Source organism: Kogia breviceps, chromosome 4 (assembly GCF_026419965.1).
Source record: "Kogia breviceps isolate mKogBre1 chromosome 4, mKogBre1 haplotype 1, whole genome shotgun sequence".
Taxonomy (NCBI): Eukaryota; Metazoa; Chordata; class Mammalia; order Artiodactyla; family Physeteridae; genus Kogia; species Kogia breviceps.
In genome coordinates, this window is record NC_081313.1 from 110,559,609 (window position 1) to 110,703,787 (window position 144,179).

The 144,179-nt window shown below is 41.8% G+C and overlaps 1 protein-coding gene and 1 pseudogene across 1 annotated transcript; one reads left to right on the top strand and one right to left on the bottom strand.

Annotated features, from left to right (window-relative positions):
* The first annotated feature begins 18,125 nt into the window (after positions 1-18,125).
* On the top strand, positions 18,126-69,767 carry HSPA4 (heat shock protein family A (Hsp70) member 4). The gene is made up of 19 exons (XM_059059927.2): positions 18,126-18,702; positions 29,326-29,383; positions 31,242-31,382; positions 33,695-33,817; positions 46,461-46,560; positions 47,249-47,382; positions 50,073-50,317; positions 54,545-54,621; positions 56,119-56,270; positions 56,764-56,870; positions 57,282-57,415; positions 58,637-58,818; positions 59,857-59,946; positions 62,142-62,294; positions 63,191-63,316; positions 64,113-64,220; positions 65,783-65,902; positions 67,223-67,384; positions 67,576-69,767. The coding sequence occupies exons 1-19, from the start codon at positions 18,596-18,598 to the stop codon at positions 67,777-67,779; spliced, it is 2,523 nt and encodes an 840-aa protein (XP_058915910.1). The 5' UTR covers positions 18,126-18,595; the 3' UTR covers positions 67,780-69,767.
* On the bottom strand, positions 45,456-45,960 carry LOC131754769 (transmembrane protein 203-like; annotated as a pseudogene).
* Positions 69,768-144,179: the final 74,412 nt, after the last annotated feature.

The following is a 144,179-nucleotide window of genomic DNA, read 5'->3' on the forward strand; positions in this document are numbered from 1 at the left end:
ACTGTTGTAGCCTCTCCCATTGCAGAGCACAGGCTCCAGACGCACAGGCTCAGCGGCCATAGCTCACAAGCCGTAGCTCACAGGCCCAGCCGCTCCGCAGCATGTGGGATCTTCCCAGACTGGGTCATGAACCCGTGTCCCCTGCATCGGCAGGCGGATTCTCAACCACTGCCCCACCAGGGAAGCCCTCAGCTAATGATTTTAATTGACACTATGTTGCTGTGAAACAAAGTTGAATTTATTTCATAACTCAATGTTAGAAAACAGTAGGAGACATAGACAAAAGGCACGTTTTATTATGTGGTATTTATTTTCCAAGATATATTAATTTTGGGACAATACACTTTTTTAAAGCTTTATTGAGGTTTGGTATACAATAACTTTCATATATTTATAGTGTATGAAGGTGAGATTTGATATTTATAAAATGTTATATATTATAAGCTTTTTATAAGGCTGAAATCACCACAATCAGGACCATGAACATATCTATCACCACCAAAAGTTTCTTAATGCAACACTGTAATTCCTGATTACCACCCCTCTGTCACCATCCTTCAGAAACCACTGATCAGCTTTTTGTCACTGTAGATACTTTGCAATGGGTTAAAATTTATATGAATGGAATAATACAGTGTTCTTTTTAACAATGCTTTTTTCACTCATTCATATTGAGATCCACCCAAGTTATTACAATTATAGATAGTTTAATTCTTAACGCTAACTTGTACTCAACTTTATTGCTATTCGACAACTTCCTTATCCATTAACTTGTTGATGTGCCATAGAGATGCCCAGTTGTTGGTTGTTATAAATAAAGCTATGAACTTTTGACTAAAAAAAAAAAAAAGATGTGGGGGAAAGGTGGACGTAAAAGGATGGATGTGCTGGAGGGAGATTTGCATCTCTCTGAACTGGGTTGCTTTTGGTCAGCATGGTTGTTTCCTGCCCTGACCCTGACCGGTTCATGAGCATCTGTGGTTAGAGAGCTGAGCACAGAACATAGTTTGCCACCTCATGAACAGGGAAATGATATACTCCACAGGAACCTGTGCTTAGAAAAGTCCCACACTTGGCTTAATGCTTTGCTATTGCTGTCTTGAAATTCTTAATAACTTTTGAACAGGGAGTATCACATTTTAATTTTGTACTGGGCCCTATATATTATGTAGCTGACCCTGTTACCGAGTCCAAGCTCACTCTGCTCGCCACACGGCATGCCAATAAATTGGGAGATGAGGTGTTGAGGCAGGGAACAGCGACTGTGTTCGGAGAGCCGGCAGACCAAGAAGACTGCGGACTAGGGTCCCGCAAAAACCGTGTCTGGATGCCACTTTCTTTTATAGAACAGAGCGGGGAGGAGGTGAGGAAGTAAAGTAAAAAGGCCATTAGTTTTATCTGGCTTGGCCAGCATCGGGAAGGGGATGTGTTAATTTCTTCTTTTCTGCAGCCATTCACAGGTGGGCAGGGTCAGACTGTCTGTCTCTCTGTGACCTGAACAAAGGCACTTTAACATTCAGGCAGAGGGGCAGGGTTCCCCGTGGCAGGTCATTATGTATGATTATAATAACAAAACCAACAGTGAGCAAAGGTTAAAGTCAAAGAAACAGATCCAACATGGAGTCCGATGTAGTTCTTCCCTGTTACAGTCCTGCACCAGAAGTTGGTGAATGTGTTTTCATAAGACAGTGAGACTAACCACAATGGAAACTAGCTCCACCAAGATCAGAAGAGGGGAGAGAACGGATCCACCAACTTTTAAGGTTTTTGCCCTTTCATTATGTTTTACAACTAGTTATTGCCAACTATTCAGGAAAAAGTGCTGTAAAATTGGACCCTGGTGCAAAATCAAATGTGGTTCTTCCTTCATATGCCTTTGCGTACCACAAAAAGAGCTCTTCTCCTTCCAGTAGGATAAGACAATTTGACTAACTTGGCTAAGTAAGGGAGAGGTTCAAAGCAGGGAGACCATTTGTTTTGTAAAGGGGAGTGGCCATGCAAGGGACTGGTGGAAAGCCATTTGGGCCTCTGTGGATGTGAGGTTCTGGTTCTCCAGATGAAAAAAGGACGGCCCTTCCATCCACCTCCTGGGCTTGTGGGTGAGAGTGGTGCCTAAAGCTTCCTGGAGTGGGCTAAGAGCTGCCTTCCTCAATTATTTCCACTTTCAAGGGGGCTTGAAAACTAAATACTCAAAAATTGTATCGTATTCTCTCATCTTCAGACACAGCTGCTTGGGTCCTTGGGCCTTGATGACATGCCTTGCTGTGATATAAAGCTGTGTGCTTGTGAGTCCAGGATTTGCTGGTTTAGGAGAAATGGAAGTTGACATGCTGAGAGAAGTAGAGAAGAGAGACAGAAAAAGACCTACCTAGACTTGACTGCCTTTTCCTTTGATTCTTTGGGTTATCACAGCCTTCCTTCAGTAAATCTCTTTTGTGATTAAGATGGTTCAAGTCAAGTTTCTGTGCCTTGCCCCCAGAGGATCCCTGTTTTACAAATTAAGGGACTGAGACTCAGGCCTCTTTGTTAAGTGATTTATCCAAGGCCCACTGCCCTGAGCTTTTTCCATTATACAACTCTCCTTCCCCTCTAGCCAGTTTTGTTTATAGTTAGCCCTCCTTATCTGCAGGTTGGGTATCTATGGATTCAATCAACCACAGAATGAAAATATTTGGGAAAAAAATTCCAGAAAGTTCCGAAAAGCAAAACTTGAATTTGCACTGGCAACTGTTTACATAGTATTTATATGTATTTACATCTATTTATATAGCATTTACATTGTATTAGGTATTACAAGTAATCTAGAAATGATTTAAAGTACACAGGAGGATGTGTGTAGGTTTTATGCAAATACTGCACTGGTTTGTATAAGGAACTTGAGCATCCACGGATTTTTCGGGGGCATTGGGAAGTGTCCTGGAACCAATCCCCTGAGGATAGTGAGGGATGACTGTATTTTTAGATAATATAGGACGAATTCCCTTATATCTTTTAGGATTCAATTGCAAGAAACACAAAACAAAACTTTGGCTAAATAAACAAAGAATTTATTGGTAGTTTATTGGTTGGCTCATAATTTAGAAGGAGGAAGTACAGCCTTAAGAAGGCCTTGAACCAGAAAAGTCCAGATCTTAGTCATAGGAACTTGTGTGCTACCTCTTTAGGCAATTGCCAGCAGATGATCAGGTCCAACCCCCTGTGGTACCTGTGTGCTTCATCTCAACAGTGAAGTTCCCTTGTAGGAGTTTGCTTGGCTTCTTAGTGAGATGTGCCCATCCCTCTGGTGCGGGGGTGGGATCCCACAGTTAGCAAGCCACCAGAATGAAGAAGATCAGAGGTATACTTTAAGGAATTAATGCTGAGCAGAAAAAACAAAAGCTGTACATTATATCCCATAACAGGACCTCTTCATAAGATCTTTCCATGTAAAATTTTTCACAAGTAGACAACAGTGGGAGAGGTAACAGTGTTTTACAAAGGCCTACAGGTGGCCAAACATTTAGAAATGTCATATAGGCACTTCCCTGCTGGTCCAGTGGGTAAGACTCCGTGCTCCCAATGCAGGCGGCCCGAGTTCGACCCCTGGTCAGGGAACTAGATCCTGCATGCATGCCACAGCTAAGAGTTCACATGTCACAATTAAAAGATCCTGTGTGCTACAGCTAAGACCCAGTACAGCAAAAATAAATAAATAAATAAATATTTTTTAAAGATAGAAATGTCATAGAGCAAAAACAAAGGATACTAGCTGAAATGAAAATACCAATCTCAGCTCTCTTTCTCTCTCCCTTTTCTGGTGAGGATGATAAACTTCTGTGCTCTAAATCTGAACATTTTAATTGCAAGGTCAGATATATGATGGTTGATTTATTAAAGTTCATGTGAAATTTGGAATGATGATCTAATACTTCTTCCAGACATATACCCTCATTCATTGAATGTCTCTGATTGCTCACCCCCTCTAGTGTACCTTTTCTGCGATGTGGGTCCTGAGGCAAAAATGACTTTATCCTGGTTTGAGCTCCAGTCTTGAAACCACACCCCTCCTGCCTTTATTAAAACACAAATGATCCGTTTTCATTATGGAAAAACTTAAAACAGAGATTGAGAAAACAATGCATATTACTTTCCACTATCTACAGACAAAGATGTTTGAGGTTTTCTTTTTTAAAAAAATTAAATTTATTTATTTATCTTTGGCTGTGTTGGGTCTTTGTTGCAGTGTGCGGGCCCAAGGGCTTTAGTAATTGCGGCTTGTGAGCTCTAGAGCACAGTCTCAGTAGTTGTGGCACACAGGCTTAGCTGCTCTGCAGCATGTGGGATCTTCCCGAACTGGGGCACAAACCCGTGTCCCCTGCATCGGCAGGTGGACTCTCAACCAATGCGCCACCAGGGAAGCCCCTGGCAGGCAGATTCTTAACCACTGCACCACCAGGGAAGTCCCACAACTGAAACTTAACTAATTCTAACACATTTTAAAATATCATGGACAATGTTTCTGGAGAATTTTATTTATTTATTTATTTATTTATTTATTTATTTATTTATTTATTTATTTAGCTGTGTCAGGTCTTAGCTGCAGCATGTGGGATTTAGCTGATGTGGCACGCAAACTCTTACTTGTGGCACGATTATTTCTAGACACAATTATTTCTTAAGTTTTTGACTTTTAAAGAAAAGTTTTGGGCTTCCCTGGTGGCGCAGTGGTTGAGAGTCCGCCTGCCGATGCAGGGGACACGGGTTCGTGCCCCAGTACGGGAGGATCCCACATGCAGCGGAGCGGCTGGGCCCGTGAGCCATGGCCGCTGAGCCTGCGCGTCCAGAGCCTGTGCCCCACAAGGGGAGAGGCCACAACATTGAGGCCCGCATACGGTGGGGGGGGGAGTTTTACTTCTGGTAAATGTAAAAAATATGGAAATACACAGAATTTACTTTTAGGTCCTTATGTGTATATAGATTAAACATCTGTAAAAATTTAGTATTGTCTATGAATGTATATCTTAAGGTTTAAAAAATATGAAGTGAGTAATATTTTACCATACCAAACACTCCTTTCTGTGATAGAGAAAAACTGATAAAAGCTTTTAAAATTTTTTTCCAGGTTACTAGTGCTACTAGTGAAAAAACCCGAACTGGCCAAAATACTTAAAAATAAATACCTCTAAATCATTTTTCATTAGAATGCTAATCAGAAAAATATTAAATCAAGATTCAGTTTATGTGGTGTCTAAAGCAAAAAAGAAAATAGTAATTACACTTTTTTTATGAGTAAGAGTGGCAAGATAGCCTCTTTCTAAAAAAAAAAGCAGATACATCCTAAGAGCACTTACATTTTTTGTGAGAAGCACTTTGTATAGCACCAGTTCAAGTTCAAGATGGCTCTGGAGTTGTCAACAGATCTTTTACTTGTATTTGCTATGGGTAAATTTGCTATAAAGATTTTCTTTTTTCACCGTCTGGTTTTTAGCAATCTTTTGAGAATTTGGAAAATTTGAATCAACTCCAGACATTGTTAAGAGTTGCTTCAAATTTCCAAGTATTACCAGCATTTTTAAGTCTTCTCCATTTTAGGCATTATACCTTTCCATTCATTACATATTGAACCAGGATTATTTTTGTGACAAAACATTTATGCCCTGACTCTGCATTTTAAAAATACTAACTGTTGGGAGTTCCCTGTGGTCTAGTGGTTAGGATTCAGCGCTTTCACTGCCATGGCCTGGGTTCAATCCCTGGCTAGGGAACTGAGATCCTGCAAGGTACATGTCGTGGTCAAACAAACAAACAAACCAAAAAACTAACTATTCTGTTTCTTTTCCATTTTCTTCAGTGAAGTTTCATGAATCCATTTAAAAATAGATGTCATGAAGGGCTTTTTTTGGGAGGTATAATTGACATATAACATATTACTTTCAGGTGTACAACATAATGATTTATATTTTTATATAGTGCTAAATGATCACCCCAGTAAGTCTGGTTAGCATCCATATGAAGGGCTTTTTATCATTGATAAATCCTTAAAGTGAATTTTTTTTTTTCCTTTTTGGCTGCACTGCGCAGCTTGCGGGATCTCAGTTCCCCGACCAGGGATTGAACCCGGGCAACAGCAGTGAAAGCCTGAAATCCTAACCACTAGGCCTCCGGGGAACTCCCTCAAAGTGAATTTTAATCCCAAGAATTTTTACATGAAGACACTTATTGCATTTAGAAAGTGGGGTTGTTTTAAAATTATATCTCTGATTTTCTTTTTTTTAAAAAAAATTAATTATTTTTGGCTGCGTTGGGTCTTCGTTGCTGAGCGAGGGCTTTCTCTAGTTACAGCGAGTGGGGGCCGCTCTTTGTTGCGGTGCACGGGCTTCTCATTGCTGTGGCTTCTCTTGTTGCGGAGCACGGGCTCTAGGCTCGCAGGTTTCAGTTGTTGTGGCTCGCGGGCTTCAGTAATTGTGGAGCTTGGGGTTAGTTGCTCTGTGGGATCTTCCTGCACCAGGGATCGAACCCACGTTCCATGCATTGGCAGGCAGATTCTTAACCACTGCGCCACCAGGGAAGTCCCTTCATTCTGTTTTCGACAACTTTTTTCAAAGTACTTGCCACTTCTCCCATTCTCCCTCAAAGCCAAATTTGCCTTAATGTGGGCCAGAGGTCACAGAAATCCCTGCTCCCACCATCTAAGAGCTTTCAGGCTTGAAGGTATATGAATCAGTATGGTAAGAAAATAGCCCACTGTAATAAAGTTCCAGGGAAATTTGATTCCAAAGAAGCAAATATAGACTAGAAGTCTTAGAGTCTAAAGAACATCTAAGAGTTTTGAAATTCCTTACTGCTCCATTTCACCAGGCCAACTGCAGATAAAGCACAGAAGCCCCATCTTGTGAAGGATCAGGATTCTAACTTGTATTGATAGTTAGCTAGATTTAATCACAGGTTATTTAATCAGGTTGCTATTGGTGAAATCTTTTGTGGTTTCCTTCTTTTTCCCTGCTATTAAAATCGTAACCCAGTTGTCACCTAGAGGCTTCAGTGCACTTAGAGAATTGGGTAAACCTGGCTTCGATATCCAGGGTCTGGGGTAATTCAAAGACTACTCTACTCTTTTAGTGGTTTAATTCCTCTTAGGTTCCTGCCCCAGGTCACACCTGGATATGAAGTTGCATTCCCCTTTCATGTGCCCACCAGAAATCCCATCACACCAAGTGGCTCATGATTTTACTGAAGATTTATGGGCTGCTGTAAAGGGTGGTCACATTGTAGATGACATGACTACTCTCTCTCTGTGTGGCAAGCAATGATCTCTCTCATTACTCGCAGATCCAGTTCCCTCTGCCCTTCCAAACTCCCACAGTTCCTACATATTGCCTTGTGAAGCTTTCTGGAAAGTGAAGTATAGTAAATGCCCTCCCCTATATATATATAATGTTTATTTCAAAGCCCACCCAGGACTATCTGGATTCCTCAGTGCTCTAGGATTCTGGGACAACATCTTCTTCCACTGCATCAACATTGTGAGACATCTTGTGGGGTGCCTTTCCAGCTCATGATGACAGTCTTCTAAAACTGGGATTAGTGACCCTGTATTCCCAGGTATACCTGACTGAACCAGCTTGACTGATCCAAGCTGGACCAATTAGGGTCGCTTACCTGGGTATTTTATAATAGAACTGAAGGTCTTCAGTTTTCATCTCTGCATAGGGCTGGACTTGAAACATGTACATTTGGAGCTGACAGGCAGCCAGTACATGAAGAGAGAGATATTGGGTCTACAGAGAAAGAAGTATATTAAGATACCTTTAGCTTCAAATAATAGAAATCTGGAATCAAAAGGTTTTATACTTGCCTGAGTGTGTCTGTAAGGTTCTCTGTTGACTGTCCCTGTTTCTCTAGTCTATGCTGATGGGTCTCTGTGCTAATACCCACTGTGTGGCACATGTCCAGGATAGATGTCCTTGGAGGGCCCCTCTGGGCCTCCTACTCCATAGTTCCCCGATAAGGGGATCCCAGCTCCAGCTTGACCATTCCTTCTCAACTGCTGCCTCCTGTTGCAAGGGTCTCTACCAGCCAGCAGCTTCTTGGGTAGGGTCTGGTGAAACAGTTCAAGTTCAGCCACCTCTTCTAATGTGCGGTAGATCCAGGGGGAATACTTATTTCCTTGTCACACCATATTACTTTCCTCTCTTGGTCCCTTCATATAGCTTGCTGTCTTCAGTTTTCTTTTCTTTTGTTCATATTTGCCCCTCCTTTGTTCAAAGGGGGAAACTGGCTAGCATGATGCCTCAGCAAATGGCCAACTAAGGCATGGAATGGAGGTCTCCCCTCCCTATGTACCTCTTTCCAGTCTTTATAAGAGCCTCCCTTCTCATTTGTTTTCCCTGGAGAGATAGCACCTTCTGCCCCTCTCCTACTGGGAAGAGAAAATCCCTTCTCAACATGAAGTAATTCTGTACTCCCCGCAAAGCAAATCACCAAGTGCCCTTCACTCCTCCTCACTTCTACAGAGACCTGGAAGGGTGGGGTGGTTGGAGTAGGGAGGAGGCTGGTAATGTCTAGCTTGTTTCTGCCTAGTCTCTTGGGGAGTTGCCTGGCTCCAATTACTGGCAATTTTCTTAAGGGTGTAGGTTAGTTTTCACTTCTTTGTTTTCACCTGTGGGCCTTAATCACCAATTCTGGGACAACTGGGAAATATCTCACACAATATCCTATTAGAGCAACAACAGCAACGACCACCTCTAATATTTCTTGAGCATTTGCTGTGTCAGGTAATGTACATGTTATAATAACTGTCTTATTTATGTGTCACATCAATCCTATGAGGTAGGTCCTCATAGGATAATCCTCATAGGATTATTTCCCCCATTTTGTAGGTGAGGAAACTGAGGCTTGTAGACTATAAGCCACTTGGAACTGGTATTCAAGCCCAGGCTGTAGGGTTAAGTAGTCTCCTATACTCCCCCTCTTGTATACACAGGGGAAGCATGCTTGCCCATCATTTTGTAAGGGTATATTCCTTGAAGTAGAACTCTTGTCACAGAGTATGCACACTTTTCCCAAAATGCTCTCTAGAACGACAGAACTAGATCATATTTTCCCTGATACCTTTGCCAGTAAGGTGTATTGCAGTTTGTTTTATATAATATTGTTTTTCCAATATGCTATAAAGAATAGAATTTCACTGTTGTTTTAATTAACATTTTAAAAAATCCCAGGTGAAGTTGAACATTTTATGTTTATTTGTCATTTGTACTTATTCTTTCTTTTAAACCATTTTATTATTTTATTTTATTTTTTTGGCTACACCATGTGGCTTGTGGGACCTTACTTCTTATTATTTAGTGAACTTTGTCTTCTAATCTTTGGTCCATTTTTTATGATTGACTTACGACAAGTACGTATATATAAAGAATATTTGATGTCACATACCTTTTTAAAAAAATATTTATTTATTTATTTATTTATTTATTTATTTTTTTGCGGTATGCGGGCCTCTCACTGTTGTGGCCTCTCCCATTGCGGAGCACAGGCTCCGGACGCGCAGGCCCAGTGGCCATGGCTCACGGGCTTAGCTGCTCCGCGGCATGTGGGATCTTCCCGGACCAGGGCACGAACCCGTGTCCCCTGCATTGGCAGGCGGATTCTCAACCACTGCGCCACCAGGGAAGCCCCCCAAAATATTTATTTTGACTGCACTGAATCTTAGTTGCGGCATGTGGGATCTTTAGTGTGGCACACGGGATCTTTTAGTTGTGGCATGCAGGCTCATAGTTGCAGCATGCGGGACTCTTAGTTGCAGCATGCATATGGGATCTAGTTCGCCGACCAGGGTTTGAACCTGGGCCCCCTGCATTGGGAGAGCAGAGTCTTACCCACAGGACCACCAGGGAAGTCCCTGATGTCACATATCTTAAGGATACTTCTTCCCAAGTTGCTGTCAAAGAATAAATTTTTTATTGTGGGAAAGTATACAAAACATAAAATTCATCATTTTAACCATTTTTAAGTGTACAATTGAATGGCATTAAGTATATTCACAATGTCAGGCAATCATTACCACTATCCATTTCCAGAACATTTTTTATCATCCCTAATAGAAACTGTGTACCTGGGAATTCCCTGGCAGTCCAGCGGTTAGGACTTGGTGCTTTCACTGCCGAGGGCACAGGTTCAATCCCTGATCAGGGAATTAAGATCCAGAAAGCTAGGACTTCCCTGGTGGCACAGTGCTTAAGAATCCACCTGCCAATGCAGGGGACACGGGTTCGAACCGTGTGGTCTGGGAAGATCCCACATGCCGTGGAGCAACTAAGCCTGTGCTCTAGAGTCTGTGCTCTAGAGCCCGTGAGCCACCACTGTTGAGCTCACATGCTACAACTACTGAAGCCCACGTGCCTAGAGCCTGTGCTCCACAACAAGAGAAGCCACCGCAATGAGAAGCCTGTGCACCACAAGGAAGAGTAGCCACTGCTCACCACAACTAGAGAAAGCCCCCGTGCAGCAATGAAGACCCAACACAGCCATAAATAAATAAATAAATAAATAAATTCATGCATTCATTAAAAAAAAAGATCAAGCAAGCCTCACCGGCATGGCCAAAAACAAACAAAAACAACAACAAAAACCTACCCCCCTAAAAAAAACCCTCCAAACTGTGTACCCATTAAAAAATAACTCTGATTCACCCTTTCCCACAGCCTATGGTAACCTCCATTCTATGTTCTATGAATTTGCTTATTGTAGGTACCTCATATATGAGGAATCATACATTTGTCCTTTTGTGCCTGGCTTATTTCAATTAGGATAATGCTCTCAAGGTTTATTCATATTGTACCATATATCAGAATTTCATCCCTTTTAATGGCTGAATAATATTCCATTGCATGTGTATATCACACTTTGTTTATCCATTCATCTGTTGGTGCACACTTAGCTTGTTTCCACACTTTGGCTATTGTGAATAATGCTGCTGTAAACATTGGTGTATGTGTATCTATTTGAGTCTTTGTTTACAATTCTTTCAGGTTTATACCTAGGAATGGAATTGCTGGATCATATGGTAATTCTGTGTTTTACTTTTTCAGGACAAAGTATATAATTTTTAAAAAGTTAAAAACATATAAATATATATAGTGAGGCTATGTCAGTGATTTACTTACCTCAGTGAGGAGCAACAGGAGAGTAAAGCTGATTCAATGGAGAACTCAAGATCCTGAAGTGAAAGAAAGAATGCTGAAATTAGATTGCTAAATTAAATACAAAACCTGTTATTGTTCTACAGGGCAATAAAAGCATAATCTTTGGGAGTATCTTTTCTACCAGACATAAATCATTTGCATCTCTCCCAAACACCATTTGTGATATCAATCTTCTACAAGTTAACAGCTAATTTTAGAGTCTGGCAGTAATCTTTTTGAACTTTGTATTCATTGCTTTTCATTTTGTTTATGGTCTTTTCTGCATTCATTTTTCTATCTTTGCTTTTACTGTTTTTGTCTTTTGTTGTTGTCCTTACAAAAGATCATTATGTGTTTGCATAAATATATATAATGTATATATTCACCTTTATTTTTATTTTTTATTTTTTTTGCGGTATGTGGGCCTCTCACTGTTGTGGCCTCTCCCGTTGTGGAGCACAGGGTCCGGACGCACAGGCTCAGCAGCCATGGCTCATGGGCCCAGCCGCTCCATGGCATGTGGGATCTTCCTGGACCGGGGCATGAACCCATGTGCCCTGCATCGGTAGGTGGCCTCTCAACCACTGCGCCACCATGGAAACCCTCACCTTTATTTTCTGGTAATTATATGTTTTTATTTTTGAAACTTAATTTGTAAACCTTTAAGTATTTGGCTTATCAAGAACATATTCTTGCATATGGTTTGAGGTAGGGATCTAAAATTTTTTCCCCAAATGGTTAGCTAATGTCCCAACACCACCTCTCCCTCACTAGTGTGAAATGCCAAGTATCATATACTGAATTCTCATAGTTGGATACGTTTCTGGAATTTTATTTGTTTGTCCTTGTCTTTTCTGGTACCAGTATCATAGCTGTAATTACTACTGCTTCATTACACTGTGTTGCCTCTTACAGAGGGAACAGAATGTCTCTGCTACACAGAATGTCTCTGCTACCAGCAACCACGCCTTTAGTCAAAGAGAGCTATTTCTCACAGAGTCAGGGCAAGTGCCCAGCCTTGCTTCACAAGCACCAGCAACTCTCAAATATTGCAGTGCTTTAGGAAATTCCACTGAAAATTCTAGAGAAAGACACCCACTTAAGGGATCTGAAAGTAAAGACTGAGTGTTATGTGTGTGTGATTGAGAGGTCGGGGGCGGGGGTGTGTGTGTGAGGAGCTCATTCATGAACTTCCTCTCAATCTCGTAGTTTTACTTTCTGTTCGTTTACATGGAGATGCCAGATTGTCACTGTGTCCTCTCTGCTTTAGAAGGGGATTTTACTTTTAGAGAAGAAGCCCTAAGAAAGAACATAAGAGAGAAGCCCTAATGGAGGCATTTTCGTCACTCTACTGACATTCTAAATGACTGGAAGAGATCTTTTAGTGTGATGGGGCCTTCTTGGGGCCCTGGATCTCATCTCATTTAGGGGTAAGATGACATGCCAAAGAAGAATATACTACGCTTTCCTGACTTCTCATAACAAGTGCTAGTACTATTGGAATAAAAAAAGATATCCCAAGCTCTGTTCACTGGCACAAACTACTGAATCAAGTAAGGATATTCAGCTGGGATATTTTCATTGCTCTTTTCAAAAATAACTTTTGCCTTCAGTGGAAATGGCACAAAATATAGCCATATTTAATAGACTAAATAGTATTGTTAAAGGGCCAGTCATCCATTTCTGAAGAATGACTTATTAACCTCATTTCTACTCTTTGCTGAGTACCTTATTCTTTCAAAGCATTTCAAGAATACATAAAGTTTTTATCATGATTTTTGTTTCACAGTATCTCCATAGTGGAAGTTTCTTCCAGCTACCTTTTTCAGGCTTGTCTTTGTCTTGTCTGGAAGAGAAACTGATGCTTCCAGTGAGCTCAAGTCATCCCCTCTGTTGTTTCAGCCTGCTGTAGCTGTTGCTTCTGTCTTTGGCCATGGAGATGGATTCCTGTGCCACTGCCAGGAAAACATGTTAGTCACTCTCCTCTGAGTTAGGGCTTGCACTGCTGGCGTTCAAGTGTCAAACTGTAATCGTCTGTGATATATTTAGATTTTGAACTCACTTTGCGTTTGAACATTAACTACATGTCCACAAGAAAATAAATGGTCCTCCTGTGGTTGTGAAGCCATGCCTGGGCAGAATGCCACATGAAATTGTTCATAGTAACACTGTTCTTAGTAACACTGATTCTTTATCAAATTATAAATATTCATACTCCAGATTCCTCTTTAATCAGGAAACCTGAAAAGTGAATTATTATCAGAGGCCACAGGGCTTTTTAAAATCATTGTCCTTGAGTCTTAGAGCAAGAAGCAAAGAGCATTCTGTCCTGAGACAAAGAAGCTGTATTTAGCTGAAGGGAAACCAGCACAGGATACACTGAGTCCTGATGAATTTGACACTTTAAACAAAAGATGATAAAAGAGTTTTGTAATTTGCAGACATGAGATGGCAGGATAGCTCCTTGGGGGGTCCCTCTGTACTCAGGAACAGGACAAGCCAGAGCAAAACCTGACTGAGCAGGTGAGAGTCTGAGCAGGTGAGAGTCACGTTTCTGGTCTCAGCAGACCAGACCAAGAGGCTGGACTTTGGGGGTGGAGTTGGAACATCAGCTGCTAGAGGTGGAAGAAGGCTGAGTCTGGGGCTGGCTGAGGAGAGGGTGGAGCTTATAGGTAAGGAGGTTATGAATCAGGTCAGGAAAATGATCAGTGATCAAGAGACCTAGATGAAGGGGTTAAAATTTCCTGATGTTATCAGTCTGTGTGGCCTGGAGAAATCTTTGCAAAGTTCACCCAGCATTTTAAGATGATGAAGAGGGAAAGGTTTGGGATACCGATGATACTGCAGGACGACATATAAGTGTAATCAGCCCAAATAAAGGCAAAAGAGTAAGGCTTTGGGAAAGGACCTCAGAATGAGATCATAGTGCTACTATGTAAGCAGACAGTATAATAGTGTGAGGAAGGACACTGGGATTTCAGCGAATTTGGAGTTAGGAGTGAACTGTAATGGTAGTTTCTATATCAGAAGAGGGTTAAGATTAGAAAAAAGCTTGAGGGAAAAAACCAGGAGACTAAATTGTGCCCCACTACTCCTTATATTTATGCTTGTTATATTTGTACTTATAATTAAACAATGTTTAAACAGGTTTTCTTTAGACTTTTCAGAGTCTTTAAAATGACATCATTAACCTATTCATACCTCATAGAACACAGTTTGGGAAAGGCTGGTTTAACCTAATAAAAAAGGCACAACCAAATTCAACCATCATATATACATAACAAAAACAATGAAAGTAAGGAAAGTATTCCAAAAGGTCTACAGCAAATGACTAGTTGAATTAATTTCTCTTATTCTTTTGTTTCCCATATTTACTCTAAAGAGCCTTTACAAGGAACATGAGCTTAAAGAAAGCAGTGGTGTAGTTGTAGGAGGCCACTTTGAAATCGGAGTTTTAAAAGTTATATAACCTTGGACAAGCTCTTAAACCTCATCAGGTCTGTTTTTTCATCTTCAAAATTGGAAAATAACACCCACCTAATGGGTTTGCTGTGAGGATTAAATGGATTATGATATCCAAATCACTCAGCACGATGTATGGTACATACTGTAGGAGTTAGAGATGAAGTAATTACATTATTGAGTTGTTAGAGTTTTAGAGTTTAAGAAAGGAGCGCTGGTTCAGCTAAGGGCATTGGCCCACTCACTGTGATATCAGGGAAGCCAGAAAACACCATTATCTGAGTTTGTAGCTTACTTGTGAAGCAAATGATTCCAGAACCTGCTCCAGAATATAGGACAGGATTCCACTGGCCACCTGGCAGGGAAGATTATGAATTCCCAACTGACTAAGAAACTTTTGTCTCTTGGCAGGCTATGAACACTGTATACTGAAAACAAACAAAAACTTTGCTAATTGCTTAGAACTAAATTTAATCATTGTATCAGAGAAAGGCATTTAACAACTTCCTTCTAAAATACTCAAGATGCTCTGCTAAATGAAAAGAACTTGTGCTACACCCATGGTGCCTTTAACATTAAATATTCTGGCAACTTTACTGCTTCACAATCGATTCTTGGAAACTTGTTCCTTTAGATTCTTTGGCATTCTTAAATAACCTTTTCTGACTTCATTTATTTAAATATCCCAGAATAGCCTCTTGAGCTATAAGTTTAATGATCAAGGACACTATTTTTAGCAGGATGAGTGCTCTCTGTGACTGATGTTATACTTTATTTTGAGAAGGACAAATTGTTCAAAAGATTGATAGAACCAATGGTATTTTAAACTGAAAGCAGTGCCAAGGCAAATAAGCCTGGTAGGTATGAAGTTGGAACACAAAAAGATAGGGATGTTTTTTGCCAGTTTAGCTAAAGGCTGGGGAGGCCTCCCACAAGACGGAAGGCAGAGACAGAGTCCACAACCCAGACATAGTGATCTTTTAGGTAGTTTAGGCACTTCAGCCTAGGTCAGGCTTGTTACCCAAAAACTGGGTTCCCCTCTTGGTGGGTGTTGAGCCAAAAGACACAAACAAGCCAAAGATCGGGAGAAGGAAGGATTTATTACTTGCAGTTAGAAAGGAGAACACCGGGGATCTTTCCCAAAGCAGTGTCTCCCTGAACAGCAAAACTGGGGAAGTTTTAGGCCAAGAGTATGTGCATACCCATGAAAGGCCTTGTGTGGTATATGCATATTCATGAAGGGGCTTGAGCTGAGGAGATTTTAACATTGAACTGGGACAAAGCTTTAGGTGATTAAAGCCACAAGGGTCAGAAAAGATCAACATCATTCCATCCTCCATCTGGGTGGGGGCCTTAGCTCCTGTAGAACTTGAAGATGTGTATCATATTATGTACATCCCTTGAGGAGGAACTAGGACTCTGTTTCATTGCTGAACTACTGTTTCTTGACTGCTTTTCCTTTGTTCCTGCATTCCCTCACTTCCCTTACGATCATTCATTACTGAGACCTGTTCAACGGCAAGCATTGTGGCCAGGCTTAGATCAAAAAATGGCTTTGGCCAAATATGGCTTCTCTTACGCCAAGAAAGCCATGCCTGGTTCTCTTTCTCCATGGACCCCCTACCCTATCTGTTTATAGACTGGCTTGTTTGCCCAGTGCTTAATAACCCAGAGTAGTCAGATGGAGACAGGACTCTGTCATAGGTAAAGCCAGTAACATCTTTGGTGTTACTGACATCCTCCTAGGTGGGAGAAAAACAGGAGATAGAGGAAGGAAGGTCAAGTACAATTTTTCTTATTTTTCTTTACTTTTAAAATTGTGGTAAAATATACATAAGGAAACTTACCATTTTAACCATTTTAAAGTGTACAAATCAGTGGCATTATGTACATTCACATTGTTGTACAATCATCACCACTATCCAACTCTAGAACTTTTTCATCATCCCAGACTGAAACTCTGTACCCATTAAACAGTAACTCTCCAATCCCTCCTACCAACCAGCCCCTAGTGACCACTACTCTTTTGTTTCTATGAATTGCCTATTCTAGGCGCCTTGTGTAAATGGAATTAGTCAATATTTGTTTTTTTGTGTCTAGCTTCTTCGACTTAGCATGATGTTTCCAAGGTTCATTCATGTTGCATCGTGTTAGAATTTTGTTCATTTTTAGGCTGCATAATATCCCATCATAGGTATATACCACATCTTAAAAACACATTCATGCATCAGCGGACATTTGGGTTGTTTCCACCTTTTGGCTATTGTGAATAATGCTGGGAATACTGGTGTACAAGCATCTGTTTGCCCTTGTTCTCTTTTTCAAAGGCTTTTTCTTCCTGCCTCCACACCTCCTATTACAGCCTCAGGCAGCACTCAGTACTTGTTTTTGAAGACAAAAACAGGTTTGATTTAGCCAAAATGTGAGAACCGTGTGGTGATTAGCAAGTTTAAAGGCACCCAACGTGGGCTTTGGGCATTGCTCCTGGAGATTGAGGTGCCTTCTTAGGCAGCAGGTGTGAAATAAAATTCATATTTTATGGCAAGAGTAGAAAAATTTAAACAAAAAATTTTCTCTGCCCTTCCCTCTCCGCTCCCCCATTATGTATGGACCAAACTTGCAACCAGGCACTGGGACCCCATTTACCTGTCTAGCTACTCTTGTACTGGATTCAGGTTTTGTGGGGTTGAAGCTTATACAATGCTTAAGTATTTACAAAGTAAATACTTAGAATAATACATCACATCAAATTACTGGAGACATGGAGATTCAGATTCCCTGTCTTCTGAGATATCGTTAAGCTATTTATCAGAAATGCTCATTAAAAAGAGTTGCTTCCCGACTAACAGCTGGCTTCCCCTCCACAACTGGAAGCCACCATAACTCTCAGCAACTCCTTGCTCTCCCAGGTGCCCATGCAACTGAGGGGTCCTGATGATTTGCTAGCTTCATTTCATCCTGTCACTTACCGGCTGGTCTGAACGTACCTAGGAGCATGTCCTCTACCTCAGTATCTCTTGCATCCAGCTCAAGACATGTGCTTAGAATGGGTTGGGGATTGAAAGGCTTAAGTGCCGTAGGCTCCTCAGTCTGACCTAAGGACAGGAGTGGTTTAGAAAACGGTGCGACGAAGCGGAACGAAAAAAACAAGGCGGTGGGCTCGAGTGTGGAGTCCTCCCCTCCGCCGCAGAGGGCGCTTTGACTTTGACAGAGTCCTACCTAAGACTGTCGAAGGCCGCTTTCCAACGGCGGCCTTCTCTACCCACTAACCTACCCCAAGGAGAGCAGATGAGAGACACCTCCGGACTCTGAAGATTACTTCGCACTCCCATTTCCCAACACAAGCTGTGGCGTAAGAGGTGCCACAACCGGAACTTCCTTTGAGATAAAGAAAAAAACGGAAGTAGGACAAAAGCGCTTCCTCAGTATTTTGCCTCAAACCGGCTCGCCTACTTTCTTCTGGAAGGGGAGGTGCTCCACTGCTCTTTGCCGCCGCACTTAGCGCGGCGGCTGGGTCCGTGTGCATGCTCAATGGCCAACTCCGCCTCCCAGCTGTCTTTCGGCGGCCCGGCCCCTTCCCAAGTTCTTGGGCCTGGGAGTGACGTACAGTGTACGTAACTGGGGGCGGGGCCTCAGGAAGAAATGTCCCTGAGCCGGAGTCTCGCGAGAACATTCCCTCTCAGTTCTCGCGCTGCTTCTTTACTCTCGTCGCGACGAGACCTTTCGAGATCTTCTCCGCCCCCACTACCGGCGCCCAGGCTGCGGCCGCTGAGCCGGAGCCGGCCTGAGTAGTGTCCTCAGCTGCCGCCCTCCTTCTAAGAACCTAGGCGCTTGCGTAGCCCTCCGCACGTCTCCCACTTGCCCCGGTTCCCTGGCCCACGCGGCCCGCTTTACGCGCGCCAGCCCCGCCGGGGTCCGTGTCTTGTCTTGCCGGCCGGACCCGGGCTCGAGCCTGAGCTGTAGCCGGCGCCATGTCGGTGGTGGGCATAGATCTGGGGTTCCAGAGCTGCTACGTCGCTGTAGCCCGCGCCGGCGGCATCGAAACGATCGCTAATGAATACAGCGACCGCTGCACGCCGTGAGTGTGGGCCAGGGTAGCCGCGTGCACTGGGGGTGGGGGGGGTAGCGTTTGCTCCGGTCTGTGACCCTCGCGGCTTGGGGAAGGCGGGCCGGGCAGTCACCTCCGTCCCGAGCCGAGGCTCTGGTGGGTAGTGGACCCCCACTGCGTTTTAGGTCACTAGGGGCCGCGACCTCTCGTGTGGGTCTGCGCCAGGGGCGAGGCTTTTTTTCTGTGGCCCGCCGGCTGAGCGAGGGCTCCGAGTGGGTACTTGGACCATTGGAGGCTGTGGGTAGCTGGAGGGAAGGCAGGCCCGGGATGTGGGATGGACCGAGGTTCTCTTTTAGAGGGCACATAACAGGCCCAGGGCGTACTGACGTCTCTTCAGCCTAGCACAGAGTTGGGAGCTTTGCACACAGCAGGAGCTTAATAAAAGTTTAATTGAACCGGTCTGGCGTCTGCCGGCAGGCGGTAAGACAGTGCAGAGGCCGGAATCCCACGTGAGTGGGGGGTGGGGTGGCGCCCGGAAGAGAGGGAGTCGGAGCACCGGAGATCTACAGATAGGGTTGGCACGGAAAGATATCAGAAAAGGATTTAATAAAATCGATGCCTTTTGGATACCTTTGCATTCACTTTGGTTTTTCACGTCGCTTCAGTATATTGAGCTGAATGTTGGGTCATTCTCTGCTGTCATTCTTTGCGCACCTATCCCTAACAGTGTTCCGCTTTCACGGTAATACATTCCAACCAGGGTGTTGGCTGCAGTTGTTAATGAATGACTCAGGGGCTCACTTTGACTTTTAGAACCTATGGTAAGTTATGGAGCCAGTATAGACACAGCGCTAAGAAATCATGACTCACCCTGGTCTTTCCTTGGATAGGGTAAGAGTCTTTTGTAGATAGAGACACCTTTCAATCCATTGGCTTTCTCCTGGACAGAATCTTTTTAAGAAGTTTCTGTTATTTGCTAGGTTCTCATTGTGTCTCATTAAGGGCCTCTGTTTTAAGGCTCGTTTTTCACCCTGCCTTTTGTTACACTTCTTCAGCAGTTTCTGGCCAACTCGATTGCTCCCTATACCAGACTGATCTTTGCTACCCAGAAGGCTGACAACATTTCCCTTAAACTTATCAAATTTCTATCCCTATTTTATACGTAACCCATGTGCTTCCCCCCAAACCCATCCCAGATCCAAAACCACAGTTTGATGTTCCTTTCTCAATTTTATTTATAGTTTTAAACTAATGCGATATAATTCACATACCATACAGTTAACCCTTTAAAGTGTACAGTTTGTTTTTAGTGTAGACACAAAATTGTGCAACCATCAACACAATTTTAAAACATTTTCATCATCCCACAAGAGAAACCCTGTACTCATTAGTAGTCACAGCCCAATTCCCAACGTTCCTATCTTCATAGTTTTTAACAGTGGGTCTAATTTGTATTTCCAGGGAAGTGTATTGTACAATGAAGTTTTAAAGTATTTAAGCATTAATTTCCTATTATTGTTTTCCTCTCTGGATCCTAGTTTGCTTCATCTGTAGAGATAGTTTTCCTCAAGAAATTAAGAGGGCTAGAGCACTGAGTTAGGCATGTAACTTTTTGGTCTTTTCCCAGCTAGAATTGAACATACTTTAGCTCCAGAGGTAAGAGAATTCCAAATATTGGAATGAAGTGTTCCTGTCCTTTCTGTTAGACTCTTATGCCCCCTTTTCTCCTTTAGACAAATAGTAACTACAACAGTTTCACCATGAATCTCATTATTTGGAACTGAAAGAGTTGTTTCAGAAAAGAATTTAATCTTCCCAGATCACAGTTAAATTTGTCCCAAAGACTGATGGGTGACCAGATACTCCATGTAATTGTGATAAGAATATCTGTTTAAATACTTAAAAGGAATTTTCCTTACATGTTCCTATATTCCCCGGAAACTTAGAGGGATGCCATACATTCAAGTAGTTTTTGAACTATGATCTCAATTAGCTTAGATTTCTGTGTTGGAGTCTTTGGCTAAGTAGAACAGGGGGGGCAGAAAGGTTGATTTTTTTTTTTTTTTTTTTAAAGTAGTGATCATGGAAGAATGGATTTATATCTCAGAGGTACACAGGGAGTGTGACATACCTTTGTTTTAGTGTGAGAGTGGAATGACATGCAGGTTCTGGAGGGTTGGGTATGGTGAAAGTAACTCATTTAAAATTGTGGGTGCAACAGGATTTGAATTCAATTTTTGAGGAGCCAGTTGAGTCTTACCTAGAAGAGACCCTTGCTTTCCCACCAAATATAGGCTTCCTTTTATTTTAGCAGATAATGAGCGCTTCTAATATGTCAGCTGTTGTGCTAAGCACTGACGGTACTCTGATAAACAAGTAAGATCCTGCCATCATGGACATGGCTAGTGGAGAAAACCAGATGCTAAACAAATATGTAATTACTGACTGTGGTAAAGGCCCAGATGGGGAAGTACGGAAAACAATGTCGGTGACCTAATTTAAATTGGATATGGGGTGGTGATGGAAGGTGCTTCTTAAAGAAGTGTCATTTGAGATGAAACCCAGAGGATGTGCAGGGTTTTAACCATGGAGGTTCGTGGTGGGAGCGAGGAAGAGTTGTTCCAGGCAGAAGGAATAGCAAGTGAGGAAGAATTGAGGCACACTTGACAGACTGAGAGGACTATAGCCACTTGAAAAAACGCTGTGAATTGAATCTGCAGAAAAGTTAGGCAAGGCAAGTTAGATATGGCAGGGCTTTGTAAATCATGTTAAAGATTTTTATCTAGTTGCTGTGGGAGGTGATCCAGTTGATATTTTAAAGATGTGATTGGCTTTTTTGTGGAGAATGGATTCACTGAGAAGGGCAAGAGAAGAAGCCGGATGATGCTTAGGAGGATATTGCAGTCATTTGGTCCACGTGGGAGTTTATGTTGCTCTCCACCAGTGTGGAAGCATGGGAGAAAAGTGTGGGCAGCTTAGAGATAAACTTTGGAGTTTTAAATTATGAGTGTCGTGTTGATATTTCATGACCATAGGCTTTGGAATAAGATAGAAAGCCTATTTTTATATTTAGTTGGATTATTACAGTAGAAAGAGTACAACCTTAAAGCTTCTTTGGAATAAAAATGTTAACGGACTGACAAACATTACAGGAGTTAGTTGGGCCGTACTGTACAAAATTTAAAATTTAGAGGGTAGGGCTTCCCTGGTGGCGCAGTGGTTGAGAGTCCGCCTGCCGATGCGGGGCACGTGGGATCGTGCCCCGGTCTGGGAAGATCCCACATGCCGCGGAGCGGCTGGGCCCATGAGCCATGGTCGCTGAGCTTGCGCGTCTGGAGCCTGTGCTCCGCAACGGGAGAGGCCACAACAGTGAGAGGCCCGCGTACCGCAAAAAAAAAAAAATTTATAGGGTAGAGATGAGTTACCTAAGAAGATAATTAATTCTGTGTGTGAATAGTTTATTTTATCATTTTCATGGACTTAGTTCCTCATAAAACAGTATATTAGGAATTTGAAGAGATGAAATTGTCTGTTAATAACTGCCCTTCAGAGCAAAAGCTGAAACTAAGGTGAGTTCTGGCTAACTGGCAGATTAATATCTGATACCTTATTTGTGCAAGAAAAGCGTTCCTCTATGGAGTGAATATCTTTACACATTGTAGATCTAAGTAGAGCATCAGGATGACTGGATCTTTTGGGTTCAGTGAATAGGAAAGTTGATTGGTTAACTAAAGCTTCAGATTGCTAACACTTCTCATGTCTAATTGAGGTTATCAAAGTAGTTTCTTAGACTTTTAAGAACTAAAATACAACTTTGTATATAGAATTGGTAGGTGCAGTCCACAGGAACTTTGTCATCAGGTTCTAAATTGGGTTTCCTAAATTAAAACTTTTTCTGACTTAATAAAATACTTGTTTGCTTTAACAACAACAACAAAAATAAAGTGCTAAGTAAAATTGTTTCCTCTCTAATTATTTGCTGTTTGCTGTCTATCCTTGCATAACTTTTTCTAGACTTCTACAAATATATGGGGGCATGTGTGCCCACATAAACAAATAGGATCATACTATATTTTGTAACTATTTTCTTTCACTTATACTTTAGACATCTTTCAGAGTCAGTAAATATGAATTTACCTCCTTAAGTACATAATAGTCCATATTATGGCTTTAACATGCTTTCCTCAGGTGTTGTTTGTTTCTAAATTTTTGCAATTAGAAATAGTCTTCAGCAAGTCTTTTATATTTATGTTTACATGTTAATACTTTTATTTTTATTGGATAGATTTCAAGGTGTGTAATTGGTGAAAGGATATATATGCTTAAAATTTCAGTACCTATTGCCAGAATACTTTACAAAAATTTAAGGGATTAAATTTGCACCAGGAATGTAAGTGATTTCTCTGTTTCACTGGGGTTTGTGAGGATTATGAATTAAAATTATATAAAATATTTAGCATAATGCCTGTCACACAGTAAATACTGCTCAATTATTTGCTCATATTGCTATTATTACCTTTTTGTATTTTTTATTAATTCTCTTTATTAACGGACCATATATTGGAACAGTAAAATGAAATCTATGGAAGTTTGCCTTTAGGGTTTATCAAATAAATATGTAGCTTTTAATGTGTAAATCTTACTCAGGAGTTTGTGCTTCTTAAGGAACTGCATATCTTGCTAGTATGAGTTGTTTGATCTGTTCGATATCAACTGTTTTGGGTATTTTCTAGTTCTGGGCTAAGGCAATGACCATGGGGTACTCTGATTAACCTAATAAGCATTTCCATGCCAGTTTTGGTTGCTTCTCTTATTTGATAGTCTAAATACTATTGTAGGTTCTCTGAAAAACTCATTTTCTTATTTTGTTTAAGAAATTGAATTAGAGTCACAGCTGTCTGAATATTCTGAGAGTGGTCCTACACACACTTATAAACATGAAACTACCTTTTAAGGATCTGTGCCAGTTGCAGCTGTTCATAACATCCTATCAGAATATGCATAAATGTTTGGTCAGTGGTATCTTTTACTCAGGAAAGAGAACAACGGCTATTCTCTGGTTTATAAAGATGATTATTTCTAGGACTTAAAGATTAGAACAGATAAGTCTTGAACTTGATTTAAATTAACTTTGTGTAATGTCAGCCTGTAATTTGGAATGGAGGAAAGGTGATCAGTCAAGTAGCAAGTGTCTTGAGTACTGCCGTTTTTAGCAGCATTAACTTGGCTTTGTGTAAAGTATAGAGGGAAGTGTAAGATAGAGTCCTGCTGTGGTGATGTAATCATTCTAGTTGGAAATATGAATGACGTAAAGCAACAGTAAATAGAATAAGAATAGAGAGTACAATTATGGGCAGGGTTATTAAATATAGACCTTAACCGTACAAGTTCAGAGGACAAGTCACATCTGTGGGGGATGGAGTGATAAGGAAAGGCAGGAGTGGGACTTGAACAAACAGGATTAGAATACATGAAGAAAGGATTGGGACAGTCTGCGTGAAGGTATAGAAGTAGGAATAAATCTAGAGGGGTTGGTAGGCAGTACAAAAGTATGTATGGGGACTTCCCTGGTGGTCCAGTGGTAGAGAGTCTGCTTTCCAGTGCAGGGGTTGTGGGTTCGATCCCTGGTCATGGAACTAAGATCCCACGTGCAGTGGGGCAACTAAGCCCACGTGCCACAACTGCTGAGCTTGGGCACCTCAACGACAGAGCCTGCGTGCTGCAAACTACAGAGCCCACGTGCTCTGGAGCCTGCGTGCTGCAACTAGAGAGAAGCCTGTGCGCTGCAAGGAGGATGCAGCCAAAAAAAAAAAAGTATGTATGTGTGGGACTTGGAGTTTGATAGTCCTGATTTGGAATCCTGAACTCTATTACTAGTTATGTTTCTGGGCACATTAACTTGCCTTTATTCAGTTCTTCATTTACAAAATTGAGTCAGTAATAGTTCTTGTCTCAGAGTATTTGGGAGAATCGAGTGTAGAATGCTTAGCACACTGCCTGGCATATGAAGGCTCAAAAATGAAAGCTGTGGGACAAGGGAGCTTGACCTGCTTGGATGAAAGAGAGGCTTCCTGCCATAGATAGGGATTGCATGCAGGCTATGTGAAATTTTGGAATTTCCTGGTGAGTGGGAAATAGTATCAATACATATTTCCTTTAAATATCTTGTTCCCTGTCTAAATTCTGACAGAATCATTCAGCCACTGAAGATTTTTTAGAGTGTTTGTTGAGGAGAAACAAACTTAATGGGGGTATTTAGCTTCTCTCTCTGTTTTTTTTTTGCGGTATGTGGGCCTCTCACCGTTGCGGAGCACAGGCTCTGGACGCGCAGGCTCAGCGGCCATGGCTCACGGGTCCAGCTGTTCCGCGGCACGTGGGATCTTCCTGGACCAGAGCACGAACCCATGTCCCCTGCATCGGCAGGCGGAGTCCCAACCACTGCGCCACCAGGGAAGCCCTCTTTTTAAAAGAATTACTTAATTTTTTAGGATTACATAGCAGTATTTACCTAAATAGTAATGGCCATCTCTGGTGGGAGGGTGTTGGTTGTGGAGTTACTGATAATCCCTATTTTCTTTTTTGTACTTTTCTAATTTTCTATGATGAACTTGCACTGGAAAGCACTGAATAGGTTCTAGCGTTGGCCCTAAAATTTGACGTAATCTTTTGGGGCCTTTTTTCACATTCAAATATTAGATTTCTTTATGTAAGATTTTAGTTTAAAAACCCCTTCAATTTGTGCTGTGTAACATCTACCCTCATTCAGTTGTCCTTTTGAAAGGGAAATGGTAGAACTTTTTTTTTGTGTGTGTGTGTTACGCGGGCCTCTCACTGTTGTGGCCTCTCCCGTTGCGGAGCACAGGCTCCGGACGCGCAGGCTCAGCGGCCATGGCTCACGGGCCCAACCGCTCCGCTGCATGTGGGATCCTCCCGGACCGGTGCACGAACCCGTGTCCCCTGCATCGGCAGGCGGACTCTCAACCACTGCGCCACCAGGGAAGCCCGGTAGGACTTTTTATTCCTCATGATTTTAAAGATGGCTGAGTGGGTTTTAGTGGATAGTTTGAGAAGGTGAAGCACAATTTTCATAGTAAACTGGTATATTTTTGGTTTGTTCTTTTTTTTTTTTGTCTGTGCCATGTGTCTTGCGCGATCTCAGTTCCCCAACCAGGGATTAGACCCAGGCTATGGCAGTGAAAGCCCAGAATCCTAACCACTAGGCCACCAGGGAACTCCCTAGTTGGTATATTTTTTTGTATGAAACTCAGACCAAGGTTTCATTGGAGGTTTAGTAATAGCTAATGTTATTTATTGCCAGTCTCTGATAAAAGTCCTTTAAAAGTGGATCAACAAATTTAATAATTATAGCAACCATATTAGGTAGGTGTGGTAATTTCCCCCATTTTAGAGATGAGCAAATTGAATTTCAGAGCAGTTAATTAACAGGTCACACAGCTAGAAAGGTAGAGAAGGGATTCAGACAGACGCATATTGTCTAATTCTAGAGCCTGAGCTCTTTTTACTGTACATGTGTTCAACTCAATCAAATTGACCATAAAGTAGAAAAGCTAAGGATTCCTTTCTTTAATGTACTAGTTGGCTTGTTATAAACTTTTTTTAGAATGTAAGAATTATGTAATAATAATGATTTTCTATAATGTGATAAGAAAAGTGTGAATTCTGCCCATACTTTGCAAAAGTTATGCCTGTTTGAGGTGTAATTGCTATATTATGTGGTAAAGATTGATGTTCCATTAGTGACATTTGATTGCTTTGTAAGAAGTTGGGAACTGTTTGTAGTGTGTGCATATATAGGAGAATAAAAGGATGAATAATTTGAACTGAGACAAACTTCTATTTAGCTTTTCAATATATACGAACCATTTCCTATCTATTACTTCTAAGGCATATGGAGATTTTAAGAGTAAGTAAAAATGTTAACTGACTTCAAAGAGAATATTACCTAGAGCAGCTCTGTACAGTAGAACATTGTGTGATGATGGAAATGTTCTACATTCACATTGCCCTAAGTCCAGTAAGTTTTTTTGTTTTAATGGAAATGCATTTATTTATTTATTTATTTTATTTTACTTTTGGCTGTGTTGGGTCTTAGTTTCTGTGTGAGGGCTTTCTCTAGTTGTGGCAAGCGGGGGCCACTCTTCATCGCGGTGCGCGTGCCTCTCACTATCGCGGCATCTCTTGTTGCGGAGCGCAGGCTCAGTAGTTGTGGCTTACGGGCCTAGTTGCTCTGCGGCATGTGGGATCTTCCCAGACCAGAGCTCGAACCTGTGTCCCCTGCATTAGCAGGCAGATTCTCAACCACTGCGCCACCAGGGAAGCCCAGTCCAGTAAGTTTTAAGCCAAATCTAATAAGTTTTAAGAGGTAGAAACAATTTTTACTTGAGAGGGATTAGGAAGGCATCACAAGTGTGTGATATCTCTGGAGAGTGAGTGAGATTTAGAAGGACCAGGGCATTTCAGGTGGCAAAAGTGGTAGAGCAAAGCAGGAGGATTGGAAGACTATTTGACTTGTGTTGGGGCACTGTGTGCTTGAGATTGCACCTGGAAAATGGGGGTGGGGTTGGGATTGTGAGAGGCCTTAGGTTCTACATTAAGGATTCTGGACCCTATTTGCTGGTAATGTTTTTGTTTGCAAGGTAATTAGAAGCAAGACAGATTCAGAGTTACCAAGGTAGAATAGGAAGTTAACCCTTCAACGGACATACAATAAAGTTGGGAACATTAATTTTTTCATTCTTAGAGCTAGTATTGTTTTGAGGAGATGAAGGCTTGAAAAGAGGGCTGCAGGAAACAATGGAAGATAAATAATGTTGGCTTTTAGTTATGTTGGGATTGAGGTATTGATTGGTGGGATGCATCTTAGAAATTCAGATCTGGTGGCTTTTAGAAAGATGCAGGTTTGCATGCATAGGCTAGAAGGAGTGGACAGGGTGAATGGAGTAGGTAAGATTACGGTGGACAATTTCCTAAAGGGCTGTATGGGCTGTAATAGGGGAGACATATAAGTGGTACTCAGGAATTTTTTTTTTTTTAAAGTGATAGGTGGTATATTTGCAGAAAGGCTGAGCTTGACACCTGTGCTCTAGAGGGGCTACCCCCAGCATGTTCTAGGCCCATAGAGCTTAGGGTTCATAGGAAATCTGATGAAATCCTAGGCTGTGTCATATTGATTCAGGGCATAGCTGCCTGTAACTGCTCTGGGAGATTGGCTCACAGGGATTCTTGCACCATTGGTTGGAAAGGGCCACTGAGGCACAGAGAGGCTGAGCATTCTGCCAGTTTGTACAGGGCTGGCAAGTTTATCAAAGTAAAACAGTTCTACTTAATTAATAGGTCATCTAATGTGGTCAGATTTGGACCAAGGCAGTATGGCTGCAGAGCTCTTATTCTTACTCATTCCACTAAATTTGAAGAATTAGGGGTCCAGGGAGGATAGAGAGAGGGTCAAAGCTAGCTAGAGTGTAAAGTTTGGAGAAACGATCTATAGTCCTGATTCCCATTGCTTTCAGATTGTATGACTCTGGACAAATTTACTTATTAATACCTTTTTGGACTCAGTTTCCTCTCCTATAAAGTGGGAATAAGATAGGGTGCTTATGAGGATTAAATGAGATAGTGCATATAGGCAATTTATGCAGTCATTATTATTAAGTAGGAGGAAGAGACGGCTTTACTACCTGAGGGAGAAATGGACTCTGGGAAGAGCTTTGTCTTTTGGATTTTTTGGGGGTGGCATGGGTGAATTTGATCTTATTTTATCTTGTGAGAAATCATCTACTGGAAAGGGAGGTGACAAATATATACAAGGTTCCAGAGTGAAAAACTGGGGGAAGCATAGAGGCCATGATAGCAAAAACATCAACTCCAATATAACTGACTTTTTAAGCTTAAACACAGTGTTTTAAAGTGTTTATACCTTTAAGCAAGTTTCAATTTTGCTTTCTAAATTAAGCAGCATATAGATCAAACCAGCAGGTAGTGTATGAATTGATTTGGAAGAATGTGTTCAGAAGTGGGAATGAAGTTCCTTGTCAGAAATTGAGTCTTTAAAAAAAAAAAAAGAAATTGAGTCCTTGGAAACTAGTTCTAGAAAAATAACTTTTTATGTATTCAGTATTTACAATAGGACAAGAGTTGTTTTCAGGGTTTATAGACTATTCTCTTTGTGAAGTTATGAGCTATTCTGAACACAAAGAACATTTTATTGATGTATTGATATGAGGGTATACTATTTTATATTGGAATTTTGAATACCAGACTTGAAGAATTAGAAGATAGTGGAGACTTGTTAGTCCACCTCTCTCTCACTTGTACTTCAACATCTAAGTGATGAACTCCCATTATTCTAAGAAGCAGCACATTCCATGGACAGTTTACTCAGTAGAAAGGTCAAAATCATAGACTTACTGTGTGCAGGTTAAAAAAATAGGGCTTTTTGGCTAAGAAATTTTTGCTGCGCTGCGAGGTTTGTGGGATCTTATTTCCCTAAACAGGGATCGAACTGTCCCCCCCCTTGCAGTGGGAGCACGGAGTCTTAACCACTGGACCGCCAGGGAAGTCCTTGCCTGCTTTGGTTTTGGATGTAATAATTACAGTAAGGTTTGATGCTTAAATGCTTGTTTTGTCTTCTAGGGCTTGCATTTCTTTCGGTCCTAAGAATCGTTCAATTGGAGCAGCAGCTAAAAGCCAGGTAGAATTTTGTTTTTCCCTAAAGTGACTTTTTTATGTGGTTTGTCCATCCTTCCCATTCAGCAAGTATTTCAGTGCCCATTATGTGCCCAACACTGCGAGCCCCTGGGTGTAAAACTGAGAGAGATGAACCTGATCCTTCTTATGTACTTCAGTGAGAAGCAAATAGCTTATTAAAATAGCATGAACATATATAATCTGTTTAATGCAAAGTGCTAAGGTGTATTTATCCAGATATTGTTTAAGCAGGGTTTGCTTGTTCCTGGGTATTTTATTTTTTAAATTTTTTCCTGGGTATTTTAAATGCTCGTTAAAGTGTCTTGTTCTGTCTTCATCACTCATATTTAAGGTCAGTGTTGATCAAGGTTCTCAAGGAAGGAAAACATACTTGTAGAAGCACACTTATCATTAGTTTACTTTTAAACCATGAACCTGACACATTTGCTGGTTCCTCTGTAACCAGAGCAGCAGAACCTGAAGAGTTCTATTTTCCTGAGTGTCTGAGGTTGCTATAAAATTAAGGAGTTGCATGTTAGATGTTTTAATAGTTCAATCTGGAGCAATGTATAGAATGAATAACTGTCTCTTTTTCTGGACCAGGCAGCGCCTAAGAGTTATAAACCCAAGAAAATGGTGCTTGGCCAATTTAATTAAATTGGGTTTTTTATAATCTCATTTTCAGAAAGTTCAAGATGTTTTAGGAGACAGTAGATAGCAAGCACAGAGCTGTTTTGAAATGTCTTTCCTTCTAAAATTCCAGTGAATTCTTCCTGTTTTTAAACTTGCTTTCATTATTGAGAATAGTTATTGTACTAAACTGGCTGCCTAGTTCTAGGTTGACATAGTTATTGTGATACTGAGTTTCTACTTGGCAGCTTACTGAAACAGGGCCTGACTTTGGAGCCCTCATATTGTTTTACAAAAGAACTTCTGTTTGTGCCTTTTGACATTCCTGATGCAGAGGAGCTCTGCTGTTTTTCCTTGGGACTTGTTGCACTTACTTCTGCATTGGGAAGAGGAGCCTATAAGTCTTAAGCAGAAGTTCATTCTTAAATTTTTTGAATATCCTTTGCCAGCATTTTTCCCATAAATTATAATACTTTATTCTAGAGAAATTAGAAAATATAGATGTAAAAGTGTAAGGAATTTGGAAGTTAGCATACTACCATTATCCAAAAATCACTGTTAATATCAATGTGTAACCTTTTGTACTCTTTCTAAGCATATAAAGGTTTTTCTCCCCACCCCAAGAAAGTGACATCATATCATATAGATACTTGTCTCCAGACTTCTAAAATAATCTTAACCATTGTATGGATATGCCATAATTTATTTACCCATTCCCCTGTCATTTACCCTCTAGGCTCTTTGCAGTTTTCTGCTGTGATAAATAATGCTGTCAGTTTATTTGCATTATCTTTGTGGGCTTAGTGTCATCTTTTTTTCCTTTATGGTAAGTTTTCTTCACTAGAATAACTGAATTGATACATACTGCCAGATTGACCCCTGGAAAGTTCGAATCACAAACTATGGATAATTTTTAAAAGATAAAAATTATTTAATGTAAATGTTTGTTAGAAGTTTAAGAACAGAGAATATTTTTATAAGGGTAATGACCTGTCTTCATGAGGAAGTAAGGCAATCTGGGCTCTGGTTCTAGCCCTGCATGTGACCTGTACAGGTCCCTCACTCCTCACTTCACAAGCTAGCAGGCATCGTTCAGAAAGGTTTAGTGCTGAAGAAAACTAACTCAGAAGGAAACTGATTCTAATTTAATCCTGAGATTGTTGAATTTTTTTTTTCATAATTTAATTGCTAATAGTCTTTCCACTCTTTGACTCTGATACACTTTTTCTTAGGTAATTTCCAATGCAAAGAACACAGTCCAAGGATTTAAAAGATTCCATGGCCGAGCATTCTCTGATCCATTTGTGGAGGCAGAAAAATCTAAACTTGCATATGATATTGTGCAGTTGCCCACTGGGTTAACAGGTATAAAGGTAAGGTTTTCAAGATAATACCTTAATGATTGAAATACGGTATTTTATGTTATCAGGTCATTGTATATTATACCATTCTACTTTCAAGTTGTAATGAAAATGGTTACAAATGCTTTGGAAAGTCTTTTGCTTGTAAAGACCATTGGCATTTTTTGAATAATCGGGATTTTATTTGGGAGCCATAGGTGGCACTGTTAATAGGGGTTGGACAGATAGGTGGTAATGATGTGAAGTTAACTGCCGTTGCTACTTGTCTTGTTGACTAATGCAGCAGTCTTGCTGGTATGATTTTAGTGAATGACTTCCGGAAGAGCAGGCAAAGAAATCAACACTTTAAAGTCACTGCCAGATATGTGGTCATACTCTTTTTTTTTTTTTTTTTTTTTTTTTTTTTTTGCGGTACGCGGGCCTCTCGCTGTTGTGGCCTCTCCCTTCACGAAGCGCAGGCTCAGCGGCCATGGCTCACGGGCCCAGCCGCTACGCGGCATGTGGGATCTTCCCGGACCGGGGCACGAACCCGTGTCCCCTGCATCGGCAGACGGGCTCTCAACCACTGTGCCACCAGGGAAGCCCTGTGGTCATACTCTTGACAGTAGGATTTGAAAGGTGTTGTTCTTTTGGGGAAAAGGGAGTTTAGTCTTTGCTATCTCTGCAACATCTAGGAGAGTCTCTTTGTGAAGCATGCAGTGAACTGATCATACAAAAAAGATTAGAGGCTGAGGGATGGGTACGGTGAACACATCTGTCTTTCTTGCACTCAGGTGGTAAGAGGAATCCAGAAGGGTATTTGAGCTTTTCAGGCAACTGAGTTTAGAGAGAGGAAATGTGGTGTTTGAGACACCCCGTTTGGAGAAATAAGGATCATGGGAACAGGTTCAAAATCCAAGAGATGATGAGAATTGTGGGGAAAAGGTAGTTAATTGTGCCGTTGTAGCTAAGAATTCAGTTGAAAATGGAAGTGAAGAATTTTGATAACTGAAAAATGATCACTGGTTTACTTATGGTATTTTCAGCAATAATTTTAGAACAGTTTGAATGGACCTACTAATGGATAAATATGGAGTGCAGAGGAGGAAAAAAGGAAAGGGAGCTGAGGAAATGGGGGATACTTACAGTCAAGAAAGAAATACGATGAGTATTGGCAGATTTAGTCAGAAGTGTTACAGGTGCCAAAGGATAAAGAGACTAGGGAGAAGAACTGGGAACAAGTGGATCCAAGTATGAGCTTGGAGGAATTGATGAAGACTTAAATGAGGGAAGAAGAGGTAGCTTTGAAAGAGGCTCACTGGGAGGGTTATTTTCCCATCTTTATCATGCAATAAAGTGAGACACTTAAATTCTAAACCAGAATAAATTATGGTTGGGCTGGGGAGTGAGAAGGTGGTGTTCAAGTTGAGTTGGAGCAGGAACTAAAAGAAGAAAGTGACATTTTTCTGGTCTGGGTTGTACTTGGGGAGTATGGGCATGTGGAATAGGACCTTACCTTACTTAGGCAGTCTTTTCAACATTTAAAGTTTGTAACTGTTGTCAAAGTTGCATATCTTTATCCAGGTGTAGGATATCTTGAAGCTTTGTTTGTCGTTTATTTTTTTTTTAATTTTTATTTTTTTTTGCTGTACGCGGGCCTCTTACTGTTGTGGCCTCTCCCGTTGCGGAGCATAGGCTCCAGACACACAGGCTCAGCGGCCATGGCTCACGGGCCTAGCTGCTCCGTGGCATGTGGGATCTTCCCGGACTGGGGCACGAACCTGTGTCCCCTGCATCGGCAGGCGGACTCTCAACCACTGCGCCACCAGAGAAGCCCTGTTGTTTATTCTTTAATTCAACAAGTATTTATTGTGTCAAGTTTGTCCTCCATGTTGGGGCTATGACAGTGAACAAATCTGACAAAAACCATTGCGTTAGACTGGATCCTAATTTGGGATGATGATCATAAAGTCAACACAGTAAACAAAGTAAAATACACACAGTACGTCAGATGGTAAAATAGTTTCCACCACCAGATCCCTTTATGGAGGGACAGTGTGGGTTATAGTGAACCATACCAATTTGCTTCTGCCCAGGTAATTGTCTTCAAGTTTTGTTGGTACTCACAACGTACCATTTACATAGTGGTCCTCATCTCCAGGTATCATGCTTGACCAGCATGTTAAAAAGCTAAAAGTGACCTTCAAGTTATTTTCACTTCTAAAACTAGCTTTCTTAATTCCTTCCTGAGTTAATGTTCCATTGATGATTTAGAGATTATTCATTGTAGGTTTTTAGGACATGAAGAAATATTAAGTTTAGATCCTTTCGTTTTTTTATTGCAGGTGAAATACATGGAGGAAGAGCGAAATTTTACCACGGAGCAAGTGACTGCCATGCTTTTGTCCAAACTGAAGGAGACAGCAGAAAGTGTTCTTAAGAAGCCTGTCGTGGATTGTGTTGTTTCGGTGAGTTTGATCCCTACACACTATTTGGGTATTGCATGAAGAAGCAGAAAGAAGAAAGCTGTTAATTGAAATTAAAATTGCTTTTTGTCTTAGGTGGTAATGGTTATTTTAAGAATTTATCAAACTAGTTCTCATAATCTTGAATATTTTTTTCTGCCCCCTAGTTTTTGCTCATGATTCTGTTATTCTGTCTGTTTAAAGGCTTATCTCTAAGCCCACTTCTTCCTGGATTCCTTCTAGCACCTAGCGTTAGTGCCTGGCACATGGTAGCCACTTGTTTGTTGAATGAGTTGAATACTCTCAATTAGAAGTGCTGTTCTTTTCTTGATTTCTATCTCTGTATATTGGCTGTTTTTGTATCTAGCGCTAAAGGCAATGCAGCAGTAGACTTCATCTTGTCTTTTCCATTTCCCTATTTAGATAGAAGCCTGGCTGTTTGTAGCTTTGTGCTTGTAGTATGGTGAAGTCCATAGGGACTGTTGAAATTTGGGTGGTTGTATTGGCCTCTCCAATGAATCTCCTCATTCTGCCGTTGTTATCTGGTATTTTAGCTCTTTGGCCTCCTTTGCCTTTTTTTTTTCTTTTAATGTCTTTATTGGAGTATAATTGCTTTACAGTGGTGTGTTAGTTTCTGCTTTATAACAAAGTGAATCAGTTATACATATACACATGTTCCCATATCTCTTCCCTCTTGCATCTCCCTCCCTCCCACCCTCCCTATCCCACCCCTCTAGGTGGTCACAAAGCACCGAGCTGATCTCCCTCTGCTATGTGGCTGCTTCCCACTAGCTAGCTATTCTACATTTGGAAGTGTATATGTGTCCATGCCACTCTCTCTTTGTCACAGCCTACCCTTCCCCCTCCCCACATCCTCAAGTCCATTCTCTAGTAGTTCTGCATCTCCATTCCTGTTTTACCCAGAGGTTCTTCATGACCTTTTTTTTCCATAGATTCCATATATATGTGTTAGCATACGGTATTTGTTTTTGTATTTCTGACTTACTTCACTCTGTATGACAGACTCTACGTCCATCCACCTCACTACAAATAACTCAATTTCATTTCTTTTTATGGCTGAGTAATATTCCATTGTATATATGTACCACATCTTCTTTATCCATTCATCTGTTGATGGACACTTAGGTTGCTTCCATGTCCTGGCTATCATAAATAGAGCTGCAATAAACATTTTGGTACATGACTCTTTTTGAATTATGGTTTTCTCAGGGTATATGCCCAGTAGTGGGATTGCTGGGTCATATGGTAGTTCTATTTGTAGTTTTTTAAGGAACCTCCATACTGTTCTCCATAGTGGCTGTATCAATTTACATTCCCACCAGCAGTGCAAGAGTGTTCCCTTTTCTCCACACCCTGTCCAGCATTTATTGTTTCTAGATTTTTTGTTGATGGCCATTCTGACCAGTGTGAGATGGTATCTCATTGTAGTTTGGATTTGCATTTCTCTGATGATTAATGATGTTGAGCATTCTTTCATGTGTTTGTTGGCAATCTGTATATCTTCTTTGGAGAAATGTCTATTTAGTTCTTCTGCCCATTTTTGGATTGGGTTGTTTGTTTTTCTGATATTGAGCTGAATGAGCTGCTTGTACATTTTGGATATTAATCCTTTGTCAGTTGCTTCATTTGCAAATATTTTTTCCCATTCTGAGGGTTGTCTTTTGGTCTTGTTTATGGTTTCCTTTGCTGTGCAAAAGCTTTTAAGTTTCATTAGGTCCTATTTGTTTATTTTTGTTTTTATTTCCATTTCTCTAGGAGGTGGGTCAAAAAGGATCTTGCTGTGATTTATGTCATAGAGTGTTCTGCCTATGTTTTCCTCTAAGGGTTTGATAGTTTCTGGCCTTACATTTAGGTCTTTAATCCATTTTGAGCTTATTTTTGTGTATGGTGTTAGGGAGTGTTCTAATCTCATACTTTTACATGTACCTGTCCAGTTTTCCCAGCACCACTTATTGAAGAGGCTATCTTTTCTCCACTGTATATTCTTGCCTCCTTTATCAAAGATAAGGTGACCATATGTGTGTGGGTTTCTCTCTGGGCTTTCTATCCTGTTCCATTGATCTATATTTCTGTTTTTGTGCCAGTACCATACTGTCTTGATTACTGTAGCTTTGTAGTATAGTCTGAAGTCAGGGAGCCTGATTCCTCCAGCTCCATTTTTCATTCTCAAGATTGCTTCGGCTATTCGGGGTCTTTTGTGTTTGCATGCAAATTGTGAAAATTTTTGTTCTAGTTATGTGAAAGATGCCAGTGGTAGTTTGATAGGGATTGCATTGAATCTGTAGATTGCTTTGGGTAGTAGAGTCATTTTCACAATGTTGATTCTTTCAATCCAAGAACATGGTATATCTCTCCATCTATTTGTATTATCTTTAATTTCTTTCATCAGTGTCTTATAATTTTCTTCATACAGATCTTTTGTCTCCTTAGGTAGGTTTATTCCTAGATATTTTATTCTTTTTGTTGCAGTGGTAAATGGGAGTGTTTTCTTAATTTCACTCTCAGATTTTTCATCATTTGTGTATAGGACTGCCAGAGATTTCTGTGCGTTAATTTTGTATCCTGCTACTTTACCAAATTCATTGATTAGCTCCAGTAGTTTTCTGGTAGCATTTTTAGGATTCTCTGTGTATAGTATCATGTCATCTGCAAACAATGACAGCTTTACTTCTTCTTTACCAATTTGCATTCCTTTTATTTCTTTTTCTTCTCTGATTGCTGTGGCTAGAACTTCCAAAACTATGTTGAATAAGAGTGGTGAGAGTGGGCAACCTTGTTTTTGTTCCTTATCTTAGTGGAAATGGTTTCAGTTTTTCACCATTGAGGATGATGTTGGCTGTGGGTTGGTCATATATGGCCTTTATTATGTTGAGGAATGTTCCCTCTATGCCTACTTTCTGCAGGGTTTTTATCATAAATGGGTGTTGAATTTTGTCGAAAGCTTTCTCTGCATCTGTTGAGATGATCATATGGTTTTTCTCCTTCAGTTTGTTGATATGGTGTATCACGTTGATTGATTTGCGTATATTGAAGAATCCTTGCATTCCTGGAATAAACCCCACTTGATCGTGGTGTATGATCCTTTTAATGTGCTGTTGGATTCTGTTTGCTAATATTTTGTTGAGGATTTTTGCATCTATGTTCATCAGTGATATTGGCCTATAGTTTTCTTTCTTTGTGACATCTTTGTCTGGTTTTGGTATCAGGGTGATGGTGGCCTCAGAATGAGTTTGGGAGTGTTCCTCCCTCTGCTATCTGTTGGAAGAGTTTGAGAAGGATAGGTGTTAGCTCTTCTCTAAATGTTTGATAGAATTCGCCTGTGAAGCCATCTGGTCCTGGGCTTTTGTTTGTTGGAAGATTTTTAATCACAGTTTCAATTTCAGTGCTTGTGATTGGTCTGTTTGTATTTTGTATTTCTTCCTGATTCAGTCTTGGCAGGTTGTGCATTTCTAAGAATTTGTCAATTTCTTCCAGGTTTTCCATTTTATTGGCATAGAGTTGCTTGTAGTAATCTCTCATGATCTTTTGTATTTCTGCAGTGTCAGTTGTTACATCTCCTTTTTCATTTCTAATTCTATTGATTTGAGTCTTCTCCCTTTTATTCTTGATGAGTCTGGCTAATAGTTTATCAATTTTGTTTATCTTCTCTAAGAACCAGCTTTTAATTTTATTGATCTTTGCTATTGTTTCCTTCATTTCTTTTTCATTTATTTCTGATCTGATCCTTATGATTTCTTTCCTTCTGCTAACTTTTGTGTTTTTTTTGTTCTTCTTTCTCTAATTGCTTTAGGTGCAAGGTTAGGTTGTTTATTCAAGGTGTTTCCTGTTTCTTAAGGTAGGATTGTATTGCTATAAACTTCCCTCTTAGAACCGCTTTTGCTGCATCCCATAGGTTTTGGGTCATCGTGTCTCCATTGTTACTTGTTTCTAGGTATTTTTTGATTTCCTTTTTGAATTCTTCAGTGATCACTTTGTTACTAAGTAGTGTATTGTTTAGCCTCCATGTGTTTGTATTTTTTACAGATCTTTTCCTGTAATTGATATCTAGTCTCATAGCGTTGTGGTCGGAAAAGATCCTTGATACAATTTCAATTTATTTAAATTTACCAAGACTTGATTTGTGACCCAAGATATGATCTATCCTGGAGAATGTTCCATGAGCACTTGAGAGAAATGTGTATTCTGTTGTTTTTGGATGGAATGTCCTATAAATATCCATTAACTCCATCTTGTTTAATGTATCATTTAAAGCTTGTGTTTATTTATTTTCATTTTGGATGATCTGTGCATTGGTGAAAGTGGGTGTTAAAGTCCCCTACTATGAATGTGTTACTGTCGATTTCCCCTTTTATGGCTGTTAGTATTTGCCTTATGTATTGAGGTGCGCCTATGTTGGGTGCATAAATATTTACAATTGTTATATCTTCTTCATGGATCGATCCCTTGATCATTATATAGTGTCCTTCTTTGTCTCTTGTAATAGTTTTTATTTTAAAGTCTATTTTGTCTGATATGAGAATTGCTACTCCAGCTTTCTTCTGATTTCCACTTGCATGGAATATCTTTTTCCATCCCCTCACTTTCAGTCTGTATGTGTCCCTAGGTCTGAAGTTGGTCTCTGTAGACAGTATATATATGGGTCTTGTTTTTGTATCCATTCAGCCAGTCTGTATCTTTTGGTGGGAGCATTTAATCCATTTACATTTAAGATAATTATTGAGATGTATGTTCATATTCTCATTTTCTTAATTGTTTTGGGTTTGTTCTTGTAGGTCTTTTCCTTCTCTTGTGTTTCTTGCCTAGAGAAGTTCCTTTAGCATGTGTTGTAAAGCTGGTTTGGTGGTGCTGAACTCTCTCAGCTTTTGCTTGTCTGTAAAGGTTTTAATTTCTCCATCATATCTGAATGAGATGCTTTCTGGGTAGAGTGATCTTGGTTGTAGGTTTTTCTCCTTCATCACTTTAAATGTGTCCTGCCACTCCCTTCTGGCTTGCAGAGTTTCTGGTGAAAGATCAGCTGTTAACCTTATGGGGAATCCCTTGTGTGTTATTTGTTGTTTTTCCCTTGCTGCTTTTCATATGTTTTCTTTGTATTTAATTTTTGACAGTTTGATTAATATGTGTCTTGGCGTGTTTCTCCTTGGATTTATCCTGTATGGGACTCTGTGCTTCCTGGACTTGATTAACTATTTCCTTTCCCATATTAGGGAAGTTTTCAACTATAATCTCTTCAAATATTTTCTCAGTCCCTTTCTTTTTCTCTTCTTCTCTGGGACCCCTATGATTCGAATGTTGGTGTGTTTAATGTTGTCCCAGAGGTCTCTGAGACTGTCCTCGGTTCTTTTCATTCTTTCTTCTTTATTCTGCTCTGCAGTAGTTATTTCCACTATTTTATCTTCCAGGTCACTTATCCGTTTTTCTGCCTCAGTTATTCTGCTATTGATCCCATCTAGAGTATTTTTATTTATTTATTTATTTATTTATTTATTTATTAACATCTTTATTTGAGTATAACTGTTTTACAATAGTGTGTTAATTTCTCCTTTACAACAAAGTGAATCAGTTATACATATGTTCCCGTATCTCTTCCCTCTTGCGTCACCCTCCCTCCCACCCTCCGTATCGCACCTAAGCACAGAGGTGATCTCCCTGTGCTATGCGGCAGCTTCCCACTAGCTATCGAGAGTATTTTTAATTTCCTTTATTGTGTTGTTCATTGTTGCTTGTTTCCTCTTTAGTTCTTCTAGGTCCTTGTTAAATGTTCCTTGCATTTTCTTTATTCTGTTTCCAAGATTTTGGATCATCTTTATTCTCATTATTCTGAATTCTTTTTCAGGTAGACTGCCTATTTCCTCTTCATTTGTTAGGTCAGGTGGGTTTTTATCTTGTTCCTTCATCTGCTGTGTGTTTTTCTGTCTTCTCATTTTGCTTTTCTTACTGTGTTTGGGGTCTCCTTTTTGCAGGGTGCAGGTTCGTAGTTCCTGTTTTCTTTGGGGTGTGTCCCCAGTGGCTAAAGTTGGTTCAGTGGGTTGTGTAGGCTTTCTGGTGGAGGGGACTATTGCCTGTGTTCTGGTGGATGAGACTGGATTGTGTCTTTCTGGTGGGTAGGTCCACGTCTGGTGGTGTGTTTTGGGGTGTCTGGCCTTATTATGATTTTAGGCAGCCTCTCTGCTAATGGGTGGATTTGTGTTCCTGTCTTGCTAGTTGTTTGGCATAGGGTGTCCAGCACTGTAGCTTGCTGGTCGTTGATTGAAGCTGGGTCTTGGCGTTGAGATGGAGATCTCTGGGAGATTTTCGCTGTTTGATGTTACATGGAGCTGGGATGTCTCTTCTGGACCAGTGTCCTGAAGTTGGCTCTCCCACTTCAGAGGCACGGCACTGACTCCTGGCTGCAGCACCAAGAGCCTTTCATCCACACGGCTCAGAATACAAGGGAGAAAAAGTAGAGAGAGAGAGAGAGAGAGAGAGAAAGAGAGAGAGAAAAAAAGAGAGAAAGAAAGAAAGAAGGTAAAATAATATAGGGGCTTCCCTGGTGGCGCAGTGGTTGAGAGTCTGCCTGCCGATGCAGGGGACACGGGTTCGTGCTCTGGTCCAGGAAGATCCCACGTGCCGCGGAGCGTTTAGGCCCGTGAGCCATGGCCGCTGAGCCTGCGCATCTGGAGCCTGTGCTCTGCAGCGGGAGAGGCCACAACAGTGAGAGGCCCGCGTACCGCAAAAAAAAAAAAAAAAGAAAAAAGAAAAATAAAATAAAGTTACTAAAATAAGAAATAATTATTAAGAAAAATTTTTTTTTCAAAGTAAAAACAAAATGGACAGAACCCTTGGACACATGGTGAAAGCAAATGTATATAGTCGAAATCTCACACAGAACCATACACATACACACTCACAAAAAGAGGAAAAGGGGAAAAAATGATGTATCTTGCTCTCAAAGACCACCTCCTCAATTTGGAATGATTCGTTGTCTATTCAGGTTTTCCACCAATGCAGGGTACTTCAGGTTGATTGTGATGATTTAATCCTCTGCTCCTGAGGCTGCTGGGAGAAATTTCCCTTTCTCTTCCTTGTTTGCACAGCTCCTGGGGTTCAGCTTTGGATTTGGCCCCTCTTCTGCATATAAGTCGCCGGAGGGCGTCTGTTCTTCACTCAGACCTGACAGGGTTAAAGGAGCAGCTGATTCAGGGACTCTGGCTCACTCGGGCCGTGGGGAGGGAGGGGCAGGGAGTGCGGGTCGAGCCTATGCGGCAGAGGCCGGCGTGATGTTGCACCAGCCTGAGGCGCGCCGTGCGTTCTCCTGGGGAAGTTGTCCCTGGATCACGGGACCCTGGCAGTGGCGGACTGCACAGGCTCCTGGGAGGGGAGGTGTGGATAGTGACCTGTGCTTGCACACAGGCTTCTTGGTGGCGGCAGCAGCGGCCTTAGCGTCTCATGCCCGTCTCTGGGGTCCGCGCTGTGGCTTGCGCCCGTCTCTGGAGCTCCTTTAAGCAGCGCTCTTAACCCTCTCCTCATGCACCAGGAAAACAAAGAGGGAAGAAAAATTCTCCTGCCTCTTCGGCAGGTCCAGACTTTTTTGCGGTCTCCCTCCTGGCTATCCGTGGTGCACTAACCCCTTCCAGCTGTTTTCGCACCGCCAGTCCTCTCCCTGCGGTAGATCCTACGGAAGCCCTACTGAAGCCCTACTTAAGCCCGAGCCTCAGCTCCCAGCCCCTGCCCGTCCTGGTGGGTCAGCAGACAAGCCTCTCAGGCTGATGAGTGCTGGTTGGCACCAAATCCTTTGTGCGGGAATCTCTCCGATTTGCCCTCTGCCATCCTGTTGCTGTGCTCTCCTCCGCAGCTCCGAAGCTTCCCCCCTCCGCCACCTGCAGTCTCTGCTCGCGAAGGGGTTTCTAGTGTGTGGAAACCTTTCTTCCTTCACAGCTCCCTCCCACTGGTTCAGGTCCCATCCCTATTCTTTTGTGTCTGTTTATTCTTTTTTCTTTTGCCCTACCCAGATACGTGGGGAGTTTCTTGCCTTTTGGGAGGTCTGAGGTCTTCTGCCAGCATTCAGTGGGTGTTCTGTAGTAGTTGATCAACGTGTAGATGTATTTCTGATGTACCTGTGGGGAGGAAGTGATCTCTGCGTCTTACTCTTCGGCCATCTCCCAGCTCTCTCACTCCTTTGCCTTTTTATTGTTGTTGTTGTTTTTTTTTTTTTTTTTTTTGTTTGTTTTTGCGGTACGCGGGCCTCTCACCGTTGTGGCCTCTCCCGTTGCGGAGCACAGGCTCCGGACGCGCAGGCGCAGAGGCCGTGGCTCACGGGCCCAGCCGCTCCGCGGCACGTGGGATCTTCCCGGACCGGGGCACGAACCCGCGTCCCCTGCATCGGCAGGCGGACTCTCAACCGCTGCGCCGCCAGGGAAGCCCTCCTTTGCCTTTTTAAATTTTTATTTTTAAAAAATTTTATTGAAGTATAGTTGATTTACAATATTGTGTAAATTTCTTCTCTACAGCAAAGTGATTCAGTTACACATATATGTGTTCTTTGCCATTATGGTTTGTCACAGGATATTGGATATCGTTCCCTGTGCAGTACAGTAGGACCTTGTTGTTTATTGGCATCTTTTGCCTTAATTTTGGTGCATTGGTTGGCAAAGCAAGGACTGTTAGGTGGCTTATTTCACCTCACAGTGTTTTGACTGATGGATTCCTTGGTTCTTGGCTATCTAGTAAAGTAGTACTGACATTTGTCAGGAAGAATTGGCTTATGGCTCATTACCCACATTTTGGGGATTCAAAGAATAAGAATGCTACTTCCCTTAAAGAGCTCAGATTCATTACAGGCACTGTATTTCTTATATGGTTTCTGCCTTCCCCCAAATCTCTGTTGGACTTTGAGATTTGTCCCCATTTCCCCCCATCTACTGCCCTAACTTTGATTCTGAATTTTGCTCCATGTAGAAGTTAAATTGATGTAAAATGGCAAGACTGCCTGAGTGGCTTTTCCAGCTTTTGGGATCAAGTTAAAAGGTGATGAATTAAGTTATGTATTGGGGGTCCTTTTTTGGTGATTTGATAGGAGAATTTACAGGACTCAGAATAAAGCCATATTCATGGCTAAGATTTATTATAGTGAAAGGATGCAAAGCAAAATCAGTAAAGGGGAAAAGTACATGGACAATGTCTGAAGGAAACTAGATACAAGCTTCCAAGAGTCACCTTCCATTGGAGTTAGACCAGAAGTGCTTAATTCCTCCAGCAGCAAGTTGTGACAGCACGTGTGAAATGTCATACACCAGCAAAGTTCTGCCTGAGCCTTGGAGTCCAGGATTTGTATTGGAGGTCATTCACATAGGCATGTTATGCCTTGCATGTACCAAAATTCCAGACTTCCAGAAGCAAATTAAGTGTAAAGCATAAAAACTACATTGTACAAACAGTTTAGGCACAGTGAGCCACTCTTATAATTTAGGGAAAATTTTCTGTTGATTTAGGGAACTATTTATTATCCAAATTCCTAGATGCAGAAAAAGGCCAACCTTGCCATCGGGCCTAAGGATAGTGGTCTCTGGCCTCTGTGTGAACTCTTTTTTGCACAGTCTTTTCTGCACAGTCACTGCTCTAGCTTTTGGTACTATGGTATATCTGATTGCTATGTAAATAGGGCTTGGGTAGATTTTGCTTTATTTATAAATTGATTATTGTTAAAATATAAGCTTTATTTTTGGGGGAAGGTAATGGTAGCCCTTGTGTTCAAATCAAATCAAATGTGTAAAAGGGTATATATGGGAAGCTTTAGCACATCTGTTACCTAGTAAGTAGATTTTCCTTCCTAGAGGTTACCAGTTTTACCACTTTGTTACATCTTTCCCGAGGTTTTTATGTACCCAGGCAAATATGTATAGGTCCTTTTTAACTTACATTTTTCTTTTAGTATATTTTGGACAATTTACCTTATATATGTTCCATAGCAGTAAAGAGGTGCTTCGTTCCTTTTAGTGGAGCAGAGTGTCGCAGTTTATGTGTACCATAATCTGTTTAACTAGTCTCTTTTTGTTGGACATCCATGTTGCTTCCAGATTTTTTTGTTTTTAAATTGCAAAGAATACTACAATGAGTAAACTTGAAGAAGTATCATTTTGCTCTCATGTGATAAGTTTGTAGGTTATAGGCTAAATTCCTAACGTGCGATTGCTGGGACAAAGGATATGTGTATTTTAAACTTTAACAGCTGTTGTTTAATTGCCCTTTAGAGAATTTGTGCTGATTTACACTTATATCAGCAATGCATGAGAGGGCTTGTCTGACCACAGCCTCACCAGCACAGCTTATTGGTGTATTAAATAATTCTGACAGATAAATAATGGTAGCAAAGTATGTGTGATTTTAATGCTGATATTTTACTCTTTAGGTAAACTAGAACATTTTAAAATTTATGAACCATGTTGTAGTTCGCTTTTTGTGAAATGTTCCTGTCCTTTCCTCATTTTATTTTGAGTGTATGGTCTTTATTTTGATTTGTAGTTCTTCGAATATTAGATTTAATTAACTCTTTGCTGTTTTATGATGTGAGTTGCAAATATTTTTCCCCATTTGGTCATTAGAATTTTTTAATGAGTCAAATGTATCAACCCCCCTCCTTTCCTTTTCCTTTTCTTCCTCAGCAAAACATTCTCTTATTTTTATCTCAGCAGATGTTCTCATTTCGCACCTGACATTAAACCAAAGACCTTAGTTCGGTGGGCTGAGACCATTTGTAAACTTAATATTTGTAGGTCTCAGTGCCTATGAGCATCAGAGCACCTGCCGTCCTTCTGATCCCTTAGGGATGCCTAAATCTGTCTCAGGTGTGCTAACAGTGCTGGCCACAGGGTGGTGAAAAAGTGGCACTGCCATCTGCTGGGATAGGAACCCAAGCTGTGCCTTGAAAGCAAGTTCTTTTCAGGTCTCCAGATAGGGTCCCAGTTATGCTTATTCAACATACTCTTGTCTGCCTGGGCTGGAATGAAGAAAGGACCATTTTCCCCAGTGGCACAGGGGAGGATTCACAAGCTGGTTTACACTTATTAGAGCTCAAGCATCTAAGGAAGTCTTGTCTTGGGGGCTGGAGCAGTGCACTCCCAGGTCGGTGCTGTTACCCAGGGGAAACCCCAAGTCCAGCTTGGCAGCCTTTGCACAATGGGTACTTTCCCAGGATCCATGAAAATATTCAGAGCTCATCAGAACATTTTACTTATATGCAGTTTACAGCTGTCAGAGGAGTTCAGGACTGTTTGACCTGGGACTCTTATCAGGATCTCATTTTAGGATTAATTATTCAAAGCATGAAATAAGGGGGAATACTTTTTTTTTTTTTTTTTTTTGCCATACCATGTGGCATGTGGAACTTCTTCAACCAGGGATCGAACCTGTGCCCCCTGCAGTGGAAGTGCGGAGTCTTAACCACTGGACCACCAGGGAAGTCCAAGAGGGAATACATTTTAAGGATCGAGGCTGCTCTTTGTTTCCCTGCTGAGGCAACTATTTCAGACATGATCAGTACAGAGAAAAGTGGGTAGTCAGCAGGGCACACAGCTGGCTTTCAGACCCAGACTTCTTCAGTGGGGTGGTTGAAGAGGGACTTTAGCTTGGGCATTCTATCAATAGCTTATCCTCTGCAAGGCTGGTTGACCCAGCAGGTACAGATCAAGAGCAGCTTCAGGAGAATGAAGACCAGAGACTTGATCAGGTCAAAGGAGAGCTCCCGAGTCTGCTCCACCAGCTTCTGGCATAACAACATCTTGAAAATGAACTTGAGGCTAAGAACTCTAAGGACCTAGAAAAGGCTGAGCATGGCCAGCTGTTTCTCTCCATCCTGGAAGAGATGCATGGAGATGATAGTGGGGAAGTAGGTGCTGAGCCTGTTAGCGGCGAAGAAGGGCACAGACACGTTTCACCAGGAGAGGCTGGGAGCCAGGCTGTCCACACGCAGAGTCAGTAGGACAGAGAACACCAACAGGGCCAGCCAGGTGCACGAAGATCTTGAAGGTAGTGAAGCCCAGCCACTGTTGGCGAGAAAAGCATCACACAGGTTGAGCGAGCCAGGGACAGTCGTACGTCCCACCCACCGGGCCGCGCCTCCAGTCCCCATGGGCCTCACTGATGTCTGCCATTGTTGCTGCCAGGCGAGCGAGAGGCAGCGAGCAGCCCTGCCCGCTGCAGCGCTTGGCCCAGGTGTGCCACTGATCTCCTGGCCCCGACTTAGGACCCAGCACTGGCCACCAGCGGACTCCCACCTTGACCTGCCTGTTCTTTTGGGTTTTGTGTTATATTTAGAAAATCCCATCTTTTCTTTGACGGTAAAGATTCCCTTTTATTATGGTACTCATGATTTTTAAGAAACATTTAAATTCTTGATTTGAAATATATTTTGGTATTAGGTGTATAGTAAGGATACAACTTTATTATTTTTTCTGTATGGCTGTCCATTTGTCCCAAGACTACTGAATAGTCCAACTTTCTCCTACTGGTTTGAAATACTTCCTTGATCATATACAGAATAAATTGCTGTAAGTATTTGAGGGCATTTCTGGATTTTACTGTTGTTTGACAGGTATATTTTAAATGAGGGATCTCCATAATACAGTAAACTTTCAATTTTTTTTTTTTATAGGTTCCTTGTTTCTATACTGATGCAGAAAGACGGTCAGTGATGGATGCAACACAGATTGCTGGTCTCAATTGCCTTCGATTAATGAATGAAACTACCGCAGGTAAGAGACTATTGGGATGGAGCAAGTCAAAAATTTTAGTTAATAAACTAAAATTTTTGACTTGCTCCATCTTGAAGGTTGTGAAATCTTAAAATTCTAGGGTTTCTTGTTGCCTGTTTTGCTTGGAGCACTTACCACCTGTGTGTCATAGTATTTTTGGATACTCTGTCACATTCTATGAAGAGTTCACCTGAGAAGTGCTTTTTGTGTCTCATAGCACTTACTTTGGTATTTAATTGCATGCTTGTTTGGAAAGGAACGCATTTATTGTGTGTTTGGAGCATTGCTTTGGTTTAAATATTGGGTTTTTCTCCAACTTGTGGATTGGTGGAGTTACAGGGGTGGAGTATAAAGCAACATCTCAGGGGGTAGAATATATGGGAATGTTGAGATGGCACAAGGATAGAAGAACCATGGGAAGAAATGTTTGGAGAAGTGGAGGAAGTGGTTTTGGGAAAAATTGCCAAAGTTGTTGGAATTGGAAATTGGAAACGTAAGGAAACCTAAGTGAATGTCGGCATTTAACTCTTTGAAGTTAGTGTTCTTCATGAATAAATCATGCAGAGCTTATAAAGATTTTGAGTCTTTCATGGATCTGTATACAGAGTCTGTTTTTTCCTACTTAAATGAATTTTAAGTTTAGTACTTAAATGGTAACATTATGTTGAATTTTTTTCTTATTGTGTAGTTGCTCTTGCATATGGAATCTATAAACAAGATCTTCCTGCCTTAGAAGAGAAACCAAGAAATGTAGTTTTTGTAGACATGGGTCATTCTTCTTATCAAGTTTCTGTATGTGCGTTTAATAGAGGAAAACTTAAAGTAAGTATATTTTTTCCAGAAGACTGTATTACAAGTGTATGGTAATTAGGAATTTATGAGAGAGAACTTAAAATAATTGGTTAAAGAATTTTGTTTCACTAGTGGAAACTTGGTATGAGCTGTTTGAACTAGAAATTAGGTAGGTAGGGGTTGGGTGGAAGTTGTAAGCCCAAAGTAATTTATCAAGAGTTGACATGGTATGAAGCAAAGAGCATAGACCTTGAGGAAGAAACTCTTAGAGTCCTGAGCCTATTTTTCTTATCTATAATGTGGGGAAAATAATGCTTGCCTTGCAAGCTTACTAGGAGGAATCTTTAACATGTAGTCCCTTCATATATCTTACACTGAGGATTGAGGAGATGATAAACGTATTCTCTTAAGGTTTTGAGTGGTCTGGGAGCAGGATGGAGTGACTAGAACTTGGGTGGCCAAAAGAAACCAGACTAGGAGTGTTATTCTAGATGTCTGGAGATGTTAGAGCTCTGGAGAAAGTAGTTTTGTACACAGAGAAGTCTAGCAGTGTTAATGGCAGAGAGGGACCAGAGGGTGATCATGGTCACAGCTGAAAATTTTTTAAAAAAATATGTATACACATTTCCTGTACTAGTCTCTTTATTAAGGTAAAACTTATATAGAGTGAAAGGTATAGATTTTAGGTGTTCAGTGAGGGTTTTTTAAAATTGAAGTATAGTTGATTTACAGTGTTGTATTAGTTTCAGGTATGTAGTACAGTGATTCAGTTATACATATATATTCTTTTTCAGATTCTTTTTCCCTTATAGGTTTTTACAAAATATTGAGTATAGTTCCCTGTGCTATGCAGTAGGTCCTTGTTGGTTATCTATTTTATTTATATTAGTGTTAATCCCATCCTCCTAATTTATTCCCCCCCCTTCCCCTTTGGTAACCATAAGTTTGTTTTCTATGTCTGAGTCACAGTCTGATTTGATGGTATATGCTAGTTCCTCAGTGGGATATAAAATCAGTTCTCTAGCTTGGTGATTTTATCTAGAATTTGCTTAAGAACCAAGAATATTTTGAGTATTTAATTATTTGGGTTCTGTATCAAGATTCTTAGTGCCAGGTCTAAACTGGTTTTCTGCCTCCAATTTAGGGGTTGGTCTAGTGGATTACCTATCCCAAAATAAGTACTTGTTAGGTTTGAAGGGCATTTTGAGTTTCTCTTTGTTACAATCCTGTTTCTTTGAAAACTGGACTTGCCTCTGCTTTATATTCTTATTTGTTTCTATGGTTTATGTTTTTGTTTTGTTTTTTTAATACAAACAAATCTTTGGGATGGTTGGGAAATAAGAGGTTTGCGATTTTTACAGATATGAATGATGGACCAAGTGTTATTCTCACTGTTTTAAGCTTTACTTTTATCCATAATAGGATTATTTCTAAATTCCATTTTGTACTCTCACTTCTTAACTTTAATTTAATTATTTAATTATTTATTTTAAAATTTTATTTATTTATTTTTGGCTGCGTTGGGTCTTTGTTGCTGTGCGCGGGCTTTTCTCTGGTTGCGGTGAGCAGGGCTACTCTTTGTTGCGGTGCACGGGCTTCTCATTGTGGTGGCTTCTCTTGTTATGGAGCTAGGGCTCTAGGTGCGTGGGCTTCAGTAGTTGCGTGGCATGTGGGCTTAGTTGCTCTGCGGCGTGTGGGAGCCACATTGGCATTGTTTCTCCCCTGCATTGGCAGGTGGATTCTTAACCACTGCGCCACCAGGGAAGCCCTCTCACCTTTTTAGACAGAAGATACTGGCCATAATTTAGCTTTGTCTTTGAGTCAAAGTGATGTGTATTCATTTCTGCTTCATTATCAGCTGTGACTTGTCAGTTTTCCAATTATAATTAAAACTTAATTATCAAAATATTTATAAAATCAAATTTTGGAACATTTATGTATAAAGAAAAGACATTCATGATCTTACTACAGTTTGGTGTATTTCTTTCTAGTCTTTTATGAAAACAAAATTGGAATTACACAGAACTGTGTCTTTTTTTTTTTTTTTTCCTCTCCTATGAGTTCACTTATTAAGAAAAACTTCCTGAGTACATTTAACATTCTTTGAAGAGATTGTTTTAAGGGTGTGGTTCATCACTTATTTAGCCAGTCTCCTATTATTGGATCTGATTAGATCTAGTTTGCTTCTAATCTGCCAGAGATTTGGAAAAGGATAACCTAACCTAAGTCTTCTATGTTGAATAGAAACAGATAGCTGTGAGTTTGGGCTTTAGCATATTTTCTGGTAGTAAATTGCATAGAACTAAATAAGCCTTTGGTATTATTCACAGTTTTGTGGTAGCAATAAGACTAGAACTGTACATGACATGTTAGTGTATTGGGCCTTGAATTATAATTGTTGCTTGGAGTCAGATTGGTGTAGTGGAGAAGGCATAGGTTTTGGAAGTGAGGTTGGGTTTTGAATTCTACTTCTACCACTTAATATCTTTGTGACCTGCATATTAACTGATCTATCTAGGTCTTTGTATCATCTGTAAATTGGAGATTACAATGTCTCTTTCCATAGTGGTTGTAACCATGATTAAATGACACATGCACATTGCCTTGTTTCAACCTTAATGTTACCCTTCTCGCCTTTTTATTACAGTTTACCAGTTAAATATATATCGTGATAAAATTTTAAATTGGTTAGTTTTTGAGTTAATTATCTTTTTTCAAAGGTTCTGGCCACTGCATTTGACACAACACTGGGAGGCAGAAAATTTGATGAGGTGCTAGTAAATCACTTCTGTGAGGAATTTGGGAAGAAATACAAGCTAGACATAAAGTCCAAAATCCGTGCATTATTACGACTGTCTCAGGAGTGTGAGAAACTCAAGAAATTGATGAGTGCAAATGCTTCAGACCTTCCTTTGAGCATCGAATGTTTTATGAATGATGTTGATGTATCTGGAACTATGAATAGGTAACCATATTAATATTTTGATGGTCAACTGAACTGTGATGTTTCTTTACTTATATTAGCCTTAATTAGCTAATTGTTGAAATTATATGGATGTTATATGATAACTTCAGTTCTATAGGTAAAAATTAGAGACCATTCAGGATCTTGCTTGTATTTTATTTTTTTAAAAATTTATTTATTTATTTATTTTTATGTTTGGCTGTGCCGCATGGCATGTGGGATCTTAGTTTCTTGACCTGGGTTTGAACCTGCACCCCCTGCATTGGAAGTGCAGAGTCTTAACCACTGGACCGCCAGGGAAGTCCAGATATTGCCTTTTATGTGAAGGCTGGGTTTGGTTAGTCTAATAATGTAGACTATTAGGTTTGTTCTGGTTATTTGAATATTCCAGGAAATTGGCAGTTCCTTTACATGTGCATGTATTACACGTGAGTTACCAGTTTTCATAAATTCAGGGCAAAGTGCTTTAATGCAGGATTAAACTGAATTTGCTTTAGTCATTGATTCAGAAATTGATGTTTTTGAGGAGTTCAGTATTACTTGAGGACAACGGGTCTTTTTGTATACTACTACAAGAATTCTGGGTAACTGACATTTCAGGGCTAGCCTCAGAAATACCCAGAATGCTTCTGTTATCTGGTTAGGTTGCTTGGATGTCCTTCAGTCTCTACTGGTAGAATTCAGGCAAGACTCATGACTTGTTTGGAGAAGGGTGGCCTGAGCCATCTTCAGAAAATTGAGATGGAGTCAGAATTGCTTTTAATCTGCCAGAATTAGATTACTGTGCCTAGTAACCAGATTTGTAATCACCTTTCTCTTCTACTTGAAAGTGATGGTTTTCATTTTTATTAAACAGCAACTTTTTGTGTATCTATGATGTGTTAGGGGGAATCATACAGTGTGTGTTTGGCTTCTTTTGTGTCTGGCTTCTTTAACTTAATGTTTCCTAGGTTCATGTATTAGTACCTCATTGCTTTTTTTTTTTTTTCCCTCATTGCTTTTTATGGCAAATAATACTACATTTGTGTGGGTATATCACATTTTATTTTTCCATTCATCAGTTGATGGACATTTGGGTTTCCACCTTTTAGCTATTGTGACGAGTGTTTCTATGAACATTCATGAACAAGTTGTTTGAGTACATTGTTTTCAGTTCTTTTGGGTATATAGCTAGTAGGGGAATTGCTGGGTCATGTGGTAATCATATGTTTAGCTTTTTGAGGAATCACCAAGCTATTTTCAACGTGTCCAATGCATCTCTAGTGGCAGTGCACACTTCTCTTCTAAAAGCTCAGAAGGGACTTCCCTGGTGATGCAGTGGTTAAGAATCCGCCTGCCATTGCAGGGGACAGGGGTTCGAGCCCTGGTCTGGGAAGATCCCACATGCCGCGGAGCAACTAAGCCCATGCACCACAACTGCTAAGCCTGTGCCCTAGAGCCTGTGAGCCACAACTGAGCCCTCATGCCACAGCTGCTGAAGGCTGTGTGCCTAGAGCCCATGCTCCACAACAAGAGAAGCCACTGCAATGAGAAGCCCACGCACTGCAACGAAAGGGTAGCCCCTGCTCCCTGCAACTAGAGAAAGCCTGTGTGCAACAACGAAGACCCAATACAGCCAAAATTAAAAAAAAAAAAAATAAATAAAATAAATCTATTTAAAAAAATAAAAGCTCAGAAATACTTATTTCACGTAAAAATGAGTAAAATATAGAGTTACCATATGATTCAGCAGTTCCACTCCATACCCAAAAGAAATGAAAGCACATTTACACAAAAATTTATATATGAATGTTCATAGCAGCACTACTTATAATACCCTCAAAATGGAAACAACCCAGATGTCCATCAACTGATAAAATAAACAAAATGTGATATGTCCATACAATGGTATATTATTTGGCAATTAAAAAAATGTTGTACAGATGCATACTGTAGCATGGATGAACCTTGAAAAGTTTATGCTAGATGAAAGAAATAAGTTAAAATAGACTACATTTTGTCTAATTCTGTTTATATGAAATGTCCAGAATGAATGGTTGCCTAGGGCTGGAGGGTTGGTGGGGGAGTTGGGAGAATAATGTTAATGGTGATGAAAATACTCGTTTATAGGGTGATGAAAATGTTTTAAAATTGCTAGTGGTGATGTTTGCACAATTCTGAATATACTAAAAGCCATTGAATTGTACACTTTAAATGTGTCAATTCTATGGTATGTGAATTAAATTTCAATAAAACTTTAAAAAAAAGGAACAGCCTCTATTGCTGCTGCTACCATCTTCCTAGAATGCTCTCTGTACCTTTGCTTTTCATGTTTTTATTTTGGACATTTTCAAATATGCAGCAAAACTGAAAGAATTACAGTGAACATCCTTATCCTGCCACTTAGGGTCTACTGATAATATTAACTGTACTTGTTTTTTCCACATACCTATTGATCTGTTCATCTATCCATCCTTCTATCTACCCATCAATTTATTTATTTATTTAAGCAAAGCTAAGAGTTTTAAAAAATAATCATTCATTAATTAATTCATTCATGCATTCTGCATCAGGTCTTAGTTGCGGTATGTGGGATCTAGTTTCCCCACCAGGGATTGAACCCAGGCCCTGGGTGTTGGGAGCTTGGAGTCTTCACCACTGGACCACCAAACCATCATTTTAAACTGTTTCGGTTGCTATACATCCTCACCAAATATTGGTATTAGTGATTTTGAATTTTTGCCTTTCTGGTGGGTGCATTCCATACCTCCACTATTTTTTTTTTTTTTCTTTTTGGTGGTACGTGGGCCTCTCACTGCTGCGGCCTCTCCTGTTGCAGAGCACAGGCTCTGGATGCGCAGGCCCAGCGACCATGACTCACGGGCCCAGCTGCTCTGCGGCATGTGGGATCCTCCCGGACCGGGGCACGAACCCGCGTCCCCTGTACTGGCAGACGGACTCTCAACCACTGCGCCACCAGGGAAGCCCGACATATACCTCCACTATTTTTCTTTCTTTTTTTTTTTTTTTGAGATGTAATTCATAAAAGTCACTCATTTAAAGTATATAATTCACTGGGTTTTAATATATTCATGGAATGGTGCAGCCATTACCACAACCCAATTTAAGAATATTTTCATCACCTCATAAAGAAACTCTAAATGAGCTATCATTCTGTGAAGAGACAAAGAGGAACCTTAAATGTATATTTCTAAGCAAAAGAAGTCAACCTGAAGAGGCTGTATGATTCCAACTACGTGACATTCTAGAACTATGTGACATTCTATATGACAACTATATGACCTTCTAGAAAAGGCAAAACTATGGAGACAGTAAAAAGATCAGTGGTTAACCAGGGTTCAGTGGAAGGGAGGGATGAATAGGTAGAGTACAGAGGATTTTTAGGGTAGTGAAACTATTCAGTATGATGCTGTAATGGTGAATACTTACACCATTTGTCAAATCATGTAGAACCCTAATTTATACTATCATGTATCAATATTGGCTCATCAGTTGTTAGAAATGTATCTTACTAATCCAAGATGTTAACAGGGGAACTGGGTGTGGGGGTAAGAGGTATATGGGAATTCTCTGTACATTTTGTTTAATTCTCTGTAAACCTAACACCAGTCTTTAAAAATAAAGTGTATTAATTAAAGAGAAAAAAATATATGTACCCATTAGCTGTCTTTCCCCATCTGTTCTTCCTCCCCCAAGCCCTAGGCAGTGGTTAATCTACTTTCTGTCTCTTTGGAGTTGGCAGTTCTGAACATTGCATGTAAATGGGGTCAGTCATATATAACGTATTCTTTGTGATCGGCTTATTTCACCTAGCATAATGTTTTCAAAGTTCATACATGTTCCAGCATGTATCAGTCACTTTTATTGTTTTTGTTCCTTTTTGCTGAATACACTTGATAGATAATAGGGTTTTTCACGCTATTTTGCCTGTGAATAATCCTGATGTTAACATTCATGTGCAAATTTTATGTGGTCATGTGTTTTCAATTGTCTTGGATAGATACCTAGAGTGGAATTGCTGGGTCATTTGGGAGCAGTATGTATAACATGCTGAGCAATTGCCAAACTCTTGCAAAGTGGCTACACCATTTTACATTCCCACCAGGAATATATGTGAGATCCAGTTTCTCTCCATCCTTGCCAGTACTTGTTATCTGTCTTCTTGATTATAGAGATGTATTTTACATAAAAGTGGAATGTGATTTAACCTATTATTCTTTTCTGTAGAGGCAAATTTCTGGAGATGTGTGATGATCTCTTAGCTAGAGTGGAGCCACCACTCCGTAGTATTTTGGAACAGGCCAGTAAGTATTATTGTGACTGTTCATCTGGGGCTCTTTGGAAAATGTTAATTACTTTTTTTTTTCCAGTTTTACAAATTTTCATTGTATGAACTACTTCAGTGCAATATGAAACTTCTTTTTATCAATATCGTCCCTCTGGAGGACCTCCAATAGTGTCTAGGGAAATCTGATAGTTTTCCCAGGAAATGTAATTCAGATTCAAAGATGGATTTAAAGTCTCAGGTATTTCATGGTGGTAAAAATTGTCTTTAGCAGTGTTGCTTGTGGTAGTCTTGTAGATTTTTTTGGTCAGTGAATCTTTTGTTGAAAAATAAGTAAAGAGAGGATAAGATAATCACATACTTAACAGTTTGCTTTTATTTTATCTTGGGCTAAAAGGTGGAAGTTTGATTTAGGAATGCATTGCTAATGTTCTGCAAACCTTTGACAAACCTTTTCCTAGAGTCCACTCTTGTGTTGGTTGCTATTTCATGGTGTTGAGATGTACTCTAATCTTGACACAGGCTCAGCTCTTAAATCAGAATGATTATCACAGATGGGCATGTTCTTTCCATACTGGGTCAGCCCATTTCTTTAAATAGCCCTTCTCAACAAATTGTCAGTGTTTGTTGCACAAAATGCACCAGGAAAACCAGGTGGGTTTTGTTTCGTTTTTTTAATTTTTATTTTTGGCTGCGTTGGGTCTTTGTTGCTGCGCGTGGGCTTTCTCTAGTTGCAGTGACTGGGGGCTACTTTTTAGTTGCAGTGAGTGGTCTTCTCGCTGTGGTGGCTTCTCTTGTTGCAGAGCATGGGCTCTAGGCGCACAGGCTTTAGTAGTAGTTGTGGTGCACAGGCTTAGTTGCTCTGCGGCATGTGGGATCTTCCCGGACCAGGGATTGAACCCGTGTCCCCTGCATTGGCAGGCGGATTCTTAACCACTGCGCCACCAGGGAAGTCCCAACCAAGTGGTATTAAGAGGTGTTTTATGAGTGACAGCAGAGCCTTAGTGTGTACCTTCTCTCCTTCTGATATGAGGAGATTGTACCTGTGTTATAATCTGGCCTATGCTTATACTCTGGCTGGAGTGCTGGAGTGGCTAGATGTGCATCTGCATACTTTTTTTTTTTTCATGCCTTGTCAGGGATAGTCCAATATTTTGAGGCCCTTTTATTTTCCTTATGGCCAGCTTAATTATTGATGTTTTAACATTTATTTGTGTGAGGCTGTTTCCAAGATTGTAGGACTTGTGCACTGTAGGACATAAGGTATTCCTGACTCTCACCTCTGAAGTCCCAATATTGTTGTGCCACTCTGCCCTCATTATTTTGAGCACGCACTTGTGTGTGTGTGCGCACTCATGTGTTATCCCGGAAGGGATTAGGAGTGGTGGGGTTTTGTTATGCATTTGTGAATTATTTTGTTGTGATAAGATGTTATATTGCTCTTTTTATTTCATTGTAAAATACTAATTAAAAGATTCTTTTAATATAAATGTCTATTCTAATTGTTTTTAAATAGAGTTAAAGAAAGAAGATGTTTATGCAGTGGAGATAGTTGGTGGTGCAACACGAATCCCTGCAGTGAAAGAGAAGATAAGCAAATTTTTTGGTAAAGAACTTAGTACAACACTAAATGCTGATGAAGCTGTTACTAGAGGCTGTGCATTGCAGGTGAGCTTGCTTTCTTTCACAGGTAGCCATTTACAGATCATTGTAAATACAGCAGTGGTTTTATGTATCCAGCTAGTCTGAGATTAGCTCAGTGATCTTAAGGTCTAAGATTCTAAAACTTCTGTTTTAAAATTGGTATCAGAAGTGATGTTCATAAGTGGAATTGTTTGTACTATATAACATGTGATAAGATGAAATAAGTTACTAGAAACATACGTAAGCCTGAAATACCACTAGAATTTGGCATATTTGTTGCATGAAGTAGTGTTATACATCAGGTAAATAAAGGTTGAGGTTAATAGAAAAGTAATAAGGAATAGCTCGATTATATGGGTGGTTTGACAAATGATAGACATTTATAAAACCACTTATTTAGGTACTATTAAGTTATTAATGTAAATAGATGTCTTCTGAAGTCATTCTTCATAGATATTGTAATAATTAGTTCATATGTCTACTTGCCAAATGGAATTTTAAAAAATTATTATTCTAGTGTGCAATCTTATCGCCTGCTTTCAAAGTCAGAGAATTTTCTATCACTGATGTAGTACCATATCCAATATCTCTGAGATGGAATTCTCCAGCTGAAGAAGGGTCAAGGTAATAATGTTTTTTAATCATTTTTGTACTTAGTGTTAAGTCTTAGAAAATACTCTCCATTTCAAGTTATACACATCTGTAATATTTTGCCGTAGTGCATGAAGCAAAGTGATTATTTAGTTATTCATCAGAATAAGTTTGTGTCATTACTAGCTTCTTTTATTTGATCCTGGTGAAATAATTGGTGCCTTTTATGTGCTGATTGAAGTATATATATATGTTTAAAATTGACAGTAGACACACACAGACACATATACATATTTTTTTTTTCTTGGGAACTCTTATAATCTGCAAACAGTGCCAGTTGAGAAGAGTAACTAGAGCTATACAGTAATTACAAACCTAGAATACATGGGTAAAAAGTGTTAGCAATGTCCTAAATTTGTGTTTTTGTCTTTTTCCTCTGTTCAGTGACTGTGAAGTCTTTTCAAAAAATCATGCTGCTCCTTTCTCTAAAGTACTCACATTTTATAGAAAGGAACCTTTCACTCTTGAGGCCTATTATAGCTCTCCTCAGGATTTGCCCTATCCAGATCCTGCTATAGGTAAGTAAAGAGTTGGGAATTTAAAAAAAAAGAAAAAAAAATTATGTGCGCTTGGGAGAACTGGAATAGCAAAGCAAGTAGAGTATGCTGAAATTTAGGTATTTTAGATCACATGCACAAAAAAACCACTTTCAGTCGTATTACCAGGTTTAGAACCAGCAGGATGGTCATTATTTAATTGGATCTCCTATTGTGGGCTGTAGTTCTTGTTTTCTTTTTTTTTTTCTAATTAAAATTATTTTAGTTTAGTTTTTATTTTTATTGATTGATCGATTGATGCTCTGTGCGGCTTGCGGGAAGTTAGTTCCCTGACCAGGGATCGAACCTACACCCTCGTCAGTGAAAGCGCAGAGTCCTAACCACTGGACTGCCAGGGAATTCCCTGGGCTGTAGTTCTTGGTTAATGCACATTATTGTTATACCTTGTGCATAACGTGGTGCTAGTTACTGAAAGGAGTTGAAGAGATTCAGTTCTGACCCTAACATAGAGTTAGGTGTACACAGAAAATCATTAGGAAATTGTGATAATCAGTATCACAAGTTATGGAACCATGTTGGCTTGAGTCTTCATTGATTCTGAGAAACTTAGAATCTGGATATGATACCAGTCGAGGAGAGAGAAACTAGAGTTAATATGATAATTACAGAACTAGAATACATGGGTAAAGTATTAGGAATATCCTGAATGGCACTTAGCAGCTTGGAAAGTTAACCTACTCTGTTTTCCTCATTTTGTAAAACAGGACTAGGTGTGATAATTCATACTTTACGGAGTTTTATGAATTAAAAAACATAAGCAAAACCCTGGTATAGTAACTGAATCTAGAAATGGCAGTTTCTTGATAAGTGACAAGCAGTGTGGGATCACTGGGGTTTTCAGTAGAGGAAAGTGGGACAAATCTATTCTAGGAATTTATCTGGCAGTAGCCTATAAAGAAGAATTGGAATAAGGCGCTGGAGGGAAGGACATGTTTGAAGAGTTAGGAGGTACTTGAGTCCTTAATTGAGACAAGATAAATAAGAGTTTGACTGTATCTGAGAGAGGAAGGAGAAATCTGATGATTTAGTAAGATTCTAAGAGTGCCCACTTGCTTATTTGAAGTATCATGTTGCTGACCTTTCACTGAGAAATGGACATAACCTGGCAGTATGGGCATGTATTTGTGTTTGAATTCATCCTCTTAGGTTATGTGTTCTCTTTTGTCTTTCTTATGTCCTTAGCTCAGTTTTCAGTTCAGAAAGTCACCCCTCAGTCTGATGGCTCCAGTTCAAAAGTGAAAGTCAAGGTTCGAGTAAATGTCCATGGAATTTTCAGTGTGTCCAGTGCATCTCTAGTGGAAGTGCACAAGTTTGAAGAAAATGAGGAACCGATGGAAACAGATCAGAATGCAAAGGAGGAAGAGGTAATCTAGACAATCTTATACCATTTTAGGCCTTCTCATAATGGCTCAGAGGTGACTCCTGTCTAGAAATTCCAGCAAATAGACTGGGTGACAGAGCTGCTGAGAGTAGGTTTGCATGCATACCCCCTCATATGTGAACTAGCACAAAGTCTTTATATAGAATTTGTATAGAAGTGGGACATAGTTGGCTTCCTCCTTCAGACCATGCACCTCTCAATTTGACTTATTGTTGGTTCTTTCTAATTACTGGGGAATGCTGAGTCTCAGTTGATTATTTCCACAGGTAGCATAGAATTTACACTCATTTGTTGGAATCATGCACTGGGTCTTGTACTTTTTGTGTATAAAAATCAAGGCTTTATAAAACTATAAATGTTTGGGGTCTCATCCCCACAGATTTTGTTTAACTTGGTCTGGACTAGAGCTCAGATGTCAGTTTTAAAAGCCTCCGAGGTCATTAAAATGTGCTGCAGGCATTGAAAGCCAGTGTGATTCAAGGTCTCTACAGACTTCTCCCTTTGTCATTTCTGTCAGCCTTTGTTCTTTTAACACCTTTAACAGAATTTTCAAGGTGTCCACCTCCCCTAATGTACACAGTGGTTGTACTTTTGAGGATGGAAAGGCTGATTTAAAAACTGCTAGAAAAAGTTAAAGACTTTTTGAGAGAAATGTATTCATGAGGAAGCTAGGAGAAACTCATGCTTTCTTCAGATTTTATTGTGTTAAATATTGCCACGCTGTGTGCTTATAAGTACTGCTATGGTTTTACAATGTAGTTCTATGGCTGCTCTTACTTATATAAGGGCAAGGCAAGAGTTATTTCCATTGTACAGATGTAGTAACCGAGATTCAGAGAGGAAAACTTTCATGTTCTAAGTGTAACATATGTGTTATAGCTGGAATTTGAGTCTGGGTTGTCTGATTGTTGATAATTAGCAGGAATTCCACATCATGTGATTTTGCCAATGTGTCATGAAGGTTGCTTAGTCTTTCACTAGTATTTCCTAGTTTCAGGATTTGATGTGACCTGTTTTTCAGAAGATGCAAGTGGATCAGGAGGAGCCACATGTTGAAGAGCAACAGCAGCAGACACCAGCAGAAAATAAGGCAGAGTCTGAAGAAATGGAGGTATGAATTGTGTTTTAGAGTGTGATTTGACATCTTTTTACATAATGGTTTTGGCTGACATATTATGTCTTGGAAGGGAATTATGTTAGAAATCTTCATTTATCTGAACAGTCTTTAAAGCAAGATTTTGTAGTATGGTTGGAAAGTATCGTTGGCAAAATGGTCTTTGAACTTTAGTCTGGATGGTTTGTGGGAAGAAAGCACTCAGAAGCCCTAGTTTTACTAGGCTAGTGATTGGTTCATGCTGGTTTCTGAATGTCTGTTACTAATAGTCATCCTACCCATAATTTATTCTTTACTAATAAACAATGAAAGATGTTTTTTTCAAATTTTGTCAACTCTCTGAAACTTGTCTTTTTGTTGAAATACACTGTTTTAAATAATAATGTTTTGAAATATATTTTGTAAATAATGTTAATATTTATCCCAAGTATTTAAATGAATATGTAGCATTTTTGGATCCTTTACAACTTGTTCTTTAACTTTCGAGTTTTCATGTTTAAATTTTGTCATCAGCATTGAAAACAGCTTTTCTTTCAAATTATTTATGACATTGCAGTGTATAATTTCACCGTCTAAGGTATTTCTGATTGTGGCATTTAAAAAAGTTTGGCAGGCTTCCCTGGTGGCACAGTGGTTGAGAATACGCCTGCCGATGCAGGGGACACGGGTTTGTGCCCCGGTCTGGGAAGATCCCACATGCTGCGGAGCGGCTGGGCCTGTGAGCCATGGCCGCTGAGCCTGCGCGTCAGAAGCCTGTGCTCCGCAATGGGAGAGGCCACAACAGTGAGAGGCCAGCGTACCACACACACACACACACACAAAAGTTTGGCAGAGTCTTTAGGAGGTTTAAGTCTGGTACCCATTTTCATGTCAGTTAACAAATTTTATTTCTTTAGCTGTGCAAATAATTGTAAAAAAAAAAATGGCAGAGGAAATCATCCTCATAGATGCTTCAGTGTACTGTAGGCCTTTTCCAAGGTGGAAGACCTGTTATTGCCTGGGTTGGGGGCAGCAGTGGGCAAGAGAAGAACGTATTTTTCTGTGTTTGGGAAGGTCGGGAGGAGAAAGGAGAGAGGTGGACCTGCCTGCCTGCCCCCGCCCCATGCTGTGGAGCTGTGGCAAGTTTCATGGGGTTTGTTATTTATGTTCCTTCCCTGAGGTGGTTCGGAAACTGATGCCTTTCATAGTATTGTTTCTAAGGGAAATAAAATACAAATGATGCATAAATCACCCCTGACTTAAGATTTGGACAGGAGATGGGGAAATGACTTTGTATTCTAGATTATTTGAAAGTTACAAATAAAAAACAACTGGAATGGATATTTTTCTAATTTGTGGATCAGCAAGAGCTTTCAAAGTGTAAAAGCAATGAAAGTAATCACAAAAGAAAAGGTGGATAGATTCAACAATAAAAGCTTGCATAGACAAATAATAGAAGTTTAGAAAAAACTAGAAGAGTCAGTCACTTGGGAGGAAAAATCACAAAGATCCCAAGAACGCTGGATGAAATATGACTAGGCAATTTGAAGAAATAAGTATGCCTTATAACTGTGTATAAAAAGGTTATTAACCCAACAAAAATAATAGATCATGGTAAATGAATTCCTTTTTTTGGCCAGGGTACAGTGGAATGGATTCTGTTACTCCTTGTGAGAATGTAAATAGGTGCAGATACTCTGGAAGTCATATTACTACTGGATTTCTGATCCTTAAAAATTTCATACCCTCTCCTCACTAATTTCCTATGCATGTTCATATGTTTAGATAAGAGTGGAAGAAAATTAGAGAATATTTAATAGTGATTATATGTTGATAGTGGGATTATGGGAGGTTGTTTTTTTGTGTTTGTATGTATATGTATGTAAATAAGTGTGTGTTTGTACAGATCAGTAGTGTTAAGTACAATCACATTGTGCTACAGTCTTTTTCATTTTGCCAAACTAAAACTACCTATTAAGCAACAATTCCCCATTCCTCTATCCCTCCTCCCCCCCGTCCCCTGGCAACCACCGTTACTTTCTATCTCTATGGATTTGACTATTTATAGTCAAAAATATTTATATTTTTAACTTTCCAGATATTGTAAGAACACAAACTAAGTTAATAAAAAAGCAAAACCAGCCTTTGTAACGTGACTCATTTGGAAGTTTAAGAGTCTGTATAAGTGTTCTTAATGATTTCTGTTATTTTAGACCTCTCAAGCTGGATCAAAAGACAAAAAGATGGACCAGCCCCCTCAAGCCAAGAAAGCAAAAGTGAAGACCAGTACTGTGGACCTGCCAATTGAGAATCAGCTGTTATGGCAGATAGACAGAGAGATGCTCAACTTGTACATTGAAAATGAGGTGGTTATTTTAAGTCTTTTAGAACAATAAGCTAAAATGTTAACATGACTGTAGTGTTCAAACTCTGTGTCTAGTGACCTTCATGTATTTTAGGTTGTATGGCCAGGTTTGAGAACAATTTTAGATTTTGGGGTATTGGAGGACAAGTTTAATAGATCCCAAGATATAACATCAAAATTCTTTGATGGTGATATTATGTCTTTATTGCTAAAAACTCTGTTATGAGATCTTTGACATTTAGGGGAGGGGAGGTATCATTCATGTTTGGGTGTGTGAGTTTGGTTGTTCACTAGTGATTGGGATGTTTGAGGTCAGGGTCAGGGAAGTTGATCAGCAGGAGAAATCACATTAGCCTTAATATTTTGTTTTATTAGTTCCTTTCCCTGTTGCCAGTCAATATGTAACTGTAGTTATGGTGAGCGATGCAAGGTTTGGGCCATGGAGCACAGTTATTCAATTAATTATTGTCTGTGAGGTTTCTCGTCATATATACATTGGACCTTAGAATAGTTTTGTTTCATAGACCCTTTAGCATCTATACTATATGAATAATTTGATTTTCCTCGGTATATAATACAAGCAGAGTATAGTCACCTTGTGACATTGAGCTAATAGTTTCTTAAAGTTCTCTTGTGTTAAATTCTCTTTTCCTTATTTTTGCTTTTGAGTTTCAACATCTTGATATTTCTTCTGTTGCTCTTTTTTTCTAAGCATACCCACAGAACTCTCACTTGATCTTCATAATTTACTAAGGACTGATGCTTCCAGCTCTCCTTCCGTGGATGATTCGCAGAACTAAAAGGATTTGAGGAAGAAGGCTTCTCTACTTTTATATTACTTAATAGTTAAGGGGAAATTGTCTCAGTTTTCTTAACGTCTAACTGTACTGTTCACAGGGTAAGATGATCATGCAGGATAAACTAGAGAAGGAGAGGAATGATGCTAAGAATGCAGTAGAAGAATACGTGTACGAAATGAGAGACAAGCTTAGTGGTGAATATGAGAAGTTTGTGAGTGAAGATGTAAGTATGTGCCACAGTGTGCCTGCTTAGTGTGCGTCTTCCGGCAGGATCTTTAAATGTAGTTAACAAGGGAAGTTTGTATCTGTAGGTATACAGAAAGATGATTAAAAATGTACTTTTTTGGGGAAAAATTTTATATTGTTTTACTTTCTATTGATAGAGTGTTTTCCCAAAGGTTAGACTTTGTGTATCACTCTTTTTCTGGTGTGTCACTTTTTGATAGATTTTTGCATGCTATTATTTACCTAGTATTTTTCTTTAAATCAGCTCACTTTCCCCTGATGTTTATTTTAACTCACTTCTTAAAAAAAATTCAGTGTAATTGACATATAACTTTATATTAGTTTCAGGGGTACAGCATAATGCTTCGATGTTCGTATACATTGTGAAATGATTAGCACAATAAGTCTAGTTAAACATCCATCACTACACGTACTTAAAAATTTTTTTTTCTTATGATGAGAACTTTTAAGATTTATTCTCTAGTAACTTTCATGTATGCACTACAGTATTATTAACTATGTAACTCACTTAGTTTTAAATGTAGTTTTTAATTCTGAAATTTTCAAACATATCTATATGTCCCCTACAGTGGAGAAAATAGTGTAATAAATAAACCCCCTTGTACCTATAAAGCAAAATAACATTTTGTCAATCTTGTTTTCCATATCCCCATCTCTCCACTCCCCCATATTTTAAAGAAAATCCATATCTATCATAGTCTGTGCCTGTTTCTTCATTTTGTGAATCAGCTGATTTTTGACTGACTAAATTGCAATGTTTTCTTCATCTTTAGGACCGTAACAATTTTACCTTAAAACTAGAAGATACTGAAAATTGGTTGTATGAGGATGGAGAAGACCAGCCAAAGCAAGTTTATGTTGATAAATTGGCTGAATTAAAAGTGAGTGACTCTTGAAAGCAGAAATGCTGTAGTTTCCATGGAGAGTATCTCAAAATTGAGAGTAATTCTCATGTTAAGTAATTGAAGGCAGGTTGAAAGTGACTGAAGAGCTATACTTTTTATCACTTAGGATCACTATCTTTCTTTCAGAACTTTGTAATAGCAAAAGAATTTTTCTGAAAATTGAGTTTAGACCTAAACTGTTGCACTGAATTGGAGCTTGAGTATGTTCTTGGTGTCAAGAGATTGAAAGACTAGCAAGATGCATCCCTGTCCTAAAGGTACTTGCAGTGCAGTTGGAGCAGGGCTGCATGTATACAGCTTTGATTCTCAATAGAGCAGAAGCGTCTGGTTTTGTATTTAAAGAAGCTGATAGTTACACCTTAGAGTTAAAAGTACAAAGTATTTAAAGTTGAGGCCTTTTGTTTGGAAAAAGCGTCTGGTTTTGTATTTAAAGAAGCTGATAGTTACACCTTAGAGTTAAAAGTACAAAGTATTTAAAGTTGAGGCCTTTTGTTTGGAAAAAGATGCAAATACACAAGAAGAACTTTTTGCATTTCTCTGGATTACTTAGTTTCTTGTCAAACTGGGCCATTGTGACTAACCTCTGGAGTGGAATTGCTGAAGGACAGTGCCTGCAGTTTCCTGTCATTCTGGCAAGAATATTAAGAGTCTCCAGTGAGATCCTTCCCATTGAGGTTTTTGATTTACTTTTTATTATGGGAGATGTCTAACATATGAAAGTAGACAGAATAATAGCTTCAACTGTTGTCAACTTATGTCTGGTTTTGTTTCATTTCTGCTCCTTTCCACTCCCAGTTATTTTAAGCAAGTCTCTCAGATTATATTTAATCCAAAAATATTTCAGTGTATATTTAAAAGAAAATGTAGCCTTAAGCTGTACGATTATCACATGCATAAAAATTCCTTAATATCACCATATATTCAGTCCATTTTCAGGTTCCAGTTGCTTCATAAATTATTTTTTAGTTTGTTTGACTCAGGATCCAAACAGGGTCCATACATTCTGTTGATATGTCTCTTAAATCTGTGTCTGTAGTTCTCCTTCCATCATTTCTCCTCCCTTACTTAGTCGATGAAAAAACTTGATCATTCATGCTAGGGGATTTATTCCTGGTCTGGATTTTGCTCCTTTTCAACTCTGGTGTTTAATCTTATCTGGTAAATTGATGGTTACAGCTGGAGGCTTTGTCAGATACAGGTTTAAAAAAAATTCTTTACTTTTTCAAGTGTACTATATATGGTGAAGTACACCATATCACTTGTCTGGAGGCACCTTATTTTTGGTTGTCTCCCTAATGTGTTTGAGAACTAGGGTTCAAGTGACAAGTTGAAGTGGCTCCACTTGGAACAGTATTGAGGTATATTCTCATGTAGACTGAGGATATATTTCAGTTGGCTGGGGAAAAATATTCAACTTCTTATATATAGAACATGGAGATTAAATGTATTTTAATTCATAATCAATCTTAGTAGAAAGATACGACTCTTACAGTTTAAACTCCCCTGTGAAGAATTTGTATATTCTCTCTTCTGTTAAGAATCTAGGTCAGCCTATTAAGATACGATTCCAGGAATCTGAGGAAAGACCAAAATTATTTGACGAACTAGGGAAACAAATCCAACAGTATATGAAAGTAATCAGCTCTTTCAAAAACAAGGTATCTTTTTTTTTTCTTGTTTTTTCTTCTCCTCTTCCCTACTATTGTTTCGGTAGAGTTAAGTTTTGAGACATTTACGTAGCAGTTTTTTGTCTTTTTAACTGTTGTTTAATGATAGTATTTTCTTTTTGGATGTTAATGTATAATATTTTATATAATCTTACTAAGAACCCTGGGATTTGCTGCTTCTCTTTAATAAGGGGACTATGGAATTGAGCAATATTATTCAGCTTCCTTTTCTTGTTATGAAATCTTTGATCACTGACTTAACTTGCTCTATTTTGGTGTTAGAACACATTAGGCAAATAATTTGGTTTGTTATGCAGGTGTAGGACTGTCTCAACAATAAACTACTTTGATTTTTTTTTTTTGAGCACTATATGATATATACTCCATAAATATATTATCTGATTAAATTTGCATAGTACACTTATGAAGTAGGTGGTAGTATCAACATTTATAGATAATTTCTAACTTCTTTAATCCTCACCCAAGGTTACTATTGGGGGAGCTGGGATTTGGCCTGAGGTCTGATTCCAAAGTTTGGATGGCTCCCAAACTTTGGTAAATAGTTTGGTTAACTCCAGTATTATACTCCAGGTTCTTGATGTATTGTCAGTATAAGAAACTTTAAGACAGATAAATTGAGCTTTCTAAAAAAATTACTTTTAATTAAAAAATTTTGCTTCTGAAAGGCCTCTTTTAAAAAACTGTACTCATGGGCTTCCCTGGTGGCACAGTGGTTGAGAATCAGCCTGCCGATGCAGGGGACATGGGTTCGTGCCCTGGTCCGGGAAGATCCCACATACCGCGGAGCAGCTGGGCCCGTGAGCCATGGCCGCTGAGCCTGTGCATCCGGAGCCTGTGCTCCGCAACGGGAGAGGCCACAGCAGTGAGAGGCTCGCGTACCACAAAACAAACAAACAAACAAACAAACAAACAAAAACTGTACTCATTATTATTTTGGTTCCTAACAAGGATGCCTAAACCTCAGGTCTCATACCTAATGACATGTAATTTTTTTTTTTGCATTGTGAAATTATAAGATTTTATGTAAAGTGTGTGCTATCTATACTGCTGAAGCATTTTAATTACCACATTGTATAATTTTGGCCTTTAAATGTATTTCCTCTGTGTTTTAAAAATTGGGGTTACTTTTCTGAATTTTTCGGGAATTGAATGCCTACGTAGTTTGTGAGGCTAGATGGGCTTCATTTTGGGAAAGGTGGTAACTTTTTGAAAGATGGTGAAGAACTAGGCAATATTTGAGTAGGGACAGTATCATCCTTTGACACTTGTCTGGTTGGCTACTGGTTGCAGGAGGACCAGTATGACCATTTGGATGCTGCTGACATGGTGAAGGTAGAAAAAAGCACGAATGAGGCCATGGAGTGGATGAATAACAAGCTGAATCTGCAGAACAAGCAGAGTCTGACCATGGATCCAGTTGTCAAGGCAAAAGAGATTGAAGCTAAAATTAAAGTAATGTATGATTTTAAAGATTGAATAGTCGTTTCTAGTCAGTCTCATTATTTATTATTAATAGGAGAGAATTTCAATATTGCATCTTTGCTTCTGGCTTGGGGATAGGGTAGGAGAGGGTGGAATTGGATTTTAGTATGCCATGTAAAATTTGTTACAAGAAACCACAGTTTTCTCTCCTGTTGTTCTAGGAGCTGACAAGTATCTGTAGCCCTATAATTTCAAAGCCGAAACCCAAAGTGGAACCTCCAAAAGAGGAGCAAAAAAATGCAGAGCAGAATGGACCAGTGGATGGACAAGGAGACAGCCCAGGCCCTCAGGCTGCTGAGCAGGGTACAGACACCGCTCTGCCTTCTGATTCAGACAAGAAGCTTCCTGAAATGGACATTGATTGATTCCAACAATTGTTTATATTAAAACAGACTATTATAAAGCTTTAAGTTGTCAACTTTGTTCTAAATATCAACTAGAGCAATTAAATACTGGAGATTTCTTAGTTTTTAGGGGATTTGGGGGGGGGGATATAGGTAATGTATGGAGCATTTGACTTCGAAATAGTTAGATACAGAAATGAAGTGCATTGTATCTTTTTCATAATGGTACTATTTAGAAGCCCAGTTAGTCTTACTGAGCTTATGCTTCACTCCTTTTATGTTTAATCATGCTTATACAAAGAGAAGTTTGTTTTAGAAAGTTGAGCTATAGCACAAGCTATACCTAGCTATCAAGCAGACTTTTTGTTATGACATATATGGCAGGAACTCTAATTGTGCTTCACAAATCTGCTGTGGAGATTGCCACAAAGGCTCCCTGCTTGGTGTGGGGATGGAGGAGGGGTCTCCCTCTGTTTCTGAGGACTAGAGAGCATGGCATGGATTAACAGAACAACAAAGGTATGCTCTGAGTTTCTTCACGTGTCAAGTTAGCTCCACTGGGACTCCCACCCCGTCTTCCTATCTTCCCCCAGTTAAAGGAGCTCCTATTACAAATGCCTTGTGTTGCTCCTGGGAAAATAGATCCTTTCACCTGGAGCAAGTTATTAACTGAGGATTTTAGACCTGCAGGCTCTTCCTGAGAATGTATGTTCCTGAAAGTATGTCCACTAATATCCCAAGTATCAAAGTCTAAATAATTTTCTCTTTGGAATGTTAGAATTGGGTAGATGTACTGTTGGATATAGGCATGGTAAATTTAACTGAGGGATTGATTCTTGTTAATTATGGTGTGAAGATTTGTATCCTGGCCTGCTTATTCAGGTGAGAGATGTTCTGTGTAAATTTGAGGTATAGCTTGAAGTTTTAACGACAAGAGTTAAAAGTTCTTTTTTGCTCATTCACAGTCACTTATGTGTTGTATTAATATCTGTCATGAATCTGCCAACTTGTATGTGTTAAACAGCGGACAGATCATACAAAAAACTAAGATGCACTGTATTGTACTGGATGAGTCTGAAATAAGTGTTAAAGAAGTGTGGTGCTGACTTTAGCAACACCTCATTCTTACTGTGCAGCCAGTGTCAGGAGCACCAAAGCATTCCCTGTGACTGCCCTTTGGGTAGTGTTGATAGGAGTGAGGCATTTTGGAAACTAAGGGAAACCTGTAGTATTAGAGGCCAGAGCTGGTACCTGCCCTAGAAACTGTATAATCTTTGTCGGTTACTTTTTGGACCTTTGTAATTGTTAATCTGTATAACAGAGAGCTGCTCTGTTAATTTTGGCCTATGTTGTTAGAAATAAGATTATACCTTGCATACCTAGAATACGTTTCTGTCCATCTCTGCACTAAAAAATTTAGAGTGTTACAAGCTCTAAAGTGCTATAGAGAAACATCACTTAGAGGAGGAAGGTGGAAATGTATTTATGTTGGAGTGTAAGCATGTGTGGAAGCCTCGCAGCACCAGGACTTGGCCCTGTTCTTAGAGCCTCCTCTATCCATTCTCTACCTGTCCTGCTTCAAGAGTTCCAGCTGGCCTGCTGTGAGGCCAAGAGCTACTTAGGAGTGCTGGCTGCAGGATTAAGCCAATTCTTAGGCAACTGACCCAGTTCCTAATGGCCATTTCTTCTAAAAATTTTCTTTTGTGTGTGGGGGAGGGTGTAGGTCTTGGGATGGGGGTGAGTTTGAGGTTTAAAGTTTAAACTAGAAATAAGATGATGTGGTCTGCTTGCTCTCTGTTTAGATAGGCTTTAAGACCAATTGGATTTACATGGAGGCCAGGCCAGAGAATGGTAATCGATGACTTGTGTGCAGACAAGCATTTATCCAGGTTGTATTGTCCCAATTGGTTTGTTAAAGCTCCAGGTTACGTTCTTACACAGAAACATTCAGTAAACATGAGACAAGTTTTAGGAAAACTTAATAAAAAGAAACCTGTCTTACACTCAAAGGAATGGTTTTCTTAATTTCATAATGAAGGGTGTGTATGTGTGTATGTTTGTATGTTTTTGTGTTTTAAATAAAAACTCTTCTCTAGAGGTAAGAGTCCTATAAGCTAAATTCCAAGTAGTTAACATTTGTCAGAGACCTCCATTCTGAAGAACATTTGAGGCTTAGCACACTGGGTGGTAAGAAGTAGCTGTTTCCATACTTGTTTTCCCATGCTGAGTCTTGGCCTAGTTCTCTGACTTAGAAATCCTTACCTTGTTCTTGTGACTGGGCCTTTGAGGGTTTTGATATTAGCAGGAGGTGGGTTACAGCCCTATAAAGGCCAGTGCCAGGACTGATGACTGCCCCTTCAAAGAACAGGACATGGCCCAGAATGTGCTAGTAACAGTTGTTAGCAGTGACAGTTCCAACACTGTGTGCATGCATGTGTGTCTTGGTGTGTATGTGGGGTGGTGGTGAGTGTTGAAAGGGGGTGAAGCCACCAGAAGAGACGCTAACTCTACAAAGCATAGGGCCTCAATGGGGAGGGGTCTGGGGCCTTCCTCCCTGTAGTCTTGCTACTTAATAGTCCCGGTGCCAGACCTACCAACAGGGCCTGTGCCCACCACCTTCAAGAATTGTCTGGAGTAAAGTCTTTTTTTTTTTTTTTTCTGGGCCTCTGTCTTAGGGAGAAGAGTGGACACCTGGTAATATGAGTGGGAAGCCAGCTAGCTAGTGATTATCCAGAGTGTAGCCATTTTATAGGGCTGTTGGAATCACCTGGAAAGAGTAGCATACCTGTTTACCCAGGATAGATACCCGCATCCCCGGTGTCACTGGGGAAGAGGGTGTTGGAGGCAAGCCAGGGCTGGTGGAAGGGTTTTGCAATGGGGCAGCTTCAGCTTAATGTGAAGAACTTCTATGGCTCCTGTCGGGTTGGTGAGAATTCACACAGAGGCTTTAGACCAGTGGCCTTTGAGATGCCTATCAAACATCTTGAGGGGTTTTTGTTGGGGCGCTGTCAGAGGTGGTAGGGCTGAGAGACTGGAGTCCTGGTGTGGAGCACTGGGGCTTTTAGCCTGACCTGAGAGTGACAATGTTTTAGGGATGCTCATGTAATATGTGCAGAGTGAGTGGGGCCCTGGGGGAAGTTGGAGGTCGTGGAACTTTTAAAATAATCCACGTTTTAGGGGGATGAGCCAAGTGAAGGGGGAAATGGTAGGTCTTGGTATGGGAGGAAGGGGGAAGATGGACCAAGTGACTAAAACAAAACCATGCTGTTAGAAGCAGAGGAAGTAGTTAACCTTTATGGGGTAATGACAAGGCAACTCAGGCTAGATTTCAGGGGCCTATTGACATTTTATATTGATCTGGCTTTTGGTAGTACATTTTGTATACTTGATTGATTTCAATCATTTTTCTTTAAGTAGCTTTAACAGATCATTTCTTATGTAAAATTATAATACAGGTTATAAAACAATATGCACAGATTTCCATGTTGGAAAGAACATGGAATGTGTTTGCATAAATATCAAAACTGGATAGGTGTTTCAAAATGGAATGGTTTTCTCCCATTGTGGGATTGTGAGTGATTTCTGTTCGTAAGTTTTTGCTTGTTTGTATTTTCTAAGATTTCTGTAATCATTTTGGAATTTTATAATGTTAAACAAATTAAAAATATATTTCAAAAAGAATGTCTCCAAGGTTGCAAACCTGGAATAAAAGACATAATAGACATGTGGAGCTTCCGGTCTGCAGGAGTCAGTGCAGATGTTTGTGAGAGTCTGGATAAGATTAGGAAATTGTACAGACATGGAATCGGGAGATCCTGAAGCTACAGTTGGATGTGGAAGGAAGCTTTGGGGGTCAGGGTGTGGTCTTCCTGCTTTAGAGAGTAAAAGATGGTGTTTGGCTGTGTCAGGAAGAGGCAGTGGAAGCTTTGAAGGAAACAAGCAGCTGCCAGAGGGGAATGATTATCCATGAGGCATGTTAGGGAGGAGGGAGATTTGAGAAGTGAGAGGTGGCAGTGGCCAGTGGGGTTAGATGCTGAGAGGATGCTTTAGAAGTGGGGTAGCTGGGCTTTGTGGGCGTGCAGTGAGGCCTTAGGTGGAGGAGAGTATCTGGTCAGGAAGCTTGGCCTAGTTGAAATGAGGGATCTACTTGGGGAGGAAGGAGGTTGGCAGCATCCTAGGCCCGCTGTCTTGTGTGCAAAAGGGGATAGTTTCCTCCAGTTACCCGGAGACCATGGCATTCCTTTCCTGGGTGGTGCTCCCTTGCCTCTGGCTGGAGCAGCTCTGGGATATGACTCTCAATGCCCTGGTGCTCTGAGCTGGATTACTGCAATTTGGAGAAGGTGCCATAACTGTAAAAATGAAGGAGGTGATATCTTAAGCAGCAGGGTAGGAAGCAAAATGGAAAAATGGCCATGTTGTTGGGATAGGAGCAACATTTCCAGGATGGTAACGGAGGGAATACATTTCTGGGGGATCAGGGAAGGGAAGATCTCAGAGGATGTGAAAATAGACTGCTTTCCAGATTGGTCCAATAACCATGAGCAAGTGCCACGCTAATCCTGACCTTGTCACTCCAGGTTTTTTTTTTTTTTTTTTTTTTTTTTTTTTGCGGTATGCGGGCCTCTCACTGTTGTGGCCTCTCCCGTTGCAGCGCACAGGCTCCGGACGCGCAGGCCTAGCGGCCATGGCTCACGGGCTTAGTTGCTCCGCGGCATGTGGGATCTTCCCGGACCAGGGCACGAACCCGTGTCTCCTGCATCGGCAGGCGGATTCTCAACCACTGCGCCACCAGGGAAGCCCGTCACTCCAGTTTTGACGCATGGCTGTAAGGGCAGGGAGGGAGAAAAGGGGAAATACTTCTAACCTGGGATTTACCAGGTTCAAGGACAACAAGCAGAAAAAAAATGGTGCTACGTTTGGGGCCATTTCCATTAGTTGTGTCCGTGTGTACATCCTTCCAAGGCCAGGTAGACTGGTAAGATTTGGAGTCCTGGATCAATGGAGGGAGGGAGAGCACTTAAAATTCTTATCACAAGTAAGCAGGCCCTTACCCACCGCATACCTTGTTTTTTCTACCTGCACATTATTTATTTTAACTAATTAATTTAGTTTTGGCTGTGTTGGGTCTTCGTTGCTGTGCGTGGGCTTCCTCTAGTTGAGGTGAGTAGGGGCTACTCTCCGTGTGGCGCATGGACTTCTCGTTGCGGTGGCTTCTCTTGTTGTGGAGCATGGGCACCTGGGCTCTAGGCGCATGGGCTTCAGTAGCTGTGGCTCGAGGGCTTTAAGCAGAGGCTCAGTAGTTGTGGCACACGGGTTTAGTCGCTCCACGGCATGTGGGATCTTCCTGGCCCAGGGATCGAACCCATGTTCCCTGCTTTAGCAGATGGATTCTTAACCACTGTGCCACCAGGGAAGCTCCCTCTACATGCACTTTAAAATTTAAAATAGACTGGTCTACTATTTGGTCAAGACTTGAGGTGGAAACACTTGGAAAACTGCCTCAATGCCTCAGCTTCCAAGATGTAAATACCAGCATAGCATTTCTGAGGATGAGCTGAATCAGTAGATGTTCCAGAAAAGAATGACCCAAAAGATTGGGTACCTTTCAGCAATGCCGGTAGGCAGTCTTCTAGAACTCATGTGAGACTGCCATGAAGACCAGGAGGGTTGTGTGTAATAGAACTCAGAAAATTGAGAGGGCTCATGCAGTCATAAACAAAGCCCCAGGCTGGGTGAGGGGCCTTTCCTCTGTGACTGGTCCTGTCCATGTTTATTCTATATCCTTCAACTGAAGGGTAGACTCTGCCTAGTTCACAACTGCCCCCTGCAGCCAGCACGAAGCACGGGATACTTGAATACACACGTGCAGTATTTGCACTGAATAAAAAACTCAGAACATGAGAACTATTCTTGAAAACATTCAACTCTCCACTTTGTGGATGAGGTAAAGGCCAAAGCAGGTGAAAGTGGCAGAGCAGGTGGATGGCAGAGCCAGGAATCCCTATACCAGCTATTTTGAAAAACGTTTATCTTCTGGAAGGATGTGTGCGTAGAATATGGGGCTTTTGCCCCCCAAAATAATTGCTCTGCATATTACATCATCTGGCTCCCTGAAAATCTGATGGCCCTCCTCCTTCCTGATTTGGTGTTGTGTGAGCTGCAGTGTTGAAGCTGCCACTTGAGGGCGGCATCGCTCTTCCTTTGCCTGGGGTCAGGCCCCAGTAAAGGCTTTACTCCTTGAGGAGTCCCAGAGTTCAGAGAATGCGACCTCCATCTCCTCTCCTTCAGGGTAGCTAACAGCAAAACAAGTGTGGTTTAACAGAGGCCTCGGGCGAGAAAGCAGAGAATTTTTATGGACTTTTGCTAGTAAAAGGTCCTTATCACTCAAAGTGTAGCATCACTTGTTGTAAAAGAATATTGGTGACTTCCCTGGTGGCGCAGTGGTTTAAAGTCCGCCTGCCAATGCAGGGGACATGGGTTTGAGCCCTGGTCCAGGAAGATCCCACATGCCGTGGAGCAACTAAGCCCATGTGCCACAACTACTGAGCCTGCGCTCTAGAGCCCGCAAGCCACAACTACTAAGCCCACCTGCCACAGCTACTGAAGCCCGCAGGCCCTAGAGCCCATGCTCCGCAACAAGAAAAGCCACTGCAATGAGAAACCCGTGCACTGCAACGAAGAGTAGCCCCAGATCCCTGCAACTAGAGAAAGCCTGTGCACAGCAATGAAGACCCAACACAGCCTAAATAAATAAATTTATAAAAAATAGAATTAAATTAAAAAAATTAAAAAAAATAAAAGAATATTGGACTGACCCCAGATCTTGAGTAAGTACCCAGCCCAGTGCTTCTCAAATTCAGGTGGGGCTCTTGCTGAAAGGCAGATTCTGATTCGGTAGGGGCTTGGGAGACTACAGTTCTAATAAGCTCCCAGGTGATGCTGATCATGGACCATATTTTGACTTGGGAAAAAAAACCTCTAGGAGCCTTAGTTTCTTCACCTGTGTAATTGTGATCACACCAGTTCTGCGCATCACATGAAATGATGGGTGTGGAAGACATTCTAGACAAACAAGAGGGATAAAGGTATTGCAAGCACCAGGCATGTAATTTGCCTTTTTAAGCCCTATTAGCAGTGCAAGGAGCAGCTGACCCAGGTATAAGCAGTTCCAGGGCTGTGGAGGAAACTTCTTTCTTGCCTTTGTCCTGCCAGTAGCCCAGATTCCTAAGGAACGTTGTTGATGGGCAGCCTAGCGAGCCGAGAGGCACTGACCTCCTTCTGGGGGGCATGGTCACTAGCCCCTGGGTTGGAGAGGGAGTGTTGCTTCCTGTCCCTGAGCTGCACATGAATCCATCGTACCTAGTGCCAGAGGACACTACTTGTGACTTGAGCCTATCCTGTTGACTCGGTGTGATCCCACTGGTAGCCCCAGAAGGGGGCTGCTCCTGACCTCTGTAGGGGCTAGGGTCTCCAGGTGTGCATAGAGATTCCCAGGAATCAGCTGTATGACTCTCTGAATCCTGGGCTCTGCTGCAGAGGATTAAGACCAGCTTCAGAAGAACTGGGGTAAATGTGAGCCTCCAGACACCTAGTTTAGTGTCCCCTCCTTGCCTCGTGGTAGATATCCCCATTTGAGTGATATGAAAGACACAAGTTTCCCTGGTGTATGAGGGTCCCCAGGCCTTCTCCTCCACCCCCATCCATTTAAAGAGGATTACCTCCTGCCATTGCCCACCCTCTGTGAGTTCTGTCTTGGCTACTTGTTTTCCAGATTTCTTTAATGCCAAATCAGGAGAACGGGTACAAGAGATTGAACTGAAGCAGCAGGGGAGGGAGTGGTGGGGAGGATCCTCCCTGTGGATCAGCTCCTGGGTTCTCCTCTGAGGTAAAGCAGTGGCTCCACTGTGTCTCTGAAAGCCTTGGGGAGCCTATTAAAACCCAGGTTACTGGGCCCTACACTCAGAGTTTTTGAGTCAGAAGGACTGCCGTGGGGTCCGAAGATCTAAATTTCTAACAAGTTCCTGGTGATGCTGATGCTTTTGTTCTGGGAATAGAGAACCTGGGTAATGGGTAAAGGGGAAGTGAATGAGGCTGTTGATTGACAGAATCAACAGCTGAAGGTGAAGGTGGCTGTGGGCTGGAGGTGGAAACGGAGAGACTGGAGTAGAGTCGTGGGGAGCAGGAGGTGAGGAAGATGCAGTGTTCCTCTGGAAATGCCAAGTCAAGTTTGGAATTTCTTTGAGACTACTTGTGATGGCAGGGCGATGCATCTCTTTGGACACAACATCTAGTGTATACTTGTCCCGGCGTGACTAGGGCACTAGTGTGTGGGGCTTCTCTTCTCCAGGACCAGTGGCCTTCGGCCTATTTCCACGGTGCATCTTCCCTGGCCCTCACAGGATAGGTAAGTCTTGTGATTTCTTACTCTGTGTGTGTCTTTCTCCTGGCTGTGCTAAGAGCTTCTCCAGGGTGGAGAAGCATTTGCTGGGTTGAGTTCCCTTTTCGAATTGGGCCCACAGGCTCCAGAGCCCAGCTTCATGTATGCACACCCCTGTCCACCCCCTCCTCAAACTGGATGAGATATCTGTAGCTTGGAGGGGTCCTCACAGTTCAAGGGAAAAGCCTCGGCGTTTTGATGTTCTCAGCTGAGACATAATATCACGCGATTTCCATTAAATCAGACTCAGCTCTTCAGCCTGCTCCACATAGCTTTTAAGGACACTTTAAAAATAAGCCTTGAATTGGAATGAACTCATCAAGCAGCACTATCTGTTAATGAAATTGTTTCCTGTTAATTTGAGTTTACAAAATAAATGGTTCCCGACAATCTGGCATTGCTGTGATGGAGCTCACCTCTCAGAGTAGGCTGCCGGCCATGGCCGCCAGAGGACAGCACCTGGGAGCCATGGCAACCGCCTCAGGAAACCTGGAGTTTGCAACAAATGGGGAGCCTGGACTTCATTTGCTGGCTCATTGGTCCTTTCCACAAACATTCTCTGAGTAGCCCTGGGGCTCTGCCCTGTCCCAGGGATGTAAATACAACAGGGCCCAGAGCTGTTTTGCTGTAGCCCTTCGTTTGCTGGGGCCTACAAATCAACAGATAATTGACAATCAATCCCAGGGTGGGATTGGAGCGAGAGGTAAAGAGTGAGTGGGTGGCAGCTACATAAGCAAGTAAAGAGAGAGGGGTTGGTGCAGGAGCCCTAGACAGAGGAGAGAGAGTGACCAAAGGTGTGCAGGGATTGACAAACAGCTCTGGGTGGAAATTGCGGTCAGGGCAGGGAGTGGTCAAAGATGAGGGGCGGGAGGGCCAGTGGGTAGAATCACATAAAACACCCCTCCCCACAACCCCTTTTTGCAGCCATTATTTTATATGGGGATTCTGGGCCTTTTGAAATTGAAGATGATATACACCACCAGAGATGGGGGTGGTGGTGAGCAAGGTCAGATTGTAGGAAAGGCCACAGAGACCCATGAGAGGGTCTATAAAGCAACCAGGAATCTGGCCCGGTGATAGAGGAGGGAGGAGAAGCACATCCTCACCCTGCCCGCTGCAGCTTGAGGACACCTGGGTGTGTGTGTGGAGACAGCTGGCCCCCAAGCCTGCAGTGCCTTGGCACCAGGCACCTTTGCCTGAGTGTGGCTCTCTTCAACGGGCAGGACAAAGGGGTAGGTGGTTTAGTAGGTGTCTCACATCTGGGGACTGTCTGTGGCTACAAGCACAGCCTCTGGTCCTGTGCTGATGCCTGGCACCCCTTGTAGGATGTGGCAGGTAAGTTACCCATGCAAGTAGCATCCTGGGAAGTCCTAGGTACTTGGGGAAGGAATTCCTGGGGCTTAGATCCTTGTATATTTCATAAGAGACAAAAACAGCCTTGATTTTCTCCCGAGGGTGTTGATGAGCCCTGGTAAGTTTCTAAGCAAGGACACAGTTCATGGGATTTGCATTGTAGAGAGGTCCGGCTGTTTGGGGGTAGGGGGGAGGAGGGGACAGGCTGGCAGCAGGGAGGCTGGTGAGCTGTGTGAGGCCGAGTGGTTGGCTGTGGGGTCATGGCAGAAGGCCTGTATCTCTGGGAGATAGTGATCCTACGGCTGGGTGGTTCACTGTGGAGGAGGGTGGCCAGAGATCTGGCCAGGTTTCTGTGATTAGGCGGGGGCTCATGTGTGCTATGAGCAGAATTTGAGGGGATAAATCTGGTTTTTAGGAAACACAGTTTCCATGTGTTAAGAAAGGCACGGCACGTGTTCAGAGTGGGGATCCCGTGAGCACAAGCAGGACAATCCGTTTGGGACGAGTCTTCTCTCCAGCCACCTCTTCCTCCAGCTCCTGGCCCTTCGGCAGGGGCCGTTGAGGGTGAAGGATGAGGGCTGGAGGGCTCTGCAGGAGAGGCCTCGGTGAAGATGCAGGTGGCTTGGTGAAGATGGGCAGGCAAGGCTCAGGCCCCAGGGGTCTCTGGAAGTGCTCACTCAAGGACACGCTGGCTGTTTGCTGTCCTTGTTCAACCCGGCTCCTGAATTTCCAATGCTTAGAATGGGCTTGGCTGAGGTTTCTCCCCCCACTCATAATTGCAGTGATCAAGGTCATTCCCCAGCTCCCTGACAGCTGGGTGACCTCATCTTTTCTTGCAAGGGAGGGGGAAAGAGAAACACCTGCCCTGGATCTCGGAGAAAACAGCCCAGCGTGTGGGTGTCAGGCATCACAATTGCCGTTCCCAGTTGGAGGACATGTGTAAGTCAACTTTCGGGACAGTCATTTGTGTCTTTTCTCTTTGGTCTCTCTCATGTAGCGACCTGTGTGACTGACTATCAGTGGCAGTTTTCGTCTCCTGGCGAAAAGGTAGACGGATGTTCCTGCTTTCTTTTCACACTGGGCTCTTGGGGAACAAGCTGGGCAGTATTTGAGGGAGCTTCTGTGAAGGTTCTGGTGATGCCCCCTTCATGCCATTTTTGAGCCTTTTTCTTCTTATTTCATAGGCCCACTGGTGGTGATGAAAAGTCCTTTCTTTTCAGCCCTATTTGTGTTAAAATGGCCTAGTTAACAACTTCACCAAAAACATGGGACCACGTGAACACCTTAGTAGGGCCTTTCATGGGGCCTGGAGGCGGCTCATGTTAGGGGGGCCCGCCTCTGCCCTGTCAGCATCCCAGTGACAGTGGGGTGTTCGTTTGCTGGGGCTGCTGTAACAAAGTCCCTCACGCCAGGGACTTACACAACTGAATGATTCTCTCACCGTTCTGGGGGCCAGAAGTCTGAAATCAAAGTGTGGGCAGGGTTGATTCCTTCTGAGGCTGTGATGGAGAATCTGCCCTTGACTCTCTCCTGGCTTCTGATGGCTTCAGGCATTCCTTACCTGTGGATGGTGTTCTTCCTGTGTCTTCTCATCATCTTCCCTCTGTGTGGGTCTGTCTCTGTGTCCAAATTTCTCCTTTTCATAAGGACACCAGTCACATTGAATTAGGGTTTACCCTTATGAGCTCATTTCACCTTGATTAACACTGTGAAGACCCTATTTCCAAATAAGGTCCCATTCTGAGGTACTGGGGTTTAGGACTTCACCCTATCTTTTTTGTGGGGGACGCAATCAAGCCATAATTGACCTCTTTATGTGTGGGTTTCTCAGAGACTTCAGGGCACACGTGCTCAGAAACGAGGGTGGGTTGGCTGAGTTGCTGGGATTGCCCTGTGAGCAGGTCCAGGGGCTGATCTGTCAGGAAGGGCCTCTGGGTTTGAGCAAAATGTCAAGAAACTTTGCTACTGAGAATTCTGGGCAGGGAGTTCCACTTTTGCAGACTCCTTTTTCTGTGTCCATCCTGCATCCACTCCTCCCATTTCCTCTGTGGGCAGTTGTGTGAGGAGGCACGTGATGTTAGCAGTGCTGGTTGCAGCACTGGCTTCCTGGAGTCTCTGCTGTGGGTGGCCCAGGGAAATCCCAGAGAACCAGGTATAACCCTAAATGCTAATCACACGCAAACGTGCAAGGACTCACCTTCCTAGTTGGCCTGTATAAATGTGCTGAGAATCAGGCTGATTTGGGTTCTGGAAGGGTGGTCTGCTGGACCAGGTTTGGGTCACCCAAAGTATAAACTCCAGAGGGCAGGGGCTAGTGACCCCTTTGACCTGTACTCTGGGGTGATCAGAGGTGAGCCCTGGGGGCCTGTCCTCTGCTGCACTTTGTGCCAGTCTGTTTCTGTATGTTGTTCCTGGGGTTTCAGAGTAATTAGTAATTAGTAATTTCAGGACACCAACTCCAAATGTAGCCTTGGCTTCAGAAACATGGGACAAAATGGCAACAACTGAATTTCAGATGTAGATCTTGCCACATTTAACATTTATGTGTGGCAATAAAAGGGAAGGTTGGAATTGTATTTGCAGTTCTCACCCACAAGCCATAATTTTACACACTCCAACATCTGTTTTAAGATCATAGCAGAGAGTGTCGGGTAATTGGCTCCCTTTTGCCCTGGACCCATCAGTTAAGCCCCATCAACTTTGTTATACATTCTCAGGGGTTTATTAGTAAACAACATTTAAGGAGCCTGGTGCTGCCACACTGCAGCCAGGGAGTTCGAAGCATCTGAGCATGGGCCTGCCAGTCAGTGCTTTCCTGGGTAGCCCAAGAGCTTCTAACCTTGGGAACCCTAGGACAGGAGGTGGGGAGAGAAGTTAGAGGTACAGCTCTCTGGGAAAGAGGCAGTGCAAGCACGGGCAAGGGTGGTGGTGGTTCCCACTACCTGATGCACTCTGGGGTCTGGTGCATTGGAGATTTGGGTGCAGAGAGATCTGATAGGGCTGGAGGCTGAGGGAAAAGGTGGAAGGCTTTGGAATTGGATAGGCCTGGCTTCAGTCCCAGGTCTACCATGCACCAGCTGGGTGGCCCTGGCAAGGCATTTAAGTTTCCTCATCTATAAAATGGAGATGATGCTATAGTCCTGCCTGTGAGGATGATGAGGAGGAGTAACAAGACTGTGTGTGAGGGCTCAGCACCATTCTGGGCACACAGAGAGATCTCACAAAGTGGGATACTAGTACCGGGCAGTGAAGGGAGAGGGCTAAACCAAAGAGCTGGGAGGGGTGGGCAGATGGCTGTCCACAGGAGCATTTGAGGGCACTGGGTTTTGTGGGTTCTGTACAGCTGTCTTCCTTATGGCAGGTGTGGACCTGTGCAGGAGAGGGAGAAGGTGCTGGCTGCATACTACTGCCTGGGCTGGGAGAGTGGGCAGTGTCTCTGTATTGCAAGGTCTTTCCTGGCTCATCTGGGCCTCCGTCCTAGCTGTCACGTTGCTCTCCTAGTCTTTTGGCCAGACCCTTCATCCACCTATGGGTCCACCCACCCTGCCTCAGCTCCTATGGGAGCAGAGGTGCCGAGCAAGGCCCAGTAGGAACTGTGGTTGGGTGTAGGGGACCTGAGGTGGGGTGGTCCTCGATGTCCTTTGTCTGTGGGTGGGTTCTGGCTGAGCTTCCTCTCTGTGTCCACGTGGTGGGGCATTCCCAGGACACAGGTTGATGGGGACCTAACAGGCCTGTAGACCTGCACCCCAGGGTTTGAGGTGCTGTAGGGCAGAGGGACTGGCTGGCTTGGGGCTTCTCTTTTTTTTTTTTGCGGTAGGCGGGCCTCTCACTGTTGTGGCCTCTCCCGTTGCGGAGCACAGGCTCCGGACGCGCAGGCTCAGCGGCCATGGCTCACGGGCCTAACCGCTCCGTGGCATGTGGGATCCTTCCAGACCGGGGCACGAACCCGTGTCCCCTGCATCGGCAGGCGGACTCTCAACCACTGTGCCACCAGGGAAGCCCGGGGCTTCTCTTTTGACCCAATAGCCTTGACACAGCTTGTCTGGCTGACCTGCCTGGAAGAGCTGGAGCTGGGGCAATTTCTTTGGGGAAGGCATAGCCCAGGATAGCTGCTCCCAGCCTGGCCGCAGACAGGCTCAGCTTCCCTCATCATGACTGCAAACTCCAGTCTGGCCTCCTTCGCGGTGGGTGGGGGGATGGCAGTGATGGTGGTGACAAATCCCTGACTCAGTCTGCTCCTGAGCACTCCAGGGTGACGAGTTCCCAGCAACGAACCCATGACTGGTCACGTAGCTCACACAGCCCTGAGCCCGAAACCATGCCCCTGCCACCCAGCCCTGGAGCCTGCAGTTAGCCTCCTGATTTGTGAAATGGGGTAAGGACAGAATCTGTCTGCGGGGATTAAACAAGATACTGTGTGTCAGTGCTTAGCGCCGCACCTGGCACCTAGTAAATCCTAAATAAACGCTAACTCATCTTATTCCTCAGGGTACACGAATCATATAGGCATTCAGTGTGAGATAAGCCCACCTGGGTCTCGGTTGTGAAAGTAATCCTCTTGGTGAGGCATAAACAATACAGACCCTGGAGTCCGGCAGGGCCCAGTTCAAATCCTGTCTCTGTCACCTGTGTGACCTTGGGAACGTTACTATTCTCTCTGAGGCTCCACTTCCTCATCTACAAAATGGGCATAAGAACATTGCCTACATCATTGACTTGTTGTGAGGATTGGACGAAACATGCTCAGTAAGTGTCTGGCTCAGTGAATGTTGGTTTCATTGTTATGAACATGTTTATTCACATTAAGGGAACAGGTGTTTTTCTGAGCCCTGCTCTTCCTCCTCACATCACCCTGGTTCAGGGCTCTGATGTACATGGAGGTGGTGACAGAGGGGAGAAACCCTGTCAGCATGTGGCACAGAGAGTGAGGATGGGCTGGGGCCAAAAAATTCACCCCACTTTTCTCCATGTTCAGCATGTATCCGTATTTTTCTCACCCGAACTCTAAATTATCAAAGAAAACCTTGGATCTCGTGGCACAGGACTGTGGTTGTAATTAGTTTTCAGGTACTTGCAGATCTGGGAGGGAAAAAAAAGACTGCTTTTGCCCCAGATGGGAAATGAGTGGCAGGAGAGGTCAGCTTGGTAGGGAACTCATGCCACATTGTCTGCCAGCTGGATTCTGAGGTGCCCTCATGGGCAGCTGGGGCTCTGGCCTGGCCCAGGAAAGGACCCTGCCCTTCCCATCCCTCGCCCTGGGGCAGCTCCATGCTACCCTCCGGAAGTTTGGCTCCCCAGGGGAGTGCATGAGATCTCTGCTTTCTATCAACAAAAAGCCTTTATCTTATGTGATCTCCCCAAAGGCCCCAGAACGTGCAGGGCCCCCTGGCAGATGAGGAAATGGAACTCAGTGTCAGGGCCCTGCCCCGCCACCTCCCCCGCCATCCAGTGGGAAGCAGAGCCCTCACTCCACTGGCTCAACATGTGCTCACCATGAACTGGCTTTTCGTGTGCTTTGAATCAAAGCCTCCCTCTTTGCCAAGGATGTCTGGGTCTGGTCTCCTCTGTAGCCCCATTGGCACCCACTGCCCTCCTCCTGCTCTGCATCCAGCCTCAGCAGCTCTCCTTTCATTCCCCGATCACGCCCACGCTTGGTTTTGCATCTGGAGTTTGTGGTGCAGTTTCTGCTGCCTGGCAGGCTGCTTCCCCAGGTCTCCATCCCTCCTGAGAGAGGCCATCCTGGGTTACTGTAAGTAAAAATGTCTCCCCCCAGTTGCTCCTTCCCATTACCCTGTTTGTCTCCTTTATGGTCTTATCACAAGAGACGCAGAGTGAGGGGGTTGAGAGAGAGGGCTTAGAACCAGACACATCTGTGTTTGTTGTTCGTGACCCTCCATTTCTGAGCCTGTGTGACCTTGGATGAGTTATTTAATCCCTTTGTGCCTCCTGTGTAAAATGGAGATAATAATAGAACTTTCCTCATAGGATTAGATGAGTTAAAACATGTAAAACACTGAAAATAGTGCCTGCCAGTAGAGTCAGGCTTAAGGAGTGTAAGCTTTCATGATTTTTTTTTTTTTTTTTGCGGTATGCGGGCCTCTCACTGTTGTGGCCTCTCCCATTGTGGAGCACAGGCTCTGGACATGCAGGCTCAGTGGCCATGGCTCACGGGCCCAGCTGCTCTGCGGCATGTGGGATCTTCCCGGACCAGGGCACGAACCCGTGTCCCCTGCATCGGCAGGCGGACTCTCAACCACTGTGCCACCAGGGAAGCCCCTGCTTTAATGATTATTATCACAATCTGTATTTGTCCTGTTTGCTGGTATCATAGCCACTAGACTGTAAGCTCAGTGGAGGAACCACTGAGTCATAGTCTTCAGACGAAGGCAGGAACTACGTCTCACCTGTTCATTGCTGTATTCCAGTGCCTATGACACACCCAGGATGTCATGGGTGATCCATAAATGCTCATTGAATAAAGCAACAGTACCAAGGCTGTCTCAGTGGATGGCAGAGTTCAGGCCCTGAAACAGGCCTCAGGTGAGAGAAGGCCTGAACTTTGTTCCCTTTGTTTACCCTACACTGACATTCCTAGGTAAAAACATTCTAAATTATTTAAACTCAACTCTTTTGGTTCAGTTTTATGCCTTCCCTCAGGAAAGTAATTTGTAAAGGAAAATAAAAGGGTGTCCTTCATTGCCGACTGGAACTGTGCTGTAGCAGGAGAGTGGCTCGGTCACAGTGGTGTGGGTGAGATGGGAGCAGGGGGCAGGCTTGTCCTTGCCTTCCCTTCCCTTCCCTTTGTTCATCACAACGGTCATATGTCCCAACGAAAGACCCACAGCGATGCTGGGATGGGGAGCGTGGGGTGTTGTCTGCCTTGTCCTTGCCCCTCTGGTGCTAGGATTCCCATCGGGGTCTGTAAAAGGCTTGGCCTTTTTCTGGTGTCCACTCCAGCCCAGCCTGGCGCTTGAGTCTGGGAAGAGCAGTGGGGAGAAGGCACTTGGGCAAGGATGGAGGGGACTGAGGAGTGGTCCCATGTCCAATTACCCTCAGGGGCATGCCCTCAGGGTGTGCTTGGTCCATGTAGAGGGACATTAGGGGAGATGTTGGCATCTGCCGCCTAGGCAGGAGGAGAGACAAGCGGCTGAGCTGACCCAGCTGCCTCATCTTGGGTAATTCCCATAACTTCTGGGAACCTTAGCGTGTAAAGTGGATATAGGAATTCTGTCTCTTCTCCCCCTCCCCTAGGCCACACTTCTAGGGCTGTAGTGCCACCAGGACTCATGATTCCACAGCTCAGACCACATCTAGGGGGATGAGCTGGAATATCCCTCCTCTCTCGAAGTTTCCACACAGACTTGGGGGCCGAGCATCCTCTCTGCTCCTCCTGTGGGAGGGGACCCTCCACAGTTTCTTGGCAGGAGGGGTGACAGGGTGTATGAGGGCCTGCTTGGCCATGTCTTAGTAAGTGAGCAGAGCTGTTCTCTTTGAAATGTGTGGGCCTTCCTTCATGGTGTCCTGAGCTTTGTGGCTCAATCCAAACTCCAACCCGGGAAAATCCCATTGACATAATGTTCTCCTCTTCCCCAGGAGATCAGCCTGCTCCAGGAACAACTCTTTCCGGGGCTTGATCCTCCCTCTCTCCAGGCCCGGCTGGGCGCCTTCATCATAGTTGGCAGCTATGAGAACTGCCTATTGCATCAGACCTTACTCTTTACTCAGCACCTACTAGGAACCAGATTGTTTCTGCCTCCTGAGCCTGAAGTCCAAGGGCAAAGGATTGAGGCAGGTCTGGTTGGGGTGAGGGGAGTGAAGCTCAGGTCTTGACCCTTCCCTGTCCCCCACCTGCTCTGAACCAGTGTCCCTGAGATTTAGGTGCTGCTGGCCTGTGTCCATGTCTCATTACAGATGGGGCTGCAGGCTTATTTGTCTGATTTATGTCTAATAGTCTCCTGGTTTATACCTTTTCTCATCAGTTTAATAATGATCCATAAACCTGTCTCCCTGGACTTAGATTTGGAAGGTCTGAGTCTTCGGGGACCATTTTGATTTTACACATTTTGTAAAGTAACTGGGAGATTTAAACTCTCTCCTGGCTGGCCCATCTTCACACAATTTCTTTGACTCTCAGCTCATTGGGAACCGCTTCCCATCATGGTCTCCCCATGTATTTTGTGATTGCCCTTTATGTCCTTGAACAGGATGAGTCTGGGTTCGTGGTGGTGTGTCTGGGTTGTGTTCTCCTTATTTGCTCCAGGTCCATCAGCTGGTCTCTCGTAGGTCCCTTGGGCCCTCCTGACTCTGGCTAGGTCCTCCTGGTTCTGAAGGTGCTGCTGTCTCTCTCTGGAGCCTGTTTCTTGGGTATTTCAGGTTCATGCATATAGCCCTGAGCTTATGCAGAAGTGAAGAGAAGGTACATCTTTCTCTTTCATGTTTCTTCAGTTGGAGGGAGTGTAGTGCAGCCGGACTGCTGACATTCTGCAGCACTGCAGTGTTTTTAGGAGAGGGGCTGTTGGTTTTAATTTATAGCCCTCTTCTCTCTTACACCCAGGTTGAATCATCAGGGAAAGAGCTGGTCACATCATCAGGCTTGGTCTCTGGGTTAAGTTCGTCAGACTTGGTCATTTTCTCTCAGGACAAGTCCTCTCCTGGGAGATGCTTCAATGTCTTAGCAGATGGACACCCAGGAAGCTCGTTTTACTCTGTTGTCAAGCTTGCTGGTCATGAGCCCAGCCTGGCTCAGCCTGAAGTGTCTCCCCATACACATGTTTTTTCCTGGGGATTGTTTAGGGAAGATGTTTTTCTCTGAAGGATGTTGAGAGGCCTACAAGATGAGGGCTGCATGTGGAGTGGGGACAGACAAGGGCAGATGGAACTGCCCATGCGGGAGTAGGTGGTTCCAGTTTAGTGGATCCCACATTTCTGAGAGAGAAGCCTATCGCTTCTTCTTTTTAATTTTAAATTTTAATTAATTAATTAATTTTGGGAAGGGCTGATATTTTTTATTTTATTTAATTTATTTTTTAAATTGAGGTATAGTTGATTTACAGTGTTGTGTTAATCACTGCTGTACAGTAAAATGATTTGGTTATACATATATATATACCCATCTATATCCGTGTGTATGCGTATGTGTGTATGTATATATATATATACACATTCCTTTCTAAAAATATTCTTTTCCATATGGATAATAACAGGATACTGAATTTAGTAGGACCTTGTTGTTATCCATTCTGTATATAAAAGCTTATATATGCTAACCCCAACCTCCCATTCCATCACTCCCCCACCCCCACCCACCTTGGCAACCACAAGTCTATTCCCTATGTCTGTGATTCTGTTTCATAGATAGGTACATTTGTGTCATATTTTAGATTCCACATGTAAGTGATATCATATGGTATTTGTCTTTCTCTTTTTTTTTTGTCTTTCTCTTTTTGACTTACTTCACTTACTATGATAATCTCTAGTTGCATCCATATTGCTACAAATGCCACTATTTTGTTCTTTTTTATGGCTAAGTAGTATTCCATTGTATATATGTACCACATCTTTATCTGTCCATTGATGGACATTTAGTTGTTTCCATGTCTTGGCTATTGTGAATAGTGCTGCTATGAACATAGGGGTGCATGTATCTTTTTGAGTTATAGTTTTGTCCAGATATATACCTAGAAGTGGTGTTGCTAGATCACATGGTGTTCTGACTGGTGTGAGGTGGTAACTCATCATAGTTTTGATTTGCATTTCTCTGATAATTTGAGATGCTGAGCATCTTTCATGTGCCTGTGGCCATCTGTATGTTGTCTTTGGAGAAATGTCTATTTTGGTCTTCTACCCATTTTTGGATAAGGTTGTTTGTTTTTTGTTGTTGATGAGTTGTATGAGCTTAATATTTTGGAAATTAAGCCCTTGTCTGTTGCATCATTTGCAGATATTTTCTCCCATTCTTTTTTTAAAATACATCTTTATTGGACTATAATTGCTTCACAATACTGTGTTAGTTCTGTTGCACAACAAAGTGAATAAGCCATATGCATACACATGTCCCCATATCCCCTCCCCCTTGAGCCTCCCTCCCACCCTCCCTATCCTACCCCTCTAAGTCATCGCAAAACACCGAGCCGATCTCCCTGTGCTATGCTGCTGCTTCCCACCAGCCAACTGTTTTACGTTCAGTAGTGTATATACATCGATGCTACTCTCACTTCGCCCCAGCTTCTCTCTCCCATCCCATGTCATCAAGTGCATTCTCTGTGTCTACCTCTTTATTCTTGCCCTGCAACTAGGTTTATCAGTACCATTTTTTTAAATATTCCATACATATGTGTTAGCATACGGTATTTGTTTTTCTCTTTCTGACTTCACTCTGTATGACAGGTGCATCCACCTCATTACAAATAACTCAATTTTGTTTCTTTTTATGGCTGAGTAATATTCCATTGTATATATGTGCCACATCTTCTTTATCCATTCATCTGTGGATGGACACTTAGGTTGCTTCCATGACCTGGCTATTGTAAATAGTGCTGCAATGAACATTGGGGTGCATGTCTCTTTTTGAATTGTGGTTTTCTCAGGGTATATGCCCAGTAGTGGGATTGCTGGGTCATATGGTAATTCTATTTTTAGTTTTTTAAGGAACCTCCATACTGTTCTCCATAATGGTTATATCAATTTACATTCCCACCAACAGTGTAGGAGGGTTCCCTTTTCATGACACCCTTTCCAGCATTTATTGTTTCTAGCTCTTTTGATAATGGCCATTCTGACTGACGTGAGGTGATACCTCATTGTAGTTTTGATTTGCATGATTAGTGATGTTGAGCATCTTTTCATGTGCCTCTTGGCCATCTGTATGTCTTCCTTGGTGAAATGTCTATTTAGGTCTTCCGCCCATTTTTTAACTGGATTTTTTTTTTTTTGATATTGGGCTGCATGAGCTGCTTGTAAATTTTGGAGATTAATCCTTTGTCTGTAGTTTCATTTGAAAATATTTTCTCCCATTCTGAAGGTTGTCTTTTTGCCTTGTTTATAGTTTCCTTTGCTGTGCAAAAGCTTTTAAGTTTAATTAAGCCCCATTTGTTTATTTTTGTTTTTACTTCTGTTACTCTAGTAGGTGGGTCAGAAAAGATCTTGCTATGGTTTATGTCAAAGAGTGGTTTTCCTATGTTTTCCTCTAAAAGTTTTATAGTGTCTGGTCTTACATTTAAGTCTTTAATTCATTTCGAGTTTATTTTTGTGTATGGTGTTAGGGATTGTTCTAATTTCACTCTTTTCCATGTAGCTGTCCAGTTTTTCCAGCACCACTTATTGAAGAGGCTGTCTTTTCTTCACTGCATGTTCTTGCCTCCTTTGTTGTAAATTAGGTGCCCATATGTGTGTGGGTTTATCTCCAATTCTTTAGCTTGTCTTTTTGTTTTATTTATGGTTTCCTTTGCTGTGCAAAAGCTTGTAAGTTTGATTAGGTCCCATTTGTTTATTTTTGCTTTTATTTCTACTGCTTTGGGAGACTGACCTAAGAACATATTGGTGCAATTTATGTCAGGGAATGTTTTGTTCTCTTCTAGGTGTTTTATGGTGTCATGTCTTATGTTTGAGTCTTTAAGCCATTTTGAGTTTATTTTTGTGTATGGTGAGAGGGTGTGTTCTAGCTTCACTGATTCACATGCAGCTTCCAAATTTCTCAACACCACCTGCCGAAGAGAGTTTTTCCCATTGTATATTCTTGCCTCCTTTGTAGAAGATTAATTGACTATAGGTGTGTGGGTTTATTTCTGGGCTCTCTATTCTGTTCCATTATACATATGTCTGTTTTTGTGCCAATATCACAGTGTTTTGATTACTGTAGCTTTGTAGTATTGTCAGAAATATGGGAGGGTTATGCCTCCTGCTTTGTTTTTTTTCTTCAGGATTGCTTTGGCAATTCTGGGTCTTTTATGGCTCCAAATGAATTTTAGGATTATTTGTTTTAGTTCTGTAAAAAATGTCATGGTAATTTGATAGAGGTAGCATTAAATCTGCAGATTGCGTGATTAGTATGGCCATTTTAACAATATTAGTTCTTCCAATCCAAGAGTATGGGATATCTTTCCATTTCTTTGAATCATCTTCAATTTCCTTTGTTAATGTTTTATAATTCTCATCATATAATTTTTTCATCTCCTTGGTCAGGTTTATTCCTAAGTATTTTATTTTTTATTTGGTATGATTTTTAAATGTATTGTTTTTTACATTCCCTTTCTGATATTTCATTGTTGGTGTAAAGAAATGCGACTGATTTCTGTATGTTAATCTTGTATCCTGCTACCTTGCTGAATTTCTTTATCAGTTCTAGTAGTTTTTGTGTGGAGTCTTTAGGGTTTTCTATATATAGTATCATGTCATCTGCATATAACGACAATTTTACCTCTTCCCTTCCAATTTGGACACCTTTTATGTCTTTTTCTTGTCTGATTGCTGTGACTAGGACTTCCAATACTGTGTTGAATAGAAGAGGTGACAGTGAGCATCCCTGACTTGTTCCAGATTTTAGCAGGAAGGTTTTCAGCTTTTCACCATTGAGTATTATATTGGCTGCGCGTTCGTCATAAATAGCTTTTATGATGTTGAGATATGTTCCTCTATACCGACTTTAGTAAGTGTTTTGTCTTGAACGGACGTTGAATTTTGTCAAATGCTTTTTCTACATCTATTGAGATGATCATGTGGTTTTTGTCTTTTGTTTATTTGGTGTATCACATTGATTGATTTGTGTATGTTGAACAATCCTTGTGAACTTGGTCATGGTGTATGATCTTTTTTATGTATTGTTGGATTTGGTTTGCTAATACTCTGTTGAGAATTTTCACATCTGTATTCATCAAGGATATTGGCCTATAATATTCTTTTTTGGTGGTCTCTTTGTCTGGTTTTGGTATCAGGGTTTGGTGGCTTCATAGAATGTCTTTGAGAATGTTCCCACCTCTTCAATTTTTGGAAGAGTTTGAGAAGGACTGGTATAAGTTCTTCTTTGTATGTTGGTAGTGTTCAACTGTGAAGACATATAGTCCTGGACTTTGTTTGTGGGGAGTTTTAAAATTACAGACTCTATTTCTCTTTTAGTGATCAAATTATCTTTCTTCTTTTTTAAAAAACATCGTTATTTGAGTATAACTGTTTTACAATAGTGTGTTAGTTTCTCCTTTACAACAAAGTGAATCAGTTATACATATACATATGTTCCCATATCTCTTCCCTCTTGCGTCACCCTCCCTCCCACCCTCCCTATCCCACCCCTCTAGGTGGTCACAAAGCACAGAGGTGAACTCCCTGTGCTATGCGGCAGCTTCCCACTAGCTATCTAATTTACTTTTGGTAGTGTGTATATGTCCCTGCCACTCTCTCACATCGTCAAAGCTTACCCTTCCCCCTCCCCATATCCTCAAGTCCATGCTCAAGTAGGTCTGTGTTTTATTCCAGTCCTACCACTAATCTCTTCATGACATTTTTTTTTCTTAGATTCCATATATATGTGTTAGCATACAGTATTTGTTTTTCTCCTTCTGATTTACTTCACTCTGTATGACAGACTCCAGGTCTATCCACCTCATTACAAATACCTCAGTTTCATTTCTTTTTATGGCTGAGTAATATTCCATTGTATATATGTGCCACATCTTCTTTATCCATTCATCTGTTGATGGACACTTAGGTTGCTTCCATGTCCTGGCTATCATAAATAGAGCTGCAATAAACATTTTGGTACATGACTCTTTTTGAATTATGGTTTTCTCAGGGTATATGCCTAGTAGTGGGATTGTGAGGTCATATGGTAGTTCTATTTGTAGTTTTTTAAGGAACCTCCATACTGTTCTCCATAGTGGCTGTATCAATTTACATTCCCACCAGCTGTGCAAGAGGGTTCCCTTTTCACCACACCCTCTCCAGCATTTATTGTTTCTAGAGTTTTTGATGATGGCCAATCTGACCGGTGTGAGGTGATATCTCATTGTAGTTTTGATTTGTATTTCTCTAATGATTAATGATGTTGAGCATTCTTTCATGTGTTTGTTGGCAATCTGTATATCTTCTTTGGAGAAATGTCTATTTAGTTCTTCTGCCCATTTTTGGATTGGGTTGTTTGTTTTTTTGTTATTGAGCTGCATGAGTTGCTTATAAATTTTGGATATTAATCCTTTGTCAGTTGCTTCATTTGCAAATATTTTCTCCCATTCTGAGGGTTGTCTTTTGGTCTTGTTTATGGTATCCTTTGCTGTGCAAAAGCTTTTAAGTTTCATTAGGTCCCATTTGTTTATTTTTGTTTTTATTTCCATTTCTCTAGGAGATGGGTCAAAAAGGATCTTGCTGTGATTTATGTCATAGAGTGTTCTGCCTATGTTTTCCTCTAAAAGTTTGATAGTTTCTGGCCTTACATTTAGGTCTTTAACCCATTTTGAGTTTATTTTTGTGTGTGGTGTTAGGGAGTGTTCTAATTTCATACTTCTATAGGTAGCTGTCCAGTTTTCCCAGCACCACTTATTGAAGAGGCTGTCTTTTCTCCACTGTATATCCTTCCCTCCTTTATCAAAGATAAGGTGACCATATGTGTGTGGGTTTCTCTCTGGGCTTTCTATCCTGTTCCATTGATCTATATTTCTGTTTTTGTGCCAGTACCATACTGTCTTGATTACTGTGGCCTTGTAGTATAGTCTGAAGTCAGGGAGCCTGATTCCTCCAGCTCCATTTCTCGTTCACAAGATTGCTTTGGCTATTCGGGGTCTTTTGTGTTTCCATACAAATTGCGAAATTTTTTGTTCTAGTTCTGTAAAAAATGCCAGTGGTAATTTGATAGGGATTGCATTGAATCTGTAGATTGCTTTAGGTAATAGAGTCATTTTCACAATGTTGATTCTTCCAATCCAAGAACATGGTGTATTTCTCCACCTATTTGTATCATCTTTAATTTCTTTCATCAGTGTCTTATAGTTTTCTGCATACAAGTCTTTTGTCTCCTTAGGTAGGTTTATTCCTAGATATTTTATTCTTTTTGTTGCAATGGTAAATGGGAGTGTTTTCTTAATTTCCCTCTCGGATTTTTCATCGTTAGTGTATAAGAATGCAAGAGATTTCTGTGCATTAATTTTGTATCCTGCTACTTTACCAAATGCATTGATTAGTTCTAGTAGTTTTCTGGTAGCATCCTTAGTATTCTCTATGTATAGTATCATGTCATCTGCAAACAGTGACAGCTTTACTTCTTCTTTTCCTATTTGGATTCCTTTTTTTTTTTTTTTTTTTTTTTGCGATACGCGGGCCTCTCACCGTTGTGGCCTCTCCCGCTGTGGAGCACAGGCTCCAGACGCGCAGGCCCAGCGGCCACGGCTCACGGGCCCAGCCGCTCCGCGGCACACGGGATCCTCCCGGACCGGGGCACGAACCCGCGTCTCCTGCATTGGCAGGCGGACCCTCAACCACTGCTCCACCAGGGAAGCCCTGGATTCCTTTTATTTCTTTATTTTCTCTGATTGCTGTGGCTAGAACTTCCAAAACTATGTTGAATAATATTGGTGAGAGTGGGCAACCTTGTCTTGTTCCTGATCTTAGAGGAAATGGTTTCAGTTTTTCACCATTGAGAACGATGCTGGCTGTGGGTTTGTCATATATGGCCTTTATTATGTTGAGGAAAGTTCCCTCTATGCCTACTTTCTGCAGGGTTTTTATCATAAATGGGTGTTGAATTTTGTCAAAAGCTTTCTCTGCATCTATTGAGATGATCATATGGTTTTTCTCCTTCAGTTTGTTGATATGGTGTATCACGTTGATTGATTTGCGTATATTGAAGAATCCTTGCATTCCTGGAATAAACCCCACTTGATCATGGTGTATGATCCTTTTAATGTGCTGTTGGATTCTGTTTGCTAATATTTTGTTGAGGATTTTTGCATCTATGTTCATCAGTGATATTGGCCTATAGTTTTCTTTCTTTGTGACGTCTTTGTCTGGTTTTGGTATCAGGGTGATGGTGGCCTCATAGAATGAGTTTGGGAGTGTTCCTCCCTCTGCTATCTTTTGGAAGAGTTTGAGAAGGATAGGTGTTAGCTCTTCTCTAAATGTTTGATAGAATTCGCCTGTGAAGCCATCTGGTCCTGGGCTTTTGTTTGTTGGAAGATTTTTAATCACAGTTTCAATTTCAGTGCTTGTGATTGGTCTGTTCATATTTTCTATTTCTTCCTTGTTCAGTCTTGGCAGGTTGTGCATTTCTAAGAATTTGTCCATTTCTTCCAGGTTGTCCATTTTATTGGCATAGAGTTGCTTGTAGTAATCTCTAATAATCTTTTGTATTTCTGCAGTGTCAGTTGTTACATCTCCTTTTTCATTTCTAATTCTATTGATTTGAGTCTTCTCCCTTTTTTTCTTGATGAGTTTGGCTAATGGTTTATCAATTTTGTTTATCTTCTCAAAGAACCAGCTTTTACTTTTATTGATCTTAGCTATTGTTTCCTTCATTTCTTTTTCATTTATTTCTGATCTGTTCTTTATGATTTCTTTCCTTCTGCTAAATTTGGGTTTTTTTTGTTCTTCCTTCTCTAATTGCTTTAGGTTCAAAGTTAGGTTGTTTATTCGAGATGTTTCCTGTTTCTTAAGGTATGATTGTATTGCTATAAACTTCCCTCTTAGAACTGCTTTTGCTGTATCCCATAGGTTTTGGGTCGTCGTGTCTCCATTGTCATTTGTTTCTAAGTACTTTTTGATTTTCTCTTTGATTTCTTCAGTGATCACTTCGTTATTAAGTAGTGTATTGTTTAGCTTCCATGTGTTTGTATTTTTTTACAGATCTCTTCCTGTAATTGATATCTATTCTCATAGCGTTGTGGTCAGAAAAGATACTTGATACGATTTCAACTATCTTAAATTTGCCAAGGCTAGATTTGTGATCCAAGATATGATCTATCCTGGAGAATGTTCCATGAGCACTTGAGAAAAATGTGTATTCTGTTGTTTTTGGATGGAATGTCCTATAAATATCAAGTAAATCCATCTTGTATAATGTATCATTTAAAGCTTGTGTTTCCTTATTTATTTTCATTTTGGATGATCTGTCCATTGGTGACAGTGGGGTGTTAAAGTCCCCTACTATGATTGTGTTACTGTCGATTTCCCCTTTTATGGCTGTTAGTATTTGCCTTATGTATTGAGGTGCTCCTATGTTGGGTGCATAAATATTTACAATTGTTATATCTTCTTCATGGATCGATCCCTTGATCATTATGTAGTGTCCTCTTTGTCTCTTGTAATAGTTATTATTTTAAAGTCTATTTTGTCTGATATGAGAATTGCTACTCCAGCTTTCTTCTGATTTCCACTTGCATGGAATATCTTTTTCCATCCCCTCACTTTCAGTCTGTAAGTGTCCCTAGGTCTGAAGTGGGACTCTTGTAGACAGCATATATATGGGTCCTGTTTTTGTATCCATTCAGCCAGTCTGTGTCTTTTGGTGGGTGCATTTAATCCATTTACATTTAAGGTAATTATTGCGATGTGCATTCCTATTACCATTTACTTAATTGTTTCAGGTTGTTCTTGTAGGTCTTTTCCTTCTCTTGTGTTTCTTGCTTAGAGAAGTTCCTTTAGCATTTGTTGTAAAGCTGGTTTGGTGGTGCTGAACTCTCTCAGCTTTTGCTTGTCTGTAAAGGTTTTAATTTCTCCATCAAATCTGAATGAGATCCTTTCTGGGTAATCTTGGTTGTAGGTTTTTTTCCTTCATCACTTTAAATATGTCCTGCCACTTCCTTCTGGCTTGTAGAGTTTCTGCTGAAAGATCAGATGTTAACCTTATGGGGATTCCCTTGTGTGTTATTTGTTGTTTTTCCCTTGCTGCTTTTAATATGTTTTCTTTGTATTTAATTTTTGACAGTTTGATTATTATGTGTCTTGGCGTGTTTATCCTTGGGTTTTTCCTGTGTGGGACTGTCTGTGCTTCCTGGACTTGATTGACTATTTCCTTTCCTATATTAGGGAAGTTTTCAACTATAATCTCTTCAAATATTTTCTCAGTCCCTTTCTTTTTCTCTTCTTCTTCTGGGACCCCTATGATTCGAATGTTGGTGTGTTTAATGTTGTCCCAGAGGTCTCTGAGACTGTCCTCAGTTATTTTCATTCTTTTTCTTTCTTCTGCTCTGCAGTAGTTATTTCCACTATTTTATCTTCCAGGTCACTTATCCGTCCTTCTGCCTCAGTTATTCTGCTATTGATCCCATTTAGAGTATTTTTCATTTCATTTATTGTGTTGCTCATCATTACTTGCTTCCTCTTTATTTCTTCTAGGTCCTTGTTAACTGTTTCTTGGAATTTGTCTATTCTATTTCCAAGTTTTGAGTCATCTTTACTATCATTATTCTGAATTCCTTTTCAGGTAGACTGGCTATTACCTCTTCATTTGTTAGGTCTGGTGTGTTTTCATCTTGCTCCTTCATCTGCTGTGTGTTTTTCTGTCTTCTCTTTTTGCTTATCTTACTGTGTTTGGGGGTCTCCTTTTTGCAGGCTGCAGGTTCTTAGTTCCCGTTGTTTTTGGTGGCTGTCCCCAGTGGCTGAGGTTGGTTCAGTGGGTTGAGCAGGTTTCCTGGTTGGGGGGACTAGTGCCTCTGTTCTGGTGGATGAGGCTGGATCTTGTCTTTCTGGTGGGCAGGTCCACGTCTGGTGGTGTGTTTGGGGATGTTGGTAGCCGTATTATGATTTTAGGCAGCCTCTCTGCTAATGGATGGGGCTGTAGACCTGTCTTGCTCTTTGTTGGGTATAGGGTGTCCAGCACTGTTCGTTGCTGGTCCTTGAGTGAAGCTGGGTCTTGGTGTTGAGATGGAGATCTCTGGGAGAGTTTCGCCATTTGATATTACGTGGAGCTGAGAGGTCTCTTGTGGACCAGTGTCCTGAGGTTGGTTCTCCTACCTCAGAGACACAGCCTTGACACCTGGCTGGAGTGCCAAGAGCCTTTAATCCACACGGCTCAAAATAAAAGGGAGAAAGAAATAGAAAGGCAAGAAAGGAAGAAAGGAAGGAAGGAGGAAGGGAGGGAAGGAAGGAAGAAAGGAAGGGAGGGAGGAAGAAAGGAAGGGAGGAAGGAAGGAGGGAATAAAGGAAGGAAGGGAGGAACGAAGGAAGGAGGGAAGTAGGAAAGAAAGGAGGGAAGAAAGGAAGAAAGAAAGGGAGAAGACAAAATAAAGTAGGGTAAAATACAGTTATTAAAATAAAAAATAATTATTAAGAAGAAAAATTTCTATTAAAGAAAAAAAAAAAACCAAAAAACCCCGGGTCGGTCTAACCCTAGGACAAATGGTGAAAACAAAGCTGTACAGACAAAATCTCACACAGCAGCACACACATACACACTCACAAAAAGAAAAAAGGGGAAAATAATAGTATATCTTGCTCCCAAAGTCCACCTCCTCAACTTGGGATATTTTGCTGTCTATTCAGGTTTTCCACAGATGCAGGGCACTTCAAGTTGACTGTGGAGCTTTAACCCGCTGCTTCTGAGGCTGCTGGGAGAGACCTCCCCCTCTCTTTGTTCGCACAGCTCCTGGGGTTCAGCTTTGGCCTTGGCCCCGCCTCTGCGCGTAGGTCGTCCGAGGGCGTCTGCCCTTCGCTCAGACAGGACGGGGTTAAAGGAGCAGCTGATTCGTGGTCTCTGGCTCACTCAGGCCAGGGGGAGGGAGGGGCACGGAGGCGGGGCGAGTCCGTGACGTCAGAGGCCGGCGTGACGCTGCACCGGCCCGAGGCGCGCCCCGCGTTCTCCCGGGGAAGCTGTCCCTGGATCCCGGGACCCCGGCAGTGGCGGGCTGCACGGGCTCCCGGGAGGGGCGGTGTGGAGAGTGACTGTGCTCACACACAGGCCTCTTGGTGGCGGCAGCAGCAACCTTAGCGTCCCACACCCATCTCTACTCTCCATGCCGACAGCCGCTGCTCGCGCCCGTTTCTGGAGCTCCTTTACGCGGTGCCCTTAATCCCCTCTCCTCGCGACCCAGGAAGCGAAGAGGCAAGTAAAAGTCTCTTGTCTCTTTGGTAGCTCCGTGCCCGTTTCTGGAGCTCCTTTATGCAGCGCGATTAAACCCCTCTTCTCGCACACCAGGAGGCAAAGAGGGAAGAAAATGTCTCTTGCCTCTTCGGCAGCTCCAGACTTCAACTGGACTCCCTCCCGGCTAGCTGTGGTGCACTAACCCCTTCAGGCTGTTTTCACTCTGCCAACTCCAGACCTTTCCCTGGGATCCGACTGAAGTCTGAGGCTCAGCTCCCAGCCCCGCCCTCCCTAGCGGCTGAGCAGACAAGCCTCTCAGGCTGGTGAGTGCTGATCGGCACCGATCCTCTGCGGGAATCTCTCCCGCTTTTCCCTCCGTACCCTGTGGCTGTGCTCTCCTCCGCGGCTCCGAAGCTTCCCCCTCCGCCACCTGCAGTCTCTGCCCGCGAAGGGGCTTCTAGTGTGTGGGAACCTTTCCTCCTTCACGGCTCCCTCCCACTGGTGCAGGTCCCGTCCCTATTCTTTTGTCTCTGTTTATTCTTTTTTCTTTTGCCCTGCCCAGGTACGTGGGGAGTTTCTTGCCTTTTGGGAGGTTTGAGGTCTTCTGCCAGCGTTCGGTGGGTGTTCTATAGGAGAAGTTTCATGTGTAGATGTGTTTCTGATGTATATCTTAAATCACTCCCTTTGGCGGATTCTTCTTTTACGGCAACTAGGTTGGTCATGGAGATCAGTCTAAAGAACAATATCTTCTTTTCCTTCTAGGCTTTCTGCTTTGTTTCCTTCAACTAATGTTGAACAACACTTTTTCAACCAGGACCATAATGATCTTGTCTGCACGAGGATTCAGCCGAGACACTCCACATTTCTGTGCTGACCAGGAACCATGCAAACGCACACGTGCGCCTCTGTCTTTCTTTTTGATTCAGTTTTGGTGGGCTGTATGTTTCTAGAAACTTGTCCGTTTCTTCTAGATTGCTGAATTTGTTGGCATATAATTGTTCATAGTATTCCTTTATGTTATTTTTTGTATTTCTGCAGTATCGGTTTTTAAGTTTCCTTTTTCAGGTCTTATTTTTTTTAATTTGGGTTTTCTCTCTTTTCTTCTTGGTGAGTCTGGCTAGAGGTTTATCAATCTTGTTTATCCTTTCAGAGAACCAGCTCTTGGTTTATTGATTATTTTTCTCTCTCCTTTTTAAAAAAATCTCTATTTTATTTATTTCCTCTCTGATCTTTATTATTTGCTTCCTTCTGCTGACTTTATGTTTTGTTTGTTCTTCTTTTTCTAATTCTTTTAAGTAGTAGGTTAAATTGTTTATTTGAGATTTTTCTCATTTTTTTTGGGAAAAGCCTGTATCACTATGAACATCCTTCTAAGAACTGCTTTTGCTGCATCCCATAGATTTTGTATGGTTGTGTTTTCATTGTCATTTGGCTCAAGGTATTTTAAAATTTCCTCTTTGATTTCATCATTGACCCATTTTTTTTTTTTTTTTTTTTTTTAGTAGCATGTTGTTTAGTTTCCATGTAACCATTTTTTTTCTCATTTCTTTTTCTGTGGTTAATTTCTAGTTTCATGTTGTTGTGGTCAGGAAAGATGCTTGAGATAATTTCTATACTCTTATTTGTTGAGGCTTGTTTTGTGCCCTAGTATGTGGTCATCCTAGGGAATGTTCCATGTGAAATTGAAAAGAATGTGTATCCTGTTTTTTTTGGATGTAATGTCCTGAAAATATCAATAAGGCTAACTGTTCTATTGTTTCATTTAGGATCTCTGTTGCCTTATTGATTCTCTGTCTAGAAGATCTGTCCATTGATGTGACTGGGGTGTTAAAATCTCCTACTGTTATTGTATTCCTATCATTTTCTTTATGTCTGTTAGTATTTGTTTTATGTATTTGGGTGCTCCTGTATTAGGTGCATATATGTTGATGAGTGTAAAATCCTCTTCTTATATTGAACCTTTTATCATTACATAGTGTCCTTCTTTATCTTTCTTTATGGACTTTGTTTTTAAAGTTATTTTTTCTGATATGAATATTGCAACCCCCACTTTCTTGTCATTTCTGTTAGCATGAAATATCTTTTTCCATCACCTCACTTTCAATCTATCTGTGTCCTTTGCCCTAAAGTGGGTCTAGGCAGCATATTGTAGGCTCTTTTTAAAAAAAATCCAATCTGCCACTCTGTGTCATTTGATTGGAGCATTTAGTCCACTGACATTTAAAAAAAATTAATTAATTGATTAATTTTTGGCTGCTTTGGGTCTTTGTTGCTGTGTGTGGGCTTTTCTCTAGTTGTGGTGAGTGGGGGCTACTCTTCATTGTGTTGAGTGGGCTTCTCATTGCGGTGGCTTCTCTTGTTGCAGAGCATGGGCTCTAGGCACATGGGCTTCAGTACTTATGGTGCGTGGGCTCAGTAGTTGTGGCTCTCAGGCTCTGGAGCCCAGGCTCAGTAGTTGTGGGGCACGGGCTTAGTTGCTCCGCGGCATGTGGGATCTTCCTCGACCAGGGATCAAACCTGTGTCCCCTGTGTTGGCAGGTGAATTCTTAACCACTGTGCAACCAGGGAAGTCCCTAGTCCATTGACATTTAAGGTATTTATTTATTTATTTATTTTTGGCCGTGCTGCACGGCATGTGGGGTCTTAGTTCCCTGACCAGGGATCGAACCCGTGTCCCCTGCATTGAAAGGCGGATTCTTTACCACTGGACGACCAGGGAAGTCCCAAAGGTAATTATCAATAGATGTGTATTTATTACCTTTTAAACCTTGTTTTCCCATTGATTTTATATTTCTTCTTTGTACCTTTCTTTTTCTTTTTGTTTTTCCTTTTGTTGTTTGATGATTTTCTTTTGTATTATACTTATGTTCTCTTCTTTTTGGTTTTTGTGAATCTGTTGTATGTTTTTGATTTGTGGTTACTCTGTTTTTCAAGTATGCTAACTCCTTCCTATCTCTACTTGCCTTAGACTGGTAGTCATATAGGCTCAAATGCATTCTAGGAAAAAAAAAATCTACATTTTCTTACTCTCCTCCCCCACATTTTATGATTTTGATGTCCTCTTTTACATCTTCATGTTCATCCTTTAGCTGTTCATTATCATCACTTTCACAGAATTTTGTTGATTTAAAAAAAAATCTGTGTACTGGGTTATTTAATGATTTACTTTCCTATTGTGATTTTCTCTTTTCTATAGATTCTTCTTTTAATTTAGAGAAGAACTTTCAATATTTCTTTTAGGATAGGTTTAATATTGTATTCTTTCAGTTTTTGCTTGACTGAGAAGTTCTTTATTTCTCCTTCTATTCTAAATGATAATCTTGCTGGATATCCTAGGTTGCAGATTTTCCCCTTTCAGGACTTTGAATATATTTTGCCACTCCCTTCTGGCCTGCAATGTTTCTGTAGGGAAATCAGCTGATAGCCTTATGGAGGTTCCCTTATAATTAACTCTTTGTTTTTCTCTTGCTGCCTTTAGAATCCTCTTTATCTTTAAATTTTGCCATTTTTATTATAACATGTCTTAGTGTAGGTCTGTTTGGGTTTATCTTCTTTGGGACCCTCTGTGCTTCCTGTACCTGGATATCTGTTTTCTTCTTTAGATTTGGGAAGTTTTTAGCTACAATTTCTTCAAATACATTTTTGATCCCCTTTTGTCTTTTTTCCCCTTCTGGAATCCGTATTATGCATAGATTGGCACACTGTATATTATCCCATAGGTTCATTATATTGCTTTTTTTTTTTCTTTTTGGTTTGGCTTTCTGTCTGCTGTCCTGATTGGGTGATTTCCATTATTCTGTCGTACAGGTCACTTGTTTGTTCTTCTGCATTATTCATTCTGCTATTCATTGCCTTTAGCTCAGCTTTTGTCTCTGCAAATGAATTTTATAATTTTTCTTTGTTCCTTTTTATAGTTTCTAGTTCCTTGTTATAGTACTCTGCCTTTCTGTTGATAGCCTTTCTTAATTCCTTCAGTATTTTCATTACCTCCTTTTTGAAAAATTGTTGTCTAATAGGCTGAAGAGCTCTGTTTCATTGTTTATTCCTTCAGGGGAATTCTCTGTCTTTTAACTGGGAGTGGTTCCTCTGATTCTTCATTTTACTTATATTTCTCTTACTCTGTGAGTTTAGGAGAAATAATTATCTACTCTGGTCCTGGAGGGCTATTTATATGTATGGGTGTCCCTGTGTAGCTTGTGTGGCTTTAATATATTTGGTGCGAGGGCTGTTTTTAGTATGGATGCCTGTCGTCTCTTTCCTCATCATGTGCTTGTCATTATCTCCTTGATAGGGGGTGTGCAGATGTGGTGGCTGGTTCCCAGTCCTACGGTTCTTGGCAGCGGTGGCAGCTCAGATGTGCCCCTGGAGCACGTGATGGGAGCAGAGGTAGCTCCTGACCACTCCTGGAGTCTGCGAGGACAGTGGTGGTGGCTGGCGACCACTCCCAGGGTCCGGAATGGAGGCAGTGGGGGCTTGCAACCATTCCTGGTGTCCGGGAGGGAGACATCAGGGGACTGTCACCACTCCTGGCCTCTGGCTGGGCGGTGGTGGAGGCTTGCGACTGCACTTGGAACCCGTACAGGTAGTGTCCTGCTCTCTGCAAGTGTGCACACAGGGAAAAAGCCTACAACCCAGGTTCCTCCTCTCACCTCATGCACCCCCCAAACAATGGCGACTGGCCTCTAAGGTAGCCCAGACTTTCTCTGCTTACACCCTCAGTTGTGGTCACACTGGATTCCAGCCTCCTTAGGCTGTTTCCACACAGCCAACCCCAGTCCTCTCTCTGGTTCTGATATCCGAAGCCTGAGTTCTAGCACCCAGCCCTCAGCCACAGTGGGGGTCATGTGTCTAAGGTTGGAGAGTGCAGGGTGGCGGCACTGACTGGGGAGCTCTCCCTCTGCTCTGGCTGCCACAAACCAGCTGCTGTGTTCTCCTCTGAGGCTCTGAAGTCCCCTCTGTCCCTGCAAATCTCCCCGCTGATGAGGGGGCTTCCCAGGGTGTAGGAGCCTTTCCTCTTTCACAGCTCCCTCCCAGGAGTGCAGGTTCCATCCTGATTCCTTGCTCACTTTCTTTTTTTTTCTTTTTTCTTTTTTCCTACCTGGTTACATGGAGATTTTCTTGCCCTTTCAGCAGTCTGAGGTCTTCTGCCAGAGTTCAGTAGATATACTGTGGGAATCGTTCCACATGTAGTTTTTTAACATCTTATTGGAGTATAATTGCTTTACAGTGGTGTGTTAGTTTCTGTTTTATAACAAAGTGAATCAGATATACATATATCCCCATATCCCTTCCCTCTTGCATCTCCCTCCCTCCCACCCTCCCTATCCCACCCCTCTAGGTGGTCACAAAACACCGAGCTGATCTCCCTGTGCTATGCGGCTGCTTCTCACTAGCTATTGGTTTTACATTTGGTAGTGCCACTCTCTCACGTTGTCCCAGCTTAACCTTCCCCCTCCCCATATCCTCAAGTCCATTCTCTAGTAGGTCTGTGTGTTTATTCCTGTCTTACCCCTAGGTTCTTCAGGACCTTTTTTTTTTTCTTAGATTCCATATATATGTGTTAGCATACGGTATTTGTTTTTCTCTTTCTGACTTATTTCACTCTGTATGACAGACTCTAGGTGTAAATGTATTTTTGATGCATTTGTGGGAGAAGGTGAGCTTCACGTCCTACTACTCTGCCATCTTGATCACTCTCTGCCTATTGCTTCTTTTCCCATTGTGTCACTGGTGCCTACAGAGTGTGCCTGGGAGAGCACTGGGGTGTATGTCTTCAAGTACGTGGACAAGTGGCCCTGAGCCATCCACACACTCTCACTCAAGGGAGGAATAAATGAGGGGCTGGCTCCAGTGTCAGTTTGCTATTGGGGTCAAGGGTCAATCTAGAGCCATTGGGGGCTGACATTTGGGCTGTCATGTGGAGAGTATATTCTTCCTTTGAGAAAAGGCACTTGGGCCATGACAGAACTCTGATTTTGTCCTTATTCATTATTCATCTACATAATAATTACTCACTGGAGGCATGGTGATGAGCAAAATCTATGGTCCCTGCCCTCATGGAGCTTATATTCTAGCGGTGCCAGGTATTTAATAATCATATGTGTGAAAGCATTATCTTAAACTGTGATGAGTGCTGTAAGGAAAATGTGTGCATGGTAAGGAAGACTTCCTACCATGGGAAGGCATGTTTAAGCTGAGACCTGAAGGATAACCTGAGATAATTAAGCAAGAAAGGTGGGGTATGAATGGAGGTTAAGTGCTCTGTGATGGGATGGTCAAGGTGAGTTCAAGAGACCAAATGATAGCTGGAGTGCAGAGAGCAAGTGTCTGTAGTGGGAGGTGGAATGGGAGAGACAGGCTGGAGCCAGACCACACAGAGCCATGAAGGCTGGAGAGGAAATGTGGTCTTTCCGTAAGAGCAGTGGGATAGTACTGAAGGTTTTAAGCAGAGGGTAAGTGACCCTGGCTCCTGATTGAGAATGGATTGTCCAGGAGCCAGAATGCAAGTAAGGAAGCCAGTTAAGGGATGAATGCAGGTGTCCAGTTGAGAGACAGTGGTGACTTGGACCAGGTGGTGGAGGTGGAGATGCAGAAAGGTACACTTATTCAAGAGGCAATAAAGAAGTGGAATCACCGGGACTTGGGAGGGTTGGGCATGTGGTGTGAGCAGAGGGGAGGTGCTGAGGGTGGCTTCCAGGTGTCTGGCTTGCCCTGTGGGATGGCTGACTGGAGAAGGTGCCAATCCCTTAAGTAGGGAAAGTCAGGTTTGGTGGAGAAAATCACTAGTCCAGATTTGGATGGTTGAGTTTTAAATGTCCATGACTTTGTAATGATGTTGAAATGTCTGAGAGGAAATGTCAAGATGGCAATTGGCTATTTTAGTCCGGCACGCGGAGTAGAGAGATGGCCGGAGATAGATATCTGAGAGTCATGTGGGAATAGAGTCCACAGGGGTGAGGGGGATGGCCTAAAGGGAGTGTCTAAGTGAGGAAGGGTCACCCAGCTGAGCAGGGTGCCCAGTACCCCGCTTCCTTCCTGTCTCTCCATCCCAGGCTTTGCGGAGCTGTTCTCTTTGAGATTTGGGAACCCAAAAGAGCAGGAGGTAAGTTCCTTCAATGCGGGGCTGTGGCTGAAGAAGGCCAGTGGTCCTGCCTCCCTCTTTCAGTGACTGTCGCCAGCCTCTGTGTGTGTTGATGTCTAGATACTTCCAGAGTCCGTCTGTACCTGGGAGCTGGGTCCCCACCCCCTCCAGGAGCCCTTACCATAAATACCCCTGGACTTGAAGGCCAAAGATGCTGACCCCCAGAGTCCAAGGCTCTCTGGGAGTCTGCACGAGGAACACTGCCATGCTGACTCATCTGGGCTGCTCCAGTGAGTGCTGTCCAGCCTTCAGTCCCAGCAAGAGGACTTGGTGGCTTTCTCAGGGGAGGAGGGAGGATGAAGCTGTTTGCACACACAGTGTGACCCTCATCATTCCCACTCATCATTTTAGGTGGGCTGTGGCTACTCTGGAAATGACACCCAGTACTTTTGCCTGGAGAAAATGGGGGAAATTTTTAGTGTTCAGAAAAATAAATTTCTTGGCTGGGTTGATGATATTCTTTTTCCTATTCTTTATTAATTGTTATGAATTGCAATCAAAGACAGTTTAATGGTGAAATTGCTATAAAACGGTGGAGAAAATATTTCTTTTGGTATTAGTTTTGTTTCAGTAAATTACAAAGTAGTGATTTAACTTGCCAATTTCAGGATTATTTCTGCCCCTCAGTAGGGTAATATAATCAGCAAGATCTACTATGGCCTTCATTTTCTAGAGAACACAGATAAATAATCTCCCAATATGCTCTTGAGCAAACTAAATTACCTGTGACTTTTGATATCTCCCATCTAGATCCAAGAGGATGTCGCTTTCAGTGGGTGGGTAGGGAGGGGGAGAGGCTACAGATCCCTGGGAATTTTGCTGCCAAGGGGACAGACAGTTAAAGATGGAAGCTGGGACCCCAGGAGAGTCACTTCAGGAGGGGCTCTGCATGTGAACATGTGTGCAGGGTTTTCCCAATGGCCCTGCTGCACCAAGGCTGGGGTGTCCACAGGCACATGGGCTTCTGGAGAAATGGGAGGAGGCTGAGGTTAAGAGTGGGGACCCAGAATAAATCAGGAGGTTGGGATGAACATACACATACTGCTGTATGTAAGATAGATAACCAACAAGGACCTACTGTGTAGCACAGGGAACTCTATTCAATATTCTGTGATAACCTACGTAAGAAAAGAATCTAAAAAAGAATGAACATATGTGTATGTATAACTGAATCACTTTGCTATACACCTGAAACTAACACAACACTGTAAATCAACTATACTCCAATAAAATTAAAATAAAAAAAGAATGGGGACCCAGACAGCCCATTGGTGACACAGGTTATTAATGCACCATAAGCTTCCCACCTGATTATTTATAAATATTTTCTGCATCCTTACTGTGTGCCAGTCCCCTGCTTGTTGGGCACTGTTTTGGTTACAGGATCCATATCTGCTCTTTGTGCAGGTCAGAGTATGGAGGGGCACCTGAACCAGCAAATGTAATGTTCACAGGGAAAAATGCAGGTGGAGCAGTCATTCTTCTTGGGGCTGTCACAGAAAACTTAACTGAGTTGAGCTCTGGTCAAGCCTTGAAGGCTGTAAGGACTTCTGTGAGCAGGAAAGGGAAAGGAGAACATTACAGAAGGAGCAGCATGGGTGGAGGCATGGAGGTGTGAAGTCCCTGAACTTGTTGAAGGCACCTGCTGGTCACGCTCTCCAAGGTGTGCTGTCTCTGGGAGACAGGATGGGAGGAAGGTGGGACTGGTTGGTGAGGGCTCCTATTCATGGGCCTGCCTTGGTGGTGGAATGGCTCTGCGACCTTGGAGGAGACCCTCTGAGAGCCCTCTCCTCTGCCTGTTCTCTGTTTAGAGGGGCTGCCTGTGGGGAAGGGTGGGAGGGAAGAGGGCAGCAATGTAGACAGTGGGCAGTCTGTGGTCCAATCTGCTGCATCACTTTTATTGATACCCTATATGACTTTGGGTAAGGCACTCAGCCTCTCTGAGCCTCAGTTTCTTCATCTCTAGAATGAGACAGCCTTCCGTACCCCATAAGCTCCTGGGAGGTCTCAGAGAAACGATGAGATCTCCAAGTATGTAAGAACTGGGCAGTCTCTGTCCTGGGGACCAATATTGCTATATTTCCCCAGCCTCATCAGCTGGTCCTGGAGAAGAGAGAATTCACTTGAACAGAGAAAATTGAATCTGAGCAGGAATAAACCTGGTTGAGAGGTGGGCTGGCTGAATAACATCGTGGAACCCCATCTCTCAGGGGAGCTAAGAGAACCCTGAACGTGGACAGAACTGTGATGACAGGTCTCACTGCCTCTGCTTGGGAAGAATTCCCTTAGGGTCTTCTAAGAAGTGGGGACAGTCTTCCAGGGGGCATGGTTAAGTAACTCAAGGTGGTTAGACTGTGTTTGGAGGAGGCCAGTCTGGCTACCGCCGAGCCTGAGTTTTGCAGAGAGGGTGTGCTGGTCTGGGGCTGGACCTTAATTGCTCAGGACAGTGGAGGAGGGTCTATATCATCTGCAGTGCCCTTTGTTTTCCTGTCCTTCCTGTCACATTGCTTAGCTAGTCCTCTGATTAACTGCTTAGCAAACACTTAGCAAATATCAATTTGAAAAGGTCCCACATTATTAGGGTGGCCTCACATCTGGGTCTGGCCTTAAAATATGGTAGCTGCGAGCTGCGTGTGGCTGTTGAGCACTTGAAGTGTGGCTCGACTGAACTGAGATGTGCCGTAAGTATAAAATACACACTGGATTTTGAAGACTTAGTACCAAAATACGTGAACTATCTCAATAATTTTTATACTGAATGCATGTGGAACTGATAATATTTTAGATATATTGTGTTAAGTAAAATATATTAAAATTAATTTCACCTTTTTAAAGACATTTTAAAATGTGGTCCCTAGAAAATTTAATATTCAATATGACTTGCATTTTATTTATTTATTAATTAACATCTTTATTGGAGTATAATTGCTTTACAATGATGTGTTAGTTTCTGCTTTATAACAAAGTGAATCAGCTATATGCATACATATATCCCCATATCCCCTCCCTCTTGCATCTTCCTCCCACCCTCCCTATCCCACCCCTCTAGGTGGTCACAAAGCACTGAGCTGATCTCCCTGTGCTATGCGGCTGCTTCCCACTAGCTATCGGTTTTACATTTGGTAGTGTATATATGTCCGTGCCACTCTCTCACTTCGTCCCAGCTTACCCTTCCCCCTCCCCAGACTTGCATTATATTTTTACTGGACAGCACTGATCTAAGAGGCTGAAGGGAGGAAGTGGTGTAGATGAGGGGCCCTTCATACCTTGAAAAGAGACCCCCCCCCCTCAACCGGTCAGGGACTTGAGTGGCACTGCTGTGGGCAGCTGGGAGCTCACTTCTTGACAGCTCCACATGGGATGTTGCTCCCCTCTTTTGCCTTCTGGGTCTGCTAGGAAAACGTCCTAGCAGATCCTTGAGGATCCCAGACAGAGAACACATTCAGGTCTCCAGAGGAGCTAACTGCATGGGCTTTATTCATAAAGGACCCTCTTCACTGGAGTGAGAGGTCTTTATGGGTGGGGAACAGCTGGTACTCATTTCTGTAGCCATAGACCCTAGCATAGATCCTGCATGAAGTAGGCTGGTTGGATAGATGGGTGAGTGGATGTGTGGCAGGATGGTTTTTGAGGACATAAATGAATCTAGAGATTGAAAACATTGCAGTTGGATGAATGGTTGGCTGGATGGAGCTCAGAGAGATGGACAGATGGGTGGTTGGGTGGAAAGATAGATGAATAAAAGGGTGGATGAAAAAGATGCTGAACCTGTGGATGGATAGCTGAAAGGAGGATGGGTGGATGGGTGGATAGATGGATGCATAAATAGATGGAGTGGGTAAAAGGAAGATGGTTGATTAGGTGGATGGATAACTGGGTGGTGGTTGATGGAGGATGGAGAGGATGAATGAGGGGCTCATTCCAACACAAGCATTGGTCAGAGCCTGTTGAGGACATCACATCTTATGGTCAGCATGTGGCATATTTCTCTCCCCTAACTGTTTTGCACAGACATATCTCGAGATCCTCCAGGCTTTTGTTGCATTCTCCAGCGAGTTCTCATTGCTATGCCTATGCTAGTGAAGTCTCTCTGCCTAATTAGAACTGTCAGTTCCCTGGTGGACCATGCTGTCCATTGTCGGGGTCAAGCTGGGACATGATGTGCATAGGGTGCAGGGGATGATGTGTTTGATAGACTGTGTGGGGAATTCTTTATGACAGGTCAATCATCTTTCTATACAAACCTCATAGGTATTTCCAAATAATCAAGGAATCAAGAGTGTGACAGGAGAAGAAGGAGGAGAAAGGATTCTGAGTTAATGGGATGGGGGAGACAAGATAGAGATAAATTTCTTTTCAGGACATTATTCCTGACCCATGTGGGACTGTCCTCACATATGCAAACATGGACCTCCCAGAAAGTGCTTTCTCTGATAGCCCAGTCTCATTTCTCAGAAGTCCCAGGAGGCCACAGGGAAAGCCTGTCTCCTTTGGGGAAAATGAACCTCAGAGAGAAGAAAGGATTGCCTCCTATCTCTGGATTTGACTTGTTTCTCTGGAGGTGGCAGGAATGGGTGCTGGAATGGGAAGCTCTTTGTTTCCCTAGTGATAGGGGCTCTGCGGGTGTGGAGGGGAGACCAGACTTCTCCATCCTAGTTGGACTGCATCACTGCCCAGGGAAATTGGGGGAGACATGCCAGCTCTGGTCCTTTCAAAGTTCCGGATTTTCTGCATCAGCAAAGGCTTTGATCATCCTGATCAGCAGTCAACTCATCACCATTAATTGAATTACATTTCAAGCAGCATTCCTGGAGAGGTTCTGTTGCAAATGGTGCAGAAAGGCAATGGGGCTTTTCTGCACACCACAGCTCATCCTGCACTCTGGGAAGTTGGGGGAATGTGCTCTTGCCGGCGGCGCTTTCCTCAGAAAATGCACAGACCTTCCTGTGCTCCCTTTCCTCTTATATTTAGGATCACAACCACCAAATCTCATCCTCCATACTCCATCCAACTAGTGCATGGATCGTTTTTCCCCCACTGTGAAATCAGAAAAAAAAACTGGACCTCTTTTCATTAAGACAGTCTCAGTACAGTTAAGCATCTAGAAGAAACGCACAAGTCTCTCAAAGCCTCGAAGGGGATAATGAACAGATTTACTGAGGTTTTCTTAATGGGATCACCAATGAGGATTTATTAGCAAACTTCCTAAATGTTCTCTTTTGTCCATTTATGTCCTTGAAGACTGGATCTTCTAGCAACTGCTCAGACCTCTGCTTTCTTTTCAAAATGCCCAATCTCCAGACTGTCTTTCTTCCTTCACTATTCCTTCTGGCTCTGGCCAAGGCCTTTTAAGCAACTCCCATCTCCAACATTTTTATTTTCCTTCCAGTAAAGACAAGTCCATTTTTAAAAAATTAATTTTTTAATTGGACTATAGTTGCTTTACAATGTTGTGTTAGTTTCTGTTGTACAGCAAAGTGAATCAGCTATACATTTACATATATCCCCTCTTTTTTGGATTACCTTCCCATTTAGGTCACCACAGATCACTGAGAAGAGTTCCCTGTGTTGTACAGTAGGTTCTCATTAGTTATCTAATAGTAGTGTCTATAGGTCCATCCCAATCTCCCAGTTCATCCCACCCCCCCTTCCACCCCTGGTATCCATATGTCCTTTCTCTATTTCTGTGTCTGTGTCTGCTTTGCAAATAAGTTCATCTGTATCATTTTTCTAGATTCCACATATATGTGATATTATACGATATTTTTTTTCTTTCTAACTTACTTCACTCTGTATGACAGTCTCTAGATCCGTCCCTGTCTCTGCAGATTTCACAGTTTTGTTCCTTTTTTATGGCTGAGTAGTATTCCATAAGACAAATCCATTCTTATGTAGTTACCTTCTGGCTCTCCTCATTCTCATCCTTCTCTGGTTCCCCACTCTGACCAGTCCAATGAAGGGAGCTCGGTGTCCAAGCTGGTTTGACCAAATTTGCCTGGAGTGACTTTGGCTGGGCTGCACAGGCTGAGGTACAAGGTTCAGCCTCCGGGAAGGTGAAGGTGGACAGAAAAGAAGTCAGGGATGCTGAGGGTGAGGCGCCCTCAGATTGTGTATGGCATCCTAAGGTTTCACTGTTAGAAATGTGCTAGTAAAACCATCTTTGGTTCTGAGGAACGGAAGCCCACTCAAACTAGTTATTGTCAAAAAATTATTACAAGGACATAGGAATTTCTTTCACAACCCAAAGAGAAGGAGGAAGCTGGGACTTAGGAATGGGCTGAGACTAGAATCTAGAAAGTGGCCCACTCTCTCCCTGTCCTTCTCTCCCCTCCCTCAGTCTCCCCCTTATCCCTCCTCTCCCCATCTCTCTCACTGGACACTCAGTTCCAGTCACATGAAGAAATTAACACTAACATTTTGAGTTCAGATACCTGGAGAAGATTCTCACTGACTCAGCTTGGCTCAAGTGGTCTCCCCAGGTCTGGTCAACTGTGGTCAGGAAGCAGGGATCATGAGGCACAAACATGGCTGCCAGGACCTACACTTGTGGTGTGGGAAGGCAAATTCTCAGGGAAATGGGATGACTCATGGGCTGTGAAGATACCCCTAAGGTGTTTACCATAGGAGGTACTTGTTGGATAGATAAAAGTGGGAGCAATGCTTATGAGACTCATTGCTATTAACATGGCTGTGATCAAACTATATATGGTTTTGTTCTCTTGCATTCTTGTTTGGGTAGTTTTCTATATTATATATATTTTATAGACTTCAACTGGATTAATTATAAATTACTTAATAATTTTCTCATTGTGAGACATTTAACTTGTTTAAAATTTTTTTCAACCACTATAAATAATACAGCAATAGTCATCTCTATGTGTAAGGTGCTTTCTAGGTTTTGTATTATTTTCTTTGGAATAGATTGCTAGAGGTAGAATTAAAGTTTCAGGCTCTTGTTTGTAAATGAGAGAATCTACTGGGGATATTTAAGCAGAAAGGAATCTTTATACAGGATTAATAGGTATCTCTGGGGGGTTGGGGTGGTGATGCAGACAACTAGGCTTGGATATAACCAGGAACAGTGCAGCTAGAATCTGCTCCATCCCATTGTGGGACTTTCTAGTGAAACACTCCTGCTGCCATTTCCTGATGCTTTGATCTAATGACTCCTGGGTTTTGGGCTCCAGAAATTCTGCCACATATTCTCTAGGAGGACCAGTTGCCTCCAACAGCACACTACTAGAAAACTGAGCTCTTTGTACATGGCTGTCATTTCACCTCTCCCTTCTGAATCCAGGTCTCATGCTGGTGAGTCATACTGGCAGAACTGGGACCCATGTCCTCAGTCTAGTGATAAGGAAGTCTGATAAGTGGATCTTTGGATTCCTAGTACAGGGAGGTAAGACTCAGGTGAAACTACCAAAATATCATGGGGTTATTAAAAAGATGTCAGACAGCCATGAATGATGGATGCCTAGTATGTGTTCAGATGCAAATTTAGAGGAAAGACTATACAGGCTGGAGGAGTGGCTCAGTGATATCATCAAGAGCACAGGTGCTTTCTGTTTTTCAGTGTATTGATAATGTATGCCCTCATGGTCTAAAATAGCTGCCATAGCTCCAAGCATCACATCATTATTTGATAGAATCCCAAGGAGGAAGGAAGAAGGTAGGAGCAAAAGGGATTTCTTCTTAAGAGCTTTCTATTTGCAGAGATTAAAGTCTTGAGCGGACTTTCCTTTATGTGGTCTAAGTCAAATGCGTACTCCTACACCCTTCACTGGCAAAAGGTAACAGGACTACCATGATTGCCTTAGATCTGGGCTGAGTACATTGCTCCCCAGAGTTTAGATTCTGTTAGCAGGAAAGAATCAGGAATAGATTTTGGAAAAGCAAGAGTATCTGTCATAAGGGAAATTAACATTTATTTATTTATTTATTTGATTTATTTTTAAAATTTATTTATTTGGTTGTGCTGGGTCTTAGTTGCGGCAGACAGGCTCCTTAGTTGTGGCTGGTGGCTCCTTAGTTGTGGCATGTGAGCTCTTAGTTGAGGCATGCATGTGGGATCTAGTTTCCTGACCAGGGATTGAAACTGGGCCCCCTGCATTGGGAGCAAGGAGTCTTAACCACTGTACAACCAGGGAAGTCCCATCATTTACTTATTTTTATATGAATATTCTAAGATTTCTAATACCTATTGCCAAATCATTTCCAAAAGGGTTGTACCAACTTAAATTCTTACAAACAACATATGAGTATGTCAGTTTTTTTTTTTTTTTGCGGTACGCGGGCTTCTCACCGTTGTGGCCGCTCTCGTTGTGGAGCACAGGCTCCGGACACGCAGGCTCAGCAGCCATGGCTCACGGGCCCAGCTGCTCCGCAGCATGTGGGAGCTTCCGGACCGGGGCACGAACCCGCGTCCCCTGCATCGGCAGGCGGACTCTCAACCACTGCGCCACCAGGGAAGCCCTAGTATGTCAGTTTTACCACACCCTTGCCCACTCAGGAGTTTTGCATATTTATTAGTAACATGGTACTGAGCTCTCTTATTATTTCTGATACTTTTTTAGATAAAATTATCTTGAATTTTATAAGAATACAATCTTATCTTGAATGAATGAGTGAAAATGATAGTATAGTCTCATTTTTAATAGTTATAGATTTAAATGCTATTTCTTATTGTACTGATCAGGCCTTTCTGAACAGTCTTAGTTAATAATGGTGATAATAAGCCTCCCTGTCTTGTTACTGATTTTAACATCAAAACTTGAGTGTTATGTTGGTAGGTGTGAAGTGAATTGTTCATTTGAGATATGTCTGATTTCCTCAGATTTAAGCTATTGGTTCTGAGATGCACCAAGTTAATGATAACTTGATGGGAAGGGGAAGTGAAGGAATTACTTAATATTAACCTTACACATTGATCGAAAGAATTACTTAATATTAACCTTCGATCAATACACATTGATCAAAAGGGATTATTTCAACAATGTGAAAGAAATAGAATAAACAAGGAGAATATTTATATATTTTCTTCCCATTGATAGTGTCGTATAATTAAATACACTATTATTTGAATATAACCAGTATCCTCATGGAAGATAAATTCTTTGTATAATATATACTTTATTATGTTTAGCAAGTATCATTCTATTCCCAGATTTTAGAATTTTCATGAGGTAAACATGTTGAATTTAATAAGAGTCTAAGCATAAGGCTGTCACTAAAAAATTGATGCCCTGATCTGGGAGATTATATGACTAATTTCCTAACGCTAAATCATTTTTGCAATCCTGGGATGGATCCTACTTTTTTGTTAAGCATTATTCTTTTAATATTCTATTGAATTCTATTTTCTGGTATTTCATTTAGGATTATTACACTTAAAAAATTATTGAAGTACAGTTGATTTACAAAGTTGTGTTAATTTCTGCTATATAGCAAAGTGATTCAGTTATACATATTTATACATTCTTTTTCATATTCTTTTCCATTATGGTTTATCACAGGATGTTGAATATAGTCCTCTGTGCAATACAGTAGGACTTTGTTGTTTATCCATTCTATACGTAATAGTTTATATATGCTAATTCCTACACTTATTTCTTTTCTTTTTAAAAAATTTTATTTATTTTTGGATGTGTTGGGTCTTTGTTGCTGTGTGCAGGCTTTCTCTAGTTGCGGTGAGCAGGGGCTGCTCTTCTTTGCGGTGCACGGGCTTCTCATCATGGTGGCTTCTCTTGTTGCGGAGCATGGGCTCTAGGTGTGCGGGCTTCAGTATTTGCAGCACACAGGCTCAGTAGTTGTGGCTCGTGGGCTCTAGAGCTCAGGCTCAGTAGTTGCGGTGCACAGGCTTAGCTGCACCTCGGCATGTGGGTTCTTCCCAGACCAGGGATCAAACCCTTGTCCCCTGCATTGGCAGGTGGATTCTTATCCACTGCACCACAGGGGAAGTCCCTCTACACTTATTCTTTAAGTGAGGAGAATCCATGTTGTTTACTATTTCTCTCAGATTTTGATGTCAGAGTTAGGATAGATTAATAAAATAAATTAGATTGCTGTTCAACTTTTTTTCAGGTAGTAAAATTGTTCACATGAGAAGAATTAGCAGTTTCTTAAAAGTTAAATTTGACATGTGGACATGCAGCCTTTTATGGAAGTAAATATTTGGTAATTTTTTCCTTGATTATTAATCTTAAAGAATTCTTAAAGGATTGATTTTTATAATTTCTATTTTCCCAAAACAATCATCCATATTGTTGAGATCATCAAATTCATTAGTAAAAAATATTAATAGCTAAGTTCCTTACAGTTTTTTTTTGGGGGGGGAGGGTGAAAGTTTTTTTTTTTTAGTAAAAAAAAATTTTATTGAAGTATAGTTGATTTAGAATGTTGCTTTCTGCTATACAGCAAAGTGACTCAGTTATATATATAACTTTCATATTCTTTTCCATTATGGTTTATCACAGGATATTTGATACAGTTCCCTGTGCTATAAAATAGGACCTTGTTATTTATCCATTCTATATATAATAGAATAGTTTGCCTCTGCTAATCCCAAACTCTCAGTCCTTCCCTCTCCTCCCCCCTGCCCTTGGCAACCACAAGTCTGTTCTCTATATCTCTGAGTCAGTTTTTGTTTTGTAGATGTGTTGATTTGTGTTGTATTTTAGATTCCACATATAAGTGATATCATATGGTGTTTGTCTTTCTTTTTTTTCTTTTTAAAGATATATATATTTATTTATTTTTGGTTGCGTTGGGTCTTTGTTGCTGCATGCGGGCTTTCTCTAGTTGTGGTGAGCAGGGGCTACTCTCCTGGTGTGGTGTGCAGGCTTCTCATCGTGGTGGCTTCTTTAGTTGCGGAGCATGGTCTCTAGGCTTGCGGGCTTCAGTAGTTGTGGAACGTGGGCTCAGTAGTTGTGGCTTGCGGGCTCTAGAGCACAGGCTCAGTAGTTGTGGTGCATGGGGTTAGTTGCTCTGTGGCATGTGGTATCTTCCTGGACCAGGGATCGAACCTGTGTCCCCTGCACTGGCAGGCGGATTCTTAACCACTGCGCACCAAGGAAGTCCCCTGTCTTTCTCTTTCTGACTTACTTTGCTTAATGATAATCTCTAGGTCTACCCATGTTGCTGCAAATGGCATTATCTCATTCTTTTTGTTGGCTGAGTAATATTCCATTGTATATATATATATACCACATCTTTTTTATCCACTCATCTGTTAATGGATATTTAGGTTGTTTCCATGTCTTGGCTATTGTGAATAGTGCTGCTATGAGTATTGGGGTGTATGTATTTTTTCGAATTATAGTTTTGTCTGGGTATAGGCCCAGGAATGGGATTGCTGGATCATATGGAACTCTACTTTTAGTTTTTTGAGGAACTTCCATACTTGTGGAAACATGCATACATGTTTCCACAGTGGCTACACCAATTTACATTCCTACCAACAGTGTAGAAGGGTTCCCTTTTCTCCACACCCTCTCCAGCATTTGTTATTTGTAGACTTTTTGATGATGGCCATTCTGACTGGTGTGAGGTGGTACCTCATTGTAGGTTTGATTTGCATTTCTCTATTAGTTAGCGATGTTGAGCAGCTTTTCTTGTGCCTCTTGGCCATCTGTATGTCTTCTTTAGAGATGCCTATTTGGGTCTTCTGCCCAGTTTTTGATTGGGTTGTTTTTTTGTTTGTTGAATTGTATGAGCTCTTGGTATATTTTGGAAATTAAACCCTTGTCACTTGCTTCATTTGCAAATATTTTCTCCTAGTTTGTAGGTTGTCTTTTCATTTTGTTTTTGGTTTCCTTTGCTGTGCAAAAGCTTGTAAGTTTGATTAGGTCCCATTTGTTTATTTCTATTTCCTTGGGAGACTGACCTAAGAAAACATTGGTACGATTTATGTCAGAGAATGTTTTGCCTATGTTCTCTTCTAGGAGTTTTACAGTGTCGTGCCTTATATTTAGATCTTTAAGCCACTTTGAGTTTATTTTTGTGTATGGTGTGGTGTGAGGGTGTGTTCTAACTTTATTGATTTACATGTGGCTGTCCTGCTTTCCCAACACTACTTGCTGAAGAGACTGTCTTTTTCCTGTTATATGTTCTTGCCTCCTTTGTTGAGATTAATTGTCCATAGGTATGAGTGCCTTACACTTTTTAATTTTTTCCTTATATCTGCTTCATTTTTTATCATTTAGCATTTTATCTTTTTTATTATTCGCCAGAGATTTGACTATTTTAACTCTGGTTTTCCCCAAAGAACAGTCTTAAATGTATATATTAATGTTATGGTTTTATTATGTTTGAGTTTTCTCTGTTTTTCTTTAAATAATCTAATGTTTTCAGTCCAAGTCAGTGTTACCTGTTTTTCACACAGCTGATGAAAGTTTGACTTCCAGTTTCATCCATGCCTGTTTTGTTGCTGAGTTTTGGCATTTCTGGATTGCTGTGTGAGTCAGAGGTACAAGGCAGGGACCTCTGTTCTTTTTCTCTGTGATGTAAGCATCTAGAACATCTAGAACAAGCATCTAGAACAGTTCCTGACCCATAGTCGGGTGCAATATGTATTTATTGGCCAAATGAAAGAACGAATCTAGGGAACTGGTTGGAAGCTACTGGAAGCCTCCTCTCCTGGGAAGACCTCTTGGAGGATGGGGAGGAGGGGAAGACAGGTCACAGGCCTGATTGCACAGTGAGCTTCTGCTCCTGCTTCTCCTCCCTCCCCCACCCACAGCTGGCTCCCCACACATTACAAAGGAAACTCTTGGAACCTGTGGTAGCCAGTGTTAGGGGCCAGGCCCTTTTGAGCTCCATCCTCCTAGGCCTGTGGCTTCTGGTGGTGAAGTCTCTTGTGGCCACAGCTAGAGATGCTGGCAAGAGTGTGAAGGTGTGGAGAAGGCTGTCTCCTGGAAGGCCAAGGTGAACTCTAGGTAAGAGATGAGTCAGCTGGACAGAGGAGCTGGACAGGGGCAGGGGCTGAGGCAAGAGCACACAGTTATTTTGATGAAAAAGACCTCCAGGTAAGGTTTCAGTTGTGGCCCTGCAGAGTTTTAAGCCTGAGCCCAGGATACCTGATGTGTTGAGGATAGGAATAACCATGCAGCAGCTTGTGCTTTAGGAACAAGAGAGACCTCCTGGGCTGGCTGGGGAGGTGCCCATCCTGTGGACACCTGTATCCATCTCATCTCCATCCAGAGATGCAGGATAAAATGCAGGATGCCCAGTTAAATTAGAATTTCAGATGAATGACAATTATTTTAAAAATACAAGCCCTACAGATTTGAGGCCTCTTGATTTATCCAGATCTGAGGCACGAGGCTTCCTAGAACCTAGAAGAGACTACTCATTGGGAGGGCAGTAAGTCATGCCTCCCCTCCAACCCAAATACACCCTAAGATAGTCCCAGCAAAAAGTGAAGCCTTTGTTAGAAGTCTTTATTAGACTCATCTCACTCAGTCTTGCTCCTCAAATGCAAGTGTGAACTAAGCAAGCTCTCTACACCTTCTTCCTCTTGGTGATGGCCTTTTTTGGGAGATGCAAGTTCTGTCTCACGGGCTCTGCTGGATACAGGGATGAGTGAGGTGAGCGCTTGCCTTCCAGCAGATCCCAGTCAGAGGAGGTGGGGCAAGGGGCCAGGAAATAGTATTTTGGGTGGACTGGGGGTTATATAAACTGAGTGCTGGGTCTTGGCCAGAAGGACAGACTGGAGGCGTGAGGTGGGCAAGGGGGCCATGCAGGAGATGACCAGAGGCTGAGGGGGAGCAGCCTGATGGCTACAGAGGGGAGGTGTGAATCCTGTAAGATCACGGGGACCCTCCCTCCCAGGCACTTCCTCAGTGCCATTTGCTTCCAGGGGCTCTGAAAAAGCTGAAGGACGACCTCTAAGTTTCTGGGCTACAAAACAAACTTTGGGAAGTACTCTAGGTATTGTCACAAAGTTTATGTTACCCTTTGACCAACCTCATTTATTTTAGGCAGAAGGTTAAAAACTATACAAATAATTTTAATGGACATAATTATGTTCTCATCACAAAATAATGTGACACAGTTTCATAATTACTCAAAATGATCATTGTCTGAATAGCTATTAGTTAGTGAATAGCTTTAGAAAAAAATTTCAATAGATTTGGGAAGCATTGTTAATAACCCATTATGTTATGTCTGGGGGGTCAAATCACCGTGTCATGTCAAAGCATAGATTTATGGCCCTATTTTTAATCATTTCAAAATAATTAAGAATGTGCTGTGCATCTGACTGGGCAGATTTGAGACACGAAAACCATATATCTGCATTAGGAAGGAAATGGATAATTTCCAGCCACAATGGAGATCAAAGCTCTTTCGACATCCATTTGGCAAGAGCAATGCACATTTTATAGCTTCTCAAAAAGTATTAGTGATTTTAGATAAATAGCATTCACCTTTTCATTTCCTCTCCTCATGGCCTTCTCTCAAGCCAAGAGAGGAAAATCACACATTGTCAGGAACTTCTGACCTTGACTTGGAACTCCGGAGAGTCCAGCCACACGTAGTTGCTAGTAGAGTGGGGGTATTTCTACATTACTCTTCGCCTTTCTCCAGAGAGGGTCAGAGGGAAGCAGCCTTGCCCTTCTCTCTGAGGGGAGACGCTCATGCTTTTGGGGAATGGGTGTTGGAATCCCTTTTAGGCCAGCACCCTTCCTGTCTCACTGGAGCCTGCAATATTAGGGTTTTTGGAGCCTTTGGGAGCAGCCCCACCTCCTGGACTTTCCTGGAATCCTTGTTGGAGGGGGGAGGGCAGTTGATGCTTACTGAGAGTCTCTGTGTGCCAGGTGCTGTACTGGACATTTTTTAAAAAAAAATAATTTATTTATTTTTGGTTGTGTTGGGTCTTCATTGCTGTGTGTGGGCTTTCTCTAGTTGTGGCAAGTGGGGGCTACTTTTCATTGGGGTGTGCGGACTTCTCATTGAGGTGGCTTCTCTTGTTGTGGAGCATGGGCTCTAGGTCTGTGGGCTTCAGTAGTTGTGGCACATGGACTTAGTTGCTCCACGGCATGGGATCTTCCCGGACCAGGTCTCGAATCCGTGTCCCCTGCATTGGCAGGCAGATTGTTAACCACTGTGCCACCAGGGAAGTCCTGGACACTTTATGTACAAGTCAAGCCTCCACTGGAGCAGGTACTGTCATCCCTGTCTTAACAGTGAGGGAACTGATGCTCAGAGAAGTGAGGGGATCCTACAAGATTGTTTATCTTGAGAAGGAAGCCTGAGGCTTGGAGAGAATCTTTAGGTCCAATATGCTATCTGATGTTTCACTCCTTTGTTGACTTACCCATGTCACCAGAGGGCTGACCATTTGGTCCTCCAGTCCAGGGCCACCACCTCTTGTGGAGGGGTGCTTACTACCAAATGACCTGTCCCATTCAGCATGAGTAATGAGTGTATATACTCATTGTTTAAACCAAAAATGCATATAAAGTAGAAGATGATAGCTCTCCCATGTCCCTTCTAAATCTATTCATCATTGTTAGCACTTGAGTGTCATTCCAAATACCTTCCTATGCATGTATAAATATGTCGTTTTTTTAGTGTATGTAGGATCATACGTACGGCTCTGATATGCTTCTCACTCAACCATAGACTGGGGATGTGCTTTCAGATACGTATACGCATCTACTTGATTCTATTGATGTATCATCTACCAGCTCTCCAGCTATCACCCGTCTATCAGTTATCAATCTCTCTAACCATCTATCGTTATCTATCTGGTTGGTTCTACCTTCAAAATACAACCTTCAAGGTAGATCTGACATTTTTTACTTCTATCTTCCTGTATCTTCATTGGATTTTGATCATAGCCTCCTACCTGGAACCCCTGCTTCCACTCTAGCTCTGCCCTAGAGGCAATTCTGAACCCGAAAGTCAGCGTGTGCCTTTCAAAATGCAACTTGGGGCACATCACTTCTCTGCTCAAAACCCTCCCATCAGAGTAAAAGCCATAGCCTTGGCTTATAAAAGCCGTGGCTTTGGAGTCTCTCCGTGGTCTGCTTCCTGCTGCCATCCTGATCCATTTCTTTGATTACCCCGCCCACCACTCTCCCCCTTGTTTACTCTGCTCCTGCTGTGTTGGCATCCTTGTTGTTCTTTGAACTTGCCTAGCATGCTACTGCCTCTAGGCCTTTGGATTTACTGTTTGTGCTGCTTGGAATATTCTTCCCAGAAAACCTTGTGGTTCCTTCTCTTCCTTCCTTTCAGATTTGTGCTCAAATGTAGTAAAGACCTTTCCTGACCACCCCTCTATAGATTGATATAATTTCTTAGGATGATTTTAAAAAATCATGTGCACATACACCCTAAGTCTAAGCCATCATTATAATTACTGATGAAATATAAAGGCGTTCAAATTTACACAAGGAAAAAGACAAACCTGTTGAATTGGTCTCTCTATTCATGTGCCTGCACTGCACTGCTGGATTGGGCAGACAAAGAAGGGATGGCAGTCTGGAGGTTCTGGACTGGTCACAGAATGTCCAGAGAACTAGTAGGCTAACAAACAACTTGGGAAGAGGAGGGTGTGGTCAGAGTGGTATGTCTGAATTAATGATGGTAACAGGGGAGTACTGTTGGTAGATGACAAGGTCCAAGGTGTGACTCTTGGTGGCTGAGATGGAGTGGAGGAGGAGGGCACCGGAACGAGGTGGTCTAGGAAGCGGAGGTCAGGGTGCAGGATGGGTTATCCATGTGGATGTTGGTCACCCAGCAGGAGGGAAGGAGTGGGGGTGAAGGGGAAGGTGGGTGCCAGGTGCACAAGTCTTAGATGAATGAGTTGCCAATCAATGGGTGACATCATATGGAGGCTATTGAAGGTGGGGAAGTATTGATGTGACAGCAGAGGGGGAAAGGGCTCCACTTCCTATCCCCGAGGGCCTGGGGAAGTGGCATCTTCCATGGAAAGTCAGGTTTCAGAGAAGGCAGGTTTTTGAATAGAGGCTGATGATATGGGAGAATTTTTTTTTTTTAGATTTGAAAGAATGCTTTATTAACTGTAAAACACTATCCAAGTTGCAGTCACAGTTATTTCCTGTCCTTTTTGATATGGGAGAATTTTAAAATTATGGAGCTGTAGTTCTAGAAGGCCTAGTGGAAGGCTGAGGTATTAGAAGAGCTCTGTCCTAGAGAATTACAGATATTAAAATTCCTAACTGAAAATTTTAGACAGTCTTAATAATGTAGTATATTTCTAGCATTTTATACTTATTTCCCTTCACAGTTTACCAATTTACGTATAATTAACATTTGGTTGAGGCCAAAGAAATGGCTGCTTTCTTTCTGCGAACTTAATGATTCCTCCCTTGTCTCAACTGATATGTCACCTCCCAAGTCGGAATGAAAAACACCTTTGGCTGTAATTGTGTCCCCTCTTTCCATAGCCTCTTACCTGAGTCTGTGAGCACAGTGGGACAGTTTCTGGCTGGATTCCCCTGCCCCACCATCCTCTGAACAGCAGACAGAGTCTTAACACAAACATCAATAACGCCACAGAGACACTAAGGCAGGGTGAGACCATCTTGCATGGTTTCTTGGCTGTGGACATCAATGAGACTCCTGGAGGGGGCTGTCTGAGTGCATGAGATCCAGTCTTTACTCCAGGTTCTGGGCAAATTCAGCTTACTCTAGGATTACATGAGAAAGGGCCTAGAAAAATGTCCAGCAGGTTTCCTGGTGCACAGTACGTTTTTTCGTTTTTTTGTTTTTTTTTTGGTATGCGGGCCTCTCACTGTTGTGGCCTCTCCCGTTGCGGAGCACAGGCTCCGGACGCGCAGGCTCAGCGGCCATGACTCACGGGCCCAGCCGCAGGTTCCCGGACCGGGGCACGAACCCATGTCCCTTGCATCGGCAGGCGGATTCTCAACCACTGCGCCACCAGGGAAGCCCAGTACGTTGTTTTTTTTGTTAGTCTAAATGTATGTTGGTGACAGCAGGGTGTCCAAGCGGTTTGTTCAGTCTCTGCGTTGCAGTAATGCTTCTGGCTACAGTCCCATCCATCAGGACCGTGGCTGTCATGGAGGAAGTTGCTGATGCAGAGCCATGAATCACAGTGTGCGAACTGCTCATAATTGCCTAATGTGTGTTTTCACTTCTCAAATTTAAAACCGTTTACTGCTGGGAGCAGATGTTAAATTCAGGATGCTTGTCAATTGTTGGCGCTATACACAAAAAAGATGCTTAAAATTAGAAGCCTGATTGAATTTTAAGTACAGTGATCACAGTGGTTGGAACTAAAATAATTGAAATGGTAAACAGTTTATTGTGGGAGATGGGAGGAAGCAATGGAAGGAGAAGCCGAACTTAAATTAGAAAACCCATGATGCAGAGTTATAATGGGGATTCTACAATGGTTGTTAAGTTAATTAATACTTAATTGTAATAGAAACTCTCTAGCAGGGCTTAAAGAACATTCATTCTTTATTTATTTATTTTTGCGGTACGCGGGCCTCTCACCGCCGTGGCCTCTCCCGTTGCGGAGAACAGGCTCCGGACGCGCAGGCTCAGCGGCCATGGCTCACGGGCCCAACCGCTCCGCGGCATGTGGGATCCTCCCGGACCGGGGCACGAACCCGCGTCCCCTGCATCGGCAGGCGGATTTTCAACCACTGCGCCACCAGGGAAGCCCCAAAACATTCATTCTTAACTTACATGATTGCAAAACAAGCCATATGGATTCAGTAATAATAGTGAGAATGATACCCATCATGTATTGGGCATCTGCTATGTGTCAAATATGGGATGCACAGACAGACGGGCTGGCCTGAGACAAATCTGGACCCCCTGGAGCATCACAAGGAGGGTGTGTTCAGAGGAGGCTGGGTCTTGGCCGCTGAGCTCTGGTGGACCTGCTCCTCATCCTTTTGGTGCTTGGGGTGAGCGCATGCTTTACGTCAGCTGCAGCAGCAGCTTTTAGTTCTTTGGCCATATTTGTCCTTCTTTTAGGGACACCTCCCCCTGCTACACCCCCTCCCCACCGCCTTCTCTGCTTTGCCAAGGTGACTTCTAATCCTTCAAGCCTCAGCTTAGAGGTTTCTCCAGGAAGCTTTCCCTGATTCTGCCATGACTCTCACCCTCTGCTGGGTCTAGTGACCGCCTGTCCTCTCAGAGTACCCTGCACATCCTGTATCACAGTTGTGATCATACTGGGCCGTCAGCGGCTGTTCACTGGCCCAGCTGCCCCGCTAGCTCATTGGTTGTGTGAGGGCAGGTCCAGCTCTCTCTGGGCTGCAGCCTCAACATCAGCACTATGCCCAGTGTGTAGTAGGTATTTGGCAAATGTGGGATGAAGCCCTTTCACAGCTTCCAGTCCTTCAGAAACACAGTGTGTAGCCGCTTTGCTGTCTGCTTTCACTGGCATCCACCCTGTGTTTCGCAGGTTCCTGTCCTCCACGGGCTGGCCAAGTGCACAGACTACTGGGAAGTGGCATGTGTGGAGGGAGGGTGGAGAAGCACCAGAAAGGTGAGATCCTAGCCTGGCCTCAGCTGCTGAAGCACCCCACCCAGGGAACCGCCCTGACCCCTTGAGAGGGGGATGTGTTGTATGGAAATGGGTGCTTGTTGAAATTCAAGTGAATTGCAGTCAGGGCTCAGTTTTCCGTTCTGTTCTGAGGTTTGCTATTTGATGCGAATTTCTGGCTGCGCTTGAGGGCTGTGTGCTTCACAGGCCTGCTTGTTCCCTGTTGCCATTGTTGGTGGGCTGTAAGTCAAGTAGATTTTCATGTTCCTAAACTCACAAGTGTTGTTGCAATTTGAAATCCAACAGAGATACCCTGTTTCTGCCTTGTTATGTGCTTCACGTGGTGGTCAAGATGCTCGTTACGTAAATACCATGTTTTAGGCTTGGATCTTGCATGAGGAGCCCCATGCAAAGCGCCAAGAGAGTGCCAGCTATCCTGGGAGAGTCCTTGGTGATGCTGCAAGGTCAGAGATCAAGTCTTAAGCCTGTGGGCCTTGATGAGGAAGAAGTGTGGCTAACAGTGTCCATCAGTATTAACAGAGTGACAACTTTTGATAGCTTAGGAAAGTCATGGCCCTTGTATCTGTTTTCCTTTAAGGTGTCCTCTCACAAGGCGTATGTGCATAATTTTTTAATTGCCGGAAGGCCCTTAGTAATTGAGACAGCAGATTTGAATCCAGATTCCATCACATACTAGCACTGTGACCTTGGGCACATCATTCTCTTTGGGCCTGAGTCGACAACCACAGGTGGTTATGACAATAAAATGAGACAAGTGCTCACCACTAGGCCTGGCACATCACAAATGCTAAATATAGGATAGGCATAGTGTTAGTTCAGTCCTTATTTAGAATCCCTAACTCATACCAAATTTAGATTTCAGCCTCTTGCATGGTGCCAGAGACTCTGGTGTCTGTGGTCTTTCCTCTTCCCAGAGTAGAGTCGTATGGATTCTGATTCTGAGAGTAATTCACTCTGTGGTCCAATAAAAGGACTTTGGGAAGGGGATTCCAGCCAGCTGTATGCTTCCCTGCTTGGGGAAGACTCTCTTTTGTTTCAGGTTATCTCTGCCTGTAGTATAGACAGTGTGACCATGACAGAAAGAGAAATGTTTGGTGTGCTTAAGGATTCTATGTGTGGTTGGAGCAGGTGAAAAAGACCTTCTTGTGGCAAGTCTGGGTGACCCTGTATTATCATCTGTCCACTCCTCAGCAGGAGAAGGCTGCTTGTGCTTGTGCGTGCGTGTGTGTGTGTGTGTGTGTGTGTGTGTGCGCGTGCATCTAAGAAAGCTTCTCTATGCTTGGTAGAGACTTGGGATTGGCCCAGCTGTCTAATGTTGACTAAAGCTGCTGCTGTGACAGATGTTCTTTTGTTTAGGGATTCATTTTGTGGTATTTAGTACAAAAACTTGAGGTAAACAGTTACTCCTCAAAGATTCATACTCTACATTAAAGCCTTCTTATTAGCAATCTGATTCAATGGGCACATAACCCAGAGTCCTAAGATAGTTATCTGCCACCTAGTGAACATACTTCATCAGATAATGGTGTGAGAACCAGCTGGGCGGCAGCCCTGCGAGGTCTGAAGTTGCTTCCTGAGCTCCAAGGATCCATCGGAAGCTGATTATTAAAGTGTCAACCAGTACCCTCCCCTTTGCACTCTGTCTAAGGTCTGCTGGTTTCAACAGCACACAAGCAAAATCCCCGGTGAGAAGACCTAGAGGGAAAGCCAGCCCTGAAAGTTGGGCTCTGCTGTTTTTTTGCTGTGTGACCACTTTTTCTCTTTTCCTGCCCTCATACCCATGCTACTAACTCTCACTGTACAGTTGACCCTTGAACAACATGGGTTTGAACTGCATGGCTCCACTTATACACAATTTTTTTCAATAGTAAATACTATAGTACTACATGATCCATGGTTGATGGAATCCATGGATGCAGAGGAACTGCATATACAGAAGGCCAACTATGAGTTATAGATGGATTTTTTTTTTTTTTCTTTGCGGTACGCGAGCCTCTCACTGTTGTGGCCCCTCCCGTTGCGGAGCGGCCATGGCTCACGGGCCCAGCCGCTCCGCGGCACGTGGGATCTTCCCGGACCGGGGCACGAACCCGTGTCCCCTGCATCAGCAGGCAGATTCTCAACCACTGCGCCACCAGGGAAGCCCTAGATGGATTTTTGATTGCACAGATGGTGGGCATCCCTAATCCCTGTGATGCTCAAAGGTTAACAGTATATGTTATCAAAAGTTCCCTCAAGGCCCCTCGGATGTAGAGGAGTTCTGGTTCATGGAGGAGAATGGGTGATGTGCAGAGCTCTGAATTGCCCTAGGTGAAGGCTCTTTAAGCTCCAGAGGTTTTCTATTCATCATCCAAACACCCAGGGGTATAGATCCTGTGAGAAGGCTGCTACATAGGTTCAGCTCTTCTTGTTAGTGGAAATAAGACACCATGTTTATCAAACTCCCCTCATGTCTTGCCTGCTGGGACCTAACTCTCTGTCACTAGTGTTTTGTCCCTAGCTTCAGGAGAGGTCTGAAGGATGGTTGGCAAATGCAGCTGGAATGCCCATCATTTCCACACATATGTTCCCTCCGCAGGATAAGGGAAACTGATTTTCTGATTAGCCAGAGAATTCTTTGTCCTTTTGTCTTTTCCATTGTGCATCTGGAACAGTATTTCTTCTCCAAAGCCTCGTAAGCTAGTTTTCTAAAAACAAGTGAGAAGAAGAAAGATAATTAAAATAAGCCAAAGTAGAGAACACATTGAAGGGTGAGATCTCCATCTAGTTTATCTAGCTTTGTAAAATGTTATTTGTCTTGATGAATATTTCCATATTTCATCTCGTTCCTCCTTGTGTGTTCATACATCAAATCAACATGGTGTGACTTGCTCTAGTAAAGGGGAACTGAAGGTCAAGACATTCAATTGCCCAGTAGCCACAGGAACACTTTTTTTGGTATAACACCTGCCTGGTTAACAAATAGAATTCTGGTTATGGAATCTATTACGGCCCACAGTGGTCTTCACAGTAACTCTCATAACAGAAACGTGCTCATCTGTAAAATTTATATTTGTCTTTACTGGTTCTCTCAGGAATATCCCTGGACTTGAGGAGATGGTAGTAGATGTGTGCATCTGCCTTTCCAGTCCCCCGTGTCAGAGCCTTCTTCCTGTGCAGGAACTACATCTGAGTCCTCAGTGTGTGGAGTGGGCCTAGCATGGCAGTGTAGGCTCATTACAGGTAACCTTGCCAAAGCTCACAGAGTGTTGTTGGCTTGGAAAAAAGTTGTACCCAGTCACTGGACTTGCCCTTTTCACCTGGGCCCAAGTCTATAGGGATACACAGGCCCTGGTGGTGGGGTTTGCAAAGGCACCAGAAAGGTCTCCCATTGCTTGGAAAGACTGCCCCCACCAACGTGCATTCATGTTAAGCTTCCTAGAGCTCTGCCCTTTTTGTGTTAAGCAATCCCTTCTACCTGTAAAACTCTGAATGTGGCACTGGAGGACATTGGTGGTTAAATTCCTTCCTCTGAGGTCAGGACTGGGCCCTGGGGCCAGAGGCAGAGGCTCCAAAGCCATACAGAACCTGGGAGCTTTGTTCTCCATCATCTTGTCTCACAGTGAGGCAGCACTTGCTGTGCATTTTTTTTGGAAAAGATGTTTTTATTTTTTCTGAATCTGTTTTATTTTAAAATTTATTTTATTTAAAAAAATTATTTTATATTGGAGTATAGTTGATTAACAATGTTATGTTAGTTTCAGGTGTACAGTGAAGTGATTCAGTTATACAATACATATATCTATTCTTTTTCAGTTCTTTTCCGATTTAGCTTATTACAGAATATTGAGCAGTGTTCCCTGTGCTATACAGTAGGTCCTTCTTGGTTATCTATCTTAAATATAGCAGTGTGTACATGTCAATCCCAAACTCCCAATCTATTTCTGCCCCCCTGCCTCCCAGCTTTCCCCCTGGTAACCATAAGTCTGTTCTCCAAGTCTGTGGACCTCTTTCTATTTTGTAAATAAGCTCATTTGTATCTTTTTTTTTAGATTCTGCATATAGGTGATATGTAATATTTGTCTTTCTCTGTCTGACTGACTTTACTTAGTATGATCATCTCCAGGTCCATCCATGTTGCTGCACATGGCATTATTTCATTCTTTAAAATGGCTGAGTAATATTCCATTGTGTATATATACCACATCTTCTTTATCCATTCCTCTTTCGATGGACATTTAGGTGGCTTCCAAGTCTTAGCTATTGTAAATAGTACTGCAGTGAACAATGGGGTTCATATATCCTTTCAAACCATGGTTTTCTCCAGATATATGCCCAGGAGTGGAATTGCTGGATCATATGGTACCTCTATTTTTTTTTTGTTAGTTTCTGCTTTATAACAAAGTGAATCAGTTATACGTATACATATATCCCCATATCCCCTCCCTCTTGCGTCTCCCTCCCACCCTCCCTATCCCACCCCTCAAGCTGGACACAAAGCACGGAGCTGATCTCCCTGTGCTATGCAGCTGCTTCCCACTAGGTTTCTGTTTTACATTTGGTAGTGTATATATGTCCATGCCACTCTCTCATTTCGTCCCAGCTTACCCTTCCCCCTCCCTGTGTCCTCAAGTCCATCTCTATGTCTGCGTCTTTATTCCTGTCCTGCCACTAGGTTCTTCAGAACCAATTTTTTTTAGATTCCATATATATTTGTTAGCATATGGTATTTGTTTTTCTCTTTCTGACTTACTTCACTCTCTTACTTCACTCTGCATGACAGTCTCTACGTCCATCCACCTAACTACAAATAACTCAATTTCGTTTCTTTTTATGGCTGAGTATTATTCCATTGTATATATGTGCCACATCTTCCTTATCCATTCATCTGTCGATGGACACTTAGGTTGCTTCCATGTCCTGGCTATCGTAAATAGAGCTGCAGTAAACATTTTGGTACATGACTCTTTTTGAATTATGGTTTTCTCAGGGTATATGCCCAGTAGTGGGATTGCTGGGTCATATGGTAGTTCTATTTGTAGTTTTTTAAGGAACCTCCATACTGTTCTCCATAGTGGCTGTATCAATTTACATTCCCACCAGCAGTGCAAGAGGGTTCCCTATTCTCCACACCCTCGCCAGCATTTATTGTTTCTAGATTTTTTGATGATGGCCATTCTGACTGGTGTGAGATGATATCTCATTGTAGTTTTGATTTGCATTTCTCTAATGATTAGTGATGTCGAGTATCTTTTCATGTATTTGTTGGCAATCTGTATATCTTCTTTGGAGAAATGCCTATTTAGGTCTTCTGCCCATTTTTGGATTGGGATGTTTGTTTTTTGATATTGGGCTGCATGAGCTGCTTGTAAATTTTGGAGATTAATCCTTTTTCAGTTGCTTCATTTGCAAATATTTTCTCCCATTCTGAGGGTTGTCTTTTTGTCTTGTTTACAGTTACCTTTGCTGTGCAAAAGCTTTTAAGTTTCATTAGGTCCCGTTTGTTCATTTTTGTTTTTATTTCCATTACTCTAGTAGGTGGGTCACAAAAGATCTTGCTGTGGTTTATGTCAAAGAGTGTTCTTCCTATGTTTTCCTCTAAGAGTTTTATAGTGTCTGGCCTTACATTTAGGCCTTTAATACATTTTGAGTTTATTTTTGTGTATGGTGTTAGGGAGTGTTCTAATTTCATTCTTTTACATGTAGCTGTCCAGTTTTCCCAGCACCACTTATTGGAGAGACTGTCTTTTCTCCAGTTTATAGTCTTGCCTCCTTTGTCATAGATTAGGTGACCATAGGTGCATGGGGTTATCTCCGGGCTTTCTATCCTGTTCCATTGATCTATATTTCTGTTTTTGCACCAGTACCATATTGTCTTGATTACTGTAGCTTTGTATTATTTTCTGAAGTCAGGGATTCTGATTCCTCCAGCTCTGTTTTTTGCCTCAAGACTGCTTTGGCTGTTTGGAGTCTTTTGTGTCTCCATACAAATTTTAAGACATTTTGTTCTAGTTCTGTAAAAAATGCCATTGGTAGTTTGACAGGGATTGCATTGAATCTGTAGATTGCTTTGGGTAGTATAGTCATTTTCACAATATTGATTCTTCCAGTCCAAGGACATGATATATCTCTCCATCTGTTTGTGTCATCTTTGATTTCTTTCATCAGTGACTTATAGTTTTCTGAGTACAGGTCTTTTACCTCCTTCGATAGGTTTATTAGGTATTTATTCTTTTTGTTGCAATGGTGAATGGGATTGTTTCCTTAATTTCTCTTTCTGATCTTTTGTTGTTAGTGTATAAGAATGCAAGAGATTTCTGCGTATTAATTTTGTATCCTGCAACTTTACCAAATTCATTGATTAGCTCTAGTAGTTTTCTGGTGGCATCTTTAGGACTCTCTATGTATAGTATCATGTCATCTGCAAACAGTGACAGTTTTACTTCTTCTTTTCCAATTTGTTTTCCTTTTATTTCTTTTTCTTCTCTGATTGCCATGGCTAGGACTTTCATTAACTATGTTGAATAATAGTGGTGAGAGTGGACATCCTTGTCTTGCTCCTGATGTTAGAGGAAATGCTTTCAGTTTTTCACCATTGAGAATGATGTTTGCTGTGGGTTTGTCATATATGGCCCTTATTATGTTGAGGTAGGTTCCCTCTATGCCCACTTTCTGGAGAGTTTTTTTTAATCATAAATGGGTGTTGAATTTTTTCAGAAGCTTTTTCTGCATCTATTGAGGTGATCATATGCTTTTTATTCTTCAGTTTGTTAATATGGTGTATCACGTTGATTGATTTGCATATGTTGAAGAATTCTTGCATCCCTGGGATAAATCCCACTTGATCATGGTGTATGATCCTTTTAATGTGTTTTTGGATTCTGTTTGCTAGTATTGTGTTGAGGATTTTTACATCTGTATTCACCAGTGATGTTTGTTTGTAATTTTCTTTCTTTTTTTAAAAGAATTAATTATTAAAAAATTTTGGCTGTGTTGGGTGTTTGTAGCTGCGTGCGGGCTTTCTCTAGTTGCTGTGAATGGTGGCTAGTCATTGTTGTGGTGTGCAGGCTTCTCATTGCAGTGGCTTCTCTTGTTGCGGAGCATGGGCTCTAGGCATGTGGTTTCAGTAGTTATGGTAGGCGGGTTCAGTAGTTGTGGCACGTGGGCTCAGTAGTTATGGCTCATGGGCTTTAGAGCGCAGGCTCAGTTGTAATGCACGGACTTAGTTGCTCTGTGGCATGTTGGGTCTCCCTGGGACAGGGCTCGAACCCATGTCCCCTGAATTGGCAGGTTGATTCTTAACCACTGAGCCATTAGGGAAGGCCTATTTTCTTTTTGTAGTATCTCTGTCTGGTTTTGGTATCAGGGTGATGGTGGCCTCCTACAATGAGTTTGGGAGTGTTTCTTCCTCTGCAACTTTTTGGAAGAGTTTGAGAAGGATAGGTGTTAGCTCTTCTCTAAATATTTGATAGAATTCACCTGTGAAGCCATCTGGCCCTGGACTTTTGTTTGTTGGAAGATTTTTTTTAACATCTTTATTGGAGTATAATTGCTTTACAATGGTGTGTTAATTTCTGCTTTACAACAAAGTGAATCAGTTATACATATACATATGTTCCCATATCTCTTCCCTCTTGCATCTCCCTCCCTCCCACCCTCCCTATCCCACCCCTCTAGGTGGTCACAAACCACCTAGCTGATCTCCCTGTGCCATGTGTTGGAAGATTTTTAATCACAGTTTCAATTTCATTACTTGTGGTTGGTCTGTTCATATTTTCTCTTTCTTCCTGGTTCAGTCTTGGAACGTTATGCCTCTCTGAGAATTTGTCCATTTCTTCCCAGTTGTCCATTTTATTGGCATAGAGTTACTTGTAGTAGTCTCTTATGATGCTTTGCATTTCTGCAGTGTCCATTGTAACTTTTCCTTTTTTATTTCTAATTTTATTGATTTGAGTCCTCTCCCTCTTTTTCTTGATGAGTCTGGCTAAAGGTTTATCAATTTTGTTTATCTTCTCAAAGAGCCAGCTTTTAGTTTCATTGATCTTTTCTATTGTTTTCTTTGTCTCTGTATCATTTATTTCTGCTTTGATATTTATGATTCCTTTCCTTCTACTAACTTTGGGTTTTGTTTGTTCTTCTCTCTCTAGTTCCTTTAGGTGTAAGGTTAGATTGTTTATTTGAGATTTTTCTTGTTTTTTGAGGTAGGATTGTATTGCTATAAACTTCCCTCTTAGAACTGTTCTGCTGCATCCCATAGGTTTTGGATCTTTGTGTTTTCGTTGTAATATGTGTGTAGATATTTTTTTATTTCCTCTTTGATTTCTTCAGTGATCTCTTGGTTATTTAGTAACGTATTGTTTAGCCTCCATGTGTTTGTGGTTTTTTTTATGGTTTTTTCCCTGTACTTCATTTCTAATCTCATAGTGGTGTGGTCAGAAAAAATGCTTGATATGATTTCAATTTTCTTAAATTTACTGAGGCTTCATTTGTGACCCAAGATGTGATCTATCCTGGAGAATGTTCCATGTGCACTTGAAAAGAAAGTGTAATCTGCTGTTTTTGGATGGAATGTCCTATAAATATCAGTTAAATCTATCTGATCTACTGTGTCATTTAAAGCTTGTGTTTCCTTATTTATTATCATTTTGGATGATCTGTCCATTGGTGTAAGTGAGGTGTTAAAGTCCCCCACTATTATTGTGTTACTGTCGATTTCCTCTTTTATAGCTTTTAGCAGTTGTCTTATGTATTGAGGTGCTCCTATGTTGGGTGCATATATATTTATAATTGTTATATCTTCTTCTTGGATTGATCCCTTGATCATTATGTAGTGTCCTTCTTTGTCTCTTGTAACATTCTTTAAAGTCTATTTTATCTGGTATGAGTATTGTTACTCCAGCTTTCTTTTGATTTCCATTTGCATGGAATATCTTTTTCCATCCCCTTACTTTCAGTTTGTATGTGTCCCTAGGTCTGAAGTGGGTCTCTTATAGACACCATATATATGGGTCTTGTTTTGTACCCATTCAACGAGCCTGTGTCTTGTGGTTGGAGCATTTAATCCATTCATGTTTAAGGTAATTATTGACATGTATGTTCCTATGACCATTTTCTTAATTGTTTTGGGTTTATTTTTATAGGTTCTTTTCTTCTCTTGTGTTTCCCACTGAGAGGAGTTCCTTTAGCATTTGTTGTAGAACTGGTTTGGTGGTGCTCAATTCTCTTAGCTTTTGCTTGTCTATAAAACTTTTGATTTCTCTGTTGAATCTGAATGAGATCCTTGCCGGGTAGAGTATCTTCATTATAAGTTCTTCCCTTTCATCACTTTAAATACATTGTTCCACTCCCTTCTTGCTTGTAGAGTTTCTGCTGAGAAATCAGCTGTTAACATTATGGGAGTGCCCTTGTATGTTATTTGTCGTTTTTCCCTTGTTGCTTTCAATAATTTTTCTTTTTTTAATTTTTGTCAATTTGATTACTGTATGTCTCAGCGTTTTTCTCCTTGGGTTTATCCTGCCTGGGACTCTCTGTGCTTCCTGGACTTGGGTGGCTATTTCCTTTCCCATGTTAGGGAAATTTTCAACTAATCTCTTCAAATATTTTCTTCAGTCCTTTCTCTCTCTTTTCTCCTTCTGGGGCCCCTATAATGTGAATGTTATTGCGTTTAATTCTGTCCAGAGTTCTCTTAGGCTGTCTTAATTTCTTTTCATTCTTTTTTCTTTATTCTGTTCCACAGCAGTGAATTCCACCATCCTGTCTTCCAGGTCACTTATCCGTTCTTCTGCCTCAGTTATTCTGCTGTTGATTCCTTCTAGTGTATTTTTCATTTCAGTTATTGTATTGTTCATCTCTGTTTGTTTGTTCTTTAATTCTTCTAGGTCTTTGTTAAACATTTCTGGCATGTTTTCGATCTTTGCCTACATTCTTTTTCCAAGGTGCTGGATCATCTTCACTATCATTATTCTGCATTCTTTTTCTGGATGGTTGCCCATCTCCACTTAATATAGTTGTTTTTGTGGGGTTTTATCTTGTTCCTTCATCTGGTACATAGTCCTCTGCCTTTTCATCTTGTCTGTCTTTCTGTGAATGTGGTTTTCGCTCCACAGGTTGCAGAATTGTAGTTCTTCTTGCTTCTGCTATCGTCCCTCTGGTGGATGAGACTACCTAAGAGGCTTGTGCAAGCTTCCTGATTGGAGGGACTGGTGGTGGGTAGAGCTGGGTGTTGCTTCGGTGGTCAGAGCTCAGTAAAACTTTAATCTGCTTGTCTGCTGATGGGTGGGGCTGAGTTCCCTCCCTGTTGGTTTTTTGGGCTGAGGCAACCCACCCAGCACTGGATCCTACCCAGCTCTTTGGTGGGGCTAATGGCAGACTCTGGGAGGGCTCACACCAAGGAGTACTTCAGAGAACTTCTGCTGCCAGTGCCCTTGTCCCTGTGGTGAGCCACAGCCACACCCTGCCTCTGCAGGAGACCCTCCAACACTAGCAGATAGGTCTGGTTCAGTCTCCTATGGGGTTGCTGCTCTTTCCCCTGGGTCCCCATGTGCACACTACTTTGTGCTGCCCTCCAAGAGTGGAGTCTCTGTTTGCCCCAGTCCTGTCGAAGTCCTGCAATCAAATCCTGCTAGTCTTCAAAGTCTGATTCTCTAGGAATTCCTCCTCCCATTGCTGGACCCCCCAGGTTGGGAATCCTAACGTGGGGCTCTGAACCTTCACTCCAGTAGGTGGACTTCTGTGGTATGAGTGTTCTCCAGTTTGTGAATCACCCACACAGCAGTTATGGGATTTGATTTTATTGTGATTGCGCCCCTCCTCCCATCTCATTGTGGCTCCTCCTTTGTCTTTGGATGTGGGGTATCTTTTTTGGTGAGTTCCAGTGTCTTCCTGTCAATGATTGTTCAGCAGTTAGTTGTGATGCCAGTGCTCTCACAAGAGGGAGTGAGTGCACATCCTTCTACTCTGCCATCTTGAACCAATCTGTGGCTACTTCTTTGTGTTTGGATGTAGAATATATTTTTTTGGTAGGTTCCAGCATTCAAAAAAACTTTGTTTGTTTTTGACTGCACTGGGTCTTTGTTGTTGTGTGCGATATTTTTTCTCCAGTTGTGGTGAGCAGGGCTACTCTTTGTTGTGGTGTGTGGTCTTCTAATTGTGGTGGCTTCTCTTGTTGCAGAGCATGGGATATAGGTGTGTGGGCTCAGTCGTTGTGGCTCACAGGCTCTAGAGCGCAGGCTCAGTGGTTTTGGCACCCGGGTTTAGTTGCTCTGCAGCATGTGGAATCTTCCCGGACCAGGGTTTGAATCCGTGTCCCCTGCCTTGGCAGGCGGGTTCTTAACCATTACCCCACCAGGGAAGTCCCCAGCATTTTTTTGTAAACGGTTGTTCAGTAGTTTGTTATGATTTTGGTGTTTTTGTAAAGAGGTGAGCTCATGTCCTTCTACTCCACTATCTTGCAAAGTCCTTCCCAAAATGTGCATCTTTATTCTTACCAGGGAATTATTTTTTCAATAGGCTTCATCAGAGAAAAAAGTCATTACAGTGCAAACAAGCTCAAGGAAAAATATTTTTTCCCTGAAAACCCAAATGAATAGAATATGGTAGAGCTGGGCAGCAAATTGTCAGTGAGCATCTCGACTGCAGAAAACTCATCCACATCAGTCAGCTCTAGGAGTCCTATGAGAGAACTGTAAAATGAGGTCACTGGAATGGATGAGCTACTTCCACTTGGAGAGGCTGTAATTCCAGTCCATAAGATGGGTCTTCAGTCACTTTTCCCAAAAAGGTGTAAAATGATCATCCCAAACCCAGGTAGTCTTTGTCCCCTCTGAAACAGAGTCATTCCAAGTACTGCCAACATGAGCTGTGACTTGCATGGACCATGCAGGCTGTAGTCTCAGCCTGTACCTAGTCTTCAATTTGGTAATGTGGTGTATCACACTGATTGATTCATGGACATTGGAAAATTCTTGCATCCCTGGATAAATCTCACTTGATCATGGTGTATGATCCTTTTTAATATTTTTTTTTTTTTTTTTTTTTTGCGGTATGCGGGCCTCTCACTGTTGTGGCCTCTCCCGTTGCAGAGCACAGGCTCCGGACGCGCAGGCCTAGCAGCCATGGCTCACGGACTTAGTTGCTCCGTGGCATGTGGGATCTTCCCGGACCAGGGCACGAACCCGTGTCTCCTGCATCGGCAGGCGGATTCTCAACCACTGCGCCACCACGGAAGCCCTCCTCTTTAATATTGTTGGATTTGGTTTACTAGAATTTTGTTGAGGATTTTTGTGTCTATGTTCATCAGTGATATTGGCCTGTAATTTTCTTTTCTTTTTTTTTTTTTGTGGTATCTTCATCTGGTTTTGGTATCAGGGTGATAATGGCCTCATAGAATGAGTTTGGGAGTGTTCCTTTGAAGGTTTTTGGAATAGTTTCAGAGGGTTAGGTGTTGACTATTCTCTAAATGTTTGGTAGAATTCACCTGTGAAGCCTCTGGTCCTGGACTTTTGCTTATTGAGGGTTTTTAATTACACATTCAATTTCAGTACTTGTAGTTGGTCTGTTCATATCTTGTTTTTCTTCCTGGTTCAGTATTGGGAGATTGTGATGTACCTGTACATTTTGATATAGGTGTACCATTCCATATTCCCACCAGCAATGTATGTGAGATATAATTTCTTTTCATCTGTGTCAGCATTTGGCAATGTCACTATTATGTTACTGTTCTAATAGGTGTAGTGATAGCTCATTGTGGTCTTGATTTGCATTTCTCTCATGGCTAATAATGTTGAACATCTTTTCATGTGCTAGTTTGCCATCTGTATAATCCTTTTCAGTGAAATGTCTCTTCATGTCTATTGTTTTTTGTTTTGAGAGTTACTTATTATTCTGATGGGAGGAGTGGTAGGGAGGCATAATATTTTTTGGTGCTTTTTGGTTCTAAATGGATACTAAGAATTAAAATTTATGACCTTAGAATATTCAGACATGGACAAAGTGGCTATACTAGTTTGTACTTCCACCAGATCTTTCTTGTGTGCTCATTTCCCCCATACCTTTGTAAATATTTAATCTTATTAAACTTGTCATTTTTTGCCAAGTGGATGAGCAAAAGTAGATCCTACTCTTTTAATACTTTAGTATATTTTAAAATATACTCAGTCTCATTTGTCTGAGACTGAGTATATTTTCATAGGTTTTTGGATTTGTATTTACTCTTTTAAGATTAATTGTTTGTAGCCTTTGTCACTTTAAAAAATCAATATTTAATCACACAAATAATCTGTGTCTTATTCTTCATCATCTTTTTTTAAAAGGAAAATTACGAGTGAGGCTAAAGTCACCTTTGAATACCATCCTATTCCTTAACATATCAACCCAAACCTTAGTAGTTTAAAACAGCCACCATGAGTCTCTAGGTTGCCTGGGTAGTTCAACTGATTGGGGCTGACCTAGCTATAAGCTGGCTGGATGACTGTGGTCTGGTTGTCCTGGATGGTCTAGAGTGGAATGACTTTGCTTTTCCCCACTTATCCTTCCATTAGGGCATTCTGGAAATGTTCTCATTATGAGTCCAAGGAAGGAAATGGAAACATGTAAGCATTTTTTGAAGACTTTGCTTGTATCCCATTTACTACTATCCCAATGGCTAAAGCAAATTACATGGTTAGGTCCAGAGACATTGTGAGGGCACTGCTAAAAATCATAGATACAGGGAGGTATGAAACAATGGGGCCATTAAAGCAGTCAGTCTACCATAGTCTACCCTTTGGCCATGATTAATCTCCTCCCTCCCGTATGCAAATTATACTCACCCCCATTCCAGGATCCTCCAAAGATTTTTCAATCATGTCATTATGCTTGGAGTCTAGGACCTCATGATCAACATAAGATCTGAATATGGCTCCCTGGATGCAGCTTCTCTTTATCTGGGGACTTGTGAACTAAAAAGACAAGTTACTGCTCTCTGCTCCCAAATACAATGGTGAGACAAGGACAGGACACTTGCAACAGACACTCCCATTTAAAGGGAAAGAATGGGGAGGGCATATTGAATCACTGTTCATAGCAATTCTAAAATCAAGGTGGAAAAATAGTGCCAGGTTCCCCTATTTTTGGCAGGACTTCACTCCAGGTACCTCTTACTTCAGGGATGGTGAATGTCCTTCTTTTTTGCCTGCTCCGTGCAGCTTGTGAGATCTTAGTTCCCTCACCAGGGATTGAACCCAGGCCCACAGCAGTGAAAGTGCCAAGTCTTAACCACTGGACCACCAGGGAATTCCCGGATGGTGAATGTCCTTTGAATGGCACCTAATCCTGCTTACCAGGAGTGGCTTTCTAGTCCATTATATTCCAAGGCCCTTGATATCACCCTCTGAGGTGTTGTTAATTTTCCATTGCCCTCCTTTGGCCACTCCTGAAGAGAAAATATGCTCTTTGCACAATTTCTCAGCCTTTTTCCTGTCCAGAGGCCTTTTTACATTTTGAACAGTTTCAGCCCAGTCTGGAGGCACTTATACAATATCCTCAAAAACTTTATGGATTTTCTTTGTATCTGATTCTATTCAACTCCATTTTCTAAAAGCTATACCCATAATTTTTAAAGCGCTTCACCTTTTCTACGCCTGATCACTGTTACTCTGGTCTCGTCAGGCAATATTCTTAAGCTTCCTGGGTTCAGCAGAGAGGGTCTGTAAGGCAAAACCTCAAGCTTTTGCTTATGTCAAGTTTTTTATTGCCCCATTAGCCAAAGCAAGTCATATTTTTAAGCCCAGAGTCAGTATGAGCAGGCACTACAAAAGGGCATAGATGGAAAAAAAAAAAAAAGGGCATAGATGAATGCCCATCTATCCATTTCTCTATTGGGTTACCTTTTTCCTGGGAGTCTTTATATATGCTGGATACTTTGTTAGGTGTGTGATAAATGTACTTTTCAGTATACAGCATGACTTTTCATGTTATTTATTTTGTTTTTACCTTTTATACTTTAACATTTTTCTTTAGTCAAATTAAAAATTTTTAATTTATATTTATATCCGTTCACTATTTGTTTGAAAGAGCTTTCTAAGTTCTCATTTTCTTATAAAGCTTTGACTTTTTCGGGGAAGTTTAGATCTCTCCTCTATCTGGAATTTCCTTTTTTTAAATTGAAGCATAGTTGATTTACAATATTGTGCTAGTTTCAAGGGTACAGCAAAGTGATTTTATATATATATATTCTTTTTCAAATTATTTTCCATTATAGGTTATTACAAGATGTTGAATATAGTTGCCTGTGCTGTACAGTAAATCCTTGTTTATCTATTTTATATATAGTAGTGTGTATCTGCTAATCTCATACTCCTAATTTATGCCTCCCTAGAGTTTACTTTAGAGAATAGTAAGTAGGGACATAATTATTGTTTCCCCAAATGGAGAATCAGTTGCCTCAATAACATTATTAAAAGGTCCAGTTTCCTCCCACTGATTTGTTATGCCTCTATATACACAGGAATCCATTTCTGAGCTCTCAGTTACATTCTTCTGGTCTATTTGCCTATCCTTACACTAATACAAACAATACTAATTTCTATAGTTTTATGATATGCTTTGATGTTCAGTAGGGCAAGCTCCACTCTTCTTTTTCAAACTTGTTTTTACTACATTTGTATATGTACATTAAAAAAATTAATTTATTTTTCTATTAAGACAAAATTTTTAGAGCAGTTTATGCTTCTTAGCAAAATTGAGGGAAAGGTATAGAGATTTCCCACATCCTGCCCCTACACATGCACAGCCTCCCCTGCTATCAGCATCCCTCACTAGAGTGGTACATTCGTTACAATTGGTGAGCCTATGTTGACATATTACCCAAAGTCCAATAGATTACATTAGGGTTCATGCTTGGCGTTGTACATTCTATTGGTTTGCACAAACGTATAATGACATGTATCCATCCTTAGGTTATCATACAGAATATTTTCACTCCCCTAGAAATCCTCTGTGCTCTACCTATTCATCCCTCCCTCCTCCTAACCTTGGCAGCCACTGGTATTTTATTGTCTTCATAGTTTTGCCTTTTCAAAAAGTCATATGGTTGGAATCATACAGTATGTAGCCTTTTCAGATTGGCTTCTCTCACTTGGTAATATGCATTTAAGGTTCCTTCATATCTTTTCATGGCTGGATAGCTCATTTCTTTTTAGTGCTGAATAATATTCCATTGTCTGGTTGTACCACAGTTTATCCATTCACCTACTGAAGAACATCTTAGCTGCTTTCAGTTTTAGAAATTATGAATAAAGGTGCTGTAAACATTCGTGAGCAAGTTTTTATGTGGGCATCAGTTGTCAACTCCTAAGGGTGGATATCAAGGAGTACAATTGCTGGATTACATGGGTAGGAGTATGTTTAGTTTCATAAGAAACAACCAAACTGTCTTCCAAAGTAACTGTACCATTTTTATATTTACATTTTCATAAGCATTTAATTAATTAATTTGATTATCACAATAAGTTTAGTGCACATTCATCATCTCATATTGATACAACATTAAAGAATAGAAAAAAAGTTTTCATTGTGATAATTCTCAGGATTTGCTCTCTTAACAACTTTCATATGTAACATACAGAAGTGTCAATTATATTTATCATGTTGTGTGTTACATCCCTAGTACTTATTTATCTTATAACTGGAAGTTTGTATCTTTTGACTGCCCTCATCCAGTTCCCCCTCCCTACCCTCATATGCATGTCAGAATACCATATGCAATTCCTTGAAAAATCTTGTTGGTATTAGAATTGTGATTGCATTGGATTTATAGATTATTGGGGAGAGAAATGATAATTTGATTATAAATCCTCCCAGTCTCGAAAATGGTTTAGCTCTCCAGTTAGGTCATGTTTTAATTATCCTTTAATTAATTAAGTCTTATAGTTGTACTATTGCTTGTATATTTGTTATTAGGTATATTCCAAGATACATTATGGTACTCATATCTTTTTTTGGTTTTGTTTTGTTTAATTAATTTATTTATTTTTGTCTGCACTGGGTCTCCATTGTTGCGTGCGGGCTTTTCTCTAGTTGTGGTGAGTAGGGGCTACTCTTCATTGCGGTGCGCGGGCTTCTCACTGCAGTGTCTTCTCTTGTTTCAGAGCACGGACTCTATCTAGGTGCACGGGCTTCAGTAGTTGTGGCACGTGGGCTCAGTAGTTTTGGCTCATAGGCTCTAGAGCACAGGCTCAGTAGTTGTGGTGCATGGGCTTAGTTGCTCCGCGGCATGTGGGATCTTCCTGGACCAGGGCTCAAACCCATGTCCCCTGCCTTGGCAGGAGGATTCTTAACCACTGCACCAGCAGGGAAGCCCCTCATATCTTTCTTTTTCTACTATATATTATAATTGGTTAGTGTTAGTATACAGGAGCTATTGATTTTTTGTCATATAAAAGTTTGACTTTTTTTTTTTTTTTTTTTTTGCGGTACACGGGCCTCTCACTATTGTGGCCTCTCCCGTTGCGGAGCACAGGCTCCGGACATGCAGGCTCAACGGCCATGGCCCATGGGCCCAGCCACTCTGCGGCATGTGGGATCCTCCAGGACTGGGGCACAAACCCGTGTCCCCTGCATCGGCAGGCGGACTCTCGACCACTGTGCCACCAGGGAAGCCCCAAAAGTTTGACTTTCTTGCAGTCAAATTTATGTTTTTGTTTTTAATTGCTTCTGGATTTTGAGACATAGTCAGGAAAGTTTTCCTCACTTTTTCCAATCATGCTGGATATTCACCCATGTATTTTTTCTAATTATTGTATGGTTTCATTTTTAACTTTTAGAACTCTGATTTGTTTGGAATTTATCCTGGAGTTTAGTGTAAGAAACTGATCAAGTTTTATCTTCTCTATGACAATCTAGTGTGCCAACACTTATTTTTCCTTAAAGCCCATCTTTTCCCAGCTGATCTGAGATAGTGCATTATTGTAAACTAAATTTTCATATTTCTGGATTTTCTCTTTCATTCCATTGGCCTGTGTGTCTAGTATCACGCTGTTTTAATCATAGAGGCTTTATCTTGAGTTTTCATATCTGGTAGGTGTATGTGAGATTTATTTTAGCACTCAGTGGGTCCTTTCTTCCTGCAGATGCATATATTGATATTGATACGTCTTTAGTTGTGGGCCATGTTTAATGTTTATTTTTCTTCCCTTTACTTTCTCCTCACTAATTTTCTTATGTAGTTTCTATCTTTCTATTCCTTGGTGCCCTGTTCTAAAAGCGTTTCTGGCCTCTGATTCCTTCTTTAGATGTATCCATCCTGCAACTCAGCCCTTTTATTGAGTTTTTTAAATCTCAAAAGTTTAATTTTTATTAAGAGTAGTGATTTTTCATAGCCTATTCTTTTTATTTAATGGATGTGTTATCCTCATATTTTTCTAAGTATGTAAATATAATATTCTTATGATAAAAAATCCTGTCCTAATTGCTCTCCTAACTCTATTTCCTTGGACTTAGCTGTCCTGTTTGCCAAGTTTCCCTCTCTCAGGTTGTTGGTGTTTGGTGATCCATCACTGTGCACTCATCTTTAGCTGAGCGACCCTTAGTGTCTGCCTGTTCTGTGCACAGTGCGTTTGTCAGGATGGGTGGGAACCACTATTGCTGCTTTCCTGAGAAGGACATCTTGGGGGCTGATCTTCTGGGCATAAGTGAGCCTTGTCCTCCTTTCCACTAGCATTGTTTCCTTCTATTTGGGATAGTACCTATCTCTCTTACCTAAGCATCCACAACCACTCTCCTCCCTGGAGGCAGGCACCTTCATGATGATGCTTGGCACATTGTGGGTGGTGGTGGGAATGATCAGGGTTACATCTGTTTTTGTGTTACCAGGTCTCTGTTAGTCACCATGGACCCAGGCCTTCTCTGACCCTGAGTTTCCACCATGAGCATGAAACTATTTTTTTCCCCACCCCTTCTTTTCCTTCTTCTTCTTCTTCTTCTTTTTTTTTTCTAAGTGAATTGTTTTTGTTCTGTATCCTGGCCAGTGGCATTCCTTTGCAGTTTTCAGCTTTATCTCTCTTTTTTGCCTTTCATGGATTCCGCACATTTTGTGGTCAACTAGAGTTTCCTTTCTTGTTTTAAACATAAGTACAGTATATATTTATTATTAACGATTTTGCCAACACTTTTATGGATTTGTTGCCAAAGGAGAATACTGTGGCCTTGATTTAGCTTACCATCTTGTTTTTTTTTGTTGTTGTTGTTTGTTTTTGTGGTACGCGGGCCTCTCACCGCTGCGGCCTCTCCCGTTGCGGGGCACAGGCTCCGGACGCGCAGGCGCAGCGGCCACGGCTCACGGGCCCAGCCACTCTGCGGCATGTGGGATCCTCCCGTACCGGGGCACGAACCCGCATCCCCTGCATCGGCAGGCGGACTCTCAACCACCGCGCCACCAGGGAAGCCCTAGCTTACCATCTTGAAAGCGACACTTTATTGTTTTTTTTTCTCTTTTCTTTCCTTTTTGGAATTTAGAAATGAATTTTTGTTTATTAAAAAAATTAGAAATTTATACCCACCATCCAGAGCCATATTTATGTTAAGAATAGATTATTACAGTTTGCAGTTTATACTTGTATATTTACACTTTAAATAATAAGTATAGCAATGAATTAATTTAAAAAAATAAGACATAGAGTAAGGGATAAATGTTGCAATTCTTTCAAGATTCTTAAATTATTTACAGTCTGGGTCTAACTTTAAAAATGTGTTCATTATATAGGGAAGTGTATATAGCATACTCTGATGTGCCCACCTATTATCCACCATCTGCTCTGTCACATGTCAATATCCTGACATATTTTCTTTAGATTAAAAAATAATAGGATATTACAGATACAATTGAAGTCTCTTACATGCCCTTCCCTTATCCTATTCTCTTCACTCTCACTCCTGAGCTAACCCCTGAAAAGGATTCTTTCGGTTGTCTTTATTATGTTTTTGTACGATCATTACATATGAATGTAACAATAGGCAGTGTATAGTATATTTC

Coding starts and splice junctions, on each gene's coding strand:
- HSPA4 (XM_059059927.2), top strand. CDS start 18,596: ATGTCGGTGGTGGGCATAGATCTGGGGTTCCAGAGCTGCTACGTCGCT. Junction 47,383..50,072: donor TTAATAGAGGAAAACTTAAA/GTAAGTATATTT, acceptor CTTTTTTCAAAG/GTTCTGGCCACTGCATTTGA. Junction 56,871..57,281: donor CCAGCTGAAGAAGGGTCAAG/GTAATAATGTTT, acceptor TCCTCTGTTCAG/TGACTGTGAAGTCTTTTCAA.